The sequence below is a fragment of the Uranotaenia lowii genome, chromosome 3 (assembly GCF_029784155.1).
Source record: "Uranotaenia lowii strain MFRU-FL chromosome 3, ASM2978415v1, whole genome shotgun sequence".
Lineage (NCBI taxonomy): Eukaryota > Metazoa > Arthropoda > Insecta > Diptera > Culicidae > Uranotaenia > Uranotaenia lowii.
Genome location: NC_073693.1, coordinates 15,784,567 through 15,912,602, shown reverse-complemented (window position 1 = coordinate 15,912,602; position 128,036 = coordinate 15,784,567). Strand labels below are relative to the sequence as shown.

General features: G+C 32.1%; 1 protein-coding gene across 1 annotated transcript; it reads right to left on the bottom strand.

Moving 5' to 3' along the window:
• Positions 1 to 14,518: 14,518 nt before the first annotated feature.
• LOC129756286 (uncharacterized) lies at positions 14,519 to 79,202 on the bottom strand. The gene is made up of 11 exons (XM_055753109.1): positions 78,919 to 79,202; positions 78,700 to 78,835; positions 69,292 to 69,454; positions 68,782 to 69,115; positions 68,520 to 68,703; positions 56,149 to 56,265; positions 46,100 to 46,200; positions 45,719 to 45,810; positions 20,687 to 20,879; positions 15,385 to 15,485; positions 14,519 to 14,968 (listed from the first exon to the last, which is right to left on the bottom strand). Exons 1-11 carry the CDS (start codon positions 79,157 to 79,159, stop codon positions 14,810 to 14,812), a joined length of 1,821 nt encoding a protein of 606 aa, XP_055609084.1. The 5' UTR covers positions 79,160 to 79,202; the 3' UTR covers positions 14,519 to 14,809.
• Between the last annotated feature and the right edge of the window lie 48,834 nt (positions 79,203 to 128,036).

The following is a 128,036-nucleotide window of genomic DNA, read 5'->3' as shown; positions in this document are numbered from 1 at the left end:
ATTGAAATTATTTTGCTTACGATTTTTTTTACAGTGCAATCTGCATTAATCCTACCAAGTTACGCGGTTGCGTGTCGGTTAAATATGTTTTGTTTCTGAGCCAGTCTTACAGAATGTAATTAGATGCTTGCTTAATCACTTATTTTCAATACATTTCATTAGGATCTAAACCACTTTCGATCAACAAATTCGCTCAAGCTGTCCTCCTGTCACCTGTACAATTTTTAATGATGGGACCATACCCCCTATCGTTTGTTTATGATATTTTTTTTATCTTTCCCCGAAGGTTCAACTTTTGTGTCAACTTTCGGCGTTCGGTGCTTATTACACATAACCTTAAAATAGCTGCTACACGGCGAGTACAGTTTACGGAAACTAAAACTAAAAAAGTTTTGCGCAAGGCTCCTAAAATACACACACGAAACAACATCCTCTAATTTCGGTGGGAAACGTTGCAGTTTCATCCATGTATTACGTTACGAATATAGCTTGGTTTTGGTTTTGTTTGCTTATTTTGGAAAATTATTTTCATGCTTTGGAAGCTTCTAGATGCGGCATATGGATAAGAATACCGAAAATTAGTATCTAGTGGGCTTTGAAATGTAACAGAAAAGGAACTGAATAGGATTATTGCATGCTGTCAAATTGTATAGTCGTTAGTTTCAGTCATTTCAAAACTTTTAACACTTTTAAGTTATCAATAGTGATTCTCATGAAGGTTTCATCCCCTTAAGAGTCAATTTATAAATTGAACAAATAGACTGCAAAAATGCCCATTTAAATCGATTCCCCGCTGGAAGTAACCGTCTTAGTGATAAACGCGTCCATATTTGCTAATAAATTACACGGGCCCAGTTTGCAAGTTAAGTGAATGGCATCAGAGTCATCGTAGTGTGGGCAACTTTCCGTGAAAGATTTTTTTGCTTTTTCCACAAACATCCATCCATCCATCCATCCATATGTATCGCTTTACCTTTTCCGAAGCAAAAGTTTTCTATCATCTGTAGCTAAAAACCCAGCTAATGTGGGTTCCATTCGTCAACACCGTACACGCAGCAGCGAAATGCAACAGGTTATACTAGATAAACATAAACTTAGTCTCGGACTCAATGTTATGTTTTTCCTCGGTCCTCATCCCATTTTGCGGTTGCGTACGCTTTGATCCAACCAACAGGCCCCAATCCTAAGTCCGGGCCGGTCAATGAGCGAGCGATGCGATGGAGAGAAAAATAAATAATGAATGAATAACTTTCGACGGATCTATTGGCTTGGCTGCATATATGTATGAAGGTACCGACTGCTGTCTGGGGTCGGTTGTAGTATACCTACTTGCTACTATTAAGGGACACCGTCTGTCACCCCCAAGTGAAAGGTCAGGTTTTTCGGAACTCTTAGGTTTGACTTCTTTTCTTTCTTAGGGGGATTTTCGTCGTGATACTTTTTGATTGAGGGAGGTGATGTTTGTGGTGAACTTTTACAACACTTCTGACAGGGTGTTTCGCTCGAAAACGGATGCTTAGCCTTAGAAAAGATATCTGGATTCTTAACTTCTTAACTTTTTTTTTTGTTTGGAACATGGATATTCAAGCATTCCCGAGTACGTGCAAGATAAGATTTTATCAGCTGCATCAGCCAGTGTTCAATTTTAAAGACCGATAGTCATAATTATCTTAAATATCAAACAATTCTTTTATTCAGAAATTTAAACTTGAGTAGTATGTTTACCACTTGCGTCGAACTGAGTGGTAAACGTGTGTGAACCGAGAAGGTTTAACGGCCTGAGGCGTTAATTCAGCTTTTATAATATTATCATAACATTTTTGGTTAAACTGTCCAGAAACGGCATTATCATAACATTTTTGGTTAAACTGTCCAGAAACGAGGGTTCATTTGGAAATTCTGAACGCCTGATTAAGAGAATGAAATGAATAGCTGAGTCGATGACAACGGTATTGTCGCTAAACTTTCAAACTGGAGTTTTCGTCAAAATCAGCGACGGCGACATCACTGACGACATTTCATGTTTACCAGACATCTAAAATGAAATTTGCCACACTTTGAATTTGCTCTAACTTTTTAACCATTGGGTGGAATGTAATGAAAACCTGGGCGAATTTAGTTCATGGTGCATTGTTTACATTGTGCAAGTTTAAAAATCCTGTGATCAAAACTCGCGGAAACGGAATCGAAAGAACAGGTCGTGCGTGATAAAATCTTGCGCATTTATCGAGAGAACAAGGATCTCTCGCATCGTTCTATCGCTAAAACGTTGGGAATCGCGAATTCCACAGTGTCGCGAGTGATTAAGCGGATCGAGGAACGATTGACCCCCGATCGGAAGCCCAGAAGTGAAGGAAAAAGTATTCCGTATAACACCACAAACCACAACTGCTTCGTTGGGGCCTTCAATCGAAACCCGAACGCCTCCTTTCGGGCTGTGGCTAAGAAACTGCACCTAATCCAAAGTTTTGTCCAAAAGGCCAGAACTAAGGCTGGGATTCGAACGTTCAAGGTACGAAAAGCCCCCAATCGTGACGAGAATCATAACAAGTCCGCCAAAACCCGTGCCAGGAAGTTGTACCTCAACATGCTGACGAAAGTTGAACGCTGCATCATGGATAACGAAACATATGTGAAGCCCGACTTCAAACAGATCTCCGGCAACCTGTTTTCACGGCCAAGGATAAGTTCAGTGTTCCGGAGCATGTCCGCGCTCAGAAGATGTTCAAATTTGGGAATAAATTCCTGGTTTGGCAAGCCATCTGCACATGCGGAAAGCGGAGTGCATCTTTCGTGACCCAAGACACGATTGACGGACAGGTGTACATGCACGAAAGAGTGCTTCCAGAAGCGACTGCTTCCTCTCCTGAAGGCCCACAACGTCCCAACAATCTTCTGGCCGGATTTGGCCTCGTGCCACTCCTCCAAGGATGTGCTGAAGTGGTATGCGGGCAATAAAGTCAATTTCGTGCCGAAAATGTTCAACCCTCTTAACACTCCGGAGCTCCGCCCGATCGAGAAGTATTGGGCGATTATGAAGCAGCACCTTCTGAAACGACCTAAGGTAGTGAAGGCAGCAGAGGAACTGAAGAAAGTATGGGTTTACATACAAAAAAGGTTGATTCACAGGCTGTGCAGAATCTAATGACCTGGGTTGAGGCCTAGGTGCGTGCATTTGCGCATAAACTGTAGATAAAATACGATTAAAATGGTAAAATGAAGTTTCATAGTTGTTTTTTAATCCCTGAAAATTTGATGGCAATCGGATGAAAACTCGAATTTTGCGAAAAAATATTGTGTGTGGCAATTTCATCGTGGACACCCTTTAGCAAACATCTTCCAAGTGCGGAATCGAACAAAAGAATAGGTTGGAATAGAGTTCATTTTTAATCGAGTTTGTTCGTCAAATCCTTAAATAACTACCTATTACATTAGCGATAGGGCGATAGCTATTTGTCACTTTCCACTTCTCATACATATTCTCTCAGCGGGAAAGTACTCTTTTCTCAATGAGTAAAATGCGATTACTGCTCATTATAATCTGTCAACAATGCAGTGTAACTGCTAACCGCAGTATAAGTAGTTTCAGTTTACAGTGTGCTAATGTAAACATTTGTTCTGTGTTTACTATCATCACCTGCCTTCCGCAATCATAAATCGCTACGACGATTGAGAAGACGGATTTCGTCCAAATCCGAAACCAAAAATCGTAAGTTTAAACACCTCCCCTCAATTCGTAAATTAAGAATGTTGAACAACTTCTGCACACCTCGCCTCGGTAACGTCTTCATGAACGTATCAGCTGGCTGGTCCTTAGTAGAGATGTGTTGCATCGTGAGCTGACCGCTTCTCATGATCTCGCTGATGAACTTTTCATACTTAATCCGCTGATGGATCCAAGCTCCCTCCAGGTACTGCATACAAGGGACGTTGACCTCTGCTTCAGTCGACAAACTGACCGTCTGCTGACTTTTCGTAGACCATGAAATTAAAATCCCAAAGTTCATGTATATGTGATCCGATACAGATCTTTAGTAATCGGAATCATTGGCATAATCTGCATCTACATCTGCATCAGATATCCGAAGATGTCTGTACCAACACGTGAAAAGGATCTATCTCCAAAAGTAAACAAAAACCATTTTCAGTACCTCATGATAGGCCAAAAGTTGCCCTACTTAACGGTAAAACCCTTTTGAGAAAATAATATTCCGTTACATTGAAAACTCAATTTGAGTAAAGGATCTATAAAAATTCTAAAACCAGAACTGCCATCACATGGATATACACCCTTTACTCCGGAACAATTTTTCGCTACTATTCCGCAAAAAAACTCATAATAATCAATTCGACTCTATATTCAACATAAAAACATAGTTGCAAATGTATGCGAGCTTATAACTAAAGCTAAAAATAAAAAAAATAGCAAAGGGTGTATGAACAGGTTAGACAAAATATTACGTGAGCTAGGTGATATCTACGATAGCGCGTTGTTTTTTCTATGAAAATTTATATTCCTCTATCCTAACATGGGATGCTTCTTAAAAATCGTTTGTCTTTCTTAAAAACCAAAAATTTGAAGTGATTTTTAATTAGGGATTTAAAATAGGTTGTATTTTTTTCAAACACGTTTTTCTTGATACGCCATATATAAAGATAGATGCTTTTTATGTGTTGGTAAAGATTTGACACTTTATTCAACATAAAAACATGGTTACAAATGAACGCGAGCTTAAAACTAAAGCTAGAAATGAGAAAATAGCAAAGGGTGTATAAACAAAAGAGACAAAATATTATGTGAGCTAGGTTCTATCTACGATAACGCGTTGTTTTTTTCATTAAAATTGATATTCTTCTATTTTAACATATAGAGGATGCTTCTAAACATCGTTTGTCTGTCATTAAATGCAAACATTTCAAGTGATTTTTATTTAGCGATTTAAAATAGGTTGTATTTTCTTCACACGCTTTTTTCTCGATTCGCCATATATGGAGATACATCCTTTTCACGTGTTGGTACAGATGTCGTCAAAACTGCGAACAACCGATCAAATCTTGCATCCAGCGAACGTTCGTGTCTAGGACAGAATGGCCTGGGGTAAGTCGACCGCTAACTATAAACCCCAGTCGTCCCGGTTCTTCAAATCGCTGATATTCTGAAGTTGCTGCTCATCAATAACAGCGACTACGTTAGCCACGTAGCACCAGAATCGATGACGAATTCGTATCTTTCGTTGATTCAGGTGACTGATGACATTCAAACGTACATCATATCTCTCAAGTTGCATTCTGGTAACCCCAGAAAAGTATCCTCTTTCCGCTAACAGGGCCCTTTCTCGGTGGCTTCGAGAATTAGTCAGACTTCGATCTGTAGCATCCATCCATAATGCCTCAGAAATAAAGGAGTGGTTGAAATCGCTGGCTGCTAACCGTCGCTTAAACCACCTCCTCCGACGCACCGGAACAGCTTCCAACACGGTAATAATCCTCTCGACTTGCAGCCTCATGGCTTTTCGTTCCGTTGCTTCAACGCTTCGAGCGCTCCAAAGAGTTGTTGAAGTTGCTGGCAACTAACCGTGTAACCCAAAACATCTCCTCCAAACCCTCGAAACAGCGTTCTGTAGGTTTAGATGCGCTCACGCGTACTGATCGCAGCGTAGCTCCAAATTACAAGAGTAACCCTCTTGGCAAACAGCTTCTTCCCATCTCCGATACGGGCTATTCCTCCGGGATTGGTCTGGAGCATTCGTATCTGACCAATCCCGGTTGTAGATCCCGAGAGTCCTTCTCCCAGCCGTCGGAAATGAAACCGTGTTGTAACCCTCTCGGAACCCAACTTCCCGTCCTTGAACTCCTTTGGCACCTCCTGGCTGACCTGGAGCATCTCGTGACCTCTGCACTGATGATCCTCTGCGCTGGTGGTCCTTTGCGCTTGGACAAGCTCATAACTGCTGACTACAGAGCACAACCAAAGTACGAGAGTAACCATCTCGGCAACCAGCACCCAATTAAACCGGGGTGTTGCTGCAGTCGGACCTGTCCACCTTTGCGCAGCCTGGTTGCGGATCCTGAGACTCCTCCTAACCGTCGGACGCGAGTTCACGCTTGCTAACTGCAGCGTGGCTCGTGACGGCTTCAAGAGTAACTCTTTCGGTCCACGAACCTTCCCGGACTCGACCTCTGGTGGAACCAGCCTGCTGGCCTGGGACATGTTACTAGCTCGTGTCTGCACTGGCTTATCTCGGCGCTGACTGGTCCCTCTGGCTGATGAGAGGGCCATGATCGTCTTCTGGTTGGTGGCTGGCCCCTCGACCCTGACTGGTCCTTCTGCGCTGGTCGCTAAGTAACCGCATATTGAGAATACCTCTCTCACTAACTCGTTTTCCAATTTTTCACACGTATTTGGGCCCATAACCTGTTGAAAAGGAGATATTCAAAGCAGGTTTCAGTGGGGGAATAGAGTTAATTTTTAATCGAGTTTGTTCGTAAAGTCTAGCGTAACATTTAAAAAGGGCGAAACTGCCAAATGTAAACAAATCGAGTTAACGGTCATTCCGGAATCACGCGGTTGCACTTTACCTATCAAACGCGGTTTCATCTTAAAATCACTTAAAACTTTCAAAAAATTGATAAAATTCAATTGGGCGAAACTTCCTGTTGATGCATTTTCGTTGGAACGTGAAGTTACGCCTATTCAAAATGGAGTGAATTTTTCTATTCGTGTAGGGCCAATAGGCGTAACTGAGTTGACCGTGTATGACAAAACGGCCTAATTAGTTTTTGCGTGTAGGACGAATGGGCGAAACTTCAAAACCAAAACAAAAACGGCCAATCAATTGGGCGAAACTCTCAGGCGTAACTTAAAACGAAAACAATAAAAGGGCGAAACTCGAAAATCTCAGAAATTATGTGAAAAAAGTTAAAGTTCTTGATAACCATCGAACAATAAGTGAATATAATGCACATTTTTTGATTTTGTTGAACAAAAAGTGGTCGATTTTTTAAATAGGATTTGAATAGGTGTTCCGAATTTTCAAACCCGTTTTTCTCGTTTCGAGCTAACTGCTAGTTTCGCCCTTTTTAAATGTTACGCTAGAAGTCCTTAAATAACTACACATTACATTAGCGATAGCTACATATTTGTCACTTTCCAATTCTCATACATATTCCCTCAGCGGGAAAGTACTCATTTCTCAATGAGTAAAATGCGATTACTACTTATTATATCTGTCAACACTAGATCTGTAAACACTGCAGTGTAACTGCTAGCCGCAGTATAAGTAGTTTCAGTTTACAGTGTAATAATGTAAACATGTGTATGGTGTTTACCATTATCACCTGTCCTCCACAATCATCGATGATCAATCGCTATGGTTCTCAATAGGCGAATCGACCAAAACAAACGGAGAACCAAAACAATGAGTTTTGGTTGTGTCGACGGAGAAGACGGATTTCGTTCAAATCCGAAACAGAAAACCGTAAGTTTCAACAGATATGAAATCTTGTCCCATCAAATGTTGTGCATGGAAACACACTTTACAAATCATCTGTTTTCACACCAGCCAGATAATAAACACGTGAAACGCACTGTTCACCCTTCTCGGAGTAGAGAAAAAAAAACCACCCTCCCATAAGCAGCAGTTAAGCAGCATTTCAAGCGAACGTGCTCGTGCGATGCCGATGATTTACTTTGACCATTTTTCATCCAATTCGGGAAAAGTGGCAAAACATTATACATACCTAGTGACGTAGGAGAAGATGGACTGTGGAGTAGTCGTATGATAGGGTAGCTAAGCTTTTTTTTTGGCCCCACGTGAAGACTTCCAAATCACTTTCATCTATGCACTGGCTAGGAAACGCCGCGCCTACTTAGCTCACTCATATTCAGAGATAGAAAGATTAAGATGCCTTCCTCCCAAAACTTGTTGATATGATCAATTCCAGCTTCGTTCAAGCTTTTTCCATGCCGGATAAAGTTGTGATTATCTTTAGCACTGCCCTCTAATAAAGTAATATGTAAATTTGACCTTTTTCGAGTGGTAGTTGTTTATTATTAATTTAATTTTTAAAATGAAACCTTTGAAAAACATAGAAATCGTCTTGGAATTCTACAAATGTAGACTAACAAATATTTTGAAGATTCAATTGATTGCAGATTGAACTTATAAAGCCCCAAATTGGATGTCAGTAGCAAAATGACAGAATATTTACAGATGTTTAGAGAAAAATAAGATTTATGATTTATGAAGTCAAAAGTTGAAAGTCTGAGGTCTTCAAGACCGAAAATCTAAAACCTTAAATCTAACCGAAATTTCAAGACCCACAAAAGTCCCATGTCCTTTGTCCCAAGTCCTAATTCACCAGTAAACAATTACAAGTCACAAGTCAAAGTCCGAGTCACAAGTCACAAGTCCCAAGTTCCAAGTCCAAAATCAGAAATCCCATGTTCGAATTTTCAAGTCCCAATTTATAAATCCTAAGTCCTAAGATTCAAGACCTTCTAAAGCCCATAATTCTATGTCCCAAGTTTCAAGTTCCAAAACTCAAGTCTCAAAGTCCCAATTCCCATGTCTCTAAGTCCCAAGTCCAAAGTCTGAATTCACAAGTCACAAGTAAGAAATCAGAAATCTCAAGTTCCTAGTTTCCAGTACCAATTTATAAGTTCTAAGTCCTAAGTTTAAAGACTTTCTCAGTCCATAGTTCAAAATCCCAAGTACCAATACTCGAGCCCAGAGTCCCAGATTCCAAAACTCAAGTCTCTTATTCAAAGTTCCAAGTTCAAAGCCACTTGTTGCAATTCCCAAGTCATAAGTCTCAAGTTCAAAGTCCCGAATCCCAAGATTCCAGTCTCAAGTCCCAAGTTATAAGACTAACGGCTAAAGTTCCTAGGTGAAAGTCTGAATTCCATAGTCACACTTCCCAAGTCCAAAATCTGAATTCCAAATTCAGGGGTTTGAAGTTCGAAGCCCAATATAATTTAAAACAAAATATACTGAGCCAGAACAAATCAGTATAAACAGAAGCCCGTAGTTTGTTAGATTTAAGAAAAAGTCAAAATTCGTAGTTATAAATTTGATTTTAATGACAACTGAAAAAAAAAACAATTTTTTAATGAAAACAAAATGAACGAAAATAAAAAAAAAACAAAAAAAGGACGAAACCTTAAATAAGACCATAGAGAAAAAAAGACAAAAATGACAAAATTGACAAAATTGACAAAATTGACAAAATTGACAAAATTGACAAAATTGACAAAATTGACAAAATTGACAAAATTGACAAAATTGACAAAATTGACAAAATTGACAAAATTGACAAAATTGACAAAATTCACAAAATTGACAAAATTGACAAAATTGACAAAATTGACAAAATTGACAAAATTGACAAAATTGACAAAATTTACAAAATTGATAAATTGACAAAATTGACAAAAGACAAATTGACAAAATTGACAAAATTGACAAAATTGAAAAAATTGAAAAATTGAAAAAATTGAAAAAATTGAAAAAATTGAAAAAATTGACAAAATTGACAAAATTGACAAAATTGACAAAATTGACAAAAATGGACAAAATTCAAAATTGACAAAAATGGACAAAATTCAAAATTGACAAATTTGACAAAATTGACAAATTTGAAAAAATTGACAAGATTGACAAAATTGACAAAATTGACAAAATTGACAAAATTGACAAAATTGACAAAATTGACAAAATTGACAAAATTGACAAAATTGACAAAATTGACAAAATTGACAATATTGACAAAATTGACAAAATTGACAAAATTGACAAAATTGACAAAATTGACAAAATTGACAAAATTGACAAAATTGACAAAATTGACAAAATTGACAAAATTGACAAAATTGACAAAATTGACAAAATTGACAAAATTGACAAAATTGACAAAATTGACAAAATTGACAAAATTGACAAAATTGACAAAATTGACAAAATTGACAAAATTGACAAAATTGACAAAATTGACAAAATTGACAAAATTGACAAAATTGACAAAATTGACAAAATTGACAAAATTGACAAAATTGACAAAATTGACAAAATTGACAAAATTGACAAAATTGACAAAATTGACAAAATTGACAAAATTGACAAAATTGACAAAATTGACAAAATTGACAAAATTGACAAAATTGACAAAATTGACAAAATTGACAAAATTGACAAAATTGACAAAATTGACAAAATTGACAAAATTGACAAAATTGACAAAATTGACAAAATTGACAAAATTGACAAAATTGACAAAATTGACAAAATTGACAAAATTGACAAAATTGACAAAATTGACAAAATTGACAAAATTGACAAAATTGACAAAATTGACAAAATTGACAAAATTGACAAAATTGACAAAATTGACAAAATTGACAAAATTGACAAAATTGACAAAATTGACAAAATTGACAAAATTGACAAAATTGACAAAATTGACAAAATTGACAAAATTGACAAAATTGACAAAATTGACAAAATTGACAAAATTGACAAAATTGACAAAATTGACAAAATTGACAAAATTGACAAAATTGACAAAATTGACAAAATTGACAAAATTGACAAAATTGACAAAATTGACAAAATTGACAAAATTGACAAAATTGACAAAATTGACAAAATTGACAAAATTGACAAAATTGACAAAATTGACAAAATTGACAAAATTGACAAAATTGACAAAATTGACAAAATTGACAAAATTGACAAAATTGACAAAATTGACAAAATTGACAAAATTGACAAAATTGACAAAATTGACAAAATTGACAAAATTGACAAAATTGACAAAATTGACAAAATTGACAAAATTGACAAAATTGACAAAATTGACAAAATTGACAAAATTGACAAAATTGACAAAATTGACAAAATTGACAAAATTGACAAAATTGACAAAATTGACAAAATTGACAAAATTGACAAAATTGACAAAATTGACAAAATTGACAAAATTGACAAAATTGACAAAATTGACAAAATTGACAAAATTGACAAAATTGACAAAATTGACAAAATTGACAAAATTGACAAAATTGACAAAATTGACAAAATTGACAAAATTGACAAAATTGACAAAATTGACAAAATTGACAAAATTGACAAAATTGACAAAATTGACAAAATTGACAAAATTGACAAAATTGACAAAATTGACAAAATTGACAAAATTGACAAAATTGACAAAATTGACAAAATTGACAAAATTGACAAAAATGGCAAAAATGACAAAAACGACAAAAATATCAAAAATACCGAATGAAAGTTAATATTTTCTAAATTCTTTAAGTTATTTTGCAAAAAAAAAAACAGTAAAGTTCATTTTTTATCAAATCTACGGATTTGAGCGGTTTTGCAATCTGGCAACGCACTTCGAAATCCGAACAAAGTTCGAATGTAGTCCGAAAATTTTAGGGCATACTAATAAGTTAATACGCATTAACTAATTCTACCATACGACCAAAATGAAGTTTCATTGCATCAAAATCAGTACATTTTCAGCAGTTTGCAAACTAGCAACGCCAACGTCCAATGTTCGAAATCCAAAGTCTAAAGTCCGAAGCTCAAAAATCAAAACTCAAAGCCATGGCCATGGTTGTCAATGTGCCTGATTTTTCAGGATTTGCCTGAGTTTTTAGTCCTATCCTGATAACCTGATGAGCCTCCGTTTTAACATGATTTTAAGCAAGAAGCTTGTTTCTGCCTAATTCAGTAATTTTCATAGAAAACTATGTGTCTCAAAAACCGAATGAGGTACATTTTAAAACATAATCCGTCATAGTCATAGTCAATATGACACTGTTGCAAGTTTGAAGGCTTGTTATTTTATTCAGGCGCACCCAAATAATAAAGTTTCTTTTGGAATCTTCCATGAATTTATGAAACGCTGCCTGGAAGCCCTGAAAAAAAAAACCCTTTAGGGATCTAGAGTGTTGATTTAACACGCTCCAACTAAAATCGTTGTATCTCGCTTGTTTCTCAGGCGTACAAATAAAACATAATTTATAGAAGTTATTTGAGGTCGAAGAAAAACATTTTTTAATAAAACATGCTTCGGAAAATGGCTCTAGGTCACTCATTAATTGCTAAAAAAATCAATTAGTGCTTAAGAGATCTGATATTAAAAACTATATGTTGGACATATGCTTGTTTTTTTTTGATATTTTTTTCAAGATTATGGTCACAAGAAAACTAATAAATAGATGTAAACCCCGTTCTTTTCAACCGATCAATCACCAGAATTGTTTTTTTCACTAGAAAAAAAAATTTAACAGATGATTGGAAAGTTGAAGTACTTTTACACATTTTTGTATCATTAGAGTCTCAAAATACGAAACACAGTTGTTTGACGAATTTTCAAAGATAGGTGTTTTTTTACTTTTTGTCAATCTGCATTTTTTCTTATTATTCTTACGTCTAAATTTACTTTTCACATATTTTAAAGCAAACAAAAAAGTTAAATTATCTTTCAAATTTGTATTGAACTTCAAATCTGATCGAGCCTTGGAATGAATTCCTGTTCGGAAATCTGAATGGAAAATCTGGATTAAAAATTTGGATTTCGAATCCCATTTCCAACATATAATTCGTAACTAATAAGAAATTCAAGGACGATTAATGTTGTTGATTTTCAAATCCTCTATAAATACCATAAATAATACCCATCCAATTTCGTTTTCATTCTAGCCGTATATAAACCTTTAAATTTGTGGAATATTTTCATCAACAAACGACTTGGTCCAATATCTGAAGTCTGTTGTAAAAAATTCTAAGGCAACACAACAATATCTAATAGCTTAGACAATCTGAAAATGACGGAATTTCAAGCTATTAGAGTACGATCAAACATATTCCATGATCATTCCATATGGAAAAGTTCTAAATACTTTTTTTAAAATTTGGTTTGTGGATACCTTTTTTATAAGGGCCTTTTTTCAGGTTCATCAATCTTTTTGTTACTTCAGATTTTATCGTATGAGAATTGGTATTCTAAGATCTTTTTAAAAATTTTAGGAGCCACGATGAGAACATTATTTATAATAAGTAGTAAATTAAAATATTTTTAATTTTAATATTGGATTTTTATTGGCTTTTTTTTTCAATGTTGGAAATAGTTTAGAGAATGAACTTTGAGTTTTGTAAATCAAAGAGTGCCCTTAAATGAATTATTGATATAATAATCAGCGATGATCGATAACTAAAAAACTAAGAAAATAAAAATTCAGCAGTTTGACTTTTTATTCAAGCCTTATTTATATTAATTTTTATATTCAAAGTTCCCTGAATTTTGAAAAAAAAAAATGTTGACAACCCTGCCTAAAGCCAAAAGTCTGAAATATGATGATTGAAATCTGAAGCCCGAAGTCTGAAATCCAAAGTCTGAACTACGAAATTCAAAGCTTGGAACAGGAATTTCCGTTTATCCGCAGAATCCCTCATTTTTTCGATATTCCGTCAAAAATCCGTAGGAAATGCTGAAAATCCGTAGATCCAGATCCGTAGAAGTGACTAAAATTCATAGACCGACGGAGAAATCTGTAGATCTGGCAATGCGGACTATGGACTTCGAACTTCGAAGTCCAAAGTCCGAGGTCCGAAGTCCAAAGTCCAAAGTCCGAAGTCCGAATTCCAAAGTCCGAAGTCCGAAGTCCAAAGTCCGAAGTTCAAAGTCCGAAGTTCGAAGTTCCAAGTTCGTAGCCCAAAGTCCAAAATTTCAAATCCGAAACTCGAAGTCCGAGGTCCTTACTCCGAAGTGCAAAGTCTGAAACCCGAAGTGCGAAGTCCTACCCAAACAGAGATGCCAATGTGCCTGATTTTTCTGGGTTTTGAAACTATGCTTGATTTTTACGAATGTGATGAAAAATTAGTTGTAAGGAACTACATTTGATACCATTGCTGAATGAAAATGTGGATCGACGACCAAAAAAAAATGTTATCACTTTGAGCGGAATTTCCGTTACTTTGACGTTTTATTTTTCCAGTCCCTGATTTTTGAAAAAAAAAAAATGTTGGCACCCCTTCACCCGAGTGTTTATGCAGTCTGAAGTCCGGAGGTTCAGAGGTCAGCTATAAGATGTCAGAGATTAGAACCTAGAAGTCGGAGATGTTTGAAGTCTGAAATTCGAAATTCAAACATGTCTGATCGGTAATGAGAAGGAAAAAGATTCAATGGAGGAAAACGGAAAAAATAGTTGTAAAGAGGAAAACAAAGTTCGTGCACGTCACCAAAAACTAACCGGCATCAAGTTTTTCCAAGCTTCCATATGTGTAGATCTAATCGTGCTAGGAGTTTTTTTTCTTTCTCGAAGCTGAGTAGGTTTACGACTTTTACCGTCTGACTGACGACGGCTAAATCATCTTCTTTGCTAAAGTACTTTAGTAGCTATTAAAATGAATACGCACGCATTCGGATTCGGGTTTTAAGTCTCGAGTAATTGGGAGCAAATCTCTTTCTCTCTAACTAGGTTTACATGTTTTCTTCACCTTCACCTCAAACTCAAAAGGCTTAGAAGGATTACCTGTCTGTCTTCTGTTTTCTTGTTTCGTCGGGTGACTGTTTTTGATGCCAGCCGAGTTGACTTATCAAATGAAATGAAATCTGATTTTTTCTGGACCTGTTTTCATGCATAGATTTTTGAGGGATTATGTTTTTTTTTGGTTGAGCAGTGCTTGGGATTCTTAGGTTTGTTTTTTTTCTGTCTGAGGAGCTCCAGTCTCCAGGAATGACTGAACGAGGAACAAGGTTAGGTACTTGGCAAGTTTTAATTTGTTTTGTGCCCGGCTCATTACAGCACGTGAAGATTTTCACAGCTTTTCGATTTGGTGATGTCGGTGAGGCAAATTTTGTGCAGGATCTCCTTGGCGATGTGCAGCGACATCTGGGTGCGGGAGTTTCGAAGATTGGTGGCACTCGCCCTCTTCTCGCGCTGTTCCTTTAGCCGGATCTGGAAAAAAGTTAAAAGTGGATTTTATTTTCGGGCTACAGAAAAGCTGCTTTCAAGTTCCTAAGCATGTGTCGGAATTCCGAACCAGTCGACGACATAAGGAGGTCCCTTCAGAGGCAGCAATGGCCCGATTATAGCTAACAAATGGAGCAAGTTTCCTTCCCAGGGGGGCGAGAAAAAAATGTGGAAACGGTCCAAGAAACGACGAGAGACCCCCAAGCCTCCAAACTCCAAACTAGTTGGGTGTTCTCTGTTGGGGTAGTAGCATTAGAGTCAAAAGCTCTGTCGTTAAACCGATTTAGTTCAGCTCCCCTGCCCCTCAACATCCAACATACCAAACGACAACTGCATACATTCAGGCGAAAAAATATGTTCAACTATATAGTTAAAAGTAGTTAGTATATGCGGCATCTCACCTGTTTCAGTACACCCACCAGCAGTTCGTCGACGTTGTGCTGAATTCCGCTGGACGTTTCGATGAATTTCGCCTCTCGCGATGTTGCTAACTGTTTGCCTTCTGCAATTGACACACATAGATTGGGTTGTCGGTTTCCAGTTGTTGTTGTTGTTTGTTTCGATCCGCGATCCATGTGTGTTTGTCGATGTCGATTGGGGCGGGAAGCAAACGAAAAACCGCATAAAACGGGAATTAGATGATGGGTTCGAGTTCAATGTGAAACGAGAGACAGAGAGGGTTGCTTTCGGGAATGCAAATATCTGGGAGCTAAATGTTCCGGTGCCAGTGCCAGTCAGTGTCAGGGTCCAGGCCAAAGGCAGCAACAGCAACGAATTTACTTCTACGGGCCAGTTTGATTGACACCTTTTTCTGTGACTGGGATACCGAATGAAATTGATACATCGCTAGCAAGCAACAGCTCCGTTAGGTCACGATTCCCGTTTGGGTAATTTTATTCGAATGTCCCTCCTCAAGTTAAAACTAGATCAAGCAACTGAAAACCATCCAGACATCTTCAAATTCCAGACAGTTCAAATGTTATGCAATAATCACCTAAACAGCAGAACTTAGACATTCCAAACTGTCAGATGCTCGTTAAAAGAGCAGTAAAAATCATTAAGGCTTTTAGAAAAAATGGAAATTTTGATGCTTGTAAACCAATCGATAAGGTTAAAAATACACTACATTTTTAATTCAGCATTCTCTAATAAAAAAAAAACAATAACCTCTGTTGGAATTAGAGAATGCAAAAAAAATTGCTAAATTGACAAAATTGACAAAATTGACAAAATTGACAAAAGTTGACTAAATTGACAAGATTGACAAAATTGAAAAAAATGAAAAAATTGACAAAATTAGCAAAATTGACAAAATAGACAAAAAAGACAAAATTGACAAAATTGACAAAATTGACAAAATTGACAAAATTGACAAATATGACTAAAATGTCAAAAATGACAAAAAAGACAAAAATGACAAAAATGACAAAAATGACAAAAATGACAAAAATGACAAAAATGACAAAAATGACAAAAATGACAAAAATGACAAAAATTACAAAAATGACAAAAATGACAAAAATGACAAAAATGACAAAAATGTCAAAAATGTCAAAAATGTCAAAAATGACAAAAATGACAAAAATGACAAAAATGACAAAAATGACAAAAATGACAAAAATTTTCATTTTTGTCATTTTTGTCATTTTTGTCATTTTTGTTATTTTTGTCATTTTTGTCATTTTTGTCATTTTTGTCATTTTTTTCCTTTTTCCATTTTTGTCATTTTTGTAATTTTTTTCCTTTTTTTTCTTTTTTTCATTTTTGTCATTTTTGTCATTTTTGTCATTTTTGTCATTTTTGTCATTTTTGTCATTTTTGTCATTTTTGTCATTTTTGTCATTTTTGTCATTTTTGTCATTTTTGTCATTTTTGTCATTTTTGTCATTTTTGTCATTTTTATCATTTTTGTCATTCTTGTCATTTTTGTCATTTTTGTCATTTTTGTCATTTTTGTCATTTTTGTCATTTTTGTCATTTTTGTCATTTTTGTCATTTTTGTCATTTTTGTCATTTTTGTCATTTTTGTCATTTTTGTCATTTTTGTCATTTTTGTCATTTATGTCATTTTTGTCATTTTTGTCATTTTTGTCATTTTTGCCATTTTTGTCATTTTTGTCATTTTTGTCATTTTTGTCATTTTTGTCATTTTTGTCATTTTTGTCATTTTTGTCATTTTTGTCATTTTTGTCATTTTTGTCATTTTTGTCATTTTTGTCATTTTTGTCATTTTTGTCATTTTTGTCATTTTTGTCATTTTTGTCATTTTTGTCATTTTTGTCATTTTTGTCATTTTTGTCATTTTTGTCATTTTTGTCATTTTTGTCATTTTTGTCATTTTTGTCATTTTTGTCATTTTTGTCATTTTTGTCATTTTTGTCATTTTTGTCATTTTTGTCATTTTTGTCATTTTTGTCATTTTTGTCATTTTTGTCATTTTTGTCATTTTTGTCATTTTTGTCATTTTTGTCATTTTTGTCATTTTTGTCATTTTTGTCATTTTTGTCATTTTTGTCATTTTTGTCATTTTTGTCATTTTTGTCATTTTTGTCATTTTTGTCATTTTTGTCATTTTTGTCATTTTTGTCATTTTTGTCATTTTTGTCATTTTTGTCATTTTTGTCATTTTTGTCATTTTTGTCATTTTTGTCATTTTTGTCATTTTTGTCATTTTTGTCATTTTTGTCATTTTTGTCATTTTTGTCATTTTTGTCATTTTTGTCATTTTTGTCATTTTTGTCATTTTTGTCATTTTTGTCATTTTTGTCATTTTTGTCATTTTTGTCATTTTTGTCATTTTTGTCATTTTTGTCATTTTTGTCATTTTTGTCATTTTTGTCATTTTTGTCATTTTTGTCATTTTTGTCATTTTTGTCATTTTTGTCATTTTTGTCATTTTTGTCATTTTTGTCATTTTTGTCATTTTTGTCATTTTTGTCATTTTTGTCATTTTTGTCATTTTTGTCATTTTTGTCATTTTTGTCATTTTTGTCATTTTTGTCATTTTTGTCATTTTTGTCATTTTTGTCATTTTTGTCATTTTTGTCATTTTTGTCATTTTTGTCATTTTTGTCATTTTTGTCATTTTTGTCATTTTTGTCATTTTTGTCATTTTTGTCATTTTTGTCATTTTTGTCATTTTTGTCATTTTTGTCATTTTTGTCATTTTTGTCATTTTTGTCATTTTTGTCATTTTTGTCATTTTTGTCATTTTTGTCATTTTTGTCATTTTTGTCATTTTTGTCATTTTTGTCATTTTTGTCATTTTTGTCATTTTTGTCATTTTTGTCATTTTTGTCATTTTTGTCATTTTTGTCATTTTTGTCATTTTTGTCATTTTTGTCATTTTTGTCATTTTTGTCATTTTTGTCATTTTTGTCATTTTTGTCATTTTTGTCATTTTTGTCATTTTTGTCATTTTTGTCATTTTTGTCATTTTTGTCATTTTTGTCATTTTTGTCATTTTTGTCATTTTTGTCATTTTTGTCATTTTTGTCATTTTTGTCATTTTTGTCATTTTTGTCATTTTTGTCATTTTTGTCATTTTTGTCATTTTTGTCATTTTTGTCATTTTTGTCATTTTTGTCATTTTTGTCATTTTTGTCATTTTTGTCATTTTTGTCATTTTTGTCATTTTTGTCATTTTTGTCATTTTTGTCATTTTTGTCATTTTTGTCATTTTTGTCATTTTTGTCATTTTTGTCATTTTTGTCATTTTTGTCATTTTTGTCATTTTTGTCATTTTTGTCATTTTTGTCATTTTTGTCATTTTTGTCATTTTTGTCAATTTTGTCATTTTTGTCATTTTTGTCATTTTTGTCATTTTTGTCATTTTTGTAATTTTTATCGTTTTTATAATTTTTTCATTTCTTTTTTGTCATTTTTTTTTTTGAGTTGTCATTTTATTGTATTTACTGTGAAAAACTTTTTTTCCCATTTTAGTTATTTTTTGTGGAATTCCAAAATATATCTCATCAAATTCAACATGAATATCAGCATTCCAAACATATTTAAATTTAAAAAATATTATACGAGCTATCAAACAAAGTTATACATTTCAAGCATGGACTTTCCTTACTCTTCCGTATAACGTTCTTACGTTGTTTTTCGGAAAAATCTCAAAATTCGCTCATTCCAAAGCAACAAGTTTTAAAATTTCAATAATCACTCTTTAAAAAAATTCCCTTAGCCTTAAACTGTCTTTTTCTGTGTGTACTGTTGTACGTAACCTCAAAATACTTTACCTATATTATGATATGAAATTTACCTTTTCCTGTTGAATTTTAATATTCATTTATAAAGCGCAAAGTTTCGATATATTTTATATCAATTTGAACAAGCTGAATAATTTACGAAACGGTAAACGAAGTTTTGAGAATAGAATTCAAATTACACGTAACACAATTTTTTTTAAATTTCATTCTAAAAATTTTCAATTATTTTGAGCTTCTATGTACGTGTTATAAATGGATATCTCATAAAAAATATTTTCATTTTTCAGTGGTATCAGATTTTTTCTTCTGTTTCATTTGATTCAATCGAAGCTAACAATTAAAATTAGAGCTTCGGCCTAGAGTCAAAAAAATATTAAGTTTATGTTTTGTAAAAATCTTTTAAGTGATTTTGAAATTCGGTGCTATTTTCAGTTCAAAATAAACATACATTATTTTTAACTTTCTCATTGTCATTAATTATCAAGTTGTTGGGAATTTCTGAGCATATCTCCCTGTGAGACCTCCCAAACTCCTCAAAATAAAACTAGTTTCCGCTTGAAGACTCTCACTCAGCACTCCCAGAATAGTAGAGGTCACTTTCAGTACCTCTGTATCTTGTAACCAAATAAAAAATATTTATTGCATTATATGTAATTATTAGTACTAATAATATGCAGGATTTTGTAAAAATGGAAAAATATAAAAATATTTCTCGATTACTTGGAATGAAATAGATATAGTCTGTTTTTTAAATGACGTAGAAGGAAAGTATTCAATTCTGTAAAAAGCTTGGCGACCTTAGTTAGCCACTGCAAAGTTAGCTAATACAGTTTTGTAATGAATTTTTATTGTGATTTGAAGGATTTTTTTTAATTCATTACAAGCATCTCTTGAACAATTTATTTTTGTCAGATTAATCCAGCGCTTAGAATAATGATAATTCATTTAAAATTTTCATAATGTATCATGAAATGACAAGAAATAGGTGCTTGTATAGAAGAAAAAGGTATGGGAAGGAGTTGGAATGTTAGAAGTGAAATAATTCCCCAAAAGTAGTATGAACTTCCTCTAAGGATGTCACGGTCACACGATGAAGACACAAGTAATTGACAAATGACAAGTCAATCTTATATTTATGCAGAAGCCCCCGGAAAAGATGTTTAGTAAATAATAGGCTTACTAATTTGCCCGAAGTAGGTTACTTTCAAAGTAACAGTTTTACTTAAAATTATGAATACCAAGCACGGATTTGTTTGCCACTTATTCGAAACAAGTTTAACTTCTCAAGCTAGCAGAGGAGCATAGGGAGGGACGTGATCTGCCTTCCAAAATGGGCTTATAAACTTCGGTACCCATATTTCTAGCAGGCCTCTCTCGCTCGGGACCTGTCAGAAGAATTTGGGTCGCGTGCCTGCTGGACCCACCTGGACCCACCTGAACTAAATAAAATTGTTGATAGTACAAGATCGGGAACTGTTTTGCTTCTTACCTGCGGTATTGATCACCCGGGACCGGGCCAGATCGGACTTGTTTGCCGCGATGATGACGGCCTTCTCCTTGGTGTACTTTTCGGACCACAGATAGTTGAGGATTTCCTCGGCCACGCGGAACGAGTTCCGATCCACGATCGAATAGACAACGACGCAGGCATGGGGTTCGTAGGTTGATAACGAGTTTTCCACCTGGCAAGTAGATAGAAAGAGTAAGAGCAGAAGGGCAGCAATCAGCGTTGAGTGCGTTCGAGATTGTCCATTCAGTCCATTTCGGGGGAGGACAGGAATGACAAGTTTTTCGCTGGCAGAGGGCCGGTTAGTACCGTTTCAGATGGATGGAACTCTCGGGAAAAATGGGGCCAAATGAAGTGGAAAGTGGATTGGGGTCTGGATGAGTGATGACCGGTTTCTAGAAAAAGGTCGAATGCCTTGATTTTCCGGACCTGGCGCTTTCTCCTGGCCACGATGATAGTAAATCTGCCTAATGCAATGGCATTCGACCTAAGAGGATCATAGCATGTGTATTAAAATTTATCGCATCATTAATTTGAACCTTGGATTAAGTTGAAATGGATTCAGATATCTGTAGATCCTAGTTAAATAGGAAACAGAGTTCAACACTTAAGCTGAGAGTAACAAAAAAAAGAAAAAAAAAACCCAAAAACCATTAAATAAACAAAAATTAACAATAATTTAAACAAATTTACAAAAATTTACAAAACTTTACAAAAATAGACAAAAAGTAATTTAAAAATAACAAAAATTTACAATAATTTCCAAAAATTAACAAAAACTTACAAAAGTGTACATAAATTTACAAAAACAAACAACAATAAACAAAATTTAAACCCTTTACAAAAATTTACAACAATTTCCCAAAATCTACAAAAATTTACAAAAATTCACAAAAATTCACAAAAATTTACAAAAATGTACAACAATATACAAAAATTTACAAAAATTTAATAAATTTACAAAAATTTACAAAAATTTACAAAAATTTAAAAAAATTTACAAAAATTTACAAAAATTTACAAAATTTACAAAATTTACAAAATTTACAAAATTTACAAAATTTACAAAATTTACAAAATTTACAAAATTCACAAAATTTACAAAATTTACAAAATTTACAAAATTTACAAAATTTACAAAATTTACAAAATTGACAAAATTTACAAAATTTACAAAATTTACAAAATTTACAAAATTTACAAAATTTACAAAATTTACAAAATTTACAAAATTTACAAAATTTACAAAATTTACAAAATTTACAAAATTTACAAAATTTACAAAATTTACAAAATTTACAAAATTTACAAAATTTACAAAATTTACAAAATTTACAAAATTTACAAAATTTACAAAATTTACAAAATTTACAAAATTTACAAAATTTACAAAATTTACAAAATTTACAAAATTTACAAAATTTACAAAATTTACAAAATTTACAAAATTTACAAAATTTACAAAATTTACAAAATTTACAAAATTTACAAAGTTTACAAAATTTACAAAATTTACAAAATTTACAAATTTTACAAAATTTACAAAATTTACAAAATTTACAAAATTAACAAAATTTATAAAATTTTCAAAATTTACAAAATTTACAAAATTTACAAAATTTACAAAATTTACAAAATTTACAAAAATTTACAAAAAATTACAAAATTTAACAATAATTTACAAAAAATTACAAAAATTTACGAAAATTTACAAAAATTTACAAAAATTTACAAAAATTTATAAAAATCTACAAATATTTACAAAAATTTACAAAAATTTACAAAAATTTACAGAAATTTACAAAAATTTAAAGAAATTTACAAAAATTTTCAACAATTCACCAAAATTTAGAAAAAAAATAAACAAATTTACAAAAAATTTCGAAAATGTACAAAAATTTACAAAAAATTACAAAAATTTACAAAAATTTACAAAAATTTACAAAAATTTACAAAAATTTACAAAAATTTACAAAAATTTACAAAAATTTACAAAAATTTATAAAAATTTACAAATTTACAAAAATTTACAAAAATTTACAAAAATGTACAAATATTTACAAAAATTTACAAAAATTTACAAAAATTTACAAAAATTTACAAAAATTTACAAAAATTTACAGAATTTACGAAAATTTACAAAAATTTATAAAAATTTACAAAAATTTACAAAAATTTTCAAAAATTTACAAAAACTTACAAAAATTTACAAAAATTTACAAAATTACAAAAAATTACAAAAAATTACAAAAATTAACAAAACTTACAAAACTTACAAAACTTACAAAAATTACAAAACTTAAAAAATTTACAAAATTTACAAAATTTACAAAATTTACAAAATTTACAAAATTTACAAAATTTACAAAATTTACAAAATTTACAAAATTTACAAAATTGACAAAATTTACAAAATCTACAAAATTTACAAAAAGTCGAACAAAATTACAAAAATTTATAAAAATTAAATATCCCTTCAGCTTAGCTTAACTTACAAATCTTGAAAAATTAACAGAAAACTTTTAAATTCGCAAAAAAAGGTTAGATTTAAAATTCAGGTTTAGAATCGGGATCATGATTCTATATTTACAACTACACAATATTAATTATATTTAATTATATTTGAATATTATATTGAATTCTATAACTAAATTTCAATTCTTTAACTTAATATTTTTTCCTTATCTGTGTAACACAAATTTGAAATTCGGAATAAGATATCAGCTACCGAATTTGAGTTGAGAATCTAAATTCATACAATCCGATCTAAAATCGCAAGCATCCAATCTTCATTAGAAACATTTTAAGCCAAGATACGAATCATCTAAAATTTGAATAAAATTTCAGATTTGAAAAACACCTAATTCTAGTGTTTGATCGGAAAAAACTGTTAAATTTAGGAAATTATTAAAAAAGTTATAAATAAGAAACTGGTAAGTAAACTTGAAATTCTTTCAGTTGCTAACACGAATGTCGTTGAGTTAAACAATGCGGTTTTGAAACATCACTCAAAATATAAAATTGATATTCTGTTTTGAAATTAATTAAAATTTATAAGAATTATATTCTTAAGAGCTTAAGAAAAGGACAATAACTGGCTAGAGAATGAAGCTTAATCTCAATAATACTGCAAAGCCACATACTCTTGCTAACATGCTTAATACAATCATTTGGTATTTTTTTAAAGGTTTTAATTTAAGCTTGCCAGATTGCCCGGTTTTATCCGGATTTGCCCGAATATTTAGTACAAAATTAAGGAACGTAATTTTGTTGAAATAAGTTCGGATTTATGGAAGCCTACAATTTAAAATCTCCTGATGTGTTGTGATGTGATGTGATAGGTTAAAAATAGAATGATTCAAGTGGTTTGCTTCTTGTTTATTATTTTATAATTTCAGGGTTGTTTTCCAAATTTGTTCATATGTTGCCCGGTTTTTGGGTTGAAATTTCGAAATCAATTGCATCTAAAAGCAAAAAACAATCACCTGTCATCTGTTATAATTTTGAACACTAATCTTTACACTCATCATCGAAAAAAAATCCTAATTCTATTATTATCATTTCTGTTATTTAAACGATTTTCAAAAATCATGTCAAAGTTTTGATTTATGTGCAATTTTAATTACAACACTTAAAAAAATATGTTGAATTGTAAAACATAACTTGAATATAAACGGAAATATCTGAAATTATAGAATTTCATATACATTTAATCAACTTTTCACAAGAATGGCTGTATATCTGGCAGCACTGCGTGTAGCAATCCATTTTTTCATCCGTGAAGTCAAATAGAAGTGTTTTTACTCTGCAAAGACATTCGGAGGCACTTCAATCAATAAATGCGCACTTTGCCCCAAACGAAATGGAAATTATACTTTAGAAAGCCTTCCAAAATTTAACGATCAAGACGTACATATATTAACTATTGGTTTAAGAGTTCCTGTTTATATACTTCAGGTAAACAACAGTCCCCTTTTCAAAACTTTTGTCGAATTTACTGGATTGCATTCGTCATGTACGAGTTATAAAAGAAACTTCTTATCGTGTGCGTCTTACCCCCAGTTCCCTCATAACTTTTTTTTCCAAATAATTTTCCAATTAGGAAAGTTACGACAATAGACCTTTTATTGAAAAAAAAATTGTTGCGTATCATCACTCAGCAAACAAGATCTTCAATCAACAGAACTTTGAATGATAAGAATGGACAACATAAACGGACAATAATCTCTAAAAGCATTGCCAACATTTGTTCAAATGATCTAGTACTTTGGACCATCTCTAGATGTTCAACAATCATCTCACATACAATACCAGTTCTTCCTTTGTAATTACTCACACTGTCACCTAATTGGCCAAATTCTCCTCGTATGAACAACAAATAAACAAACCCAACAATACTCATCGGTACACAAACATTCCGGCAAACGGGCCTAAGCATTATTCCGGGCATTTCTCGGCTGCCACTTACTTCCTTCCTTTCTATACCATTTAATCACTTCGAGAGGCTCAATTTTCCAATCAACGTTAAGAGCTGCCCACCCCGGAGAAGTCGAGTGGATTTCGGTATTGTGTCGATTGAGCTTTCTCTGTTTTCCCACAAACAGTAAGAATACACTTGCCCACTGTATGATGTAAATCGACACTCGCCCCCCACATACGGAATTTTACCACCCCCTTCACTCATTGTTTATGTTTTGTTGCAACAGCAGTGATACAAATCGTAAATATTAGAAACCTCCTACGCACAGGAAAATGATGTAAAGATTCGATAAGAAATGACCTATAAGATAAGGTTGGAGCGTGTCACCTTGAGCCACAAGACACATGGCAGGCTTTCTGTCTCAATGTCCGTGTCGGGTGGATTGTTTGGAAATATTTATGCAGGTTTGGACAAATGTTTTGAGCCCACTTCCTGATTGCGAGGTAAAGCGGATAGGATTTATTCCACATTTCCATTTCAAATAGGCCCTGTTACGCGTATTAAGGATTTGTCGCTGTTAGCTGAGCTTTGGACGCGGGACTGCTGACTGGCATTTTTGGTACTTTTGATATCCATTGGCGTGGTTTTGTACAGGAATGCTTCTACTCATAGAATCTTAGACCCTAAGAAAAATAACTTATAGAAAAAAATTACTCAAGAGTGCGAGTGAGTAAAATTTTCGTAGTAGCTGGTTCTCATAAGCAAAGGTATCAATAAGCTCAAAAATGTTTGTGTGAACTTCGAAAGACTTGATTAGCTATAATAGTGTCGTATCATAAATGGAAGTCTTCATTTATTGCAACAAGTAGACGTTCTCATCCGCAGTTACTCGAAAGCGAAAGATCTAACAGTTTGTGCTTATTTTTAAGCACGTTTCGGGCTATTTTATCTTAAAACCAGGCAAAATCGAAGCATTTGATATTCAAATTTTCAACCCTAAATCCCGACACTATCCGGACAAATAAGGTCAAAACCCAGGAACTATTCAACAAAAATCTAAAAAAAAAATTATTTCAAATATTTGTTCTTCATTAAAACACATCAGCAGGATTGAAATCGTTTATTAGGCTTTCATAAAAAATTGTTGATAAAAGTTTTTCAAAAAATTTTGATTTTTGGACGCAAAAATAAATAATTATAATAACTCAATTTCAGTTATTTGTATGATTTATTGTAGGCTTGCCAGATACTTTCAGAAAAAAGCGGAATATTTTACCAAAAAAGCGGGACACAGCCGGAAAAAGCGAGACGTTTGAGAAATTATTAAAAAGCTTAATTATTAGTGTGAGTCAGTGAACTTTGTAAAAAATTTTCTAACAAAAAAGCGGTATATTTTTAGAAAAAAAGTGGGACGGCGGTACATTTAACAAAAAAAACGGAACATGTACCGCTTTTGCGGGACGGATGGCAACCCTAATTTATTGGGGAAAAATCTGGGTAAATCCCGGATTTTTTCAATGATATCAGAGCAACCGGGGAGAACCGGACCAGAAGCGGTCCTAGAATTCGCTTTTGGTGGGAGGGCAAGGGGCGATTTAACAAAATTACAGAAATCGACCAATAAAAAGAAAGGAATAGTGAAAATAGTTCAAAGGAAAAAAAAAGATTTGAAAGGAAGGGTACTGCACACTGTCACCTCTCGCCAATTCGATCTTATAAAACTAAACAGAGGTATTTTGAAATTTTTTAAAATTATAGAAGAAATTGAATTTTTTTTCTGCATAAACTTCTATGTGAGAAAATGTTGATAAAAAGATGATTTTCGTATATTGTGAAACGAACTGAATGAAAGTTTAACCTTTTTTTGAACAGTAACAAACTTATTATATGTAAATGATATATGAATTCATATTTTAACATTTTTAGAGAAGCATAAAATTTAAGAGTTGATTTTGAATGGCTTGGGAGTGCTGAATCCAGTATGCATTTAATTTCATGAAATGAGCTCTCGTTTCCAAGATTCAAAGCTCACATATGAAAATATGTGAAAAAATCATTTAAAAATTGGATTATTTTTAATTATTTATTGAAGAACTTTAACAAAGATGGCCATTCTTCCATTTTTGCGTTTTATTTCTTTCAGCTGACTATGAAAGGAGAAAATGACTGTATTCGAAAAAAATGCAACACTTCCATTTGTGAATAACTTTTGAACGGATAAATGAAAATTGCTTTTATTTTTAGTGAAACTATCTGGTGATGTAATGTGCAAAATTTTGTGGCGATCTGTCAAGTAGTTTTTGAGATAGCTTCTAATGAATTATTTCATTGAATTTTTAGGCAAGATCGTGAAAAATCTTTGAAAGTCCCACTGAGAGACCCCAAAACAGTTTGAAATCAACTATTCGATAAAAAATCATGTAGTAAATCGTTCTAGAAGGCCTAGAGTAAGAATGATTCCATTAAAGTAGGGGAAGTGAGAGGTTTAGTAAAGCGCCAGTAGTAAAGAAGGTCAATTTATCTCACCAATCCAAAAAAAAAAAACAGACCAAACATCGTGTCTCAATGGTAAAAAAAGCTGTATACCGATAACATAATCAAAATAAGGTGGTTGAATCGTGCGCAAAATGGTAGACCCGTTAGCGGAGTGAAATTTTGAAAAAAAATCTTAAAAGAAAATCCATATCTACTTACAAGCGGGCTACTGGGAGGTCTTCTGTCAGAAATTTTTCATTGAAGAGCCTCTCCTGAATGTTCCGAAGAAGAACGAGAAGATAAATTTTAAAAAATATATCCAGTACTAAATTTGGCTGACGATCTGAGGAAGATGCAAATCGATAAGTGGTACATAACGATTGGCACAATAAACGGCCAAATATACCACAAAATGTCTACAAAAGCGATCGTTTTCCTTCCATAGCACTTTCTAAGATTTCTGAAAATTAATACTCTGTTTTGGTTAGATTTGGAATCGTGCCATCAAGCAAAAACTGTGTTGGAGCGATAAAATGCTAGAAATTTCGTATTCTGGCAGAAGGTGTACAATCTGCTGAACTTGTCATAACTTCGATAAAATAGAAAATTTTAAGTTATTTTAAAGGCCAAGCTCCAGGAAATGAAGAGCGTCAAAAAAAATAACCTCGATTTAGCAAAGCTGTTCATAGTGTGCAATATAGATGGTGCATATAAACGCTCTCTCAAAAACTACTAAACAGATCGCTACAAAAGTATTTTTTAATTCAGAATACTTGGTGAAGTTGATTATTTACGATTTTTTTTCTAAGAAAGTTACCAACTACCTACTAAATTTATAACCATTATTTTTTAAAGCTGTTATAATTTCAATGTGTTGTGTTGACGCAGGCAAGTCAGGAAAAAAACGGGTGGAATGTCAAATTCTTACAGTTTATTATAGATGTGGTAAAAAAACTTCAAGGCTACAATGAAAAGGTGAGAATTAGGGTTAGGAGGTGACATGAAACAAGTGACATGATCGCCTAACCTCAATCCTAACACCCGGAACACCCGGACCTGATTTGTTAAAATAACTACATATAATAAAGTTATTTTTGTTTCAACTCATCGTTTCATCTGTGTCTTGCAATTAAAATTCGTCTTCGAAAAGTGAATTGCCATTCACGGGACTTACTTGAGGTTAGAACCCTCATGAGTTATAATATTTACTATTTTCCAGGTAATACTTACTTCGACGAGTATATACCGTTTGAGGGTTTTCACTATTGAACAAAATAGTTAACCCAAGAAACAATTTGGGTTTTTTAAGGCATTCCAGTCCAACTATGAGTTCAAGCTATAAAACCACGTTCGGGTATGTAAGAATCTATAAAACTCCAATACAACGCTTAGTAGCACAAAAAGGACCTTCTGCAGTAGGTTCTGTAGAGCAAATTATAAAACCTTGGCAAGCCAACTCAATTTCTTAAGTTCTGTATGAATTTAGCTTATAAAACCCATTTATCATATTATTTTCATTTACAAATAATTCTGCTCCGGAAATAGGTTTTCCGAAATAATTTTTAAAACAAATGAATCTCATTCAAATCAAATATAAAAAAAAAACAAATCAGAAAGCTAAAATTTGTTTGTCATGGATCTGTAAAGAAATTGAATATTATTTTCTCATTCTGAATTTTCGTTACTTGGTTAAAATTAACTTGCGCTTTTAAGTTTACCGCAAATCTGTAATAAAAAATTCCGAACAAATAACGGGCCTACAATAAACTGCTATTTTAAGCAATAAAAACTCGATAAAATAGATACAAAAATATATAAATTTTCTAGTAACATTAAAATGCGTACTGTTGTTGCATAAATCAAAGCGTTTACATTGCGCCTTTATTTATGCAATCTAAGCAGAAATCCTTACTATTTTCATCAATCAAGAGGTGTCCTGAAAAATCCTGATTTTAATTTTGCGTCGTCCTGATTTTTGACGAAACCACCTGGCACCCCTGGTTGGCACTTCTTTTCGCAACATTCACAGAAAAAAATAAAATATAATATGCACGCTCTTTTTTTTTAACTCAAAATTAAGTAGTTTTTGTTCAAAACAGCACTTCAGTGGCATCCCTCAACTTTGAGTTTGTCTGGGCAATAGCAAAACTAAGTTCTACTCAGGCATACTCAATACTAAGTTCGGTTGCCGAACTCGAATTTATCCTTTTTTTCGAGGGTAGCTTATTTTCAGGGAATTAAAGGATGATTAAAATTTGTTGCTGTTCCGGTACATCGCATTCCAATTACATAGCGGTGGAAAGATTTGACACTCCCGGTCAAAGAAAACTTCCGGATGTTACTTCCTACGGGAAGTAAACAACATCCGGAAGTTTCTGAACATTCCAAGCCGCTCACCGTATGGTAACAATGACGGACAGAATTTAACGCTGACACGGTGAACGTGCATTCCATTATGAAGTTCCTTCATAGTCCTCCGGTAATTGTTCCGGAACGACCAAATTTTGCGACGCGTTCGTTGGTTGCTGTTCTGGTTCGAACTGAACTCGCTAAGTGTTTTCAGTCCAACAAAGAGAGTTCAATTTTTAGTTCATAAGGTCGAACTCAGCTTTGCTCGCCGAAGGAAAAAAAAGGATCAATTTTGAGTTCGCAGTTCGAACTTCATTTTGAACCATCGCAAGGGGGAAAAAGGGTACTTAACTTTAAGTTCATATAATCGAACTATGTTTTGAACCTCGGTCGTACTTAATTTTGAGTTAAAATAAAAGAGCGTGTGTACATGGCGATAAACAATAATGAATTATTTCTAACATCCTTTAATCAGCTGTTTACTTTAAAGTTGTTAAGACTTTTCTTTTTCACAGTACAGTTTTTTAACTGATTTTACAGATCAGTTCAAATGAAATTAAGAAATCACCATACAATGAATTGACATTGTTAAATTTATTATAGTTCATTCCAGTCTTCGTTTTAAGTTCGGTTATTAAGATATTGAATGTCCACGTTTGGCAAGACAATGCTCCATTTTTGAAAAAGGTGAAACTGATTAAACATTTTAAATAAGGAAACTAAAAAAAAATCACAAAAAACAATTGGAATAAATTGCACAAAAAATTCCGTGCAACAAAATTGCGTCGATTAATCGAGCAAATTAAAAAAAAAATGGAAAAAAGAATTTAGGGACCTCTACAATATTTTAAATTTAATTATTCTTGTTTATAATTATTGTTTATTTTCCTATAGACCAGAAAAATATAAAATTCTTCATTTTTCGCCGCATCACCGCCCCTCCTCCCCCTAACGATTAAAACCGTTTAAGGTAGTTTATTGAGAAATTTGATGCATTCCTCTAAAATTTGAACAATTGAAAGAACGTAAAGTTAGTAGAAAGTTATTCAGGGTGACAATAGAAGAATTCGATATGTGTCCCGATCTAATTGTTGTTAACAATTAGCGATTAGCGCTTTAAGCTTGGAGCGATAACTTTTTCGGCCCACTTATCGTTTTTAACCCTTCATTTCATGATTTTTTATTTTTCACTAAAAATCATTTTAAACAGTTGAAAAAAAAAATTAAAATTAAATACGATTTTTCACTTTTTCCATACATTAATTGTTGCAAATTTGTTACTTTATGAAACGAAGGGTTAATTAGCGATCGCTATCTTTCAATGAGTTAGCGATTTAACTAGCGGCGCTAATTTTTCAGTTAGCGATGCCGAACACTGCAGAAATTTGATTCTGCCATCCGTTTCGTGTTCAATCGTAAACTTTAATCGTTGATGCATACTATTGAACACTTCCATTATGGGCTGCTGCTCGTTCACCTTTGCGCACACGAGACAATCATCCACGTATCTCTTGTAGGGTACCGGGGCGATACCTTGTTCGAGTAAGGTGTCTAGCGCAGCATTTTCGATCCTCTCCAGTGCAATCGATGCTATCACCGGACTCAATGGGCTACCCATCGGCACACCGAATTTATGTGCAAAAATTTTTCCATTGAGTTGAAGAAAGTTTGATTCTAAAACTATTTTCAGCATCTCAATGAAACTCTCCTTCTTGATATCTGTGTGTTCAGCTACCTGAGAGGTAAGCATTAGTTGATAGAGCTTTAAAATTGTCTAATGTGAACTATAGAGAAGGAACACTAAGAACAGTACAGAATATTTTAAAGATAAATAACTATCCTCAACAACTTGTTACAAAAATTATAAAAGAACGAACCCACAAAATGTACAACAGTCTGAGTGAAACAAAAAATGAGCAACCCAAAAATTTTATTACAGTTCCATATTGTGCAGGTCTAGGTGAGAAACTAGCCAGATATTTTAAACAATACGATATTAATGTAGCCTTCCAATCTTTAAACAAAGTTAAGAACACTATTTTCACAAAAACTAAAGACGAAATACCAAAAGATAAAACAGCAAATGTGGTTTATAACATAAAATGTGGAGGATGTGAAAAATCCTACATTGGAGAAACAAGTCAATTCTTACAAAAAAGATTGGAACAACATAAAAACGATGTTAAAAACAAAAAAAAATAGGAGGAACCGGACTTGCACAACATAGTATCGAGTACGGTCATGTTTTTGATTTTAAAAATACCAAAATTTTAGAAAAAGTCTCGAAGTACAACACCAGAATCTGTGCAGAAATGTTTCACATTAAAATTAGGGGCGACAACGACGTTGTTAACGAACAGAAAGATTCAATTAACTTCAAATCAGCATACAACTCCATTTTACCAAAGATCAAGACACTGACAGATCAATGTAAACATAACATCAAAAACAAACAACAGACAGCGAATAACAGTACGACGATCGCTAGATAAAGTAAGATAATTAGTTCTTGGAAAATGGAAAATTATACTATTAATAAAATTAATTTTACGGTCCACTGAGGAGGAGCGAAACGCCAAAAGTAGCTCGAAACGTTTGGACCAACTGGCAAGTAATTTCGTTTTTATTTTCGCCGAAAAAAGTCGATGATAACATCAAACAAACACTAGTTAAGACTCGTTTTTTAAATTATTGACGAAATAAGAATTTTTCACGTTCTTTTTCACGGGTAGTGTAAACCAAGCTTTAGATGTAATATGAAATGATCGACATTTTCACAATTAACTTCTAAAAAAATATTTACAACAACGAAGTCATAAAATTTTCATGAATCAAAGTCAAAAATACAAAGGTACATAAAGTTTGGGAACGCTGGGAAATCGAATAAAAGAAGAAAATTTGAAAATGAACTTCTAAAATTTCGATTTCAAATGGTTTTCCAGCCAGTTTGGTAAAGTGTTCTATTGTTATAACGTTTTTATGGGTATGCTGTTTCAATTTCCATTTAATATGCTTTTCAATTCTTTCGGCTTCTTTTTCTTTATGAATGCCCTCGGCATATTATCATGAAAAGCAAGGTCTCGAGGAAATTTACAAAATTTAAATGAATTAACTCGGCTTATGAAAAAAATTTCGTTTCACCACATTGAAATTCGAAAAAATAAAATTGTTTAACTTTTATTAACTGCTTTTAAATAACTGAACATAATCTCTAATATCGGAAAAAAAAATTGTTAGAGAAGTATTGAAATCAAACGTCCGATATCTGACATTCAATCAAACTTCTGAAAATCTACTTCAACATCAAATGTATAAATTTAAACATCGTGAGCCAAAACTTGATTCCTCATCCAGTTTAAGACAAACAGCTTATAATAAGTAAACATTGGATTTCTTTTAGATTAAACTGGCATGATAACTGTCAAACAGTTAGAAAGTAATGTACCTTAGGAATGACATTGAAGACGGTGGTTGTCCGGAAGACTTCTCATCTTGATAAGGACCTTTTTCAGGACAAAAAGATAATCTTACGTTCTCACTTTGCCGTTTAGTGTCTTTTTGCATCAGTCCTCTGTTCAGTTCATTTTTTAAATAAGATCTGTGAAAAATGTGAACGCTAATGCCCTCCGAAGTTTGTGAGCACCCCATTTTAGTGGCTACGATTCGCACATGACGATTTTCCGAAGCTCCCAAAACGAAGCAAAATACAATAAGAATATAGAAAAAGAAAACAATTCAATCACCCGCCTGAAACAGGAAAAAAAATAACACCCCATTGCTTCCGATATCAATCTTCTGGCGAAAATCCTCACATTGGAAAGGAAGCACCGCACCTTTTGGTTACCTTCCTTATTTTTCGATGTTGCTGTTGGAAGCTTTCATGCTGTGATGGAAATCGTTTTGCGAAGGTTGAAGAAAACGATTCACGATTGTCATGAATATGATTTATCAACATTTGGAACAGCGGTTTGGGTTTAGAGTATCGAAAGTCCTCAACTTACTTACATAAGTGAAACTGATTCTAAGGGGAGAAATCAAACAAAAATGATGAGGTAAGATTTTTTTTTTGATTCAAAGTGATTAATGATTTAAAAATACAATCTTATATAAATATTAACTTTGAACAATCTTCCAATTAAATTCGATGTAACCAAAAATAGCAAACGGTATTCTGTGAACTCATAAAAAGTATCAGCATGAGTTTTCTCAGCATAATAATGGCTCGATTATTTCACGGAAAACTGCCAGTTCCAACAATCGAGCCGTAATTCCTCCTCGCCAGAAAATTATTCTCTCTATTAGCAATTCAGCCAGTTGATGCCAGCCAGCCAACCAATTTGAACACTCAGGATTGTAACTGATTCTTTTGACAGATCTACTCAGGAATGTTATCGAAGGGGTACTGTGGAGCAAGAATCTTAATTTTGTGGAAATAATCTCTCTAAAGCTAGACATCGAGTGAAATTTTCCACGTACCTATATACATTGAAACTCAAAGAAAACGCCTGAATGTATACTTCTGTTAAAGACTAAAAACTTTTCTAGAAATTCTGACTCGTTTTTTTCATAGGAATTAAACCCAATAGGGTTATTCTTCCTAAAACGAACGGACATCTCAAGTCTATCAGAAATGCAATTTAAAATCCAGAAAAATCGTTTTCGGTTTTTCGACTGCCTTTTAAATAATTGAAATTGGAAAATTTATCATCGATTCCGTTTATTAAACCAAATTACCCCGAGTTATTTGTGGAAGGATCACACACATTTCGAGGAGCGCCCAATAATACACCCTCAACGGGTGACTTTGGAGGGTGGATGGCGGTAATTGGAAATGTAAATAAACAAAATCTTATTTATCCTGCCACCGAATTGTGGTCCCGTTGTAAGTGTGGGTGTGTGTATGTGTGGTCTTGTAAGTGAAAGAATGAAGAAAGTAATGTTGAGTGGTATTCCGGTGTGGTGCACTACCCAAGAAATAATATGCCAATTTGGGGTTTTGCGGTTCGAAATCGTTGAAGATTGTTTCGGTAAGAAAGATTTGGGGCGTTAGCTGAGTCACGCTTCGCTCCTTGAATTGGATCCTGGGTGGGTTGCCCGATTACGTGAGTTTCCCCCCCAAAAGTGAGAAAACAAAAACGGGTGGAAGGATTTCTTGTATGGTTTTGTTATACCCCGAAAAACATCACCAAAACTTTGCGACTGGCAACGAGCAGGAGAACAACAGTCGTAAATAACGTACAGCTTCCCTAATCCTTTGGGGTGAAGTGTTATGCTTCGAAACTTTGAGAAGCTACCAAGCTACTTCTCCAGGATACATTGTTGAAGGGAATAAGTTTGAGGCGAAATTAAACCCGGGTTCTTGGTAGAAATTGAATAGTCTTTTTTCCAAGAATTCACCCTTTTCAGTTCTTTAGAATTAAGAACTATGACAAAGTCAAAATATCTACCATACTCGCAGCTTGTTGCAAAATTCGAATTTTTCCGTTGAATTTTATTCTGCAACTCACAAACTTTCCGTGAAAGGGCTTTGAAATACTCAACAATATATCGTTAGTATACTCTCAGAGGTTTTGATGCAGCTAAAAGTTTAACTACAATTGATTTGATTTATAACTATGATCTTTTTACATTTTACGAGTCACGCGATGATCAGATCAATTTCAACTCTAATTTTTTGAAAGTTGTGAGATCTGGGTACATTTGGGGTCTATTTGTTAGTTAAAGCCATAAAGATTTTGTTTAAATTTCTTAACACCGTGAAGATCAACCACAAAAAAAAAAACAGTTTGAAAAAATCAAAAGTTGTCCTTTGAAACTTCAACTATTTAAGTAATTTTTGTAATTTTTGTAATTTTTGTAATTTTTGTAATTTTTGTAATTTTTGTAATTTTTGTAATTTTTGTAATTTTTGTAATTTTTGTAATTTTTGTAATTTTGGCAATTTTTGTAATTTTTGTAATTTTTGTAATTTTTGTAATTTTTGTTATTTTTGCAATTTTTGTAATTTTTGTAATTTTTGTAATTTTTGTAATTTTTGTAATTTTTGTCATTTTTGTAATTTTTGTAATTTTTGTAATTTTTGTAATTTTTGTAATTTTTGTAATTTTTGTAATTTTTGTAATTTTTGTAATTTTTGTCATTTTTGTAATTTTTGTAATTTTTGTAATTTTTGTAACTTTTGTAATTTTTGTAATTTTTGTAATTTTTGTAATTTTTGTCATTTTTGTAATTTTTGTAATTTTTGTAATTTTTGTAATTTTTGTAATTTTTGTAATTTTTGTAATTTTTGTAATTTTTGTAATTTTTGTAATTTTTGTCATTTTTGTAATTTTTGTAATTTTTGTAATTTTTGTAATTTTTGTAATTTTTGAAATTTTTGTATTTTTTGTAATTTTTGTAATTTTTGTAATTTTTGTAATTTTTGTAATTTGTGTAATTTTTGTAATTTTTGTAATTTTTGTCATTTTTGTTTTTTTTTTTGTAATTTTTGTAATGTTTGTAATTTCTGTAACTTTTGTTATTTTTGTAATTTTTGTAATTTTTGTAATTTTTGTAATTTTTGTAATTTTTGTAATTTTTGTAATTTTTGTGATTTTTGTGATTTTTGTAATTTTTGTAATTTTTGTAATTTTTGTAATTTTGGTAATTTTTGTCGTTTTTGTAATTTTTGTAATTTTTGTAATTTTTGTAATTTTTGTAATTTTTGTAATTTTTGTAATTTTTGTAATTTTTGTCAGTTTTGTAATTTTTGTTATTTTCGTTATTTTTGTAATTTTTTTTATTTTTGAATTTTTCTAAATTTTTGTTATATTTGTAATTTTTGTAATTTTTGTTATTTTTGTAATTTTTGTAATTTTTGTAATTTTTGTAATTTTTGTAATTTTTGTAATTTTTGTAATTTTTGTAATTTTTGTAATTTTTGTAATTTTTGTAATTTTTGTAATTTTTGTAATTTTTGTAATTTTTGTAATTTTTGTAATTTTTGTAATTTTTGTAATTTTTGTAATTTTTGTCATTTTTGTAATTTTTGTAATTTTTGTAATTTTTGTAATTTTTGTAATTTTTGTAATTTTTGTAATTTTTGTAATTTTTGTAATTTTTGTCATTTTTGTAATTTTTGTAATTTTTGTAATTTTTGTAATTTTTGTAATTTTTGTAATTTTTGTAATTTTTGTAATTTTTGTAATTTTTGTAATTTTTGTAATTTTTGTAATTTTTGTAATTTTTGTAATTTTTGTAATTTTTGTAATTTTTGTAATTTTTGTAATTTTTGTAATTTTTGTAATTTTTGTAACTTTTTAATTTTTGTAATTTTTGTAATTTTTGTCAATTTTGTAATTTTTATAATTTTTGAAATTTTTGTAATTTTTGTAATTTTTGTAATTTTTGTAAATTTTGTAATTTTTGTAATTTTTGTAATTTTTGTAATTTTTTAATTTTTGTAATTTTTGTAATTTTTGTAATTTTTGTAATTTTTGTAATTTTTGTAATTTTTGTAATTTTTGTAATTTTTGTAATTTTTGTAATTTTTGTAATTTTCGTAATTTTTGTAATTTTTGTAATTTTTGTAATTTTTGTAATTTTTGTAATTTTTGTAATTTTTGTAATTTTTGTAATTTTTGTAATTTTTGTCATTTTTCTAATTTTTGTAATTTTTGTAATTTTTGTAATTTTTGTCATTTTTGTAATTTTTGTAATTTTTGTAATTTTTGTAATTTTTGTAATTTTTGTAATTTTTGTAATTTTTGTAATTTTTGTAATTTTTGTTATTTTTGTAATTTTTGTAATTTTTGTAATTTTTGTAATTTTTGTAATTTTGGTAATTTTGGTAATTTTTGTAATTTTTGTAATTTTTTAATTTTTGTAATTTTTTAATTTTTGTAATTTTTGTAATTTTTGTAATTTTTGTAATTTTTGTAATTTTTGTAATTTTTGTAATTTTTGTTATTTTTGTAATTTTTGTAATTTTTGTAATTTTTGTTATTTTTGTAATTTTTGTAATTTTTGTAATTTTTGTAATTTTTGTAATTTTTGTATTTTTTGTAATTTTTGTAATTTTTGTAATTTGTGTAATTTTTGTAATTTTTGTAATTTTTGTCATTTTTGTTTTTTTTTTTTGTAATTTTTGTAATTTTTGTAATGTTTGTAATTTCTGTAACTTTTGTAATTTTTGTTATTTTTGTAATTTTTGTAATTTTTGTAATTTTTGTAATTTTTGTGATTTTTGTGATTTTTGTAATTTTTGTAATTTTTGTAATTTTTGTAATTTTGGTAATTTTTGTAATTTTTGTAATTTTTGTAATTTTTGTAATTTTTGTAATTTTTGTAATTTTTGTAATTTTTGTAATTTTTGTCAGTTTTGTAATTTTTGATATTTTCGTTATTTTTGTAATTTTTTTTATTTTTGAAATTTTTTTAATTTTTGTTATATTTGTAATTTTTGTAATTTTTGTAATTTTTGTAATTTTTGTAATTTTTGTAATTTTTGTAATTTTTGTAATTTTTTAATTTTTGTAATTTTTGTAATTTTTGTAATTTTTGTAATTTTTGTAATTTTTGTCATTTTTGTAATTTTTGTAATTTTTGTAATTTTTGTAATTTTTGTAATTTTTGTAATTTTTGTAATTTTTGTAATTTTTGTAATTTTTGTAATTTTTGTATTTTTTGTAATTTTTGTAATTTTTGTCATTTTTGTCATTTGTGTAATTTTTGTAATTTTTGTAATTTTTGTCATTTTTGTTTTTTTTTTGTAATTTTTGTAATTTTTGTAATGTTTGTAAATTCTGTAACTTTTGTAATTTTTGTTATTTTTGTAATTTTTGTAATTTTTGTAATTTTTGTAATTTTTGTAATTTTTGTGATTTTTGTGATTTTTGTAATTTTTGTAATTTTGGTAATTTTTGTAATTTTTGTAATTTTTGTAATTTTTGTAATTTTTGTAATTTTTGTTATTTTTGTAATTTTTGTAATTTTTGTAATTTTTGTAATTTTTGTAATTTTTGTAATTTTTGTGATTTTTGTAATTTTTGTGATTTTTGTAATTTTTGTAATTTTTGTAATTTTTGTAATTTTTGTAATTTTTGTAATTTTTGTAATTTTTGTAATTTTTGTAATTTTTGTAATTTTTGTAATTTTTGTAATTTTTGTCAGTTTTGTAATTTTTGTTATTTTCGTTATTTTTGTAATGTTTTTTATTTTTGAAATTTTTTTAATTTTTGTTATATTTGTAATTTTTGTAATTTTTGTAATTTTTGTTATTTTTGTTATTTTTGTAATTTTTGTAATTTTTGTAATTTTTGTCATTTTTGTAATTTTTGTAATTTTTGTAATTTTTTTTGTAATTTTTGTAATTTTTGTAATTTTTGTTATTTTTGTAATTTTTGTAGTTTTTGTAATTTTTGTAATTTTTGTAATTTTTGTAATTTTTGTAATTTTTGTGAATTTTGTAGTTTTTGTGATTTTTGTAATTTTTGTAATTTTTGTAATTTTTGTAATTTTTTAATTTTTGTAATTTTTGTGATTTTTGTAATTTTTGTCAATTTTGTAATTTTTATAATTTTTGAAATTTTTGTTAAATTTGTAATTTTTGTAATTTTTGTAATTTTTGTAATTTTTGTAATTTTTGTAATTTTTGTAATTTTTGTAATTTTTGTAATTTTTGTAATTTTTGTAATTTTTGTAATTTTTGTAATTTTTGTAATTTTTGTAATTTTTGTAATTTTTGTAATTTTTGTAATTTTTGTAATTTTTGTAATTTTTGTAATTTTTGTAATTTTTGTAATTTTTGTAATTTTTGTAATTTTTGTAATTTTTGTAATTTTTGTAATTTTTGTAATTTTTGTAATTTTTGTAATTTTTGTAATTTTTGTAATTTTTGTTATTTTTGTAATTTTTGTAATTTTTGTAATTTTTGTAATTTTTGTAATTTTTGTAATTTTTGTAATTTTTGTAATTTTTGTAATTTTTGTAATTTTTGTAATTTTTGTAATTTTTGTAATTTTTGTAATTTTTGTAATTTTTGTAATTTTTGTAATTTTTGTAATTTTTGTAATTTTTGTAATTTTTGAAATTTTTGTTTATTTTGTTATTTTTGTCATTTTTGTAATATTTGTTATTCTGTATTTTCGTTGTTTTGGTTTTTTTTTCGTAAATTTCGTAATTTTTGTCATTTTTGTCATTTTTATCATTTTTGTCATTTTTGTCATTTTTGTCATTTTTGTCATTTTTGTCATTTTTGTCATTTTTGTCATTTTTGTCATTTTTGTCATTTTTGTCATTTTTGTCATTTTTGTCATTTTTGTCATTTTTGTCATTTTTGTCATTTTTGTCATTTTTGTCATTTTTGTCATTTTTGTCATTTTTGTCATTTTTGTCATTTTTGTCATTTTTGTCATTTTTGTCATTTTTGTCATTTTTGTCATTTTTGTCATTTTTGTCATTTTTGTCATTTTTGTCATTTTTGTCATTTTTGTCATTTTTGTCATTTTTGTCATTTTTGTCATTTTTGTCATTTTTGTCATTTTTGTCATTTTTGTCATTTTTGTCATTTTTGTCATTTTTGTCATTTTTGTCATTTTTGTCATTTTTGTCATTTTTGTCATTTTTGTCATTTTTGTCATTTTTGTCATTTTTGTCATTTTTGTCATTTTTGTCATTTTTGTCATTTTTGTCATTTTTGTCATTTTTGTCATTTTTGTCATTTTTGTCATTTTTGTCATTTTTGTCATTTTGGTCATTTTTGTCATTTTTATCATTTTTGTCATTTTTGTCATTTTTGTCATTTTTGTCATTTTTGTCATTTTTGTCATTTTTGTCATTTTTGTCATTTTTGTCATTTTTGTCATTTTTGTCATTTTTGTCATTTTTGTCATTTTTGTCATTTTTGTCATTTTTGTCATTTTTGTCATTTTTGTACTTTTTTGTACTTTTTTGTAATTTTTGTCATTTTTGTCATTTTTGTCATTTTTGTAATTTTTGTAATTTTTGTAATTTTTGTTATTTTTGTAATTTTTGTAATTTTTGTAATTTTTGTAATTTTTGTCATTTTTGTCATTTTTGTAATTTTTGTCATTTTTGTAATTTTTGTCATTTTGTCATTTTTGTCATTTTTGTCATTTTTGTCATTTTTGTCATTTTTGTCATTTTTGTCATTTTTGTCATTTTTGTCATTTTTGTCATTTTTGTCATTTTTGTCATTTTTGTCATTTTTGTCATTTTTGTCATTTTTGTCATTTTTGTCATTTTTGTCATTTTTGTCATTTTTGTCATTTTTGTCATTTTTGTCATTTTTGTCATTTTTGTCATTTTTGTCATTTTTGTCATTTTTGTCATTTTTGTCATTTTTGTCATTTTTGTCATTTTTGTCATTTTTGTCATTTTTGTCATTTTTGTCATTTTTGTCATTTTTGTCATTTTTGTCATTTTTGTCATTTTTGTCATTTTTGTCATTTTTGTCATTTTTGTCATTTTTGTCATTTTTGTCATTTTTGTCATTTTTGTCATTTTTGTCATTTTTGTCATTTTTGTCATTTTTGTCATTTTTGTCATTTTTGTCATTTTTGTCATTTTTGTCATTTTTGTCATTTTTGTCATTTTTGTCATTTTTGTCATTTTTGTCATTTTTGTCATTTTTGTCATTTTTGTCATTTTTGTCATTTTTGTCATTTTTGTAATTTTTGTCATTTTTGTACTTTTTTGTAATTTTTGTAATTTTTGTCATTTTTGTCATTTTTGTCATTTTTGTAATTTTTGTAATTTTTGTAATTTTTGTCATTTTTGTAATTTTTGTAATTTTGTAATTTTTGTAATTTTTGTAATTTTTGTAATTTTTGTCATTTTTGTAATTTTTGTCATTTTTGTCATTTTTGTCATTTTTGTCATTTTTGTCATTTTTGTCATTTTTGTCATTTTTGTCATTTTTGTCATTTTTGTCATTTTTGTCATTTTTGTCATTTTTGTCATTTTTGTCATTTTTGTCATTTTTGTCATTTTTGTCATTTTTGTCATTTTTGTCATTTTTGTCATTTTTGTCATTTTTGTCATTTTTGTCATTTTTGTCATTTTTGTCATTTTTGTCATTTTTGTCATTTTTGTCATTTTTGTCATTTTTGTCATTTTTGTCATTTTTGTCATTTTTGTCATTTTTGTCATTTTTGTCATTTTTGTCATTTTTGTCATTTTTGTCATTTTTGTCATTTTTGTCATTTTTGTCATTTTTGTCATTTTTGTCATTTTTGTCATTTTTGTCATTTTTGTCATTTTTGTCATTTTTGTCATTTTTGTCATTTTGGTCATTTTTGTCATTTTTGTCATTTTTGTCATTTTTGTCATTTTTGTCATTTTTGTCATTTTTGTCATTTTTGTCATTTTTGTCATTTTTGTCATTTTTGTCATTTTTGTCATTTTTGTCATTTTTGTCATTTTTGTCATTTTTGTCATTTTTGTCATTTTTGTCATTTTTGTCATTTTTGTCATTTTTGTCATTTTTGTCATTTTTGTCATTTTTGTCATTTTTGTCATTTTTGTCATTTTTGTCATTTTTGTCATTTTTGTCATTTTTTGTCATTTTTGTCATTTTTGTCATTTTTGTCATTTTTGTCATTTTTGTCATTTTTGTCATTTTTGTCATTTTTGTCATTTTTGTCATTTTTGTCATTTTTGTCATTTTTGTCATTTTTGTCATTTTTGTCATTTTTGTCATTTTTGTCATTTTTGTCATTTTTGTCATTTTTGTCATTTTTGTCATTTTTGTCATTTTTGTCATTTTTGTCATTTTTGTCATTTTTGTCATTTTTGTCATTTTTGTCATTTTTGTCATTTTTGTCATTTTTGTCATTTTTGTCATTTTTGTCATTTTTGTCATTTTTGTCTCCTCCTCAGTACTAATCTCAATAGAATCTTTTATTTACTGTTTTTTGGTTTTTTTTCTAATATAAAATTCTATGTTACTTAATGTATCAGCTTTATCGATGAAAAGTGATGTTCTTTTTAGTACGGAAATTACGGTGATTAATCTGTCCACAAAATTTTATTTTTCAAATATTTTCATCTCAATTGTACTTAACATTCTCAGCAAAGGCTTTTGTGCCGCCGGTCTTGGCCTAGAGGCTAGCGTTCCAATCCTCTAAGCCAGAGTCCATGAGATCGAATCCCGATCACGGCACATATAGTACTCTTTCTGTGGTCTGGTGGTTTTAGCATTTGTAAGATGCTAGCCATAATATCCTGAAAGATGTACGCCTTAGAGTTAAGTAAATTAGATCTCTTCAAAGAAACATGAAGTTTCACTGAGATCCTGTATGTGTGTGTTCGTTAACTAAAAAAAAAATAAAAAAAAATCTTTAAATTTATTTTTCTTCATATTCTTCATCCAATCCGAAAACATTTTTAATCAACAGCCTTCTCAATCTATCCTTTCCTGTCGATCTATCTTTGTTTACCAGAGCCGGAACAATCCGAAAACATTTTTAAGCAAAAGCTTTCCCAAACTATGTTTTTCTTGTCTTTTTTTACCAGAGCCGGAATAATCCAAAAATATTCTGAGAAACAGCCTTCCCAACCAGAAGGCAAAAAAAAACAAACAATCGGCAGCAGCAGCCTTATAAATCTGCGCTTCCTAAGCCAAATCCGTCTTTTTCTATCGGAAGGAAAAATCAAAATTAATAATCAACCGCAGCAGTCTAAAAAAAATCTGCGCTCCAAAGCCGCTCCGCTTTTTTCCATCGGGAGACTAAATCAAAACAAACAATCAGCAGCAGAAGCCTTAAAAATCTACGCTTCCTAAGCCAAATCCGATTTTTTTTTCTACCGGAAAGTTTAATCAAAATAAACTATCAGCAGCAACAGTCTTAAAGATCTGCGCTTCCTAAGCCAATCCATCTTTTTCCATTGGAAGTGCAAATCAACACAAACAATCATATCAGCAGCCTTAACAATCTGCACTTTTCCAGCATCTTCGTCTTATTTACCGAAGGAACAAACAATCAAAGCAGTAGCCTTAACAATCTGCGCTTATCCAGCCTCTTCGCCTTGCAAATCTGTGCTCATCTCACCAACTACTCCATTCTAGTGATGTCAAGATTTTTATGAACTCAGAGATTCACTCAGACACGCCTATCACTCATAAAACAAGAATCGATAAGAGACTGATTTTGTTTGTTTATTGGTTGGCGAAGTGTTGCAAAATCAATAAATATTGCCAGAGAAATCCAAATTTATTTATCTTCAGTGTTGCCGAATACAATTATTTTTTTAAAATTAAATTTCATTTATTTTCTGCATATCCTTCATCTCATATCTACACCTTCTTTATGGTTTTCAAAGATTTTAGCTTGATTTTAAACTTCACATTTCAATAACCTAAATACAGTGAGGTTTTTTTTTACAGTTTTTTTTAGATTATAAACAAATCAGAAGACTTAAAACCAGCTAGATAACTTGTCCGATGTCAGGCTGATTAAAATAAGGCTTTTTGATCAAACGGTAGCTTACGCATTAATATTCCACAAGATTTTCTACTAGTCATTGCTGCTCTACTTCTCACTGAAATTAATCTACGAATAAAGTATGACGGTCAAATATTTAAATTCTGTGTTTTGCAATGAGCTTTGAATATATTGAGGCCCTCAATTTAACCGATTTTGAGTTGAGTTTTCTACCCGATTTTTCTTATTAATTTAAATAAAAAATGCAGTAGGTACTTTGTTTTGTGAATGACTTTTGAATGCATGGATGTTTATTGATAAAATATTCAGTGAAACTACCTAGTATTACATTACTGAATACGTGTTAATAATTTGGTCACAATCTATTCAATGATTTTTGAGATATCGTCCAATAGAGAAGTTTATTGCCAAATTTTATTGGACAGAATCGACAAATATCCAGAAAAATACCAGTGGGAGACCCAAACCCAGCTGGGAATCAGCTATTCTACTAAAGTGCATATCGGTAGTAAATTTTGAATAGGGCGAATGTGCCGAATGTAAATAAACTGAGTTATCAGCTGGGTGAAAAAGTACGTTCGAAGACCTACATTTTGATTGTCATTATTTTTGTCATTTTTGTCATTTTTGTCATTTTTGTCATTTTTGTCATTTTTGTCATTTTTGTCATTTTTGTCATTTTTGTCATTTTTGTCATTTTTGTCATTTTTGTCATTTTTGTCATTTTTGTCATTTTTGTCATTTTTGTCATTTTTGTCATTTTTGTCATTTTTGTCATTTTTGTCATTTTTGTCATTTTTGTCATTTTTGTCATTTTTGTCATTTTTGGCATTTTTGTCATTTTTTTATCATTTTTTCCATTTCAATTTTGTCATTTTTGTTATCTTTCTGATGATTCTTTCCGCTTATTTTGTAAAAAGTTTGAAAATTTCATCCAATTATGCTTTCTTTTAAAATGGTCTGCACCATGAAAGAAAGTTTAACCGATTTTAGTGGATAAGTTATTTTTGGATTTACAGGTTTAAAAAATTTACAACCTCTTAGTATTTCTGTTTAAGGACCTGTATATGATGGGATTGATGCTTTTTCTAAATGAACTATTGTCTCGGTTTGGCAACATCGCCAATTATACTGTACAAAATTTATTCGAAATTTCCGTAACCAGCTAAATGAGTATTGTCAGTGATGATGATGAGATGTGTCACTCTGAATAAAATATATTCCTCAAACCGTTTGGCGTTCTTGTCCTAGAAATGTGGGTCATGAACACATTCGTCTTATTCAATTCAACAAAGATAGACAAACAATATCCATTCTGTTACTTACGCTCATCTCCACGTTCGGGTGATCGATGAATATCATCTCGGATTCCTCGCCGTCCAGCAGAATGCTAACGGTTTTCTCGCCAAACTCGTCATCTGCAAATACAAAGTGAGGAACAGTTCCGAAGCAATGAGGATTGAGGTGGGTGGGTAGATAAAATATATCCGCGAACAAAATGTGTGTCACATGCGCTAGGTTGTGTGTGACATGCTAATGATTGCCTTCTTGCGCAAACAAAATTCCGAACGTGAATGTCTGAATTGTGTTGACAAATTCAATCAGAGCTGAGTTGTATCGTTTCACTTGGAGGGGACATCGCATCGATGAGACCACACACAAGTGTTCCGGTGAGAGAAATGATGATAAAAAGAACATTGAACTCACCCAAGCTCGCATCGTAGGTGTGCATGTACTCGGACGTCATAAACTGGGACACCAAAGCCGTTTTCCCGACTCCAGAATCGCCAACCATCACTACCCGGTATCTGGGAATTCAGAAGTGGAGATTTCGTTTCCATCGTTGTTGTTATCAGGGTATGCGTTCAGGTGAACGACGCGGATCCAGAATTGAATTATCCCGTTCCCATCCAACGTTCCGATATCGTTCCGTTTAGGTGTTCGTGGTTTAGATTGGAAAAGATAGAAAATTCATGAAGAAAAACAGACCAGGACACACACACACAAACAACAAGTTGTTGGAAGCAGTTAGTTAGTTAGAGTAGTTTCCAGAATTCAGCTGCTGCTGCCTTATCCTCCTGACTGGAAGCGAGCCATCGACCGGCAAGGTGTGATGGTGCATGATGGCACATTGGGTCACGGAACTTCCGAAAGACGCCATTCTGGTCCTGCTCCCAAGATTAAATTAGGAGGTGACTGTTACACTTTGCAGAGCACTCGTTCCAGCCCGAAAGTGGCGGTAGAAAAATGAACTTAATCAATTCAATTCAAGAGTGCGGTGCATCGAAGAACTTTCGGAACACATTGTTGTAGTTTTCTTCGAGTGAGCTCAATAAATATTCTATTTTCTACTTTGCATAGAATGAAAATTTAACTTCAAAACTTTTGTAAATTTTGCGGTTTGTTTGATTTTTGGATAAACATTTGTTGTTCACTTTGAAATAAGAGGCTTGTGTAACATTTCTTCGGGCTTGAAGACTGTTCCGATAAATAACCATCATTTCAAAATAGTGCAGTGCTCAACCGAATTTTGGTTGCGTACTGTTGTTTACATCCAAGTTTCAAAGCGTTGACATTTATTTTTCGTTTTTCGCGAAACTTCTGACCAAGAAATCCGGTTGTGTTATCAGCGATGATGAAACGGACATTAAACTCGACTATAAAACTCTGCCTGGGCCAACAATTTTATGCTTCACCAAAGGGAAAGGATGTTTCCTACAGCAATTAAAGCCATTTTCACTGAAAAATTTGGAAAGAAGGTTCTAGTGTGGTAAGCCATATGTGAATGCGACAACATGTCTTGTCTATTCATGACTACAGATTAACAAAACTTACGTGCTAGAATGTTTACAAAAAAGTTGCTACCCTTAATCAAACAGCAAAATAATCCTACAATCTTTTGGACTGATCTCGCTTCGTGCCACTATTCTTGAATGCATTAAAGTGGTAAACCGCCAGACTGTCCAGAGATTCGTACAACCGAAACTTTTTGGGCTTTGACGAAGGCAAATCTGAAGTCATACAGCCAGCCGACAGTGTTGAAAAATTCGAGAAAGCTGGCCGAAAGTGGTAAACATGGTCGGAGAAGCACTGTGCAGAAGCTGATGAATAGTGTTGAAAGTCTATGAGACGGCATCGATGTTCGTGGCTTACCCAGCAAAACGGTCTTTGCCAGTTTAGGTTTCTCAGGGCACATCGAAAGAAGCGCTGCTGAATTGTGTCGAGCTGCTTGGTTCCGTTCTGGTAGTATAGAACGAACTATTTTTGAATTTCCCAAACCCTGGGGTCATAAAAGCTTCGTTTTGGTCCAAAACTCATCCATGATTTTTTGCAGAATTTTTAAGTAACGTTTACATGAGTAAATTTGAACTTTTAGGTTTGTATGGAAAAATTGAATATTTTGTACTGAAAAATCAACATCAATTTTGTTTCTTCTGTGGAATCGAGCCTGCTAATGGTTTTTGTGCCAATTTATAAATTTATTACAGGAAATTTTCCGCTGAATAACTTTGTTGAATATCGTAACTTCGTATCTTTTGAGACAAAAAAGTTATTACCTGTTTAACAGGTGTATGTGTTTTTGGATTGATAAACCACGAATTCAATTGACACCACTGCTTGTGCCCCACGAAGTATGGCATGAAAAGTGTTCTTGCAATACTTCGCTAGGCACTCAGCAGTGGTGTCAATTGAATTTGTTCAGCGGAAAATTTCATGTAATAAATTTATAAATTGGCACAAATACCATTAGCAGGCTCGATTCCACAGAAGGAACAAAAATGATGTTGATTTTTCAGTAAAAATTTTTCAATTTTCCCATACAAACCTAAAAGTTCAAATTTACTCATGTAAACGTTACTTAAAAATTCTGCAAAAAATCATAGATGAGCTTTGAACCAAATCGAAGCTATTAAGACCCCAGGGTTCGAGAAATTCAAAAATGACCCAAATCGACTCAGTCTAATAATGCAGGCTACAGGCTTTTCAGGCAAAACACGTCCTTGAAGTCCTAAATCCAAAAGGAGGCTAGAGGCTTCGGCGTAGTTCGTATATGTCTTGAACTCCTGTTTAGGTCGAGAATTTCTCCTAGATTATCAATGTGATCCACCCGTGTGATGGATTCATCTCCAAGAAAGTACGCTGCCGGCTTCGGGAGAAACTGATGACTGCACATTTACTACACATTCAAAGGCAGACAGTTGATGCCAGACCAGTCAGCGAGAATATTGGCCTGATTTAGCAGGGAATCAATATCGGCCTGACCGTATATGGTGAGAAACGGTTTAAGATCATCAGCGTAGCAAAGTTTTAAGCCGTCGAGGAGTGAGAGCACATCGTTCAAACAGGTTAAAAAAATAATCGTCCTTAAATGACTCCCTTGAGGCACACCAGAAGAGGCAGAGAACTGGCTGAAAAGAAAGTCCACCGTTAAGTGCGCATAAGAGGTAAAAGTCAGCGCGCTAGTTGTTGTGGAGCGGGAGAGTTTGAATCCCTGCTGCTCGTTTGAAACATTAGGTTGTATGAATAAGAAAATAGCAATTACTTCGATAGCTTTTACTTAGCTCGAACTTTAGAATGGCAAAATTTGAAAGCATTTGCTCAACTAGTTATGAAAAAGCAGAGTTGAACATTTACTTCCAACCAGCTCCGGAAAAAAATGCATTCCATTCGAAGTATTTGACTCACAAAACTGCTCGAAAATACCAAAAGCAATTACTAGAGCTTTATTTATATCGGCCATTACGCTTGCAGGATAAGGAAATCGGATATAAGAAGACCATAAACAGTGTCGGTTTCGAACATGAAGTCGAGATTTTACGATAGCTGTCCACATCTCTCCTATCCCACTTTGATGTTTGAAAGATGAGCTCAACATAAGTAAGCAAAACAGGTTTAAAACGTAATAAAAAAGTATATAGTACACTACAGTCGGGCAATAAGAGAAAGAATGAAAGAAAGATATGAGGTTAGCTGCTGCTAAGATGATCGCATTCTCTACTACAATGGAGTTTATTAGGGAGCCTAGCAAAAAAGTCGAAAATTCAGCAATCAGAGTTTGCTGAATTGCACTCGAGATCTATTTAAGTTGGTATAGCAGGTTCATTCCGGTGACATGGTTCCAAAACGATTTTGGGTTGAACTTAAGTTTACGTTGTACTCGGTCGGACTAAATTATTTCAGTAACAACGTTTGCTGACTTTTTTGTAAGCGAAATCAACTCTTCAATGTATTCTCGGTAGTACGTGGCTATCGATAACGTAGATCAAGATATGCGAAAGGTTTTGGCTGCAACGTTGAGTTTCAAGTTGGGCTTGTGATATAGCTCAGTTGGCAAGTCTGTTGTCTCCTGAGCCGATGTCCGCAAGTTCGAGCCCAAGAGTAAACATCGAACACAGTTGTACCGGATAAGTTTTTCAATAACGATCCGCCAACTGTAACGTTGATAAAGTCGCGAATGCCATAAAGATGGTAAAACGACTATAATCGAAACAAAAAAAAAAAAAAAAAAGTTGAGTTTCAATAGATCGATTTCAGATTTCCTCAAGCGAGAGTCTCAACGGTTTCTTAAGGTGGTACACGATGATCGTTACACGAGACCCATCGCTGGCAAAAAAGAGATCCAGTATGGCAGCAGTCAGGAAGGTATGACGTTTGAAGGCACCGAAAAAGTTCACACAGGATCTGGATACAGAATGCTACAATGGTTGGAGTACAACTCTAAACCGCGCAGGTTGAAGTCACCAATGACGAGAATATCGTCTTCAGGGGCGCAATGAGAGCTAACTTTTGATATGCAGCGAGACAATGACTCCACTGTAGTGCACTAGGGCATCACCTCTGGTGTAATCAAGGGGCAAGTTTATTTTATTTACATAGTATTCCGTCTTACGACATAACTTGACGAACATAATTCCTAAAATTCACTCGGTTCATAGCAACCGTTCTCCAATTTATCGGGCACCCCACGTTCGCCAGATCAGAGGGGCAAGTGCAATACCTAAATATACGTAGAGTTTTTACCAATGCTGATCAACACAAATTCCAGGTCGTCGATAAGCAGTGCATGTACATTAGACTTATGACAATTAACACTCCACCTCCAGTGGTTAACTTGCTTTTACGGCTACTGCGGTCGCAACGAAACATAGAGTATTTAGTCAAGGACAATTATCTGACTCAATAAAGTACGGTTGGTCAGCCATGTTTGCGTGAAAGAGCAACGACGACCTAGCAGAAACAAGAGATGACGATGAGATACCTACTCAGATAAACGGAAGTTCATATCCCTGAAATTCCTGTGAGAGTTCTGCCAACCAAGTGTCGGTTCTTATTTTGGACCTTGGTCAATGCAACAAGTGCGTGTAGTGCAAGGCACAGTAGCCAAAACAAGTGCCCGCGTCCCAAGAAGACCGAACAACATACGGCTAAGGACATTTCCTGACCGTACTACAACACATGGTTCAGGAAATATCTGAGAACTGCAGTTCTCCATATCTAACCCTCCCGGTTAGAATCCGAGGCTAAACCAAAGTTTACCTCAAAGCCAGAGGCAGGCAAGGTTCAGCGTGACGCACCAGGCCGTCCGCCATCCAGGTCGAAACCCGGCCGACCGACTCCACGTCGTACCACCACGGAGGAGATCCAGCACCGAAGTGTCCACCGCAGCAGAATAGCAGTAAGTCAAAAGTTGGGGATTTTTGTAAATAAATAAGATTTTGTTCCTTTATAAGTTTCTTTTAAATTTCTTGTAATACAAACAATTTGAATAGCTTTGTGTGTAGATTTTTAATTGCGTGCACCAAAATATCAAAAATACGGGTAGCAACTGGGGTGGGAGGAATCAAGATCCAACAGGTTGATAAGTGTTTTCTATTAAAAACAATCACGAGATCGGCTGACGAATTTGTCTTCTTGTTTTGATGTTGTTTTGGATTCGATTGTTTACTTTTCCCATGCGTTTTCGTTTGACAGCTTACACTCTTATAATTCAACACGCATCTTTGGCTTCTTTGACACTCTATTGGTCTTAATGGTACACTGAAAATTGAAAATACCCAAACTTGAGAACTGCCACCCCCCAAACCTGAGTTCAATATTAACAACTCAAGTTTGTGAAAAAATCACAGTTTGCCAATACGCCAAGCTTGTCCTTCAAGCGGAGAACTGTTTTTTTGTTGTGAGCGCATCTGATTCTGTCACCTTCATCGTAGCAGATTTAGGTTTGGGGGGTAAGTTCAAAGCGAAGAACTGTTTTTTTTTTTTTGGGGGGAAAACTTTTATTCTCGCTTCATTCGCAGAAAGTCTCTCATATACGATGATGTAGCTGCCTCTCTCAACAACTCTCCGGTGGTCGAGCGGTTATCATCCTGAGATGGTAATCGCAAAGCCATTGCAGGTATGAGTTTGATTCCCGTACCTGCAATATTTTTTGTTATTTTGATTTCCATTTTATTGCGGTATCAGAGTTTGGGGGATGAGTTCTCCTTTAAGAGCTTAACTTTGGGTTATGCCTCCAATAGCCAAACCTGTAGGGAGGGAGTTTCATTCGGGTTGCGGGGAAAGTTCTCAAGTTTGGGTATTTTCGAGGTTCAGTGTAGCATACCTTCATGTTTTAACTTGTTATGAATTTACAACCAATTAAATAAAGACCTCACTAATGTGCTCTTGCAAAACCACTACAATTGCATTATCAATTTGTTGCATTTAAAATTATTTTTATTTCATTATTCTCAAAATTGATACGTTTAAAGCGATTGGCAACATAACTCATCCAAAACCCAACCCCATGTTAAGCAGCGTACGCGTGTATAAAGAATAAACGCAAAAAATAAAGGAGAATACTGAGCGTGCAGAAAATAAGTAAACCGTACTGAGCGTGCAAAATCGCCAAAACTTCCCGCCAAAAATATCAGTCGTTCGTCACACAAGTTGTGACAGTAGTGCGTGCCCCGAAGAAAACCCGGTTTTGCCACTTATAATCAAAGGTTTGAAGAACCTCTCAGCTGAATGAAACTATAATTTCAAAGTAGTCGATGATTCCTTTGAATTCAGCTACAGTAAAAACCCGGCCACGCCACCTGCATACTGTGCACAGAACAGCAAGCCGAATAAAAGGTAAAAAAGACACTTTTTTATTATTAAATCTGCTTTTTTTTATCGCCATTTTGGGAGACTCGATTCTCGGGCCATTTTTTTTTTTTTTTCTGGGAATTTAACACAACGGTCATTCTTCCCAACGAACGATTCTCGGGCCAGGAGGAACAAAACTAAAATAAGCACCATAAAAGGGTCGCAAAGGCAAGTATCTGCCGCGAGAATAGAAAAGTGGTCGTAGTTCTAATACGGGTTTTGCGCAGGCGAACCTTTTCCCATTATTTCATTTTTCTGAGCGAGTTCCTCGCAGGATTCCCCAGGCCGCTTTCCATTGCCGCATCAGTGGCGAAAGAACATCCGGTGGAACCGCCACCGAATCGTCTGCATCTGATCGCCGCATCAATGGCGAAGAAAACTCGGCAAACCGGTGCCGAATCCGTCCGCTCTCCATCGCCGCACCAGTGGCGAAAAAACATCCGGTGGTACTGCCACCGATGCGGATCGAATCCCATCGCTGCATCAGCAGCGAACAGCCGGTGGAACCTCCGCCAAATCGTAGGGTGTCAGATCGCCGCACCAGTGGCGAAGTATCCGTTGGAATCCGATCGCCGCATCCGTGGCGAAATCCCGGTGGAATCCGATCGCCGGTGGCGTACATCCATGTGAGACAGCCGCCGAATCCGAATCTTCCGGTCGCCGAACGAGGGGCAAGAATCCCGGTGAACCGGTGCCGAACTCGCCGGCGAATCCGATCGCCGCACCCGCGGCGAATATTCCGGTGGAACAGCCGCCAAATCCGAGTGCGTCCGATCGCCGTACCAGTGGCGAACATCCAGTGGAACAGTCACCGAATCCGATCGCGACACCAGTGGCAAATATTCCGGTGAAAAGGCCGCTAATTTCGAGGCATCCGAGCGTCGCATCAGTGGCAAAAATCTCAGTGGTTCCGGGGCCAATTCCGAGCGCATCCGATCGCCACACCAGTGGTGAAAAATCTCGGTGATACAGCACTGAATTCCGGCCGCTTCAGGTCGCGTCAATTCGCCGCACGAGTGTAGGAAGAGGCACATCGTAACATTGTGAAAGCCTGTAAGTACATGCATTCTTGGGGAAGATGGGAGGGATGAGTCCGTAGAGGTGTTGCCCAATACACACAAAATTTATTGCAATTTGATTTTTTTCATTTGTGGTACCGACCACGATCCGCTCTCATAATAAATTTCATTTCATTACTATCTGGTCATAGAACATGCGTAATATTTTAGTAATGTTTACCCTACCACGATATGCCGAGAATATGTAAACATGAGAAATCAGCTGTTCGTTTTACGAGTGGGGAAATGGCTTAGAGCAAGTTCACTGGTGTTAAGAAAAAGTGGTAGAAATTTTGTCACTTTTGGCACATTTTGAAAATTTTGCCATGCAAAAACATTTTCAAGATCTGTGGCCTTCAAGTTTTTTAACAAAACGTGTTGTAGGTTCGCATGCTGTGATGCAAAAATAGCAATATTTCTATCACATACGGCTGAAATTGAAACAGTGATGTAAAAAATACAACGCTCAAAGATCTTGAAAACATTTTTGCATGGTAAAATTTTCAAAATGTCAAAATTGCTACCACTTTGTCCCAACACCAGTGAACTTGCTCTTATTGTAGGATCGATTACACATTCAGGACGAAATAACTACAAGTACTAAATTATAATGCTATGGTCGTAGCATGTGCATAAGCATTGTTCAAAGAGATTGTTGATTATCAGAAATTCATCACGCGTGGAAACTGCAGTTAAATTTGCATGACTTTCCGGTCCTAACTTCCCTATCGCATTTCGGATCGCTCCAATGCTTACTTCTTTCATTTTCGCGAACTGACACACAAAAATGTTGTGAACAGTACACCCTATTTTGCTAGATATTTTTTAGCTTTTGCGCGGAAATGCTTCTAATTTTCACGAAAATTATGAAAACTGGAGCTCCCGATGTACCTCAGATTTGATACTGGAGTATTCAAAGCGATTATTTTAGAAGACAATCTGTGCCCCAATATGCAGTGAACTTTTTTCAATCCCTAGGGTTTACATAACTTCTACTCTGAATACTGAGTTGCAGGGGATTTAAGGGAAGTTCTTATGAATTTCAGAACATTTTATAAATTGAATATTTAACTTGCATCAAGCTCCGGTTTAGTTAAGTTCTATTAAAGATCGGTAGGGGAGAACGAGGATACTTGATCCCTGGGATAATTGATTTCTTAGCTATATCTCGAAACTGGAATGTCTAACAAAAATCAAATGTTCTAGAAAAATGTGCCAAAATGAGCAAAATAACAATGCTTGCAGTTTAAAAATTTTAACAAAATAATTGTTTGAGTAATTGAACTTTGTTTGAAAAATTTCACAAAATGTAACTTGAAGATCTTTTTTTCGTCACTATAAAATGTTCCTTACATGGGAAATTATGAAAAAAATATTTGTTCCAATGTATCAATCGTTCGAGCGTAAAATGAACTTCATAATGCCATATTTTCGCAGCAATGGAAAACTTTCAACATTTTTCAGAAAAAGTTTTCTAAAATATTGATTATGGGTACAATTGATCCCTAGAGTTGGGTACAATTGATCCCCCTTCCAAACGGCATATTCTTCTTCTGAATTGATCGTTATGATTGCTGATTACGAAATTACTAATATTTATCCAAAAACTAATATTTATCAAACAATTGTCTGAAGAAAAGGGCAAAATAATTAATTTTTTCTTAATTATAAAAAATAGCGCCTCAACGCTAATAACATTGCATACTTAAATGTTATTAGCGTTGAGACAAAGATATAGAATTTTCTTCTTATGTCTGCAATAAATTGTGAAATGAGAACAAACATGACCAAAATTGTCAATTAACATTCTATCTTGGGGTTTTATTTGTTTTTTAACAAGGATTAGGGCTTCCTAAATAAAATATCTAGTCTCCTTCACTGGAGGATCAAGTCTCCCCTAAGTTCAGAAAAATCGCAATTTTTTTTACTCCCACGAAAATGCTTCTAGTTTATCAACGGTTTCAATTATCGTTGTAATATTTGGTGCAGAGAAACTTGAAGTTACAAGCTGTCAGAAAATGTAAAAGACGGCGAGTTGCTAAATTTTTAGAAAAATATATGGTGAAAATAAGAAAAGGGGATCAAGTATCCCCACTCTCCCTTATGGTTTTGCTGAATCAACCCGGCACTATCTTCGGTGCTGAACAGGTCTACTGGGCGATACATGAATCGGCGCGGCGTGGTTATGGCGAACCTGGCGTCATCTTCGGTTCTCGTTCTCAGAGAATTTTTGTAGGATTAAATTCTTGGTTTAGTGATTTTCCATGACCATTTACCCTAATAATTTATCAGTTAAAAAACATAAGCAAGATCACTTCATCCTCTTTTAGATAGACTGAAATCCTTCTAAATAAAAAAAAAACTCACAGATTATAATTTATTGAAGTAATGATAAGAGTAGTTTACAAAAACTTAGTCTATATGAAAGCTTGTGACCCAATGTGCCGCCGAATGTAAAGGAACTGCTTTCTTCTGGAGACGATGAATCGCTTTCATTCGTGCGCTACGCTACGCTAAAAGATACAAGTGCTACACAAACGGAACGGGCTAACGTTTTTCCCTTCTTACCTCGTGGTGATGGGTTCGCTGTCATCCTCGTCGGCAACCGGGGACGAGGGCAGGGAATCCACCGTAGCGTATCCACCCCCGCAGCAGGATCCATCGAAGGGCGACCGCTCGCTGGCACTGAAAGATGGTAAAAAGACGGTAAATGAGACAGAGGATTTGCACACGATTCGCTAGTTTGCCAAGCGAGAGATGGTAATGAATCAAACTGACGTGAGCAGCCAAGGATGGTGCTCTGAGACGAAAGAAATTTCCTTCAACTTTAAAATAATTTTCCTCTTAAACTATACTACGTAAGGTAAGAACTCGATCGATCGAAGTTGTTTAAAATCAATTACCGACCTTAAAATATTAATATATAAGCTTCACTTTGTATTCACTCTAAACTAGATTACTCTTTAGTAGGAAAGGAAGAGATTTAAAAGGAAAACTCTTTCCGAGAAGCCACAAGATTGCGTGCTCCGGACTCCGGGGAGGTTTGTGGAAATATGTGTATGTAGCATGTGGCGGGAAAGGTTAATTAAATAATTGCCAGCTCCGTCGGAAAATTCGCGCACGTACACTGATTGTGATTTTGCCGTTGCATTGGTGTCTGGAGCAGTGATTTTCTTCGTCCTTCAAGCCAGTTCCATCAGCTGGATTGAAATTCGTTCAAGGATCGGTTGCCGCGTTTCTACCCTTTTGTTGTTGTTGATGTTTATGTTGTTTCTAGAAGCTCCCTTTCCCATCTACCCTAGTTCTCGTTCTTCTAGCTAAGAGGAGCTTTGATAAAAGTTTATCAATTATGAAGAGAGATGATAAATTGATAAGGGCCCCATCGCCCAAGATGAGATGGGATTGCCGAATGTGAGCGGGAAAAACAGGCATCAAAAAGAAATTGCTAATGTAATAGGAATCGTTTATCGCTTTATCGGTACGAGAAAAAGCTGCTGGCATTTCATCATCATGAGTGTGATTTATTGCTAAATCCGGTTTTCATTTTTTTCTATGTTTTGCTACCACTTCCACGTTGTTGGATGAGATTTTCATTTTTTCACCCACAAATCCAAACGAGGGTCACACACACCGGGATGAATGAATGGATGGTTGGGAATTGAGTTTTGATTGAGTTTATTTGGAACGAATTTGGGTGCCTAAATCAATCCTGGTTGCTGGATGTGAGCTGCGGACGCGGAAAAAATGGGCGCGGGAAGATAAATGGTAATGAAATGATAATATGCTGGGTAAATTTATTACGGATCCCGGAAGTTGTTTCGGATTTTCCTGTCACTCGTGAACTTTGACATATTGTACATTGAACGACTATTCAGTTTCACATGAAGAACGAAATGAATATCAAATTACTAAATCGTTACAATCATATCTGGATAAGAGTTGATCAAAGTTTGTAGAGCTAACGGATCCATGAAAAAGTATTTCGGAGGAATGGTTTTTCAATGGAAGTTCTTGATGAGTAATTCTTTTGAAGAAACTTTGAGGGCTACAATACATAGAACAGTCTCATTTCGGTAGACGCTTTTCCTAAGAAAGAATCGTTTGTGTTAAACAGAAAGTTTATTTTCATCGCTTCATGATGAATTCTGAAAATAGCAGAAGTATTAAATCTAGAAGGCAATTAATGTTTTCCGTTGAATTTGGATGTGGTTACGAATTCTTATTCGGAATTCGTTATTTCGCAAAATTTTCGGAAAAACGGTGTCTGAATCAGAATAAGCCAAAGGAGTCAAATTCGAAGGAAATCATTGATTGCTTTCTGGATGTAATCTGTTATGCTAAGACGATCTTAACATTAATTGATTCATTTCATTGGAAGTTATGAAGATTTTATGAGGTCGATTTGATAAATTCTCAACATATAACTTCACTTTTTGATTTTTTTTTCAACAATTCGAAAGTTTAAATTAGTTAGAATGCTGTTAAAGATTGTTAATGTTGCTCTTTTTTTTTTAATGTAGTAGAATATAAAGCAATGAATTTTACTTTCTTTTTCAACATCAAAGGTTTAAAATTCTCATAATTTCTTTCTCTATTTTTTTCCTCTGTTTTATTCTTTTCTTCACTCTTTGGTTCTTTAGCTTATCTGTTTTTGTCTTTGTCATTTGGTTTTAGTTTTTTTACTTTTCTGCATAATCTGTTTCTTAAATGATCTTCTTTTTCCCATTTCTGTGCCTCTTTATCTTGCCTACACCAACTCCTTTTAATGTTTTTAACTTGTTCTTTGTTCTAGTAATTTTCTTTTGCATTCTTTTCTGTATTTTTAATCTCAATGTTTAACTGTATTTATCTTTTTTCACTATTTATGTTCTTTATCACTCTCTAAATGTTCAAATTTTTTTTTAGTAGCTGTTATTATAAAACTCTCTATTCCATTTTCCCTCTTTCGATTTCTCTTTTTCTTCTCTATCTCGAACAATATTGCTCTTCTTAAACAATCAATAACCAAGCTTTTTTTTTCTTTTTTTAGGCGTTACAAGCGCCTTCCACCGGAGAAGAGCTGTCTCATAAAAAATTGACTTAAATGGAAAAGGAGTGTATTCGAAAAAAAATGCAACATTTTGTATTGTGAATAACTTCTGAATGCATGAATGGAAACTGATGAAGTTTTTAGTGAAGTTATCTAGTAATGTAATGTGTTCGTGTATAAAATTTGGTGACAATCTGTCAAGTGGTTTTTGAGATAGCGTCCAATACTGAAGGTTATTGATAAATTTTTCGGATCGAGGGACAGCTGGAAATCAACTATTCGACCAAAATTCACATGGTAGTTGTTTAGGACGTCCTAGAGGATCCAATAGTGTGCTGAAATTTGCATAAATGTGAAGATAATTGATTCCATGTAGTGAGAGAATGTGAGAGGTTTTTTCAAGCTCAGTCCGAAAATATTAGTAGAGGAATTAATGAAAAAGTCAATTTTTTTCTGACTGGTTCATCTAGCTTTCTTTTAAATAGCCCTTACTTAATTTCTACAAGGAAGAAAAGCTGACCACTGGTAAAATTAACAAAATATGATGGTCAAATCGTGCGCAAAATATTTGGACTGCTTGTGTGGAAATAATTTGAAAACTTTCTCAATGGACAGCAAAACGAACCCTTTAGTTCGGTTATCTGACAGGTTTTCAACTAGAAACTTTTCGTTGAAAATCTCGCCTGTATTTCCCGGAGATAAGTAAAAAGAAAAAATTGAAACAATTATTGAAAGGTACTTGAGGGGGCTTCAGTTCACTCACTGCCTTCGAGATGATCAGTCGCACTTTCAAGAGTGTGCTCGTTTTAAATCGAGAAAGCAACTGTTTTTTTCTTTATGGATGCGAAGTGAAGTGAAGTAGTGATGAGTCCTTCACCGGGAGACATTCCTGATCGGACCATTCCCGAATGGATGGACACTGAAAACCTGCGAGGGAGACTCTTAATCTCAGGGTCGTGGGTTCGTGCCCTACGTTGGGCGCCAAATATAACGAGAGGCCCGACACACTTCTGTTTTGTTAGCGGATGGCTTAAGCACCACTTCTTTACGGCGCTCAGGAAAACTTTTTGCCGAGATCTCCCGGCTGCCACAGCTGGTCGAAGATTTCGTCGATGTAACGGCTGCTGGAGGAAGCTGTAGTGGGCTTCTTGAATCTGTCGCAAAAACAAGCGGCGTATCACGTATCGTTCGGCGAGCGGGCGTTCTCACACCTTACCTAACTGGGTAGGCTCTTTTTCCTACACTTTTTAGCACTAACTACACGTTCCTGCGCTTTTTCCACCTAAGTAGCTTAGCGGAAAACACAAAAATGGGCTAATTAATAATCGGAACACTGGTCCACGAATCACCGGTTGGATTATTAAAAATTTCCACGCGAATTTAACGGTCTACACCCAACTGAACTACAAGATTAAGTGAATCAGGAAGTCGCATTCGAAATCAGCCTTCTTGAATCTAGTTCAACTTCATACTGGAACTCCCGATACGAAGACCTCGAGAAGTTAAACCAATAACTCTCATTTCCGCGAATTTACAATGCAGCCTTGTATTCCCCTTCCAAACCCGAGTTCGAAGATCAAGCATTTTTTCTTCCAAACTTAGGTGAGTAAAAGCATCCCGAAAGAGGTCATTCACCTGATGCACAACAAGTTTGCAGTCGGTGATCATCTGGAAGATCACTCTGTAAACCATACTTTCTACTCCAAAAATTCGGATTATCAAATACATCTACAGGTGCGCTTCTGATGTTAATGATGATCATGTTAATGATTATTCTAGGGTCGTATATGGCAGGAGGATTTATTCGCTCGACTTTCTTCGTTGATTTTATTTGATCAACGATTGATTTTGATCTTCGAAATCTTTATTTAATTTTTTTGTTTAGAGTGAAGGTAATTTATAGATAATTAATTTTATTATTATTGCTTCATTTTATTTTGTTTCCAATTGGCTCTTAGTTAATCAATTTAAAAGTTTTCAAAGAATTTCTGTTGTTGGTTTTACAAGTAAATAGTGTACCCGTTACAGGTGTAGCATTTTTGCTATAATTTCGCCAAAATTGAAATGAAAAGTTCAGCAGAAAATCAGAAAACAATTGTTTATTTCAAAACTCACTATTGAATGCTAGTTTTGTTTAAAAGGTGTGAAAAAATCCATACTAGACTGCCCCAAATTTGTATGGGAAATTTCAAGCTTGTGAAATGTTATGCCCTGCAGGCTTGAATTGATTCTAGGCCTAGAACAAGGTCTCATGCCAAATCGAATCACGGGAAAGGGTCGCTTAACGAGCCTAAAGTTTGTATGGGATTTTGGGACATTTTGTTCGGGAGGAGCATGAAATTCCAGTTTTGCATGAACAACTTTGGTCCCTTTCGGCCGAATTCTTTGAAAAACAATTTTTCTTAAAGCCCTAATTACCATAAATATTTCTTCCCAACACTGCACTTCATTTCGACTTATGTTAAAAAAGTTATTAGACTTCAAAAATGGGGTAACTTTTATCAGTGTTGCTGCGTCAAAGTGTTCGAAGCAGTGTCTCTCATTAACAGTGAGCGAATATCACCCTTCAAAAAGATAGCAATTTTGAACTTTAATAACTTTTTTATCTTTACTCGAATCGAAATGCAGTCTTCGGATAAAATATTTTTCATAGTTTAGGCTTTAAGAAAAACCGTTTTTAAAAGAAATCGGCCGAAAGGGACCAAAGTTATTCATAAAAACTTGGATTTTCATGTTCCTTACGAACAAAATGTCTCAAAATCCCATACAAACCTTAGGCTCGTTGAGCGACTTCTTTCCGTGATCTGATCTGGCCCAAATTTGGCATGAGACCTTGTACTAGGCCTAGGATCAATTGAAGCCTTCAGCGAATAACTTTTTCATATGTATTTAGGGTCATTTGGAGCACTCTAATCCACACGCATCGAAGATATTTTGATATTAGCTCGTATTGTTTAAAGATAACATTCTCATGAAATGTCAGAACAACTTTTTTTTTATATCAGGAGGAAGACTAGTGAATTTAGCTGAATTTAGAAGTGGAGGACGAACTGCGCATCAAATGGATGCGTATTTTTGTATGAATCTATTGCTTGAGTTCTATTTAATGAATGCGAGTTATCAAGCACATAAAGCGTAGTTCTACGTAACCTTCTTTTTCAAAAAGAAAGAATGACAAAGATGGTTAAAATCCTCTATAAATAAACAAAATTCAATCCAATCCAATCCATAAATAATAGTTTAGAGATCACAAAGTTTATCATTCGTTACGCGACAGTCGAACCGTAAAGTTTACTTTACTCTTAGCTCCGAGATTTTTACTCGTATTGATTTTACCCAGTGTTCGGCATCGCTAACTGAAAAAATATCGTCGCTAATTAGATCGCTAACTCATTCAAAGTTAGCGATCGCTAATAAAATACGCTAAATGTGCCGAAAAAGTTATCGCTTTAAGCTTAAAGCGCTAATCGCTAATCGCTAACTGTTGAACAACATAAAGGCCGGAACAAATATCAAATTCTCGATTTTTCCAACTCCTCAAGGAGGAATAAATAATGTTTCAAGTATTTCATTTTAAATTAGATAAATTGATCGAATTTTCATACAACTATATGAGCAAAACAAAATCTGTCAAAGATGAGAATTTCAACAACTCTCTGTGTTCTACTATTTTGAAAAAAAAAACGAATTTTTGAACAATTACAAGAGCAAAAGAACAGAATGTAGAAAGATGGGAGATATCTCTTTTTTTATTTAAATTTAGGTTAAAAATTTACTCAATTTATCTGCTTTGTGCAAAGTAGATAGTATGCAATTTCGTTGCAAACAATCTTTTGTGCAATTCATTTCTTTTTGTTGTTTTTTTGAATTATTTTACATTCTCATAATTTAAAATCTTAAAACTGTTCTCCCCTTTTTCAAATTTGCAGGAGCATTGTCAAACGTAAACATATATACAATTTCTATTTGAACTGAAAACGAATGCTACAATGATTATGTTATCTTATTTTTATATGAACTGATCTGTAAAATTTCTTAAAAATTGTATTGTGAAAAGTAAATATCTTAACCATTTGAAGAAAAATGTTGATGAATGAATGTTAAAAATAGTTTTATATTGTTTAGTACCTTTTATGGTTATCTTTTTCTGCGAAAAAAAGTGCTAGAAGAGAGAGAAATGACACTAATAACATCTTTTCTCTAACTCGAGTACCCAATCCTCCAACTAGTCTAATTAAGCAATCAGACTGATGCCCAATGTCACCTTAACTTGATTAATGACAAAAAGTTTATTTTGTCACTTATAATTCGGGATGTTGATACAAATAAATGAGAGTTAGCGATTTTCAATTAGCGGAACCAAAAAATAGCGGAACTTTTTAATTCGCTAAATCACTCAAAACTTAGCGGCAAAATTAATCCGCTAACGAAAAGTTAGCGGACTAACTAGCGAATAGCGGATTAGCGCTTTTGTGCCGAACACTGATTTTACCACAACGTAAATCGTTCGCTCTCGTCATTCTCACGCGTTGGACACGTCATCGTCATCGTCGCCTGCTTTGGCGTGTTTATTGCAGCACGCCAAAAGAAAATAAATGGGACGTAACCGTTCTACAGCACCTCCATCCGGAGGGCCCTCAAATAGAGCTCGAACCCAACCGGAAGTATCTTTGGATGATGCCACGAAACGCCTTCTTCAGAGCAACCAATTCTCGTTGTTACCGGAAGAACATGAAAGTGCAGCTGCTATTCCCAAAAAGGAAAAAGTAGGCCTCAATTTTTCACTCCATTGAAAGACGTCGCCAAACTGGAGGCCGCGCTTACCCATAGTACATGGAAAATAACAGGTAAACTATTGCGCTTAACCTCACTTGAAAGCTCCGTGTATGTACACAGCATGCTTGCATAGCAACAAAAATAGTTATGAAAATTTGGCAGTTTTAAATGGAATGGCAATCAAAATTATAAATTTCTCCGTCAATAGCCATTCGATTCCTTTGAAAAGGGCCTCAGATTAAAGGTTGATTGTTCAGGCTCATCGGAAACTATTTTTTGCTTTGGATTTTCGGATCTGAACCATAAATAATGAGCATTCAGGAGAAATTTTCATCACCGTCCCTCTTTTTTGAAAGCAAACAATTAAATATTTTCTTCTGTCTATATTGAAAATTTGATAAAGATGTAAAACACTTCATATTTCTGTGATAAAAATTGATAAAAATTTGTTAGAATTTTTGTTCAAACTGCACAAGAAAAAGAACACACAAGGCAAAATAATCTTCAAATTTTAGTTTTAAATCGATCAAAAGCCCGTTGTATATTACTTTTAGCGATTTTGAAAAGCCAAATATTGTTCGTTGCATTAAAATGCATCAATGCATATTTTTCTCATAATTTTAATGATTGTCAATTTTAAGAAAAAAATTGATTTTCTGAAAAATTTCATACATTTGCCAGTTTTTTCCATAACTATTTTTTGGGGCCTCTTACCAATACGTTGAAAGAGAGCGGAATAGCCTACCTTGTATATTTCAAAGTATTATGGCGCTTACCAAGGAAAACCTGGGCCTGTGTATTAAACTATGCAGTTTAGGAACAAAAATCCTGTTTTCAAGCATGAATGAGTATCAACAAGTTGGTGCGTTCTTGACTAATAGTGAAATCCAATTTTACACCCATGACATCCAATCGGCGAAACAGTTGAAAGTGGTCTTACGAGGTTTGCCTCCATTCGAAGCCTCCGTCGTGAAATCGGAACTGGAAAAGATTAGTCTACAGCCGCAAGCGGTCTATTCAATGGTTCGCCGTACATCTGCTGATCCCAACGCCAGCCTCCCCGTCGCTTTCTGTGGTTGAGTTTCCTCAGCTCCCTCCACGAAGAATCGTCCCGAACCTGGCCCCACTTCCCCTCAACAATCAACGTTTTCCCCGGGCTCCTGTGTCTGAGTGCACCATCATCGTAGCCTCTACGAGCCAATCCGTTCAGCAACACCTCACTGCTGCAGCAAATCTACCTACATCTTCACCAGGTTTATCTTTTGCCCGAGTGACGTCCGGTACAAACAACGATGAAACTCCGTTTACATCGGAGGAACTGGTGAAGTTGGTCGCTGAAGTGATTATTATTTTCCGATCATGCTAGACCCGATCTGAACAGCTCCATGCTGCACTGCAACTCCTAACCAAGTATGGACCGTGAAACTATTAGAATACTTAATTGGAACGCTTGCTCCTTGCGGAATAAGCATTTTGAACTACTTGACTTCCTCAACGTATAGGGAGTTGACATCGCAGCAATAACTGAAACACATCTATAGCCCGATCAAAACATCTTTCTTCCGAACTATCGATTACTCAGGCTCGATCGTACCAAAAAAGAGGCTTCAATCTAAAAATCATCGAAGCCATTGGTGTGGAAGTATCCACATCGCTTGGGCAAATCACAATAATCTGTTTGTACTGTCACAAGCAAACTAGTTCCAGGGATGGCTCGAACAACCTACTACGCAGGGATTTAGCAAAGTTGACTCGACGACGTTCAAAATATATCATCACAGATGATTTGAATGCTCGACATGAGACCTGGGGCAACCTTCGGCGGAATCAGAATGGTATCATCTTGGCTGAAGGCTTTGAAACTTTACATTACAATATCATTACTCCAGATAATCCAATCAGAATTTCCAGATCGGGTGTCCACTCCATCCTGGACATATTCTTGACCAACATGTCCTCTCCATCAACACTCATCGTCTTCGAAGAGTTATCTTTCGACCACTATTCTGTAATAATGGAACTTGGAGCGCGGGTTGAAACGGTGAACCAACAATCACGGCACAATTATCATCGCGCCAACTGGCCTGAATTCCAACGTCAAGTCGAAACCAACATCAACATCGAACAGGCTTTGGAACTTCCAGCAGATGTGGACCTGGCGCTGGAATCCCTCCAGCAAGCTATCGTGGCAGCCCGTAACAGAACAGTCCCGGCCGAACTAGTTCAGGTGAGTACCTCTCTCCAAATCTATAGCACCACTAAACATATAATCCGATTGAGGAATATCTATCGACGTCAGTACCAGCGTACTGGTGACCTAAATAAAAAGCTCACGATGATAAATTTAACCAGAGTTATCCAGGAGAGGATCATAGTCATCCGGAAAAGAGATTTTCAACAGAAACTTCGACAAATGTCATTGCTCGAAACCATTTTGGAAGTTAACTAAAATCCTCAAAAAGAGGTTCAAACCTGTGCCTCCTTTAGTCTCCCCAGGAGACTCGGGTGATAATGGTCTGTTGATATCGCCCCAAGAAAAAGTGAATGCGTTGGGTCAGCAGTTTGTGTCATCTCATAATTTGGGAAAAAACACCAGTCCACATGAAAGTGCTGTTTGTGAAGGTGTCGCCTCCGTTAGTAGTTCCTCCAGCATAATTTCCGACGAGTCTCAAATCACGGCGGAAGAATTGATGGCTATTGTGAAAGTATCCAAAAACATGAAGGCCCCCGGTTTCGACAATACCTTCAACATTGAGCTCAAGCACCTAGGTCCTAATTCTTTTGCCTTTGCAGCCAAAATATTTAACCGTTGCTTGAAACTAAGCTATTTCCCCACAGTGTGGAAGATAGCTAAGGTCATCCCCGTGCTTAAACCGGGTAAAGACCCTTCTATTCCCAAGAGCAATCGACCTATAAGTTTGCTTTCGTCTCTTTCCAAACTCTTCGAAAAATCAGTGCAAAAACGTATATTGTCGTTCGCTGACACACAAAAAATTTTTCCCAAAGAACAGTTTAGATTTCGTAAAGAAAGGTCCACAATCCACCAACTCACCCGAGTTCATAATACCATCCAGCGAAACCGGTATGTATCCAAAACAACGGCAATGGCCTTATTGGACATTGAAAAGGCATTCGATAATGTTCGGCACGATGGGCTGGTGTTCAAACTGCAGCGATTCGATTTCCCAATGTATCTCATCAAGATAATTAAAAACTATCTATCTGGTCGAGCGTTCCGTGTTTTCCTGAATGGAGCAAGCTCTGATCAATATAAAATCGTGGCCGGTGTTCCGCAAGGAAGTATCCTAGGACCCATACTCTACAATATCTACACTGCTGACGTCCCTCAGCTCCCTGAAGGTGGTATGTTGTCCCAGTTTGCTGATGACACCGCTATAATGTATAAGGGTCGCATTGTCCGAACTTAAGCACGCAATTTGCAGAGAGGTTTAGACACTTTAACGGAATACTACCAAAGTTGGAAAATAGTAATTAACGCAGCCAAAACTCAAACAATCTTGTTTCCGCACTCTAGATCACCTAAACTTGTCCCTTCAAACAACGTTAAAATTCGGTCCTCCGAAGTAATATATCTAGGCCTCACGCTCGACAATCACCTGATCTTTCGATCCCATGTTGAGAAAACAGTATCGAAATGCAACATCTTAATCCGATTCATGTACCCGTTAACAGATCATCCAAGCTGAGTACTGAAAATCAAATAATCATCTATAAGCAAATAATATATCCCGTCATTGAGCATGCAGTGCCTGTATGGAAGAGTTGCGCCCAAATACGCAAACTAAGGCTCCAACGCACTCAAAATAAAGTTTTGAAGATGATACTTAAACTGCCCCCATGGACCAGAACAGTCGAAGTCCACGATAAAGTTTGTATGGATACTCTGGACATCAATTTTCAAAACTATAACCAACGATTTGGTAAGAGGTGCCTTGCTTCTGAGCATGATATTATTCGTGAGTTGATGATATAGGTTAATGTTTGTGTAAGTAGGTAGTTATATTTTAATAATTCATAACTTAACACTAATGTACAATCATTGTAACACTAATTATTACTTATTGTAAATAATACAACAAAACACAAACATTAATACAAAGATGAGATGCATATAAGCAAAACACTTGAAATGTAAATCATTGGAAGAAGAAAAATGAAAAATGAAATAAAATATATTTATTGTAAAAAAAAAATTCACAAAGTTTAGTAAACGGTAAAATATTGTGCGAACTATCGGAATTAGGATTGATCGATCAACAGGGAAAGATCGATCTCCAGGATCGATTCAGATGAGAGGACCTTGGATCGATCCATTTAAAAAATTGGAGCTTGAGAATCGATCTCTGATAGAACGATAAAGCAAGAGGAAGCTGCTTTTGTTGAAAATAAAAATTCAAACGCTTTGTATTCAATATATTGATATCTGCAGACAAAAATTCCGTAAAACTCAAACTTATTCTGAGCACCGATTCCGACAAGATGTCAAACAGATGGAAATGCATGACAAGAATTTAATCGGTCCTCAAAATTAGATCTAAACATCTCCGGTTCATCAAAATAAAAGTTCTAAGGATCGAATTGAAAAACCGATATAATTGATTTTTCCCAGAATTATTCCTACATCAATAGAAGAGGTTACAAAAAGCCAATACCAATTTGGCAAATCCCTGAGCCGAAAATGCACTGCGTAAATGCACAAAAGCGTACCTAGAGTACCAAAGATGATATGATTGGAAAAGCACTACTGGCATAAAGACTCGAGCTTCCAAGCAAAATGATGCATGACCACTACACCCACAAAGCAGACTCTACTCCAATAATGAACTTCCTTAGAGGTGAAATTATCGGTATAAGATTCTATGACGGAGCGGCATTAACAAGCTTTCTATTAACTGGAAATTAAAAAATATATACCTACCTAATGTAAAAAATGGAGCAAAATGTGAATAATAGAAATTATGCAGAAATGGTAAAAGAATGTCACAAATGTAAAATAAGTCAAAATGTCAGCAATGTCATAATGTGGAGAAATAATGAGATGAGGATCCTTTCTCTTGTTAATGACCATTTGTTTGATCAGTTACTCGAGATAAACCATACAATCTCAACTTACCGACTGGCTGTTGAATTGACGCTGGTGTTGCTCCGGGACCGCCGTGAAATAATCGAATCCCCACAGTTGACCACGGTGCCCTTGCTGATGGAGAAATGCCGCAACCGGTACAGATCGTCGCTCTGCCGGGGATTGTACGGCCGTTCCGGAAGCGAGCAGACCCGGGGCCGGGCATGGTCCGGAACTGCGAATTAGGTAATCAATCAATTAGGGCAACCCCCCAAACTGGATCGATTTCATCGACGGGTGTGAGAAAACTTACTCGGTAGCTCCAAAAAGTTGGACGTCCTCCGCTGTCTTCCCCGGGCCGATGCCTGAAATGCCAGAGGGCCAACGTCCTCATTGGAAAACACGGACGTGTTGGAGGCACCGCTCTTGATCGAATCTCGCGAATTCTTTCGGCTGGCCAGGATGTACAGTCCACCCTTGTGGCTGCTCCTTCGCCGACCCTTCCGTCCTGGAGCAGCTGCTCCACCCCCACTTCCGGTTGGATCGCTCGGTTGCGTCGTCAAATCGCTGGTGGACTTGTGGCAGTTCAAAGACACCACACTGTCGGAACACGTTCGGTCCAGAGTCGAGTGGGAATTGCGAAGCACCTGTCCAAAGAAATCCGGGATTCGGGGGGAAAGGAAAAACATACATGTTTTATTGTGGCCAACGCTGGAGATGCGGATGAAAACCAACATCAGGTGCAAAATCATTTCTGTCAATAACACGTGCCCTAGAGGGAAATGGTGTGGATTTTTCTTGTGGATGTTCATGGTTCACTCACCTGATAGCCGGGATTGGCGGTGATATTTATTTCGCTGTTGAGCTGTCGGCGCGAATGTCGGGGTGAATGGCGAGGTGAATGGCGGGGCGAGGCGCTCGGAGATTTGGCCGCCCGCGTAGAGCTGCAGCTGGCCGACGTCGTCGAGGCGTCCATAATTGGTTCACTTGGTTGTTAACGGGGATGGCAGAGTTCGCGCGTATGGAGTTTTGTTTTCCGGAAACGATAAAGGTAGGTACGAGAGCATCTTAATTAATTATCCAATGTTTCTTATGAATTTCGATACTGGGTAAATCTATTAGTTCCAAATTCAAGGTTTGGACGCTTAACGAAATATTTACGAGATTAACATAAACGCTATTTATAGCGTTTTCAATCGTTCAAGAATCAATTTGAGCTTGTACCACGCTTTAGAAATTTGTATAATATAAAGTCACAAATACATAAGACCTTAAATTGTTCGAATAACATGATATTATAAAAAAATCTACAAATGCTCAATAACAATCCGTGACCTAAAATGCCTAAGGCAAGCCCGGATGCAGGGAAGGGGGAGGCGATAATGGGAGGCTAATGTGCTGGTTTCCCCGGTTCTAGCCCCCCCCCCCCCTTTTCATTCTAGCATTTCAATCATTAGACCCATTCCAGCTTGACGTCACAACGTTAGCAGAACCATTTTTTTGGAAAATTGTATGTTAATTTTTCGATTTGTTAGTAACTTTTAAAGATCATGTTTTATCAAAAATTTAAACGAAATGTGTTCTTCAGATGAAATGTTGTCGTAATCAAGGCTTTAAGAAAACTCAAATTTAGGAAAAAAAAACGAATGAGAGGACCAATATTTATAGGTGAAAAAATTGTTTTTATGTTGATCCCGAAAAAAATCGATATAATTCCAGATAAGTTTCAGGTTTTTTGCTTTAGCTCTTCCCGTAGTCTGATCTTACCCAAATTCGTCATAGAGCTTAGCGCTAATACAAATTTTTATTTGTTCAATTAAAGAATTCATTGTAAAGTCTCTTTTGTGGAATTTGATGCGAATACTTTACTTGATTTGGATTTTCTAGTAAAATTCTTTTTCATGAAAATCTGTTTTTTTGAATCATTTTATTAAAAAACAATTTTATATGAAAGTTTAATGAATTTGCTTGATAGAGAATGTTAATCTACAAATATGTTATGTTCAAAGATTTTTTGAATCAGATTGTATTTATTTCAAGGATACTTATTCTGTTTGCTTATTGCCAGCAAGTAATAGAAGCAATAAGCAGTTTTTTTTAATATTAAAATTGATCTTTGAAGAAGTTGATCTTTATTCAAGACTTTAATTCAAAACACAGATAACTATCTCTAATAATCGAAGGTTTGAAGAACCTCTTAGCTGAATGGAACTATGATTTCAAAGGAATCTTCGACTACTTTGAGATAACTATTAGAGTGTCCTACCCGGGATTTCCCGGGAATTAGAAAAAATTGGGAATTCCCGAATCCCGGGAAACGCTTAAAAAATCCCGGGAATTCCCGAAGCCAGTAAAATGTTCTAAATTACTACAAATTTACACGATTTAAATTGGAAAAATGAAGCATACTGAGCAAGGAAAATGATAGTTCTACCACTGACCATACACGGTGTGTTTCGTAGAAGGACTTAAAGAAAAAAAAAATACAGTAACGCTAATTTTTGCATGGGTAGAAAGTAGAGCTTTTTCCGGATCATTTTCACCGAAAATTAAAATATTTTGTCGGTGACCCCCCATACAAAATATTTTTTTGAAAATTTTCTACTTGAAATCTTTAAAAAAATAAATATATTTTTAGTGTTTTATAATTTCAGAGGAGCTAATTTTCTTAGTTTTAACTTTTAATACCTTCAAATTAAACTCAACAATGTCATTAAAAACTTTGAAAAATTTTCAAATTTATTTAAACTAGCTACAGAGCTGTTTAACATAAAAAATGCTTAAAAAGTATCTTCGTATCCTAAAAAAAAAAATTAAAAATTGGCTGGCTAATCCTGTCAGTAGTCTGAGAGGGTCAAATTATCTGAAATTATTAGAATTATCTAAAATAATATGAATCCATTTGAATCCATAATTTTTAGATTTTTTGATTGAGGCAACACTGGAGGAAATTTTATTGACTAGGTACCGCTATAACTTTTTTATGATAACTCTTATCGTAATGCACTCAGGAGTAGAAACGTTTGCCTTAATTTAAGCTTTGAAAAATATATTATGATAATGAATTTTGGATAGTTAACGATACGTTAAAAGATATCTTTGATGAGAAATCCGTTTTTATACTTCTCCTGAGTTAAATGTCTCAAAATTTTCAGAATGACAAAATGTTTCAGTAAAAATAAATAAATAAGTTTTCCATGAAAAAAGTTACTAATCCATTGCATTGGAATAAATTTACAGGTAATAATTTCTAAATGTGGACTACAAATCTTCAAAAAAAAACAAAACGTATTAGGACTCACCGACCAAATATTTTAATTTTGCCTGAAAGTGATTCAGAAAAGGCTAAATTTTTCATTTCTGAAAAAAATAGAGATACTGTATTTTTTCTTTTAAACATCTTCCATAAAAGCACCGTGCATACTGACTGGAAACTCGATTTCGTTGGTTGGATAAATTTTCCAACAGTACGCAATATCAATTCCAGAGTGCGCATCGATCGATTTGAGAAATGCTATTCCAGTTAGAAAGTGCTATGCAACTTTAAAAAAAAGGCAATTTCTACGATAAAATTGGGCTAAACAGGTTAATTTATTCTTCGGTTTTGCAAACCTACAAACTTTGGCAAAAAATAACCTGAAAATGGTTGAATTTGTGTTCTAGGTGTCATGTCAGTGTGATTAACAGAAGGAATTTGAAAAAAACATGTCTTTCCAATCGAAAACTTAGTGTAAACGATACGGAAAGAATTTGAATGCTCTATTTTGCAACGCTCTTCATTTAGAACCTCCGTTTTGAATACTGTTTACAGTAGCAAAATCATCAGCAAAGAAATGACATATTGTTAAACAAATGGATAGTTATCTGAAAATTTACCATGTTCGATAAATAACAGTCTAGCTATAAACTAACTTCTACGGATAGTGAGAAATCTTTCTCCATTATTTCAAATTTTTGCAGCAAGAATCAGACCGGTTTTTCGGTTATAGTACTTTGTTTTTGGGTCTTTGAATTGGTTATTAAATTTTTGACGCATTTAAAAAGTTTGCAATTAGGAATTAGGAATAAGTAACTCCATGTCGAAATCTTCATTTTCAATTTTCCCGGGATCCCGGGAATTCCCGGGAAAAGGATCGTCAGATTTCCCGATTCCCGGGAACGCTAAAATGGCCGGGAAATGGACACTCTAATAACTATCTGCTTTATGATTCACAGAGATTCTTCAAAAAAAAATGTCATTTCAATGAGAGTTTGTTTATTCTTGAATCAAGTGTTCAACAAGCGCAATGTGTGTTTTTCTTCGTTCCCAAAAATTTTGTTAAAATAAAGTTTTAAAAACATAAATTAAAGTGAAACGATGAAAAAGAGCAACCACTAAAAAGCAGAGGTGATTATTGGAAGGTTGTTCTCAATAGAATTGATACGGGATTTCACTATGAGCTCCTTCCCGGGAAGAATGTATAGTTCACGTTCTGATCAACCTGATGATCAAAATAAAAGTTGTTTAGTTAAAGTTGTGAAATATTGACAAAGACCAAAGAAGAACTGAAACAGTTTTATTTAGTAGGTAACTATTGTGATAAACAGATTGTCTGCTAGCAAAAAGCAACACACAAATTACTATTTTCTGCAAAAAAGGTTAACGACGGCAAAATTTGATCATCTGTTTGAATTGGCGTCAAACTTTAAAAATTTAGGATGTGGTGAATCCTTTTATTCTTATTTCAACTTTAGAAATTCAACATTGCTACTTTACCACTATTTAATGATAAGAAGCTTTTGATGCCTGCACGCTTCAACTTTCCTCATTTCTGCATCTTTTGCGTTTTCATCACATGGATATTACGTTGAAAAGAAAAATGAGGAGCGCAAGTTTTTCATTTGCCAGAATGCATACAAGTTTCGGCCATATTGGTATTAGGTGAAGAAGACGAAGAATCAAGTGTTTAACATGCGCGATTTTTTCTTCTATTTTTTAAATTAGAGACGTTTTAAAAAACCGCGTTTATGCGAAAAAATGTTTTCCAGTTTCATTAAAATTTAAAACTTGAATTCCTTTTTTTGAAGCGCATTGTTATGTTACACTTGTACTGAAGAAATACAATAATAATGTTTAGCTAAAAAGTCTTGAACGTTGAATTCTTCTTAATAAATTTAAAGAGAACTCCAATTTTTGACAATATGTGCCGTTTGAATGGATCATAAATTGAAAAACAATAGAATTTTTGTGACGACACAATGCTCAAGAAGCTTACCACCGATTCTAGAGCGTAAACTAGCAGTGATAATTCTAAATGGTTTGAAAAAGTAATGTTTCAAATAAATAATAACTGTTAAAATTAATTTATTTTCTTACTAAAATTTTTAAATTTCAACGGTAACGCTCTCAATTTTGATGGAAAATGAAGCTAAGGAAACAGCTTTTATGATGGTGTGAAAATTGTTTTTGAATAATCAAAAATAAAATCGGTTCTCCAGTTGAGGGTGCTTTGAATGAGTCATTTAATTAATAATTTATTTCTTTATTATTATTTTTTTATTCAAGTACGAAGTTTGTTTCAGAGTTTTTTAAATTTGATTACGGATTATTAATTACAAACATTATTCAATTATTTATTTAGCTAGACAATTTATAACTATATAACTATATTTATAACTAAGCATGATTCTGCCTATTTTCATCGCGACACAATGATTTACATGACTTTTTTTCTTAAGATATACAACGTTTCAAATAAAAGAAAAAAAAGGTTTACATTCAGAATATCCATTCTGTTTCATTCCTGAATTCCTGTTCTTTATTACTATACTACAATTGAAAAAATCCGATCTTTTCATGGTTTACTAGCTGACCCGGTGTGCTTTGCTACACCTTCTAAAAATTATTGAAATTTGTGGTAGGACCTAGTTATTTAACTTTTCATTTATTTGCACAAAATTTTAAATTCAATTTCAAAATTATTCTTATGTTTTTTTCAAAATTGCAATTTTTTTCATTTTGAAATCTTAATTCATTTTTTTTTTCTAAATCCGTGGTTTAATTCTTTTTGTGACTCTGAATTTCTTTGCTTTCAAACTATAATAGAAAAATATTTTGTAAAAATATAACGACATTAGACACTTATGTTACCTATTCGTTCTCGAATTATTATACAAATTGTGAGAGAGACTACATCCCCCATTTCTATATCCCTAATGGAAGGAAAGAGGGGTCTCATATAACATCAGAAAACACTCCTTATATACAAATACGATCCCATGGCATATATGGCTCCATTCTCGATAAGTTCGTGAGTTAAAAAATGGGTGACCATTTCCCCAGTTTATATCTCCCCTCTGGTAAGAGAAGGGGGTCTTAAACAATCAAAGAAATATTGCCCGTACAAAAACATGGTTCCAAGCAAATTTGATTCCATTTTCTTGATTAGTTATCAAAATATTAAAAAAAAACTGTATGAGTAACCCTCTTCTCACTTTTATTGTTCATCTGAATAAAGGGAGGGGTGATAAACCACCGAAAAAATATTTCTTGTGCTCGAATACCCTCTCATACAAAGTTGAGTTTCGTTTGCTTTATTAGTTGTCAAGTAATGCTATAAATTTGTATCGGAGCCCCTCTTCCTAACTATCCCCTACCTGAAAGAGGGGATCAAGATCAAGCATATCGTGTATTAAAATAGACTCCCATGCCAAATTCTGTTCCATTTGATCGATTGTACGATTGTTCCCATGTCATATTTGGTTCCATTTGTTAGATAAGCTCTTGGTTTATGCAAAATAATCGTATGTGAGCTCCCTTCTTCCCTAACTGTATCTCCAATTGAAGAAAATAAAAAAGTCTCAAAGCAAATAACCATTTAACGTATCCAAATGCTTTCCTATGCTAAAATTATTTCCATTTGCGAACAATTTTGAAGGTGGCCTCCTCTCTCCTTCCTATCCCCCCACTGGAAGGAGGCAGTAGTACCAAATATTTACAGAAACATTCCTTGTGCTCAAAAACCCTCCCAAGCTAAATTTCGTTCCATTTGCTGGGTTAGTTCCCGAGTGATGTAAAAAATTGTATGGGCGCACCCTCTTCCCTGAAGATTTTCCGACTGGGAGAACGTACACACCAAAAAATTTATAATATTACTCGAGACAGAAACGCTTGAAGACCTAATTATGTTTCGCCTCAATTTGGAATTGATTTAAATTCACATCTTTTTCAATCTAAACTTAACAAACACTCAAGCTTAAGGCCATAATTTTCAAAAGACGTAACTGTTTTATGATCTAATCCATCAAAGATGTAATTTTCGATCACATTGAATATAAACTTATAGAACGGACCTAAATTTAAATTTAAGAAGATGTAAAATTATGTACGAGATAACAATTTGGCAACCCTACACACTTAGAAAAATCCACGTAACATTACATGCAATAGCATGGGTAGAAAGGAATCGGGTATTTACATGCATCAACACTGCTTGTTTCATGTAAACTTCCCATCGCATTCTACTGCGTTGTTTGATGTAGGATTACGTTTCCCGTTTCATCCATTTCAGGTGTATATGGCTATTTATCCAATAAGAAAAAGATCGGGCTTTCTTTTATAATACTTTTATTTTTCAAAACAATAACTACATCTCATAGAACAAACAAACATATAACTCGAATTGATCACTACACATTGCACACTATTCATTTTCTCAAAACGCCGGTTGATGTTGTTCGATTCCCTCAACGACGGAAACGACAACGACAGGAGATCGAAGGCAACTATCGAACGTCTGCAAAAAAAACAAAAGGTACAAGTTAATCAACATTGTAACTTCTTCTTAAAACTATATTTTAATTTATTTTGACTTACCATACTGAATAACTCTGTGCCCACTACCTCCGGGAGGAGGCTCCAACTCGAACAAAAACAAACAGCACACAAACAGGTAAAACAAAATACGGACGAAGGTTGCGATACTGAGATTTACATGAAATTGCACGTTAATTTCATCGCAAATGTCAAGATGCTATACTCTTTTTCATATTTTCTGTGACGAGGCTGCGAAAAAGTGCAATGGAAAATTACATTTTTCTTTCTGTGTACGCAGAAACAAAAACAAAACAAAACGAGTGCATTCTATTTTGGTGCGAATTGTCACGGGAAAGTGTTCTTTCGTTTGAAATAGGCGATTACCTCTTACGCTTTTGATAACAGAAGTAGGTAGTAAGACAAATATAATTGTTGTAGTTAAAGTATTCCCAGAATTGACATAAAATTCTCTCATTTCTAGCAGCTGCAACCCAGCGGATGATTCCACTTAACCACAGCTCCTCTCCAGAAAGGTAACCAAAAGGAGTGAACGTACGAAGAACAATCATGATGATAAGCTTTCTCCATCCCGTAGGGATGAGTGCATCTTTCTTGAGGTAACCATCGGGTAATCCAGTTACTTTTAGTATTTTCTGGAATAGGCTGTAGAAAAAAAATAAAAGTATGAATAATAAAATGAAATATATGCTTCTAAACATTGTGTCTCCGAAAGCTCCTATGATAAAAAATATAGGTATACCACGCTGAATCGAAGCAATCGAAAGGTTTTTTTTTTAATTCAACCAAGCTATAGGATAAGTTCAGATACCGGTATTTCGATAGCAACTTACCCTCTTCTTCAGTTTCAGTTTTCGATCGAAAACGCTTACTGAAGGAGATAGTAGTTTGCTGTCGAACTACAAATATCTGTACTTTTTTATTATATCTTGTTGTAATAAAAAAGAATTTTTCGATTGCTTTGATTCAGTAGAATGATTTACCTATTAGAATGTACGATGTAATATTATATCATAAATAATCTAAATTTATGTCAAAAAAGATGCTACGCTTTTATGCGTCAAACTTGACATAAATTTACATCATTGATGATGTAATATTATGACGAATGTGTTATTCTATTAAAGCCGGAAATTTTATGTCTTCAAGCGTTTCTGTGTTTTCCAGTGTAATTTTATGTCAAAAATTATGCTTCTTTTTTGTGCATCCTTTTTGACATAAATTTACATAAAAAAATTAATAGTGTGTAGGGTTCTCAAAATATCATAGAAACATTTGTCGTAACAAAATAACTTCACACGAAAAATTTGGTTCTATTTGCTTGATTAGTTGTCCAGTAATGCTGAAAATTGTAAAGGAGGCCCCTCCCCACTTTCTATCTTCTAAGGGAAGGAGGGGTAAAAATATTCATAGAACTATTTATCGTATCCAAAAACCCTTTCAAGCTAAATTTGGTTTCATTTGATCGAATAGTTTCCAAGTTATGCAATAAAAAAGGTGTGAAAGCCCCCTTTCTTCCTTTTGTATCTTCACTGGACGGAGGGAAGGGTCTGAAATAATCATAGAACAATTTCTCGTATTCCACTACTCTCCCTTGCCAGATTTGGTCATTGCCTTTATTAGTTCTCCAGTTATGTAAAAAATTGTAAGGTAGGCCCCCTCCCCATTTCCTATCTCTTACTGAAAGGAGAGAGGAGTACCAAATATTCTTAGAAACATTCCTCATACCCAAGTACCATCCCATGCCAAGTTTGGTTTGATTTGCTTAATCAGTTCTCGAGTTATGAAGATCTATTACTTTTATATGAGCGACCCCCTCTCCCCTTGCAGAAAGAGCGAGGGGCTCTAAACTATTATAGGAACCTTCCCCGGCCTCCAAAAACCTCATATGCCAAGTTTCACGCAAATCGCTTCAGTAGATTTAGCCTCCTACTGACAGCATTGCGAACCTGTAAAATTTGACAAAAGATGGACAAAAGATATTCCCCGAAAGAAAAATTCACCTTTTAAGCCCGATTGGATCGTCGAAATATCCTATTTTTCCTTTAAAGACGGCTGGCACTTTCCAACTGGGATAGCATTTCTTCAAAAGTGATCGATGCGCACTTTGGAATCGACATTGCGTACTGCTGGAAAAATTATCCAACAAACGAACTCGAGTGTCCAGTCAGTGGTGCAAGTGTCAAAATCATCAATTTTAAGTTGTGGATTGTCAAACGATTCTTCATGTTTCAATTTATAAGTGTCTTAAATTCAGATTTGAAAGTAAATTTCGATAACGCCAGCAAATACAATGTTATGCACGCTTTACCAAAACTATCTTTGATTTTTTATGCTTAGCGCCACATGTTTATACTGACGATTAATACAGGCGCAAAAGAAAATAAAAAGTCAGTAATTCCAAAAATTCAAACTTACTTTTCCAGTGAATTCTCCGGCGTTTTGCTCGGATAAATCCTCTTCTTCTTCCGCTCCATGTCCTGATTGTCCAGCGATATGCTGTTGGAGAAATCTTCCTTCGACACCGTCGGATAGCAAAACTCAAACCGATTTCCTGTAAGGGTTCGAAAAAGAAAATTGCAGAAGAAAATGCATTTAATTTGAATTGAAGATGGATCCAAAACAGTGGGGACTTACGCTCGAACCGGGGACTGATGGCACCGTACTCGTACTGGACCGCCCCACTTGAGGAGGACGTCATCGTGGGGGTGGTTCCGGTGTGCGACGAAGATGACTGACAGTAATCGAACACCTCACTGTCCGGATCGTCCTCGGTGGTTTTGATGATCTTGGGGCTGGCCGGCAGCGAAGTCCGGCTGGGCCACGAGTCGGCATGGCTCTTCTTGAGGTCCTTCCGGGAGCGCCGGGTTTCTTCCATGGTTGGTGGTGTGGCTTGTTTTTTTTCTTTAAAAAAACGGATGATGGATGGTGGAGATGTAATGGAAACACTACATGTTGCTAAATTTCAGGCGCTATGTTGCTTAGGTCTGAAAAAAGAAGAAATATGTTTAAAGAGATTAGTTCCAAAAAAAAACTAGAAGCGAAAATAAAAGTTAAACAGCATTTATATTAAACGAAAATTCACGAAACCCAACCAAAAGCAAAAAAAACTGATCCACCAGGAGCTGTAAAAATGACCGAGTAGTCATCAGTAGTCGTTAGAGCTCATATCCTGCTCCGGTAGGTTTTTACAAAGGCGGCGGCGTCAAACGGAAATGGTCCGTTGAATGGGTTCCCTCAATGGCTATAAATATAACCCTTGGCAATTTTGATAATCCCCAAAATACCCATCACCATCATCATTATCATCATCGTCAGCTCCATCGTCGTCCTCGTCGTCATCTAGATACGTGGAATATCTCTTTGCCAGTAGTAGGTATTGAACAATGGCAGACAGCAGCGATTTCAAAACGCAGCATACATTCAGGCTGACTCCGGAAAATCCGCGCATTTGATTTTCGCATTTTTGGTCCCTTTTTGCACGATGCGAAATAGGGGGTCCAAATTTCCTGCCTTTTGTTTCGTTGCTCCTTCAACCAAAAAATTCACCCTCACCTCGCCCCCTCAGAAGAACGACGATTGACGTGCACGAGAAATATCACATTGTTGTGAGATATAATTGCGGTTTTCATCCGGTTGTTGGTTGTGGATTCTCTTTACTGTTCGCGAATCTGGAAGGTCATTCGGTTAACTTCGCTCGCTAAAAAGAGGGCAGCCATTGCTGCCTCTTTTCACAATTTATAGCTTAAAGATATCAGAAGACACAGAATGCAACAAAGCAAATAACATCTTTGAAAATAATAGCTGTTTGAAATTTTATGATCTTCCTCCTCTAGAATAATGTTATGTGATGAAATCATTATTTAAATTTAATTTTTTAAATTTTCGTTTTCAAAGTTTTGATGTGTGTTAATTTTTGTGATTTCTGTACAATAATTTTTAGGTTCAAATGTGAATTTTCATTTCATTGTTTGATTTTCTAAGAACATTTTTAAATGATTTTTGATTGATATTAAAAAAAACAATTCTTTGATATAAGGTATATTTTTTGTGATATTATTGTGATTTTCTTGGGATTTTGATAAGAATTTTGAATTAAATGTGATTTCAGTGTGATTATGTGCAATTTTGAAGTGATATTGTCGAGCTTTTTGGTGTGATTTTGTTATGATTTTTGAATGATTCTTTTGGAATTCTGGTGATATTTGTAAATCTATTGTAAATTTATTGTAAATTTGAAATTTAGAATTTTTTGTTGTTTTTTATTAACTTTTGTATTTTTGTTTACATTTTCATTTCTTTTATTTTTGTCATTTTTTTAAATTTGTAAATTTTGTCATTTTTGTCATTTTTGTCATTTTTGTCATTTTTGTCATTTTTGTCATTTTTGTCATTTTTGTCATTTTTGTCATTTTTGTCATTTTTGTCATTTTTGTCATTTTTGTCATTTTTGTCATTTTTGTCATTTTTGTCATTTTTGTCATTTTTGTCATTTTTGTCATTTTTGTCATTTTTGTCATTTTTGTCATTTTTGTCATTTTTGTCATTTTTGTCATTTTTGTCATTTTTGTCATTTTTGTCATTTTTGTCATTTTTGTCATTTTTGTCATTTTTGTCATTTTTGTCATTTTTGTCATTTTTGTCATTTTTGTCATTTTTGTCATTTTTGTCATTTTTGTCATTTTTGTCATTTTTGTCATTTTTGTCATTTTTGTCATTTTTGTCATTTTTGTCATTTTTGTCATTTTTGTCATTTTTGTCATTTTTGTCATTTTTGTCATTTTTGTCATTTTTGTCATTTTTGTCATTTTTGTCATTTTTGTCATTTTTGTCATTTTTGTCATTTTTGTCATTTTTGTCATTTTTGTCATTTTTGTCATTTTTGTCATTTTTGTCATTTTTGTCATTTTTGTCATTTTTGTCATTTTTGTCATTTTTGTCATTTTTGTCATTTTTGTCATTTTTGTCATTTTTGTCATTTTTGTCATTTTTGTCATTTTTGTCATTTTTGTCATTTTTGTCATTTTTGTCATTTTTGTATTTTTTGTAATTTTTGTAATTTTTGTAATTTTTGTAATTTTTGTAATTTTTGTAATTTTTGTAATTTTTGTAATTTTTGTAATTTTTGTAATTTTTGTATTTTTTGTAATTTTTGTAATTTTTGTAATTTTTGTAATTTTTGTAATTTTTGTCATTTTTGTAATTTTTGTAATTTTTGTAATTTTTGTAATTTTTGTAATTTTTGTAATTTTTGTAATTTTTGTAATTTTTGTAATTTTTGTAATTTTTGTAATTTTTGTAATTTTTGTCATTTTTGTAATTTATGCAATTTTTGTAATTTTTGTAATTTTTGTCATTTATGTAATTTTTGTTATTTTGGTCATTTTTGTAATTTTTGTAATTTTCCAAATTTATATAATTTTTGTAGTATTTGCAACTTTTGCAATTTTTGTATTTTTTTATTATTTTTATATTTTTTTGTAATTTTTGTAATTTTTGTAATTTTTGTCATTTTTGTCATTTTTGTAATTTTTGTAATTTTTGTAATTTTTGTAATTTTTGTAATTTTTGTAATTTTAGTAATTTTTGTAATTTTTGTAATTTTTGTAATTTTTGTAATATTTGTAATTTTTGTAATTTTTGTAATTTTTGTAATTTTTGTAATTTTTGTAATTTTTGTAATTTTTGTAATTTTTGTAATTTTTGTAATTTTTGTAATTTTTGTAATTTTTGTAATTTTTGTAATTTTTGTAATTTTTGTAATTTTTGTAATTTTTGTAATTTTTGTAATTTTTGTAATTTTTGTAATTTTTGTCATTTTTGTCATTTTTGTCATTTTTGTCATTTTTGTCATTTTTGTCATTTTTGTCATTTTTGTCATTTTTGTCATTTTTGTCATTTTGTCATTTTTTGTCATTTTTTGTCATTTTTGTCATTTTTGTCATTTTTGTCATTTTTGACATTTTTGTCATTTTTGACATTTTTGTCATTTTTGTCATTTTGTCATTTTTGTCATTTTTGTCATTTTTGTCATTTTTGTCATTTTTGTCATTTTTGTCATTTTTGTCATTTTTGTCATTTTTGTCATTTTTGTCATTTTTGTCATTTTTGTCTTTTGTCATTTTTGTCATTTTTGTCATTTTTGTCATTTTTGTCATTTTTGTCATTTTTGTCATTTTTGTCATTTTTGTCATTTTGTCATTTTTGTCATTTTTGTCATTTTTGTCATTTTGTCATTTTTGTCATTTTTGTCATTTTTGTCATTTTTGTCATTTTTGTCATTTTTGTCATTTTTGTCATTTTTGTCATTTTTGTCATTTTTGTCATTTTTGTCATTTTTGTCATTTTTGTCATTTTTGTCATTTTTGTCATTTTTGTCATTTTTGTCATTTTTGTCATTTTTGTCATTTTTGTCATTTTTGTCATTTTTGTCATTTTTGTCATTTTTGTCATTTTTGTCATTTTTGTCATTTTTGTCATTTTGTCATTTTTGTCATTTTTGTCATTTTTGTCATTTTTGTATTTTTTGTAATTTTTGTAATTTTTTGTAATTTTTGTAATTTTTGTAATTTTTGTAATTTTTGTAATTTTTGTAATTTTTGTAATTTTTGTATTTTTTGTAATTTTTGTAATTTTTGTAATTTTTGTAATTTTTGTCATTTTTGTCATTTTTGTCATTTTTGTAATTTTTGTAATTTTTGTAATTTTTGTAATTTTGTAATTTTTGGTAATTTTTGTAATTTTTGTAATTTTTGTAATTTTTGTAATTTTTGTAATTTTTGTAATTTTTGTCATTTTTGTAATTTATGCAATTTTTGTAATTTTTGTAATTTTTTGTCATTTATGTAATTTTTGTTATTTTGGTCATTTTTGTAATTTTTGTAATTTTCCAAATTTATATAATTTTTGTAGTATTTGCAACTTTTGCAATTTTTGTATTTTTTTATTATTTTTATATTTTTTTGTAATTTTTGTAATTTTTGTCATTTTTGTCATTTTTGTCATTTTGTAATTTTTGTAATTTTTGTAATTTTTGTAATTTTGTAATTTTTGTACTTTTAGTAATTTTTGTAATTTTGTAATTTTTGTAATTTTTGTAATATTTGTAATTTTGTAATTTTTGTAATTTTTGTAATTTTTGTAATTTTTGTAATTTTTGTAATTTTTGTAATTTTTGTAATTTTTGTAATTTTTGTAATTTTTGTAATTTTGTAATTTTTGTAATTTTTGTAATTTTTGTAATTTTTGTAATTTTTGTAATTTTTGTAATTTTTGTAATTTTTGTAATTTTTGTATTTTTGTATTTTTGTCATTTTTGTCATTTTTGTCATTTTTGTCATTTTGTCATTTTTGTCATTTTTGTCATTTTGTCATTTTTGTCATTTTTGTCATTTTTGTCATTTTTGTCATTTTTGTCATTTTTGTCATTTTTGTCATTTTTGTCATTTTTGTCATTTTTGTCATTTTTGTCATTTTTGTCATTTTTGTCATTTTTGTCATTTTTGTCATTTTTGTCATTTTGTCATTTTTGTCATTTTTGTCATTTTTGTCATTTTTGTCATTTTTGTCATTTTTGTCATTTTTGTCATTTTTGTCATTTTGTCATTTTTGTCATTTTTGTCATTTTTGTCATTTTTGTCATTTTGTCATTTTTGTCATTTTGTCATTTTGTCATTTTTGTCATTTTTGTCATTTTTGTCATTTTTGTCATTTTGTCATTTTTGTCATTTTTGTCATTTTGTCATTTTTGTCATTTTTGTCATTTTTGTCATTTTTGTCATTTTGTCATTTTTGTTCATTTTTGTCATTTTTGTCATTTTTGTCATTTTTGTCATTTTTGTCATTTTTGTCATTTTTGTCATTTTGTCATTTTTGTCATTTTTGTCATTTTTGTCATTTTTGTCATTTTTGTCATTTTTGTCATTTTTGTCATTTTTTGTCATTTTTGTCATTTTTGTCATTTTTGTCATTTTTGTCATTTTTGTCATTTTTGTCATTTTTGTCATTTTTGTCATTTTTGTCATTTTTGTCATTTTTGTCATTTTTGTCATTTTTGTCATTTTTGTCATTTTTTGTCATTTTTGTCATTTTTGTCATTTTTTGTCATTTTTGTCATTTTTGTCATTTTTGTCATTTTTGTCATTTTTGTCATTTTTGTCCATTTTGTCATTTTTGTCATTTGTCATTTTTGTCATTTTTGTCATTTTTGTCATTTTTGTCATTTTTGTCATTTTTGTCATTTTTGGTCATTTTTGTCATTTTTGTCATTTTGTCATTTTGTCATTTTTGTCATTTTGTCATTTTTGTCATTTTTGTCATTTTTGTCATTTTGTCATTTTTGTCATTTTTGTCATTTTTGTCATTTTTGTCATTTTTGTCATTTTTGTCATTTTTGTCATTTTTGTCATTTTTGGTCATTTTTGTCATTTTTGTTCATTTTTGTCATTTTTGTCATTTTGTCATTTTTGTCATTTTGTCATTTTGTCATTTTTGTCATTTTTGTCATTTTTGTCATTTTTGTCATTTTGTCATTTTTGTCATTTTTGTCATTTTGTCATTTTGTCATTTTTGTCATTTTTGTCATTTTTGTCATTTTTGTCATTTTTGTCATTTTGTCATTTTTGTCATTTTTTGTCATTTTTGTCATTTTTGTCATTTTTGTCATTTTTGTCATTTTTGTCATTTTGTCATTTTTGTCATTTTTGTCATTTTTGTCATTTTGTCATTTTTGTCATTTTTGTCATTTTTGTCATTTTTGTCATTTTTGTCATTTTTGTCATTTTTGTCATTTTGTCATTTTTGTCATTTTTGTCATTTTTGTCATTTTGTCATTTTTGTCATTTTTGTCATTTTTGTCATTTTTGTCATTTTTGTCATTTTTGTCATTTTTGTCATTTTTGTCATTTTTGTCATTTTTGTCATTTTTGTCATTTTTGTCATTTTTGTCATTTTTGTCATTTTTGTCATTTTTTGTCATTTTTGTCATTTTTGTCATTTTTGTCATTGTCATTTTGTCATTTTTGTCATTTTTGTCATTTTTGTCATTTTTGTCATTTTTGTCATTTTTGTCATTTTTGTCATTTTGTCATTTTTGTCATTTTTGTCATTTTTGTCATTTTTGTCATTTTTGTCATTTTTGTCATTTTTGTCATTTTTTCATTTTTGTCATTTTTGTCATTTTGTCATTTTTGTCATTTTTGTCATTTTTGTCATTTTTGTCATTTTTGTCATTTTTGTCATTTTTGTCATTTTTGTCATTTTTGTCATTTTTGTCATTTTTGTCATTTTTGTCATTTTTGTCATTTTTGTCATTTTTGTCATTTTTGTCATTTTTGTCATTTTTGTCATTTTTGTCATTTTTGTCATTTTTGTCATTTTTGTCATTTTTGTCATTTTTGTCATTTTTGTCATTTTTGTCATTTTTGTCATTTTTGTCATTTTTGTCATTTTTGTCATTTTTGTCATTTTTGTCATTTTTGTCATTTTTGTCATTTTTGTCATTTTTGTCATTTTTGTCATTTTTGTCATTTTTGTCATTTTTGTCATTTTTGTCATTTTTGTCATTTTTGTCATTTTTGTCATTTTTGTCATTTTTGTCATTTTTGTCATTTTTGTCATTTTTGTCATTTTTGTCATTTTTGTCATTTTTGTCATTTTTGTCATTTTTGTCATTTTTGTCATTTTTGTCATTTTTGTCATTTTTGTCATTTTTGTCATTTTTGTCATTTTTGTCATTTTTGTCATTTTTGTCATTTTTGTCATTTTTGTCATTTTTGTCATTTTTGTCATTTTTGTCATTTTTGTCATTTTTGTCATTTTTGTCATTTTTGTCATTTTTGTCATTTTTGTCATTTTTGTCATTTTTGTCATTTTTGTCATTTTTGTCATTTTTGTCATTTTTGTCATTTTTGTCATTTTTGTCATTTTTGTCATTTTTGTCATTTTTGTCATTTTTGTCATTTTTGTCATTTTTGTCATTTTTGTCATTTTTGTCATTTTTGTCATTTTTGTCATTTTTGTCATTTTTGTCATTTTTGTCATTTTGTCATTTTTGTCATTTTTGTCATTTTTGTCATTTTTGTCATTTTTGTCATTTTTGTCATTTTTGTCATTTTTGTCATTTTTGTCATTTTTGTCATTTTTGTCATTTTTGTCATTTTTGTCATTTTTGTCATTTTTGTCATTTTTGTCATTTTTGTCATTTTTGTCATTTTTGTCATTTTTGTCATTTTTGTCATTTTTGTCATTTTTGTCATTTTTGTCATTTTTGTCATTTTTGTCATTTTTGTCATTTTTGTCATTTTTGTCATTTTTGTCATTTTTGTCATTTTTGTCATTTTTGTCATTTTTGTCATTTTTGTCATTTTTGTCATTTTTTGTCATTTTTGTCATTTTTGTCATTTTTTGTCATTTTTGTCATTTTTGTCATTTTTGTCATTTTTGTCATTTTTGTCATTTTTGTCATTTTTGTCATTTTTGTCATTTTTGTCATTTTTGTCATTTTGTCATTTTGTCATTTTTGTCATTTTTGTCATTTTTTTGTCATTTTTGTCATTTTTGTCATTTTTGTCATTTTTGTCATTTTTGTCATTTTTGTCATTTTTGTCATTTTGTCATTTTTGTCATTTTTGTCATTTTTGTCATTTTTGTCATTTTTGTCATTTTTGTCATTTTTGTCATTTTTGTCATTTTTGTCATTTTTGTCATTTTTGTCATTTTTGTCATTTTTGTCATTTTTGTCATTTTTGTCATTTTTGTCATTTTTGTCATTTTGTCATTTTTGTCATTTTTGTCATTTTTGTCATTTTTGTCATTTTTGTCATTTTTGTCATTTTTGTCATTTTTGTCATTTTGTCATTTTTGTCATTTTGTCATTTTGTCATTTTTGTCATTTTTGTCATTTTTGTCATTTTTGTCATTTTTTGTTCATTTTTGTCATTTTTGTCATTTTTGTCATTTTTGTCATTTTTGTCATTTTTGTCATTTTTGTCATTTTTTGTCATTTTTGTCATTTTTGTCATTTTTGTCATTTTGTCATTTTTGTCATTTTTGTCATTTTTGTCATTTTTGTCATTTTTGTCATTTTGTCATTTGTCATTTTGTCATTTTTGTCATTTTTGTCATTTTTGTCATTTTGTCATTTTTGTCATTTTTGTCATTTTTGTCATTTTTGTCATTTTTGTCATTTTTGTCATTTTGTCATTTTTGTCATTTTGTCATTTTTGTCATTTTTGTCATTTTTGTCATTTTTGTCATTTTTGTCATTTTTGTCATTTTTGTCATTTTTGTCATTTTTGTCATTTTTGTCATTTTTTGTCATTTTTGTCATTTTTGTCATTTTGTCATTTTGTCATTTTTGTCATTTTTGTCATTTTTGTCATTTTTGTCATTTTTGTCATTTTTGTCATTTTTGTCATTTTTGTCATTTTGTCATTTTTGTCATTTTGTCATTTTTGTCATTTTTGTCATTTTGTCATTTTTTGTCATTTTTGAGTCATTTTTGTCATTTTTGTCATTTTTGTCATTTTTGTCATTTTTGTCATTTTTGTCATTTTTGTCATTTTTGTCATTTTGTCATTTTTGTCATTTTTGTCATTTTTGTCATTTTTGTCATTTTTGTCATTTTTGTCATTTTTGTCATTTTTGTCATTTTTGTCATTTTTGTCATTTTTGCCTTGTCATTTTTGTCATTTTTTGTCATTTTTGTCATTTTTTGTCATTTTTGTCATTTTTTGTCATTTTTGTCATTTTGTCATTTTTGTCATTTTTGTCCATTTTTGTCATTTTTGTCATTTTTGTCATTTTTGTCATTTTTGTCATTTTTGTCATTTTTGTCATTTTTGTCATTTTTGTCATTTTTGTCATTTTTGTCATTTTTGTCATTTTTGTCATTTTTGTCATTTTTGTCATTTTTGTCATTTTTGTCATTTTTGTCATTTTTGTCATTTTTGTCATTTTTGTCATTTTTGTCATTTTTGTCATTTTTGTCATTTTTGTCATTTTTGTCATTTTTGTCATTTTTGTCATTTTTGTCATTTTTGTCATTTTTGTCATTTTTGTCATTTTTGTCATTTTTGTCATTTTTGTCATTTTTGTCATTTTTGTCATTTTTGTCATTTTTGTCATTTTTGTCATTTTTGTCATTTTTGTCATTTTTGTCATTTTTGTCATTTTTGTCATTTTTGTCATTTTTGTCATTTTTGTCATTTTTGTCATTTTTGTCATTTTTGTCATTTTTGTCATTTTTGTCATTTTTGTCATTTTTGTCATTTTTGTCATTTTTGTCATTTTTGTCATTTTTGTCATTTTTGTCATTTTTGTCATTTTTGTCATTTTTGTCATTTTTGTCATTTTTGTCATTTTTGTCATTTTTGTCATTTTTGTCATTTTTGTCATTTTTGTCATTTTTGTCATTTTTGTCATTTTTGTCATTTTTGTCATTTTTGTCATTTTTGTCATTTTTGTCATTTTTGTCATTTTTGTCATTTTTGTCATTTTTGTCATTTTTGTCATTTTTGTCATTTTTGCCATTTTTGTCATTTTTGTCATTTTTGTCATTTTTGTCATTTTTGTCATTTTTGTCATTTTTGTCATTTTTGTCATTTTTGTCATTTTTGTCATTTTTGTCATTTTTGTCATTTTTGTCATTTTTGTCATTTTTGTCATTTTTGTCATTTTTGTCATTTTTGTCATTTTTGTCATTTTTGTCATTTTTGTCATTTTTGTCATTTTTGTCATTTTTGTCATTTTTGTCATTTTTGTCATTTTTGTCACTTTTGTAAATTTTTGTGTAGCTGTGTAAATTTTTGTAGATTTTACAAAAAAAAATTATAGCTTTTTGTAAAGTTTTGTTAATTTTTGCAAGTTTTTTGTCAAGTTATCTCTGGTAGATGACTTCATCGCTCACATTACGTCACACATCGTCATGACAGCGTGAATTGCGGATTGTTTCGCAGGTTTCGCTTATTGTCTTATATCCCAGTCGAATTTCCTAAACTCACCCCATAACGGAAGACTGGTGGAAATTGCTGTTTTGCTTTATTTTTTGGGGATTTTTTTTTCTTATTTTCTCGTCCCACCGAAAAAAAGGTCGACCTTAAATCGGCAGCAAAGCCAAAGGCCAGAGGTTTTCACCCCTCCACCTCCACGGTAGCATTCACGGCATTTTATGATCCTTAACAGTCAGTTTCTGACATGTCTTTGCTTTTGTTGAAAACGTGATACGATTGGTGATGAAATCTGGATGTTTTCTTGTTTTGTTGTCAGTTACCCAGATCATTTTACTTCAGTTTTATTTTGAATAAAGACTTTATCATTTGAAATTATGGATTTAAAATTCAGAACATTGAGTTGAGAATTGAGGTTTAGGAAATAACAACTAAAAAATGTTTTTTAAATTTTTAATCAACTCCATCACAGATGTCGAATTTCTCGGAAGTAAATATTTTCATGTTTCCAATAATTGTTTGACACTGTTTTTAAAATTTCTCAATTGGAGTAATCAAACAACATCAACATCGATTAGCTCTAGCATCTTTTCCGCGTTGAACTGAGTTTATCAGCTTGAGAAGGCAAAAGCCCCAGAAACCTCAATCCTAGTGTAACGAACCAATCCATCCTTTTCTCATCTTTCACTTTCTCGCCCCTCGTTTAAATTTAATACCAGCGACATTAATTTTAATTAAATTCTAATTAATGCCAATTTTGCTTTCTCCGTATTTACGAGGGCAGAGGCAGAGGAAAAACTCCTTGGACTTGACTTAGTCGTACAGCTCCACGTGATGGAAAAGTTGTTCATCCGTTGCTAGTTTAGAGTGTCCATAAGGAAAAAAACAATCGCCATATGTTTATGTACAGTTTAAGATCCCAGAGAAAAAAAAATAAAATGATAAATATTGTAAAGGAGCAAAAACAATCAGCTCTAGATTTGGATAAAATTTCAATATTTTGTCATTCGAAGTGACAATTCTTGGCTGGATTACCGACCACTTTCCTTGAGGACAATCGTGAATGGAGAGCGGCCCAGTCAGGACAGTTATCAAAAAGCCACAGCCAGCGTCAATGACTTCGATTTTTCTTCATCATCATCTCTGGCCGGACGAGCGAAGGCGACAAATTCTAAGAAAGTTATAGAAGCGAAGCGTTGGTAAATGAACTGGCCGGAATGAAAGACAAAAAAAAGTCCACCAAGAAGCGATCTAAGTGGAAAGCAGTGATGGTGGCTCCAGAGAGTGAAAATAAAACATAAAAAAGCAAACACCCTCTTTAATTATTATGCCAAGTGGGATGCAAAATCTGCTTAGTCCCGCCGCAGTTGAATTGCGCGCTGAAAGTCCTCGCGGCTAAAAACGGGCTGTTCTTATCGTGTTCTACTAATCAGCCATCGTCCCAGCTCCTCGTCCTTATCTGGGGACGAATTTAGAGCCCGGGGGCGCAGCATGGAAAACAGGCAGTCCCTTTCCAGCAGCTCAATAATTTTTGATAATTGATTAGAAAAAGTTTGAAATCACAGTGACACGGGAAGAGGGTGTGATCGTTAAAAAGGGACAGAAACACAAATTCATTAAGTTGAGTTGAGACTTCTGTGACGTCATTGTCGTCGGAAGGTTTGTGCTGTAACTTAATATCCTTGATAGGAAGCTGCAACGGGATACCTGATATTTAAAATTTTCGAAGCTTTAAAGCTAGAAGCATTTTAGATTGTAGGACTTGTTCTACTGCCTCGTCTAAAGAATAGAAATTTGATTACACAGGCCTACAAACGGAACTTCCTTTCGTGGAGCCAAGAATTGAGTAGTTAATGTTGACACGGAATTAAAAAAACGAGAATAATTTTTCTTCCTCAGTGCTTTTTTTTTATGCGAGAGTGGTTATGAAAAACAAAACAATTTAAAACAGTGAAATAGTGTATTCATGTACCTAATTGAGGACCCAAAATTATTAAAAAATCATGTAAATTACACTATTGAATCGATTAAAACTGGACTAGATTTTAAAAATGTTCAAAGAATAGGTCTACAATTTTGCAAGAGGCCTAAGAACAAAATTTAAAACAGTTCACACTAAACCTCATTATAAAGGTTACTACACTGAAAAAGACAGAATTAAAGAATTTGTTCAAATTAAATTGAGGTTCCCGGGTTTTGGTTTGAAGTTTCATATGGAAACACTCGAAGAATGTAACTTCTCGGTTTTTTTTTTTGAATATTTCTTTCTCATGCGATGTCACACAAAATTCGATATTTGAAGCACACTGGGAAATTAAATGGCTTCAATTTTGCCGAAGAATGCACGACAATACGAGTAAAGAGAAAAAAAGTTCCGACATGGCAAATACAGCTGTTTTTTTAAATGAAAAGAATCTGGCAACACTGCCTGATAGATCTAAATTAATCTAAAAATGTATTAAGAATTTTGTTGAAATACTGAGAATCGAGAATCGGGAATCGAGAATCGGAAATCGGGAATCGAGAATCGAGAATCGAAAATCGAGAATCGAGAATCGAGATTGGAAAATCGACAATCGAGAATCGAGATTGGAAAATCGACAATCGAGAATCGAGATTGGAAAATCGGCAATCAACAATCGACAATCGACAATCGACAATCGACAATCGACAATCGACAATCGAAAATCGCCCATCGACCATCAACAATTGACAATCGACAATCGACAGTCGACAATCGACAATCGACAATCGACAATCGAAAATCGCCCATCAACCATCAACAATTGACAATCGACAATCGACAATCGACAATTGACAGTCGACAATCGAAAATCGACCATCGACCATCGACAATCGACAATCGACAATGAACAATCGGCAATCGAGAATCGACAATCGACAATCGACAATCGACAATCGACAATCGACAATCGACAATCGACAATCGACAATCGACAATCGACAATTGACAGTCGACAATCGAAAATCGACCATCGACCATCGACAATCGACAATCCACAATGAACAATCGGCAATCGAGAATCGACAATCGACAATCGACAATCGACAATCGAAAATCGCCCATCGACCATCAACAATTGACAATCGAAAATCGACAATCGACAATCGACAATCGACAATCGACAATTGACAGTCGACAATCGAAAATCGACCATCGACCATCGACAATCGACAATCGACAATGAACAATCGACAATCAAGAATCGACTATCGATAATCGACAATCGACAATCAACAATCGACTATCGACAATCGCCAATCGCCAATCGATAATCGACAATCAACAATCAACAATCGAAAATTGAGAATCGACAATATAAAATCGACTGTCGATATTCGACAATCGAAAAACGACAATCGAGAATCGACATAAGATAATCGAAAATCGACAATTGACAATCGGGAACCGACAGTCGACAATCGAAAATCAACAATCGACAATCGAGAATAGACAATCGACAAACGACAATCGACAATCGATAATCGACAATCGACAATCGAAAATTGACAATCGACAATCGACAATCGACAGTCGTCAATCGACAATCGACAATCGACAATCGGCAATCGACAATCAACAATCGACGATCAACAATCGACGATTGACAATCGAAAATCAACCATCGACGATCAACAATCAACAATCGACCATCCACAATCGACAATCGACGATCGCCAATCGCCAATCGACAATCAACAATTGACAATCAACAATCGAGAATCGACCATCGACAATTGATAATCGACAATCAACAATCGACAATCGACAATCGACAATCGACAATCGACAATCGACAATCGACAATCGACAATCGACAATCGACACAATTGACACAATCGACAATCGACAATCGACAATCGACAATCGACAATCGACAATCGAAAATCGACAATCGACAATCGACAATCGACAATCGAAGATCGACAATCGACAATTAACAATCGGCAATCGACCATCGACAATCGACAATCGACAATCGACCATCGACAATCGACAATCGACAATGTACAAACGAAAATTGTCAATCGATAATCGACAATCGGGAATCGACAATCAATTATCGACAATCAGCTATCGACAATCGACATTCGACAATGAACAATCCACAATCGACAATCGACATACGACAATCGACAATCAAAAACCGACAATCGACAATCAAAAACCGACAATCGACAATCGACAAACGACAATCGACAATTGACTATTGACAATTGACAATAGAAAATCGAAAATTGACAATGAAAATCGATAATCGATAATCGACAATCGACATTCGACATTCGACATTCGACATTCGACAATCGGCAACCGTCTATCGAAAATCGACAATGGACAATCGATAATCGACAATCGACAATCGACAATCGACAATCGACATTCGACATTCGACAATCGAGAATCGTCTATTGAAAATCGACAATGGACAATCGATAATCGACAATCGATAATCGACAATCGACAATCGTCTATCGAAAATCGACAATGGACAATCCAAAATCGACAATCGACAATCGACAATCGAGAATCGAAAATCGACAATCGAGAAATGACAATCGACAATCGTCAATCGACAATCGACAATCGACTATCGACAATCGACAATCGACAATCGACAAACGACAATTAACAATCGACAATCGACAATCAACAATCGACAATCGACAATCGACAATCGACAATCGACAATCGACAATCGACAATCGACAATCGACAATCGTTAATAGACAATCAACAATCGATGAAAAATGCTTGATAATCGGCAATCGAAAGTCGACAACTCACAATCAACAATCGCTAATCGACAATCGACAATCGACAATCAACAATCGACAATCGACAATCGACAATCGACAATCGACAATCGACAATCGACAATCGACAATCGACAATCGATAATCGACAATCGACAATCGACAAACGAAAATCGAAAATCATCAATCGATAATCTACAATCGACTATCGACAACTGATTATAGTTATTGTCAAATCGACAATCGATAATCGACAACCGGCAATCGAAAATCTACAATCGACAATCGACATTCGACAGTCGAAAATCGACTATCGACAATCGACAATCGAAAACCGACAATCGAAAATCGACCATCGAAAATCGACATTTGACATTCGACTATTGTCTAACGACAATCGACAATCGACAATTAACAATCACAATAGACGATCGACAATCGTCATTCGACAATCAAGAATCGAGATCTCCAATCGCCAGTCGACAATCGGCAATTGACAATCGACAATCGACATTCGAAATCGACAATCGATAATATAATATCGACAATCGACAATTAACATTCACATTCGACGACCAACAATCGACAATCGACAATCGACAATCGACAATCGACAATCGACAATCGACAATCGACAATCGACAATCGACAATCGAGAATCGAAAATCGACAATCGAGAAATGACAATCGACAATCGTCAATCGACAATCGACAATCGACTATCGACAATCGACAATCGACAATCGACAATCGACAATCGACAATCGACAATCGACAATCGACAATCGACAATCGTTAATAGACAATCAACAATCGATGAAAAATGCTTGATAATCGGCAATCGAAAGTCGACAACTCACAATCAACAATCGCTAATCGACAATCGACAATCGACAATCAACAATCGACAATCGACAATCGACAATCGACAATCGACAATCGACAATCGACAATCGACAATCGACAATCGACAATCGACAATCGACAATCGACAATCGACAATCGATAATCGACAATCGCCAATCGACAGTCGACAATCGTTCATCGACAATCGACAATCGACTACATATCGACAATTGAAAATATAGAATCTACAATCGACAATCGATAATCGACAATCAACAATCGACAATCGACAATCGCCAATCGACAGTCGACAATCGTTCATCGACAATTGACAATCGACTATCGACTATCGACATTCGACATTCGACAATCGACAATCGACAAGCGACAATCGACAATCGACAATCAACAATCGACAATCGACAATCGACAATTGACAATCGACAATCAACAATCGACAATCGACAATCTATTACCGACAATCGACAATCGACAATTGACAATGGACAATCGACAATCGATAATCGACAATCGATAATCGACAATCGATAATCGACAATCAAAAATCAAAAATCAACAATCAACAATCAACAATCAATTAAGTTTCAAAAATCAAGAAACTTGAATCGAGAGTCGAGGATCGAGGATCGAGAATCGACAATCGACAATCGACAATCGACAATCGACAATCGACAATGGAGAATCGACAATCAACAATCGACAATCGAAAATCGACAATCGACACTCGACAATCGACAATGAAAAAATCTGACAACATTGCCTGATAGATCTAAATTAATCTAAAAGTGTATTAAAAAAATTGATGAAATAATGAGAATCGAGAATCGACAATCGAGAATCGGAAATCAGAAAACCAGTATCGAGAATGGAAAATCAACAATCGAAAATCGACAATTGAAAATAGACCATCGACAATCGACAATCGACAATCGACAATCGACAATCGACAATCGACAACCGACAACCAACAATCGAAAATCGACAATCGACAATCGACAATTGACATTCGATAATCGATAATCGATTATCGATTATCGACAATCGACAATCGACAATCGACAATCGACAATCGACAATCGACAATCGACAATCGACAATCGACAATCGACAATCGATAATCGACAATTGACAATCGACAATCGAAAATCGTAAATCGACAATCGAAAATTTGATAATCGACAACTGATAATATTTATTGTCAATCGATTATCGAGAAACAAAAAACGAAAATGTGAAATCGAGAATCGAGAATCGAGAATTAAAACAAGAATCGAGAATCGAGAATCAAGAATAAAGAATGAAGAATCGAGAATCGAGAATCGAGAATAGAGAAACGACAACCGACAATCGACAATCGACAATCAATAATCGAAAATCTTCAATCGACAATCGACAATCGACAATCGACAATCGACAATCGACAATCGACAATCGAAAATGAACAGTCGAAAATCGACTACCGACATTCTTAAATCGACAATCGACAAATGATAATAATTATTGTGAATCGATTATAGAGATACAAAAAATCGAAAATCTAAAATCATGAATTCAGAATCGAGAATCAAGTCGAGAATCGAGAATTGAAAAACAACAATCGAGAATCGAGAATCGAGAATCGACAATCCGCAATCGACAATCGACAATCGATAATCAATAATCGAAAATCGGCAATCGAAAATCGAACATCGACAATAGACAATCGATAATCGACAATCGACAATCGACAATAGACAATAGGCAATAGACAATCAACAATCAACAATCGACAATCGATTATCGACAATCGACTATCGATAATTGACATTTGAAAATCGAAAATTGAAAATCGACAATTGAAAATCAACAATCGACAATCGAAAACAAAAATCGACAATCGACATCTGATAATAATATTTGTCAATCGATAATCGAGAAACAAAAAACGAAAATCCTAAATCGAGAATTCAGAATCGAGAATCGGCAATCGAGAATCGAGAATTGAAAATCAAGAATCGAGAATCGGCCATCGACAATCGACAATCGAAAATCGAGAATCAAAAATCGGCAATCCAAAATCGAGAATCAAGAATCGAGAATTGAGAATCGACAATCGACAATCGACAATCGAAAATCGACAATCGACAATCGACAATCGACAATCGACAATCGACAATTGACAATCGACAATCGACAATCGACAATCGACAATCGACAATCGACAACCAACAATCGACAATCGACGACCAACAATCGACAATTGACAGTTGACAGTTGACAATCGACAATCGACAACCAACAATCAACAATCGACAATTGACAGTTGATAATCGACAATCAACAATCGACAATCAACAATCGACAATCAACAATCGACAATCGACAATCGGCAATCGACAATCAACACTCGACAATCGACAACCGACAATCGACTATTGACAGTTGACAATTGACAATCGGCAATCGACAATTGACAATCGGCAATCGACAATCGACAATCGACAATCGACAATCGACAATTGACAGTTGACAGTTGACAATCGAAAATCGTCAATCGACAATCGAAAATCGATATTCGACATTCGGCATTCGACAATCAACAATCGAAAATCGACAATAGACAATCGTCAATCGAAAATTGTTAATCAACAATCGAAAATCGACAATCGCCAATCGGAAATCGACAATCGACAATCGACAATTGGAAATCGACAATTGGAAATCGACAATCGACAATCTGTAATCGACAATTTACAATCGACTAACGGCAATCGAAGATCGACAATCGACAATCGACAATTGACAATCGACAATCGCAAATTGACAATCGACAGTTGAAAATCGACAATCGACATTCAATAATCGACAATCGACAATTGAAAATCAACGATTCCGAATTGACAATCGATAATCAACAATCGACAATCGAGAATCAAAATTCAAAAATAAAACATCGTGCACTCTAATCGTTGTTTTAAAATCCAGCAAACCTTTTGTCGTTTTTCATTTTTAAATATAAGAAAACTTCCTAGTGTTTTTTTTTTAATTTTTATTTCGTGGATGAATTTCGATTATAAATATTTTTCTTACATTCTAATTTCTATATCAAATTGAATTGCATTGCGCTAATCCGGTAATCAACCAAATCATTTCAAATTTTGCACTGATTTTTCATGGTACACACAATTTGAACTAACTTAGATATGAGTGCTGTTAACATTCCAGTCCTTCGAATCATTTGTGAGTGAGTGTATTGAAAATTGAAACAAATCGTATTGTCAAGAGCACACTAAGTTGTTGTTGTGTTCCAATAAAAATCTGCATAGTTCAAAACAAAAAACCAATTGATTTATGAAGCTTTTCACTATTGCACAGTTGGATTCCAGGAAAAACTTTATTCCCCAGAGCCTCTTCAACCATTTTTTTTTCTCCTAACTTCTCCTTCGTAATTCACAATCAATTGGAATAAAAACACACCGGAAACAGCTCCCATGTCATCCAATTAAATTCAATGTAAAATGGCGCAATACAAATGCCCTTTCAGTAATCCCGCCGCATGTCTACGTACGAGAATATATACGAACACCCTCTATCGGAGAATGCTTTTATCATAACAAATTGTTTGCCATTCCCAGAGCAAAAGTTTCAACAATGCATGAAAAGCTTGCGGGAACAAAAGCCTCGACGCCAAACCGAATGATGGAGACGCACACAGGGGGGAAAGCAACAGTTGAATAATTTCCCTCGTCGGCACACAAACGAGTGAATAACAAGCATCGTCGTCCTTCTCTTCTCCTCGTCTCGAAGCCGAAGCCGATAATTGAACTTGAAAAGTTAAACTTCCGTAGCGGCGAAATCCGGCGTCCGGGGAAACCATTTTCGACGCCCGCCCACCGTTTTTCCACGTCGCATGCCGCCGTCAGCCAGCAGTTCCGGGAAAACCGATGAGCAGAACTTGGGCTTGGGCGCACTTCCTCGGTTCTTTTCCCGATACAAAAGACAAATATGTAATCAAAAGACTCCCTCGGGAGGAGGCAGAAAATCAGCTCTTGAGCGATCGAAATCCGGTGCTATAAATTTTGCAGCTGGAAACCTTCCTTCGCATCGCGGAAAAGTAATTAGAATTAGCTGGGTAGGTATTCCAGCTTCGGCACTTGCTAAGTGTGGCGTCGTTGTTGTTCACCGAAATGTTGAGTGAAAAGGCGATTGCAACGATACCAAATTGCTGGAAATTGTTACTCAACGAATTTTTGTTTACGCCTATAAAACTCACCTAACTTTATTAGTCACTTTTTCAATTAATGAATTGAGTTGAGCTGTTAGGTAATTGAAATATTCATTCAAGATTAAATATAAACCCACACTTCCTCTCCCTTTCCGGTTCGCTTGAATTTAACAAGAAAAAAATGATCCCAAAAAACCACAGATAAACATATTCGAACGGTCCTTTTAATTAACTACCCGCAGTCCTGTTTGTTGTGAAATAATTTGCAATTCGTGCTCATTCGCCACCAAGGTGGTGTGCTTGGTCGAGCATTTTATTGTTGTTTATACGAGAGTAATTAACCGGGCAACGTAACCACAAGGGCATGTTGAAACTTGTTGAAGCAATTTGTGACGGTCGCCATGCAAGATAAAAAAAAATTAAACACAGCCTCCAAGCTTTCATTGATCTTGGTGGGCGATTGTCTATCGATTTTGTGTAATAACAGCAAATAATAAACAAAATTCAGGTGGGTTTAACATGATTTTATTAATTTATTGGCACAATACTGACGATCACTATCCTCTTCCCAGAGCGTTAATCCATGGAACATCATCACTAGATGCCTGCGAATTAAAGACACACTTTTTATTTATGAATTCTTAATTTTTTTAAAGGTGAATATATTTTAGGAATCTTTTATCAAACTTACCGATTTCCTGTCAGGATTATGGTGGAAAATTTCATTTTGTTTTCGGTGGGTAACTTGAAGTGCTTCTTTGCAACATGGACACCAACAGAGATCACCCACCGATATATTCTCGGCCACGGAACTGGTGTGATGCCTTACTGTGTTGACGGATGCGTCATGACTGAGGTGACACTCGAGCAAGTTCAGAGAGGATGTATGCTAAACCCATACATCCATTCGTGCCCCACACAGCTTCCTTTAGAACCTACCTACCTAAGGGTCCAACGCCGATTGACCGGCGCATAGGGCTGAGATAAAAGATCTCCACTGCTGGCAATCCGGAGCCAGCGTCTTCACTTGCTGCCAGCCAAGGTTCTCGTCAACTGTGCGGATTTCAGCGGCTAGACTTCGCCGCCACGAGCTTTTGGGCCTGCCTCTTCTTCGATGCCCATCTGGATTCCAGTCAAGCGCCTCTCTGCAAATCTCGTTTTCATCTCTTCGCAGCGTGTGCCCAATCCATCTCCACTTACGTTCCCGAATCTCGATTTCTAGCGCCTTTTGATGACACCGGCGATGTAGTTCCTCATTCGAGATCCAGTTGCCAGGCCACCAAGCGCGGATGATGTTCCGCAGGCAGCGATTCACAAAAACTTGCAGTTTTCGCGTCGTCACCGCATATGTGCACCAAGTTTCGCACCCGTACAGCAATACGGATTTGACGTTTGAGTTGAAGATTCGGATCTTAGTTCGTAGAGAGATCTGGCGTGATCGCCAGATGTTTCGGAGACTCGCAAACGCAAATCGGGCTTTTCTGATCCGGGTTTCGATGTCCTTCTTGGTACCACCATCAGGCGTAATCTGGCTACCAAGATACTGGAAGCACTCCACTGTCTCAACCTGTTGTCCAGCTACCACGAAATTGGAACGATTTCCTGTATTGATTTCCATCGACTTGGTCTTTCCGACATTGATTTTGAGACCTGCTGCCTTGGAGCTTTCGGTGAGGTCGTCGAGTTTGCTCTGCATGTCTTGTTGTGTTTGGGCGAGCAAAACAATATCGTCTGCCAGGTCAAGGTCGTTAAGTTGCTCCATGGTTGAAGGATTCCACGGCAATCCTCGGTTTGGTCTACAGTCAATCGATCCAGTCAAGATCTCATCCATTACGATGAGAAAAAGCAGCGGTGACAAAATACATCCTTGGCTCACTCCAGCAGTTACCGGGATTGGTTCGGACAAGACACCGTCGTGCAAGACCTTGTACGAAAATGCCTCGTACTGTGCTTCGATGAGATGGACTAGTTTCTCTGGGACCCCTCGTCGTCTAAGAGCAGCCCAGATGTTTTCGTGGTTCAGTCGGTCAAATGCTCTTTCGAAATCAACGAACACCAGCAAAAGAGAGCCCTGGAATTCGTTGATTTGTTCCAGTATTATTCGTAGCGTTGTGATGTGGTCCACACATGATCGTCCGGATCGGAATCCAGCTTGTTGCCGTCGGAGTGTAGCGTCGATTTTCTCCTGGATCCTGTTCAGGATCACTTTGCAGAGTACTTTAAGGGTTGTACAGATCAAAGTTATGCCACGCCAGTTACCGCACTCTGTTAGGTCTCCTATCTTTGGGACCTTTACGAGGATACCCTGCATCCAGTCGGCCGGGAATGTTGCAGTATCCCAGATGTCAGCGAAAAGACGATGCAACATTTGTGCTGATGAGTTTTTGGCCGGTGACTCCAGCTTTTGTACAGTTTCGAAATTACTTCAATTTGCAGCAAATTTTTAGCGAGACGAATATTATTTAGTAGGTAAAAACTAAATAAAACAAATAAATAACAAATATTTATTAGCTGGGCATGCCAGCCGATTTAACACTTTTGTTTTGGCACGTGACTCCCAGATATAGGAGTGGGAATAGTTAATAATATCACTAGTTTACAGCATTTTTGAATTCAGTAAACTGAAGGTCATTTCCAATGTAAAATCGGGCGCTGAATCCGAAAATGAAATTCAAAAAAATCTCAGTAGAACCGTTTTTGAGTTATGCTCCAAATATGAAATTTTGAAAAAATTAAAAAAGTTCTTGTACTTAGATTAAAATATCTCGGACGGCATAACAGTAATTTGAAATCCCTCTTTTGCATATTGAAGGTGAATAAGTTATCTATCGATCATCTGCACACTGTTTTTGCGTTTGACCAACAGTATTGTTGATATTAGTGACTTTATGAGAAAAAAAATTATAAAAAACGCATTTTTTTAGAGAAAATTTTGTTTCAACGAAAGTTTTAGACTCGATGGTAGCATTTAAAAAATTTTCTTTTGCGCTTGAATGTCAATTTAAAACAAAGATTTCAAGTGGTTATTTATCAAAATCGGTTGAAAATTGAAGAAGTTATGGCTACTTTACCATAACTGAAATTTTTGGAGTTTTTAATAATTTAACGAACCGCAGTACACTTATCATAGTATAGGAAGAATGAAACATGATAAATCTCACTCGCTCTAAGTCAAAATTATTTATGAGCTTACCAGAAGATCACATGCCAAATTTCAGGAAGATCTGACCATAGGGAGGGGTTGCTTAAGTCTCAAAAACGGTTCTACTGAGATTTTTTTGAATTTCATTTTCGGATTCAGCGCCCGATTTTACATTAAAAATTTTGGTCAGTTAATCAAGTTCACGATTTTTTTTAAAATTTTGTAAACTAGTGTATTTGATCAGCCGGTGTTTTCGGGAGCTGGTTTTGAATGTTTTAGTTTGGTACATATTTGACAAATCGCTTGAAATTCTCCTGAAGGTTCCAGATGTAATCTTATTGGTTCGTTAGAATGAGCATAGCAGACACCATGATTGCCTTCAAGGAGATGTCGCATAAAAAGTGCATTGAAGTTCCGTTTTTAATGCTTTAGCCCTTGAGCTTGGGTTGTTATTAAATATTCATCATAATTTATGTACCTACATTTCTTTTCTTCATATTTAATTGAAGGGTTGATCAAAAATTCCCGCTTAAGTGTTCTGGATTTTAAACTCCGAATTGAAAAACATAGACAAATTTATCAAAAATATGTCTCAAAATTTAAATAATTTGACTTTAAAATTCGGTTAAATTTATTGAAAAAATTAAAAAAAATCTACTTTAAATTTCGTAAATTCATTTGCAAATTAAAATAAAATATGAGAATTAAACAGATATTTTATTTACCGTTTAAGGAGGATTTTTTTTAATAAACACGACTTACCATCGTACAAAAACTTATTTAGAGGAGAAGCATTTTGTTGCTTATGTTTTAATATTTGGTAGATTTTAGTGTCCTCAACTGGAATCTTTTGTCAAATTTGGACTATCACATTTATTTTTAGTGATATAGAGTTTAAAAATGTATCGGTTTTAAGCGAAATCAATCATTGATAACTGATTAACTATCAAACCTACAACTAAAAAAAATCTTAATGTGATTTTGTATATTATACTTCATTCAATTAAAGAATCATATTTTGATGATGATGATGCATGATCTAATACTTTGAAATTAAACAGTTTTTAAAAATTTGGAAAAATATCATTATGTATAAGTATTGTTGTCATTACTGCAGAAAGTGAAAAAAAAACTTGATTTAATTTCCCTTTTTTTTAAACCTGCCAAACGATAAGATTTATGCTTTAAAAATTTATCAGATTCAATTCGGTTAAAAGCATTATTAAAAATTCGTCAAATGGGGAAAAGTAAACATATTGAAAACTTCATACATATTTTTCGCAGAACTCTAAATTACTTGATGTCTTGAGGAAAGTTAATAATTGATTTAAAACATTATGTTATGTTTTTGCTTGAAAATGTTGTCAAAAATTGCAGTACTTTTCTATGAACTGTTCATATTTTCAAAAGTAATTTCAATAATAAAAGCAGATAGAAAAATTGCATATTAAGATTCAGATCACTCAAATTAGTTAAAATTAAGTTTAAAATTCATTGCACCTCTAAAAAATGTAAATTATGTGACCTTGTGTAATTTATCAAAACCTTTTTAAATGTAATGCTGAGCAATAAGAAGAAAAAGGAACAGAAATTAATTGAGGCTGAAATTGGTTCCTTGAAGAATATTTCATATCAGCATAACATTTGTAATGACATTAAAGATTTTTTTAAATCAAAATTTTTAGTAATAACGTAGAAGATATAAGATTTTTGTTTTGTTTTGCTAATTCTGTGGTCCATCACGAGATGTGAAAGCTTGTTACATAGTGTCCAACCTTTCGATGAATAAAATTAGTATTCGATGAATTAATTTTGAAGTTAAAATGGTTCGTTTCAAAATCTTTACTTGCTAAGTTACACTTCTTAATAAAACCCATTCTAAAGACAATGTAGGATTTTTGTATGTTAAGTTTGGAGTTTTAATACAAAAGGTTAGTTGAATTGCAAATCGAAATCTACAATTAGAAATGAATTTCAATTCGTAAACGTCGTATAGTATAGTAAAATTAAATGCCTCAAACCTAGAGTGATTTAAGACTAAATTCCGCCGGAGGCGAGCCAAATTTATGACTTGATTGTTAACACTTATTTGAATTCAGCGTATTTGAATTAAACAAAAAAATTAGATTTTTCCAAAAAACCATTTAATTTCCTAGAAATTCTAGCCAGGCTCAAATCAAATGAGCTAAATCTTTTAAGCGCATGAGTTGATCATTTGATAAATAAAATTTCAATAGAAGATTAAATTTTTGTGATTCAAATCTGATTCTTCAAATTTCGATTCAAATTTAAAATTTATGATTAATGCTAATTAATATACAAAAAAAGAATTCTTTGTTAAATACTTTACGGAAAGATTTCATGTTTCTTAATCAGCCAATATTTTCATTAAATTCAATGATATAATTTTTATCCCCCAGAAGATTTTTTAAAAATATTATCCAAATTTTTCATAATTTAACAACACTTGCTAAATAAACTCAAATTTTTCTATATACACTGCCGGCCAAAAGTTTGGGATCACCCCCTCGTAAACATTCAAATTTTGATCGGCCATATCTCAGCCATCTTATGACGTATTGCAATTCTTTGGTTCTCATTCAAGAGATCGCGAGCAAAACCTTCTTTGCATGTTTTTGCCAAAATGCTAATGTTCAGTTTATATCATCTAAATTTAGCTTAAAATGTGGTCATTTTCCAAAAACTGCACTTTAAATTTAAACCCCATCAACCAAGGTTGCCGAAAAAAATTCTGTGTTTTTGAGAAAAAAAATCTGACTTTCTGTGATTTTACCTAAAAATTCTTTGATGGTTTTCTGTGATTCTATTTCCTTTTATTTCATTGAAAATTCCTGATAAGTTGGGTCTTTTTTACATTTAAGTTGAGTAAAATCAAATAAAATAACCAATCCTATCTGACTTTACTGAATTACAAAGTGAAAATCTAAATTTTATATAAGCCAAATAAATTATAGTTTTGAAAATCCTTTCAAATTGAAAAAAAAATGTGATATCTGTGAATTTTTCAAAATTCTGTGTCCTGTAACACAGATTTTGTGATGAAAAATTGCTCAAAATTCTGTGAAATAACAGATTTTTCTGAAACATTTTCTGTACATTTCGGCAACCTTGTCATCAACTCAGGGTGGGGTAGACCAAATTTCGAAATTCGAGTACCATTCGAATCTTTTTTTTCATATAATCAAAACACATTTGTTGGATTTTGTGCAAACAATTTGCTATGTACTTAAAATATATGAAATAGCTACTAAGAATATCGTTCAAAAGTTTGGGTTAACCCCGCAGTATGGTGTAAAGGCCAAAAATTTGTGATCAGTCTTCTAAAACTTGAATTTTTATTTCATGCGTATCTCTGTTATTAAAAAATCTATTTTTTATCTGGTAAGCTGATTTGGAAGCTCATGAGTTGAACTTTTTTTTTATGGATATTCAGATGAAATATTTTTAAAAACTAACTTCATTAGAACTTCAGCTAAAGTTTGATCATTTTCTGATGATTTTTTTCAAATAGTTAAAAAAACATGCAAAATTGATTTGACCATAACTTAGTTGTCTTACAAATTATCGGTTGGGCTTATTTGAAAGCTTGCCCGGATATTAAGTACAAAATTTAGGAAAAGTCCGGCCCGGCCCAGTTGCCCAAATTTTGTTCAAATATGCCCGGATTTAAATCTCTTTATTTGCTAAAACTATAAAAATAAACTCAAATCGAGTACCATAATCCGGGATAATATTGATCACTTTGTTCAATGTATTTCGATTATTTTTTTCTATTAAAGATAATGTGGCATGTTTTATATTTTTAAAACCAGTACTGGACTCCTATGAACGTAAAACATGGATGCAGAAATTTATTAGACCGCTTTTAATTTGATTTAAAAATCGTTTTCGTCTCTGTTCAGAATTTGATGCTTTGGGGTGACATTGATCAGTCTCTATTCTGAAGGTTTTAACGAGTTTTCTTGATCATAAAGGATACAAAACACCTTCGTATTATTTACAAATGCTAGTTTATCAATTTAACCATGATTTTTAACGTTTTATTTTAAAAATATTTATAATCGAAAAAAAGAACTAAAATACTGCCTACATTTAGGGGCAAAACTAATAATAATTGCTAAATAGTTTAAGCTTCAAAATACAAATGAAATTTTACCTTCACACATTCCCCTAGGCTCTCCCACTATTTCCATTTTCATTTTTTCTTCAAAGTTAACGATTTGATAGGGTTCCTATCCATTTGTCCAATACGGGCTTATTCTTAGAAAATATCCTTATTTTTTAAATATAAAAAATTTATCATTAAACACTATAAAAAGAGCACTGTAACTGTTCATATACAAAGAAAAAAAGTTGTTCTTTCACATAAAACAAGCCGTTTGCTTCTAAAAGCTTTTCGGAATCATAAGGAGAGTTGTGTGTTTGCGAGCCTTGAAAAGATAGATATTTTAAGATTTTGAAATTAGGTTTTTTACTAACTGAAAAAAAAAATTCAAATACAAACCAAATTTTGCCTATTTGATAATCAATTAATGGGCTTTCAAACGTAGAAAACAGTTTTCAAAAATTCAAACAATGAACTGAGTTATTGATGATAATGTGGAAAAGTTTATTATTGGTCAAATTTAGCCAGGGGATCAAAGTTACCCCGTTTTATGGTACATATAATTTATTGGTTTTTGCAACCAAAAACGATAACTTTTGGACAAGTTTTGTCAATTTTATTATGAATGATTCTATGAAAGCCTTAAGTACTATGGAACATCTGCTGAAGTGTTTCCATAAAAATACTATGTTTCAAGTATTTATCTTCTTGATTTCATTGCATAATTTCTGGGTTTTTGTCCAAATTTTCCTGGATATTGCCCGGTTTTTGGGATGAATATTTTTAAATGAACTGCTCGGATTTGGCCAGGTTTTTAGTTGAAATAGCCCGGACTCGCCCGGCCCATGCGGAAAAAATCTGAAAACCTTAGTCATGAATCTTTGATTTAAATCTGAATTCATTATTTCAATTATTTATATTCAATCCGATTGGCGAATCTGAATTAAAATGAGAATTTCAAAAAACTTCGAATCTGAATATGTAATAAAAACTTGGAATCGTTTCTAACTTTTTTCCACAAAATTATTACCTAAATATTGAAAATGTATATGAATTTCAAAAACCATGAATCGAATTCGGAATTAAACCATATTTGAACGACGATTTCAAAACAGCTTTCCACATCTATTTTCTAATGATGATTGGGACCGAAAATCGAGAATCCTAAACTGTGTACTTTTAAGATAAGTTAACCACCGTTAATTAATTTTTGTGAATTTATTTTTCGGCATATCGGTGAAAAGTAGTTATGAAATTGATAAAGATGGATAGAGAAGTGAGAAGAAAATTTACAGATGTTGAAAAGAGCGAAAGAGCATTTTTGCGAGGAAACTTATTAACGTACACCATACTTTACCCTGCAACATTTCATTATTTAGGAGAAGTAGTACCGGGATAGAGGTGGCACTACCTTAACCTATACAATGAAATCTGGTTGGTCCGAAGTCTACATGTGGTGAACACGTATACTCCGGACGGGCAAAATATGGCGTACGTTAAGCTCCAGAAAGCTCTTCTCACTTCTCTATCCATCTTTATCAATTTCATAACTACTTTTCACCGATATGCCGAAAAATAAATTCACAAAAATTAATTAACGGTGGTTAACTTATCTTAAAAATCATAATAATAGGCTTTAAAAATAAAATCAAATCAATGGTTCAAAATAATTCGGGCTTAGCCAAATTGGACCGTTGACCCTAATGATTAGCACTCATACAGTGCATTCATGCCGTGATAACGAAATATCAACACGGCAAGCGCATCGATGGAACCATTGCGCGCAATAGGGAAGCTTTCTGGAGCTTAACGTACGCCATATTTTGCCCGTCCGGAGTATACGTGTTCACCACATGTAGACTTCGGACCAACCAGATTTCATTGTATAGGTTAAGGTAGTGCCACCTCTATCCCGGTACTACTTCTCCTAAATAATGAAATGTTGCAGGGTAAAGTATGGTGTACGTTAATAAGTTTCCTCGCAAAAATGCTCTTTCGCTCTTTTCAACATCTGTAAATTTTCTTCTCACTTCTCTATCCATCTTTATCAATTTCATAACTACTTTTCACCGATATGCCGAAAAATAAATTCACATAAACTGTGTACAGAATCCAAAACATGAAAACAGGAAAACAATTTTGATTTTGATAAATAGAACCAGATCCTCAGAAATGAGTTTAATTTCATTTAAAATTTAATATTCAGGAATCAATTTCTCTCAACAAGTGAAAAAAATTTTAAATACCGTGCCAGAATTTTGAACCTGTGATTCGTTTTCGCGGTTTTGGCATCAGTCATGAATCAAAATTGTTACTTTAAAATTACCCTAATCAATCATCAAAATTTAACGAAGAATTAAAAATTTTGTGTGCGTACTTTTTCTAAACCCTCATGGGGGGGTGGTTTAACCCCTAAACCCTCCCCGTCCCAAGGTCCATGTTTGCAATTTAAGTAAAAAAATGGTTAAAATTTTTCTCAAAAACGATAAAGTTTTGTAGAATAATAGTTGTTTATAATCATAGATAATTAGGGGTTCTACAAATTATAATTCTATGTTCCAGTAGATTTCGATGCATGATATAAGCTTCTAGAAGCTGCACAGAAAATTGTCTTCAGTCTATTTGTTCTGATAGTATCACCCTTTGTTTGTGTTGATCACTTGAAAACCACAGACACGAATGCCATAAGAATGGTAAAATGTCTTTAATGAAAGTAATAATTATAATAATAACTAACTTATAAACCGCGACGGTTTGCAGTGAGTCTTAAATGTTTTGTAAACCCTACTACAGGAATATTTGTTATAAAAACTGATTATAAAGGAATTGTCCAGAATTCAAATTTGTTTTGACAAAAATCAGACTATGAAAAACTGGTTAACAGTTCGAAAAAAAAAATCTTCAGCAAAATCGACTTCTACAAATCTTTATAGATTTTGGTTAATAAATTTGATGGTTTGCTATAAATTTCTCGATCAATTTAATATTTTTCACTAAGTAGAATGCAATTCCAAAGTTTAGTATTTCATTCTTTTTAAAGAAAATTGGACAACGATTAATATAAACAGTGAAGCACATTGCTCAACATCGATGGATCGGGGTTCAAAGAGTTTCCTCGTTTTTTTTTTATTTTTCAAAAAAATAGAAACACGAAATCAACACTCTTGATCCCAAAACCGCAGAATCAACCGTTTTTTGTCAATCCATTACGCCTCACTCGCTCGACTCATCGTCGTTTCTGACCCCGTTTGGGTTTCGCTTTCTGTGAAGAACCGCACACCTTTATTGAGTGAGATACTCTTTTGTGGTTGTCAATATCGCACCGATCCCAAATTCACGGAACGCTGCCTTGTGTGTCATCCCACCCCGCGTTTCAGCCCTTAGGCTGCGACACCACACCACACAAAAATTCGGTTCTAACAACCGAACGATTCAATCGGAAGTGAAAAAAAAAGGGGATCAGCCGTTTTCGACATGAATAGAAAATCCCCAGATAAAAATTGATAAAATCCGCAAAAGGAGATTAACCACCCACCCACCGCCGTTTCTCCAGCACACATTTCGAAATTCAAAGAGCTCCGGCGACATATTCTTTCGGGCCTGTCGTCATTCAGTGGCTGGAAATCAGCCCCCTTAGAACATCTGACAGAAATAGTAACAACAACATCTTCAGCAACATCAACAACAACACCAACAACCCGAGCGACATATCAAACAGGTAGGTGAAAGTGAGTTTTTCACGTACGCACGAAATCCGTGCCAGGCTTGGGCTGCTGTTGATGTGACCGGAATAAGAAGGTTTCCACTCACCCACCCACACACCTTGCCTCTGCTTCTTTTCCATCCGGTCAACAAAAATACCTGTTGCACCACCACCTGAACCAGAGCAAAGTGGAGCGTTGGGTCAATCTGATCCGAGTCCACCGATTCAGTCCAGTTTAAGTTAAACGTAAAGGCGTGTCTACATCGCATCGTTTCGGTTGAATGTTTTCCATTACGTTGAATGAAAACACATCATTCTTACTCGGGGCTTTCACATTTCACATTTCGTGTGTGTCTGTTTCGTGCAATTTGTACAATGAGACACTCTTACTTTGCACGATGTTTATGGTAATGGTGCCGAGGGGATGTTTTTGTTTGATTTTATGCCGCTGATGTACATTATCCTAATGTGTGCGGGTGGACCACCAAATCGTTTTGGGGTGCTCGGTACACCTGTGGGAACAATTTCCCAACGAATATTTGGAAAACCGTTTTTTTATTCGACAAAAATTATCAAAAACATTTCGTTCAAATTGAAAACAGTGTAGGAACTCATGGACAGTTTTTTCTTCAAATTGCTCAAAAATGGTCCAGAACATTGCTCGTACAAAAAGCAGTCAGTCTTACATAATTCTGGTTGGGGAAAAATTTGTAAATTTGTACCAAATACCAGTGTCAGATACACTAATCGCTGATAAGTCTGCTTAATTTTCGAAGCAAATTTTGTTTCTGGCTTCATTTTCTCTCTAAACCTTTTAAACTAACGGATAAACAAACTCCACCAAAGTCAAATAGTCGAGCCACAGTACTGATGCCAAACACTGCTGAAAAACTTATCGTTAATTCGAGCCAAATCGATTGAGTATTTTTACATAGGCATTTTTACAATAGGCATGCAGACAAAACTACTCAGCAAAAAATTTCTTAAAATATACGAAATCTAAGCTATTTTTTCACAGGTGTAATTAAAAAAAAGATGTTATATTCCACTCTTTTTGATTTAATTATTGTTTTTTTTTTTCAAAAAGCAAATATAAATAATTTGTTTGCTAGAATTTTACATTCCGTATGGGAAAAATCAAGCGGTCAATGAAATGTATGCTGAAAACAGTGTAAAAGGTCTTCTGTTTGATTTAAATTTTTAGCGTGAATTCACGCCAGAATTGACCATTTTGGACTCCAGTACATACCACTTCGATTTCCTCCTCTCTCTGTGGAAATCGAATATTGGTGTTTTCGAATAACTTGTAGAGAAAACAATTACGCACAATTTGATGTTCATAACTTCACGATTGAACAACAACGGAGAAAGTTATGTCTCTTGAAAAGTGTGACGTGAATTCACTCAGTTTGAACAGAACAGGGTAGTGTATTGAATTCACGTCACAAAATTTAAAGTTATTCTGAACAATTCTTTAGAGCCTTCAAATATAATGTATATTTTTAAAAGTGATATTCCGACTTGTACGATTATAAATTTTCAGTATCTTTTCCCAACTATTTCCTTAACTTGACTGCCATTTGAATAGCAACATATTGAGGAATCATAGGTTAAAATTACAACTGTTCCTCACAGTCTTTATTTGAAGATTTTCCAAAAATAATTTTTTTTAACTTCTTTTTCAAAAATTGTTTTTTTTTTTTATTTGAAAATAACGAACCAATAAAAAAATCAACTAAATTATGTTCGATTTGAAAAAAACCGACAATCTGGAGGGTCAAAACAGCTTTCAGAGAATGTTTCCCTAATACAAATTTACAAAAAAAATCTAATTTTGTGACAGGCCCGTGCGAAGGATCCGTCCATGGGGGGGGTTTTCGAAATTCAATTTTCGCTTGAACTATAAGCAATACCAAAAATACACAATGAATAGGGAAATTGATTTCTAAACTATTTACTTAATCATGACCATCACACAAATAAAAAAAACTATACAAATTTGTTTCAAAAGAATTCAGAATCAAAGTTTTAAATTAATGTTGGTTCCAGTTAGTTATAAATAAATAATTCAAAATTATTATTCTCTTTCTGAACTAGAAATATTAAGTCAATATTTTCGAAATACCAGAAACGAATGCGAATAAAACTTTCGAATAAATAAAACCAAATGAGATTCAGTGCACTGAAATAGAATACATTTTTTAGCAAAATTATAGAAATGGTTAATTTATTATTGATAATTTTAAATCACATTTTGTTTCTTTATTATCTATTGAAAAGTTTTTTGAAAATGCCTTTGTTTCATTTTGAATTAGAGATAATATTCAATCTCGATTTGAATTCTGTTTTTCGATAAGGAAAAAATCCTCTGTTTAGCAAGTTTATTCGAAACATAGTTTAATTTTATTTCAAGAGTGCCAGGGGTTAATGTCAACGATAAAATTCTTTATTATATTAAAAATCTTCCAGTTATGAAAAAGGCTTCAAAAATCCTGATGGATCGAAGATTACAAAAATAACTTAATATATTTCGAATACAATCAATACATCATGACTGACAAAGTACAGGTTGAGAAATGGGTGATTACTTGAATGATCAAATACGTAACTGTTAAAAATAAAAATAAGGGATTCCAAGTTTTGTTGTAAATATTGAAAGCCCAAATCAAATACTAATTTAGCTTACATTTAACAATAAATTTAAGCTTGAAATTTGTTGTTTCAAATCATTTATCAAACTTTTCATAGATTAATTTTAAAATCATGATCGATTAGAAAAAAGATTGAAAATAATAAAAATTTGTGAATTCTTTAGCACGGCAATAGTTTAAAAATTCTAGCTATGAATATTTTAGCGTCGTCAATTGAAATATTGGATCCTGGAAAGGACTTATATAAAATTGAGATTTATAGGGTTCCAAGATTTTGTTTTCAGAACACAAAAACGAAGACTATAGAAAAAAGGGCAAACTTATGAAAAAACATTTAAATTTTTTTTTAATTAGTTTGATTTGAAAATTTGAGTTTATTTGAGAATTTTATGAACTGTACAATAAAATATGGTTAATTTATTTGAAAATAATTATAAAATGTTAGTTATATGTATCGTCTCAAACGGAGAAAGTAATGTTCTCTCAGTAAGAACATTTCAAGATTATTAAAATGAAAAATTGTTCCATAAGGACTCGCTCATTTTCAATATTTATTCAATTCTTCTAACTTTCTATTTTTTTAAATATTTTCAAGATATTATGAAGAAGAAAACGATAAGCTTTTACATTTAAGAAATAATTTTTTCTATAAAAACGTACCCTATACTCAAGAGACAACATGTTGATGCCAATAGTAGATTTTGGTGTCCTGAACTCGATTTTTTGAATTTTTTTCAGATTTTTTCTATCACCAATATCTTTTAGGTAATATGAAGATTATAAGTTCAAAAATGAATCAGTTTTGAGTGAAATCAAACATTGAAAACTGATGAATTAATAAATCTTCATGGCAGAAAAAAATGATTATGAATTTGTTTATTATGTTTTAATTAAATAAGGAATATAATTCTGATGACGATGATGATGCCGCTGAATTATTTAAAATGTTGAAATCTACAGTTTAAAAAAAAACTTAGAGTTAAAATTTCTGACATGATGAAAGAAAATAAAAAAAAAGGTTCTATTTCATTTAACAAATTGGTTGAGATCTAAAAAACGATTTGATTTTGGCATTTGAAATATCCAAAATTCAATTTTTTATTTGTTAAATTTTTTCGTTAAAAGTCAAAACTACATGCGGTCTTGGAGAACGTTGATAAAAACCTTTATTTAATTATTTTTTATTTTATCTTTAATAATTTAGGCCATTTTCCAAAATCTTCAGGGCACCAACATTAATCTAAATTAGATCTTTATTTCTCACCTCAGAAAAAGAAGAAATTTGTGTTCTTGCGTAATTCATCAATCCCCTTTTGAATGTGGAGTTGAACATTTAGAAGTAAAGAATCACAAAATATAATTGAGGCTGACATTGGTTTCTTGAAAAATATTTCATATCAGCAGTTAAAATTATGCAATGATATGAAAGATTCGTTTTATGATCAAAGTAAGTTAAGGATGAACTTGTTTAGAAACACTTCTCTAAAAACAATCTTAAAGACGAGGTATGGTTTTTGTATGTCATGATTTTAGTTTCAATACAAAAGGCTTATAAAGTTGCAAATCGAAAATGACAAGTAAAAACTAGTTTCAATTTATGAACGTCATAAAGTGTCGTAGAATGAAATGTCTTAGGCCTAGAGTGACAAAGGCGATCTAAATACCGCCGGACGCGAGCCAATTTTCCGACATATTTTTAACACTTATTTTTGAACACCATTTGGAAGTAATTTCGAGACACTAGAGTAAATTCAGTTCTTGAACTGAAAGTTTTACTTGGAAAAAATCTCCATGGGGGGGGGGGAGGTTAAACCCCTAAACCCCCCCCCCCCCCCCCCCGTTCGCACGGCCTTGTTTTGTGACATTAAATCACTCCACAGAGAACAGACGTACAAGCTCGAACAAAAAATCTTCAAAAAAGTGGGTAAAATTTCGAATGCTGACATCCTAAAACTACGTTGAAAATGTACTTGAAACATTTTCGAAAAGGCGTAATCGTAAATAAATGCAGTTCTAAAATAGACTGGTTCAATTTATTGCTAGATAAATGCACTTAGAGTTACTTTTGACTGAACAGAATTTCACTTCCTTTATTTTATACGGTTTTTACATATGAACTTTTTTCGATGAGTGAAACAACTTTTTCTTCAATTTACGGGTAACTTTTCGGGTTAAATACTTTTCTTAACCCATCATCAGATGTCCCTCAGAGTAACCCGAAACGTTACGTAAATTTAAAAAAAAAGTTGTATCACTCACCGCAAAAAGTCAATAATTTAAAACCGTATTTAAAGTACCGTCGATAAACTACAATTATTTTTTTATTTTTGCACTACTGAGGCAGTAGAAATAACTAACAGTTTTACAATAAAGTAATGCACTTATTGAAAGGTTATCATCAGAGGACGAAACGGCTGTATCCAGTCAATTAGGAACATTCTTGACGATCAGTCTTACTCATGAGAACTGATTCTAGACATCTCAAAGCATGTTACTTCTAAATATCAGTGTTGCATCCCATTGTTAAAAACAGCACTTCTAGCTTTAAAGAAATAGCGATTAATTTTTAAATTGATTTTCCATTATGCAACCGGACGAAAGTGTAACGAAACTTTAACAACAATTTCCTTGAAACATGCCAAGCAGTTCATACAACCTGTTCAAAACTGATCAAAATTTGGTTTTTTTCTCCATTTGGTTTTGACAGATTTTTTTAGTGTGTTTGGAGACATCTGGTGGCCCAGCCAAAAAACAAAAATTGGTTTAAAACTATCGCTGGAAATTTTACTCAAGTTTCGTGAGCTAGCTTGTACGTCTGTTCTCTGTGTTCACTCTCCAACCGATTACTATAAAATTTGATGTTTCAAAATCGTTTCATCATTTTCAAAGAAGAGCTTATATTTTATTGTTTTATAAAATATTAAAATTTTCCCGTTAAATTAAAAATTTTTTTTAGACAGATTTTTTTAGTGTGTTTGGAGACATCTGGTGGCCCAGCCAAAAAACAAAAATTGGTTTAAAACGATCGCTGGAAATTTTACTCAAGTTTCGTGAGCTAGCTTGTACGTCTGTTCTCTGTGTTCACTCTCCAACCGATTACTATAAAATTTGATGTTTCAAAATCGTTTCATCATTTTCAAAGAAGAGCTTATATTTTATTGTTTTATAAAATATTAAAATTTTCCCGTTAAAAAAAAAATCCTTTTTTGTGACGTGATTTCATTCATTTGGGACTGTTTTTGTTGGCATATTAAAACAACTCCATTGGAAAAAAAAAAATCTTTTTTCTACACAATACTGCTTCATTTGATGGTTTCAAATCGTATTAAAATAAATCCATATATTTTAATTAATTATTTTGTGAAAGTTGTCAATATTTACACTTTCTCTAACAAAAAATTCCATTTTCAAAATTATATAGAACATGTAAAAAATGTTTTTTTCTCTTTTTTCCTTAGTTGAGTGTGACTTGAATTATCAAAATTATTGGCAAGTTTGAGATTTTTTGATACGCTAACGGATAAAAATCATTTGTGAGCGGTACAAGCGCGTGAAATGTGTCCTGAACAATCCGAGGAACTTGTAAGTGAATATCCATCCTGACCTGACAATGACGTGTGGACAATGACGTGTCCTGTCCGTACCATGACAGTCTGGAAAGAAATTCCATCTGGATCAAAAAAAAAAAACAATAAAATTTTTGAAAGCGATTCATTCAGTCTTTAAAACTAAATTTTTCGCTTAAAAATCACCAAAAATGTACTGAAAGTTAAAAAAAAACAAAACGACCCAAATTGTACTTTCTCAACGCAATATCTCAGGAACGATTGAAGCTAGGTACGTGTAATTCTTTTAAATTTTTCAAAAATGAAGAGCTCTAAAATTTCTCATTCTCAAATTTTTTAGAAAAAACGTCAATTTTGTGATTCCATGAAAATTAAATCATTATAAAGAAAAACAATTGGATAACTAGGAGACGTTCGAAAAACGCGTCTTCTTCCTTCCAGGCTCAAATGCTTAAAAACTAAACCAAATTAAGAATATGAATAAGGTTAACTTTGTAAAACTCAAACTCATAATTAGATCCAACGTTCAGTATCAGAGGTCAGAAATAGGAATTTGATTTAATTACATCATCGAACAGAAGAAGCTTGGAAAATAAAAACTCAAGTCTCAACAAAAATTTGAACTGAGATCCAAAACAAATAAGGAAAGTTTTAAACCAGATATAAGAACAAAGAAAAAAAAAACAAAAGTAAATATTGATAATGGTTACACTAAAATGTTAAAAAAAAATTAATTCTGGTTTTGAAATCAAGATTACAATAAAAATCAAACTATTAAATAAAAGAAATAATGTTCCAGAATTATCATCAGATCATGGTAAGGCGATCTTCGAATGTAAAAAGTGAATTCAATTATGAAATAGAAAAAAATTCGTTACGTAATTTGAGAGTTTTAAATGCCCTTTTGTAAAAAAAGATTTTTTAACCTTTTGATTAGAAGTTGCTGTGAATCAAAATTCGATGAATATTATGTTTATGTTCTAATTTTATTCGACCGTTCTGGTCGCAATCATATTATGATTAATTTTATAGAAAGATCATATAGTTCGGGGTAGATACAGTGAATCCCCGATTTTGTCATTTATTTATGAAAACTATCGAAAGTTTTTCAATATGCAGCACATTTTTGAGAAGCCAGTGCATTTGTTTATTTGTTCGCACATTTGTTTTCTGATTTTGAGGGAGGTTCTTTGAAAAAATTAAAATTCTGTATAGGATACGACTGTTTCCTGAGGATGCAGAGGAAATATTACTAAAGATCTTCACAAATTCCGCAACAAAAACATTTGGCTTCATCTTCCGGGTTCAAAATTCCAAAAGAAATACCCGAATACTTTAACAAAAAAAACTTGGGGAACCGTTGAATGTACCTTTCTAACATAATAGCCATTTTTTTCCATTTTGTTCTGCTAGTTTTGCACTGCTACTCAATCAAATATTGATTCCACTTGTTAGCCAATGATTCGAAATATACTTTTTGGTACTTTTTTAAGAGAGCAGGCGCATTTATTTAAATTAAAAACAACCTTTTAGCTAAATTTTGCCTTTTTCGCATATAAAAATCATTGATGTGTGCCCAACAGACCTCTTGTATATGTGTGTTGCAAAAGCCCTATCGTTTATAAACAACTGTATGGATACAACAAACTGATACTAAAGTTTTTGGTTGGTAGATATTAGACAACATAATTGAATGGGCTGATTCTTTGGATTTCTCGATAAATGACGTAATCTTCTTGCAGCGTATTAGGAAAATTGCTTTAAGAAAGCTTAATTGAGGCTCTCAGAGCCAAAGGGGTGTAAGTGCAAAAATGGTCGATTAAAAGTATATAATGGCAACCAATTTATCATTTTTAAAACTTTGCATTCGGAAGAAAAACACAATTTTTAAAAAAAATGTATGGAAATTGGAATAACACAACCACTTGAAAGCGTGTTTGCTCTAAATAAGCTATTGCGCACTTATAACCATTTGGCTTCAAGGGTCCAAAAACAAGTTTGTTGATCTTATCAATGAATTGTTGTATATATGTATTATTTTTATTGTATTTACCAACTTTATTATTGATGAAATGTGAATCAAAAACACTTGTATAAAAACGGACATCTTTTCAAAGGTGTGAATCTGATTATTTTTTATTGACAAAATCGGTGAGAAAATCGAGAGTAGACAAAATTGGGAGCAGACATACTAGGTGCGTGACAAAATCGGGGATTGACTGTAATAAAATGCATTTCAGGTAACAAATATCGAAAAACAGAATGAATTTTGAAATTTGTTCAAAAAAAAAAAATTAAACATAAAAAAAATTGCGAAATTTCATACCATGAGAAGTGTTGTTTGGAAAAACTTCAAATAGAGATGTCTGCAAATTTGGGATACGGTGAAGAATACTTCTAACATTATTTTGGCGAAAAAAGAAAGACAGTTGACTGAAACTGCGTGAAATGCCGACACATTTCAACAGAACAATCTTTGGCGCACTTATCGTGAGGTTAATCGAAAATGGACATAACAATGTCTAGAATCCTCTGTAAACGAAGAAAACAATGTCAAACGAAAGAAAATTCATTTTTAAGTTTATCCTGGAAGATATTCGCTTCTTCAAATATAAATATAGATAATGAAAAAGGTGATTACAGGAAATTTGAATAAACGAAAAAACTGCGAAGCGAAAAACAACGCATGAATCCACGTTTTTCCCGATTAATTAGCCACTGTCCCTATTCACCTTCGAAATCTGCCTCTATTCTCCCCATTTTGAAAACCTATGGACTCGCAGCGCAGTCAAATTAGTCGATCTAGTGTCAAATTACATCGATCTTCAATATGCATTAGCATGGAATTTCAAAATACATACAACCTTCGCGGCCTTTAAACAAAAAAAACACCTTTTCGGTCGCTCCTTAAAGCGCTTTTTGCTTTTTAATCTTGATAAGGTCTTTGACAAACATTAGTAATTAAGTATAAATTGGAAAGGCCGTTAAAAATTAAGTTTACATTTCAAATTCTAAACTCATACTGCTAAACTCCGAGTTAGGGGTTTTACTTTTATGGTAAAAATGCTTAATGATTTGTGATGGTTTGAATTAACTGATTTATTCACTAATATTTCATAATTAAATTCATGGTATTCATAGAAGTCCTCCTTACAAATCGTCGACATCAGTATATTTAGTTCTCTGTTTTGTGCATAAACTTTGTGCTTTACTTATTAATAAAATATCAATTTCATGAAAAACTACAAAGTTGATTCTGCGAAATATTAGAAATATTTGATTGCTCCTTTATATGTTTTTCAGTTTTGATTGCTAAATATGTGTCTAAAAATGAGGTAAGTTTAACAATGCGGATTTCTCAGCTAGCCAAAACTTTTCACATAACCAAATTTAATGCTGAAAACGGGTACTTGACTTGCCTGGAAATTCAAACATATTTTTTTGTATATTATTTTTTCGAAGGTAATTTTTTTCAAAGTGTAGAATACACATGTTTCGTTCTTCTAAAACATTCTTTCTTTTAACAAATATTCTCAATATGTGCAGAGTATTCAATAAAAAATGAATTTTCTTCTGTTCCAAGCATATTCCAAACAATTTCGATTATGCACGATACCTGTTCAATTATTCTTCAATTGTTCGGACTTTCAGTTTCAAAAATGGCTCATTCATTCGCTCGTTTTCTTGCTTCGAACAAGACACAATAGTTCCAAAATTCGACAGGCTTACCACCGACACCGACAGGCTCTGTTCTGCTTTGCTGCTTTGCTTGGTAGCGGCAAATCTGTTTCATTACACATACCAACAGCCATTAAAATGCAGGAAATGAAAAGATTTTCGAAGGTTATTTGCTACCATCGCCAATGGACCGAAGCCTGACTGAACCCAGGACCTGGGATTCGATTGAGGCATCCCGGACAGTGGGAGGACAGCGCTTGGTGGGTTGGACACACAGAGCTAGGAAATGAAAATAAGCGGCAGGACACCAACAAGGACCAAAGCAGAGCCAGAAACCGTCCGGAGCTTCTAACTTTATCAGCTGATGTTGTCCTCGGTGTGGAATTATTTTGGGAGATACAACACAAAACTTCGGACTGGAAAAAGGACTTGTTGGACCTGCCTAGCCTGCATGAATCCGCCCGCTGTGAAAAGGTGGGCTTTCCGCCTTAGTCTGGAAAATCTCCCTTCGTTTCGTTACGGTTTTCTATAGTGATTCCGAAATGTCAAATTCCATTTGTATTCATTCTAATAAAGTTGTTCATGGTTAGTGATGTTTATGTGGCAAGAAGTAGGGGAAATCTGTGACCGGGGGGCGACTGAAAGTAAATTGCAGACGAGGATATTCTTCCGTCCTGGAAAGCTGGACAAAAGGCAAAACCAATTATATGGAGAATCTCAAAGTGAATAGATATTTCCAGTCATCCTTGGAGCGCCTTTTTGTCCAGGACGAAATTATGTTTCTGTAGTCAAGGATTAAAAGGATGTTTTAAGATGACAAATTGAACCTGTACAATAATGATTGATGATGGTGGGGCGAACCATGATGACTGTGAAGAGTCACGTGGCTAGACGTTTGCAGCAGATCGAAAAATAACACAAAAGATAATCTTATTGCATTTTCGTATCATTTCGAACTGCAGAGAGATCAATGTGTCTATGGAATTCATTTCTTATTCGGGATTTTAGAAATCAGGGAAATTGTGTTGAGATCAGGTTTTATTTCGAAAGGCTTTTGAAGCCAAAAATCAACATTCTAAGTCCCTCTCCGGACTAAAGTACATCAATTCATTAGGAATTCTGTGAAACTCGTATCAAATCTCAACATAAATATTCGAATGTTTAAAAGCATCAATATTAATACTTTCACCACGATGTGTTGTCATTTTTTGTCATTTTTGTCCATTTTTATCATTTTGGTAATTTTTGTAATTTTTGTAATTTTTGTAATTTTTGAAATTTTTGTAATTTTTGTAATTTTTGTAATTTTTGTAATTTTTGTAATTTTTGTAATTTATGTAATTTTTGTAATTTTTGTAATTTTTGTCATTTTTTTAATTTTTGTAATTTTTGTAATTTTTGTAATTTTTGTAATTTTTGTAATTTTTGTAATTTTTGTAATTTTTGTAATTTTTGTGATTTTTGTAATTTTTGTAATTTTAGTAATTTTTGTAATTTTTGTAATTTTTATAATTTTTGTTTTTTTTTTAATTTTTTTTAATTTTTGTAATTTTTGTAATTTTTGTAATTTTTGTAATTTTTGTAATTTTTGTAATTTTTGTAATTTTTGTAATTTTTGTAATTTTTGTAATTTTTGTAATTTTTGTAATTTTTTGTAATTTTTTGTACTTTTTTGTAATTTTTGTAATTTTTGTAATTTTTGTAATTTTTGTAGTTTTTGTAATTTTTGTAATTTTTGTAATTTTTGTAATTTTTGTAATTTTTGTATTTTTTGTAATTTTTGTAATTTTTGTAATTTTTGTAATTTTTGTAATTTTTGTAATTTTTGTAATTTTTGTAATTTTTGTAATTTTTGTAATTTTTGTAATTTTTGTAATTTTTGTAATTTTTGTAATTTTTGTAATTTTTGTAATTTTTGTAATTTTTGTAATTTTTGTAATTTTTGTAATTTTTGTAATTTTTGTTATTTTTGTAATTTTTGTAATTTTTGTTATTTTTGTAATTTTTGTAATTTTTGTAATTTTTGTAATTTTTGTAATTTTTGTAATTTTTGTAATTTTTGTAATTTTTGTAATTTTTGTAATTTTTGTAATTTTTGTAATTTTTGTAATTTTTGTAATTTTTGTAATTTTTGTAATTTTTGTAATTTTTGTAATTTTTGTAATTTTTGTAATTTTTGTAATTTTTGTAATTTTTGTAATTTTTGTAATTTTTGTAATTTTTGTAATTTTTGTAATTTTTGTAATTTTTGTAATTTTTGTAATTTTTGTAATTTTTGTAATTTTTGTAATTTTTGTAATTTTTGTAATTTTTGTAATTTTTGTAATTTTTGTAATTTTTGTAATTTTTGTAATTTTTGTAATTTTTGTAATTTTTGTAATTTTTGTAATTTTTGTCATTTTTGTAATTTTTGTAATTTTTGTCATTTTTGTAATTTGTGTAATTTTTGTAATTTTTATAATTTTTGTAATTATTGTAATTTTTGTAATTTTTGTAATTTTTTTAATTTTTGTAATTTTTGTAATTTTTGTAATTTTTGTAATTTTTGTAATTTTTGTAATTTTTGTATTTTTTGTAATTTTTGTAATTTTTGTAATTTTTGTAATTTTTGTAATTTTTGTAATTTTTGTAATTTTTGTAATTTTTGTAATTTTTGTAATTTTTTAATTTTTGTAATTTTTGTAATTTTTGTAATTTTTGTAATTTTTGTAATTTTTGTAATTTTTGTAATTTTTGTAATTTTTGTAATTTTTGTAATTTTTGTAATTTTTGTAATTTTTGTAATTTTTGTAATTTTTGTAATTTTTGTAATTTTTGTAATTTTTGTAATTTTTGTAATTTTTGTAATTTTTGTAATTTTTGTAATTTTTGTAATTTTTGTAATTTTTGTAATTTTTGTAATTTTTGTTTTTTTTGTAATTTTTGTAATTTTTGTAATTTTTGTAATTTTTGTAATTTTTGTAATTTTTGTAATTTTTGTAATTTTTGTAAGTTTTGTAATTTTTGTAATTTTTGTAATTTTTGTAATTTTTGTAATTTATGTAATTTTTGTAATTTTTGTAATTTTTGTAATTTTTGTAATTTTTGTAATTTTTGTAATTTTTGTAATTTTTGTAATTTTTGTAATTTTTGTAATTTTTGTAATTTTTGTAATTTTTGTAATTTTTGTAATTTTTGTAATTTTTGTAATTTTTGTAATTTTTGTAATTTTTGTAATTTTTGTAATTTTTGTAATTTTTGTAATTTTTGTAATTTTTGTAATTTTTGTAATTTTTGTAATTTTTGTAATTTTTGTAATTTTTGTAATTTTTGTAATTTTTGTAATTTTTGTAATTTTTGTAATTTTTGTAATTTTTGTTATTTTTGTAATTTTTGTAATTTTTGTAATTTTTGTAATTTTTGTAATTTTTGTAATTTTTGTAATTTTTGTAATTTTTGTAATTTTTGTAATTTTTGTAATTTTTGTAATTTTTGTAATTTTTGTAATTTTTGTAATTTTTGTAATTTTTGTAATTTTTGTAATTTTTGTAATTTTTGTAATTTTTGTAATTTTTGTAATTTTTGTAATTTTTGTAATTTTTGTAATTTTTGTAATTTTTGTAATTTTTGTAATTTTTGTAATTTTTGTAATTTTTGTAATTTTTGAAATTTTTGTAATTTTTGTAATTTTTGTAATTTTTGTAATTTTTGTAATTTTTGTAATTTTTGTAATTTTTGTAATTTTTGTAATTTTTGTAATTTTTGTAATTTTTGTAATTTTTGTAATTTTTGTAATTTTTGTAATTTTTGTAATTTTTGTAATTATTGTAATTTTTGTAATTTTTGTAATTTTTGTAATTTTTGTAATTTTTGTAATTTTTGTAATTTTTGTAATTTTTGTATTTTTTGTAATTTTTGTAATTTTTGTAATTTTTGTAATTTTTGTAATTTTAGTAATTTTAGTAATTTTTGTAATTTTTGTAATTTTTGTAATTTTTGTTATTTTGAAATTTTTGTAATTTTTGTAATTTTTGTGACTTTTGTAATTTTTGTAATTTTTTTAATTTTTGTAATTTTTTTCATTTTTGTTATTTTTCTAAATTTGTAATTTTTGTCATTTTTGTAATTTTTGTAATTTTTGTCATTTTTGTAATTTTTGTAATTTTTGTAATTTTTGTAATTTTTATAATTTTTATAATTTTTGTCATTTTTGTCATTTTTGTCATTTTTGTCATTTTTGTCATTTTTGTCATTTTTGTCATTTTTGTCATTTTTGTCATTTTTGACATTTTTGTCATTTTTGTCATTTTTGTCATTTTTGTCATTTTTGTCATTTTTGTCATTTTTGTCATTTTTGTCATTTTTGTCATTTTTGTCATTTTTGTCATTTTTGTCATTTTTGTCATTTTTGTCATTTTTGTCATTTTTGTCATTTTTGTCATTTTTGTCATTTTTGTCATTTTTGTCATTTTTGTCATTTTTGTCATTTTTGTCATTTTTGTCATTTTTGTCATTTTTGTCATTTTTGTCATTTTTGTCATTTTTGTCATTTTTGTCATTTTTGTCATTTTTGTCATTTTTGTCATTTTTGTCATTTTTGTCATTTTTGTCATTTTTGTCATTTTTGTCATTTTTGTCATTTTTGTCATTTTTGTCATTTTTGTCATTTTTGTCATTTTTGTCATTTTTGTCATTTTTGTCATTTTTGTCATTTTTGTCATTTTTGTCATTTTTGTCATTTTTGTCATTTTTGTCATTTTTGTCATTTTTGTCATTTTTGTCATTTTTGTCATTTTTGTCATTTTTGTCATTTTTGTCAAATTCCATTGTCATTTTTGTCATTTTTGTCATTTTTGTCATTTTTGTCATTTTTGTCATTTTTGTCATTTTTGTCATTTTTGTCATTTTTGTCATTTTTGTCATTTTTGTCATTTTTGTCATTTTTGTCATTTTTGTAATTTTTGTCATTTTTGTCATTTTTGTCATTTTTGTCATTTTTGTCATTTTTGTCATTTTTGTCATTTTTGTCATTTTTGTCATTTTTGTCATTTTTGTCATTTTTGTCATTTTTGTCAAATTCCATTGTCATTTTTGCCATTTTTGTCATTTTTGTCATTTTTGTCATTTTTGTCATTTTTGTCATTTTTGTCATTTTTGTCATTTTTGTCATTTTTGTCATTTTTGTCATTTTTGTCATTTTTGTCATTTTTGTCATTTTTGTCATTTTTGTCATTTTTGTCATTTTTGTCATTTTTGTCATTTTTGTCATTTTTGTCATTTTTGTAATTTTTGTCATTTTTGTCATTTTTGTCATTTTTGTCATTTTTGTCATTTTTGTCATTTTTGTCATTTTTGTCATTTTTGTCATTTTTGTCATTTTTGTCATTTTTGTCATTTTTGTCATTTTTGTCATTTTTGTCATTTTTGTCATTTTTGTCATTTTTGTCATTTTTGTCATTTTTGTCATTTTTGTCATTTTTGTCATTTTTGTCATTTTTGTCATTTTTGTCATTTTTGTCATTTTTGTCATTTTTGTCATTTTTGTCATTTTTGTCATTTTTGTCATTTTTGTCATTTTTGTCATTTTTGTCATTTTTGTCATTTTTGTCATTTTTGTCATTTTTGTCATTTTTGTCATTTTTGTCATTTTTGTCATTTTTGTCATTTTTGTCATTTTTGTCATTTTTGTCATTTTTGTCATTTTTGTCATTTTTGTCATTTTTGTCATTTTTGTCATTTTTGTCATTTTTGTCATTTTTGTCATTTTTGTCATTTTTGTCATTTTTGTCATTTTTGTCATTTATGTCATTTATGTCATTTTTGTCATTTTTGTCATTTTTGTCATTTTTGTCATTTTTGTCATTTTTGTCATTTTTGTCATTTTTGTCATTTTTGTCATTTTTGTCATTTTTGTCATTTTTGTCATTTTTGTCATTTTTGTCATTTTTGTCATTTTTGTCATTTTTGTCATTTTTGTCATTTTTGTCATTTTTGTCATTTTTGTCATTTTTGTCATTTTTGTCATTTATGTCATTTATGTCATTTTTGTCATTTTTGTCATTTTTGTCATTTTTGTCATTTTTGTCATTTTTGTCATTTTTGTCATTTTTGTCATTTTTGTCATTTTTGTCATTTTTGTCATTTTGTCATTTTTGTCATTTTTGTCATTTTTGTCATTTTTGTAATTTTTGTAATTTTTGTCATTTTTGTCATTTTTGTCATTTTTGTCATTTTTGTCATTTTTGTCATTTTTGTCATTTTTGTCATTTTTGTCATTTTTGTCATTTTTGTCATTTTTGTCATTTTTGTCATTTTTGTCATTTTTGTCATTTTTGTCAATTTTGTCATTTTTGTCATTTTTTGTCATTTTTGTCATTTTTGTCATTTTTGTCATTTTTGTCATTTTTGTCATTTTTGTCATTTTTGTCATTTTTGTCATTTTTGTCATTTTTGTCATTTTTGTCATTTTTCATTTTTGTCATTTTTGTCATTTTTGTCATTTTTGTCATTTTTGTCATTTTTGTCATTTTTGTCATTTTTGTCATTTTGTCATTTTTGTCATTTTTGTCATTTTTGTCATTTTTGTCATTTTTGTCATTTTTGTCATTTTTGTCATTTTTGTCATTTTTGTCATTTTTGTCATTTTTGTCATTTTTGTCATTTTTGTCATTTTGTCATTTTGTCATTTTTGTCATTTTGTCATTTTTGTCATTTTTGTCATTTTTGTCATTTTTGTCATTTTGTCATTTTTGTCATTTTTGTCATTTTTGTCGTTTTTGTAATTTTTGTCATTTTTGTCATTTTGTCATTTTTGTCATTTTTGTCATTTTTGTCATTTTTGTAATTTTTGTAATTTTTGTAATTTTTTGTCATTTTTGTCATTTTTGTCATTTTTGTCATTTTTGTCATTTTTGTCATTTTTGTCATTTTTGTCATTTTTGTCATTTTTGTCATTTTTGTCATTTTTGTCATTTTTGTCATTTTTGTCATTTTTGTCATTTTTGTCATTTTTGTCATTTTTGTCATTTTTGTCATTTTTGTCATTTTTGTCATTTTTGTCATTTTTGTCATTTTTTGTCATTTTTGTCATTTTTGTCATTTTTGTCATTTTTGTCATTTTTGTCATTTTTGTCATTTTTGTCATTTTTGTCATTTTTGTCATTTTTGTCATTTTTGTCATTTTTGTCATTTTTGTCATTTTTGTCATTTTTGTCATTTTTGTCATTTTTGTCATTTTTGTCATTTTTGTCATTTTTGTCATTTTTGTCATTTTTGTCATTTTTGTCATTTTTTGTCATTTTTGTCATTTTTGTCATTTTTGTCATTTTTGTCATTTTTGTCATTTTTGTCATTTTTGTCATTTTTGTCATTTTTGTCATTTTTGTCATTTTTGTCATTTTTGTCATTTTTGTCATTTTTGTCATTTTTGTCATTTTTGTCATTTTTGTCATTTTTGTCATTTTTGTCATTTTTGTCATTTTTGTCATTTTTGTCATTTTTGTCATTTTTGTCATTTTTGTCATTTTGTCATTTTTGTCATTTTTGTCATTTTTGTCATTTTTGTCATTTTTGTCATTTTTGTCATTTTTGTCATTTTTGTCATTTTTGTCATTTTTGTCATTTTTGTCATTTTTGTCATTTTTGTCATTTTTGTCATTTTTGTCATTTTTGTCATTTTTGTCATTTTTGTCATTTTTGTCATTTTTGTCATTTTTGTCATTTTTGTCATTTTTGTCATTTTTGTCATTTTTGTCATTTTTGTCATTTTTGTAATTTTTGTCATTTTTGTCATTTTTGTCATTTTTGTCATTTTTGTCATTTTTGTCATTTTTGTCATTTTTGTCATTTTTGTAATTTTTGTAATTTTTGTAATTTTTGTCATTTTTGTCATTTTTGTCTTTTTTGTCATTTTTGTCATTTTTGTCATTTTTGTCATTTTTGTCATTTTTGTCATTTTTGTCATTTTTGTCATTTTTGTCATTTTTGTCATTTTTGTCATTTTTGTCATTTTTGTCATTTTTGTCATTTTTGTCATTTTTGTCATTTTTGTCATTTTTGTCATTTTTGTCATTTTGTCATTTTTGTCATTTTTGTCATTTTTGTCATTTTTGTA

What these genes read in the sequence shown, in the direction of transcription:
- LOC129756286 (XM_055753109.1), bottom strand. Translation starts at nt 79,159, where the DNA reads ATGGAAGAAACCCGGCGCTCCCGGAAGGACCTCAAGAAGAGCCATGCC. An exon ending in ACCCGAACGTGGAGATGAGC is followed by an intron (nt 20,880 to 45,718) that starts GTAAGTAACAGA and finishes TCTACTTGCCAG; the next exon opens with GTGGAAAACTCGTTATCAAC. An exon ending in TGGTGGGTGTACTGAAACAG is followed by an intron (nt 14,969 to 15,384) that starts GTGAGATGCCGC and finishes ACTTTTTTCCAG; the next exon opens with ATCCGGCTAAAGGAACAGCG.